The sequence below is a fragment of the Bufo bufo genome, chromosome 1 (assembly GCF_905171765.1).
Source record: "Bufo bufo chromosome 1, aBufBuf1.1, whole genome shotgun sequence".
NCBI classification, from domain to species: Eukaryota; Metazoa; Chordata; class Amphibia; order Anura; family Bufonidae; genus Bufo; species Bufo bufo.
Window position 1 is genome coordinate 792,880,535 of NC_053389.1, and position 144,179 is coordinate 793,024,713.

Here is a 144,179-nt window from a genome sequence, read left to right on the forward strand (position 1 = left end):
GCGCATGCGCGGCGAGCGAAACCACCTTGATCCAGTGTGTGGCTGCATTTCTTCCATGAACGCGCACACTGCCGGCCAGGCATGCGCGGTTCTTCATTCGCTTGTGCTGCTTCTGAAACAGAGCCGCGCATGCTCTGTTTTTAGCGCAACACAAGTGCGGTAGTAATTATTGTGCCAGCAAGTCCGGAATGCAGGACGTGAGAGGGTAGAGAAAGCGCTGCGGCGTCTCCGGGAATGAAGTTCGGGTATAACGGGAGCGCGCACGCAAGTAAGGAAGGCGGAGTCAACTGATCAGCAGAGCGCTGACGAGCTGCCCATCAATAGAAAGAACAACGCCCCAGGAAATAGGCGTTAGTACAGAGTGAACAGGAGACGCTGCGATGAAATTAGAAGTTGGGATAACCCCTTTAATATCATTTGCAAATATTAAAATGTCCTGTAAGACTCACCACTGTGGTACGCCACTGGCAACTTTGGCTTTTATAATACTGACCCCTGTGGTACTCCACTGGCAACTGTGACCCTTACAATACTGACTCCTGTGATGATGATGATGATGATGATGATGATGTATAGTCTTGTGTACACGCAGTCTTACCCTTCGGGCCTCGATGCGCTGTAAGTATGTCTTTGGAGTGTGGGAGGAAACCGGAGAACCCGGAGGAAACCCAAGCAAACACGGGGAGAACATACAAACTCCATGCAGATGTTGCCCTTGGTCGGATTCGAACCTAGGACCCCAGCGCTGCAAGGCAACAGTGCTAACCACTGGTAACTGTGACCCTTACAATACTGACTCCTGTGGTACCCCACTGGCAACTGTGACCCTTACAATACTGAACCCTGTGGTACCCCACTGGCAACTGTGACCCTTACAATACTGACTCCTGTGGTACCACACTGGCAACTGCGACCCTTACAATACTGACCCCTGTGGTACCCCACTGGCAACTGTGACCCTTACAATACTGAACCCTGTGGTACCCCACTGGCAACTGTGACCATTACAATACTGACCCCTGTAGTACCCCACTGGCAACTGTGACCCTTACAATACTGACCCCTGTGGTACCCCACTGGCAACTGTGACCTTTACAATACTGGCTCCTGTGTTACCCCACTGGCAACTGTGACCCTTACAATACTGAACCCTGTGGTACCCCACTGGCAACTGTGATTCTTCAAATACTGACCCCTGGGTTACCCCACTGGCAACTGTGACCCTTACAGTACTGACCCCTCGGGCACCCTACTGGCAACTGTGACCCTTACAATGTTGAGCCCTGGACTACCACACTGATACCTGTGACCCAGTCTGAGGCGGTACCATTAATAACCACCCTCTGTCTTCTACTACTGAGCCAATTATTAATCCATGTATACATATTTAATCGGAGTCCCAACATTCTCAGTTTATGTACCAACCAATACCTTTTCTGTAGTAGACTATGTAACCACTTTAAAATTGTAAAAAGAACTATATAATGTAATTGACCACGACAAAATGTAATTTCTCTCATGACATGCAAGAATTTCTAGAAAGGAATATTTACATGGCTCTGCTTCTTTTGGGCAAATAGCCAAATATCTGATCTCAGCGGCCACATGTTTCTGTCCTTGTAAATTGTAATTTCAAGCTGTGAGAGCTGACTAGCTCATGGCTACAGGTTTTTCAAGAGTAGCAAGTCAGGGCGGAGAACACCGGAATGGGGTCTCCTTTTGTAAGCATGTACTTTATTTCAGGTGTCTAAACTTTTGTCCATGCAGAGAGAGTCTTCCCGATTATGCTTATCCGTAGCCTGGTATGTGAACGAACCAGAAAGTCAAGAATTCTGTGTTGAACAAATATACTATAAAGGAAATTGTGGAATGTTATGAAAAGCGCTATATAATGTCAGTCACTATTTTCTTTGGCAGGACGGTATTTTGTATAAATGACAGCAGGAAATGCAGTGTATGAGATTACAGGCCGGTAGTAAAGGCCATAGCCTACAGTATAAGTATATCATATTGATTAGCTATGACATCAATATATAATTAGCGGGGGTCACAACTGTTGGGCCCCCCACCATTGTCTAGGTGCCTTCAGCGATTATATATTTCTGTCTTGGCCCCAATGTAGCACCACAGTCCTTCATTCCAGGCAATATGGTCAGACCCCATCTAAAAATGTAAGGTTCATAGATGCATCTGCACCCCACATTTGCTCTGATACAGATATAACAGGACTATTTAACCTCCACTGAGGACTTTACATTGATGAGCACTATGTTTTGGTGACAGATGCTTTACCTGGACTCGTAAGTGAAACCTGCCCAAAGCCTCCCCCTTGGTCTCTATTGAGGACTCCAGTGTACAGCCACGCCACTGTCATTGGTATCATCCTGGAATAAATGGGGCATTGTGACTGTGGCCTGAAATGCTTAGTTTATCTGTGGGCACAAAAAGCATGCTCAAACATATGTTTAAGGCCCCCTCCCTGTCACTGTCATTACTTTAGTTGCCATTAAGGCCCCTCTTTAATATATGTTTGTCTGCCCTCAATTAATTACCTAATAATTTCACATAAACGGCGTTATTTACTAACAGCAGTTTGACGTAAAAAAGTCACAAGCCCCCTTTTTGCAACTTTTTAAGCCGTTCCCTAAAGATACAACCTCGAAGAGCTCGAGCATTGTCGTCTATGAAGATGAAATTAGGCCTCTGTTGTTCATACAGGGGCACAATGACTGGATTAATGATGTTATACAACTAGTATGGGCTTGTCACTGTACCATTCAAAAAGTGTAGGGCAGTTTTGTCCACCTGCCCACACTGTAACACCACCACTACTAAAGGCTTGTCTGGTGACAACAATGGCTGATGCATAGCGCTCTCCTTGACGTCTCCAACATCATTGACGTCCATCATCAGCGTAAATCAACATTCATCAGTGAACTGCAGTGAGGCCCACTGGTCCCTCGTAGATGCTCCCTGGCCATACAAGACAATGACACCTGTGGTCAGGTACCCTTGCAGGTCGTCTAGCACAAAGACCACGCTGATATAAATGCTTTAGAATGGTCTGACGTGACGCTTGGATGCCTCTCACCTGCCTTAAACGTGCCTGGAGTTGGGTGGCATCCATCATCTGGTTCTGCAGGGCATTGTTCACAATTAAGCGGTCATCAGTGTGGGATGTGGCCAAAGCATGTCCACTTCTATGCCTTTCTGTGACTCTTCCAGTCTCTCTGTATCTCTGTTGCCACCTGCTGATGACACTCTGTGACACTCTAAGCTCAGTGGCCACTTTCGTCTGAGAACATCCTGCTTGAAGCCTAGCAATGGCGAGGTACTGTTGATCAATTGTTAGCTGCCGTCTTGGTCTTGTGATGTCAAAATGTGAGTAACATGATGAGGAGGACTGTTTAAATAGCAATTCTAATTGAGCCAGGAAATTTATTGGGCGATTCATAGATCAAACACCTGTTGTGAATTTTGCCATTAAGCTCCTTGTTAGAGAACAGCAAGTTGTGCAAAAAGTACTGAAACATTAAACAGTTGGACACGTGCATTCAGAAGTATAGAGATGGTCACATTAATTTCACCTGTAAAGGTTAGAGCGCATTTTAGGTACATCCTGAAATTACACCCACAAGCGAAATATCCCTAACTTTTTGTGAGTAGTATATATACAGTATATATATATATATATATATATATATATACAGTACAGACCAAAAGTTTGGACACACCTTCTCATTCAAAGATTTTTCTTTATTTTCATGACTATGAAAATTGTAGATTCACACTGAAGGCATCAAAACTATGAATTAACACATGTGGAATTATATACATAACAAACAAGTGTGAAACAACTGAAAATATGTCATATTCTAGGTTCTTCAAAGCAGCCACCTTTTGCTTTGATTACTGCTTTGCACACTCTTGGCATTCTCTTGATGAGCATCAAGAGGTAGTCCCCTGAAATGGTTTTCACTTCACAGGTGTGCCCTGTCAGGTTTAATAAGTGGGATTTCTTGCCTTATAAATGGGGTTGGGACCATCAGTTGCGTTGAGGAGAAGTCAGGTGGATACACAGCTGATAGTCCTACTGAATAGACTGTTAGAATTTGTATTATGGCAAGAAAAAAGCAGCTAAGTAAAGAAAAACAAGTGGCCATCAATACTTTAAGAAATGAAGGTCAGTCAGTCAGCCGAAAAATTGGGAAAACTTTGAAAGTAAGGGCTATTTGACCATGAAGGAGAGTGATGGGGTGCTGCGCCAGATGACCTGGTCTCCACAGTCACCGGACCTGAGCCCAATCAAGATAGTTTGGGGTGAGCTGGACTGCAGAGTGAAGGCAAAAGGGCCAACAAGTGCTAAGCATCTCTGGGAACTCCTTCAAGACTGTTGGAAGACCATTTCAGGGGACTACCTCTTGAAGCTCATCAAGAGAATGCCAAGAGTGTGCAAAGCAGTAATCAAAGCAAAAGGTGGCTACTTTGAAGAACCTAGAATATGACATATTTTCAGTTGTTTCACACTTGTTTGTTATGTAAATAATGCCACATGTGTTAATTCATAGTTTTGATGCCTTCATAGTCATGAAAATAAAGAAATTCTTTGAATGAGAAGGTGTGTCCAAACTTTTGGTCTGTACTGTATATATACACATATATATTTATATATAGAAATTAAAGGGTGAAAACCAAGGGACTGCCAGGATAACGCCTTCAGGATCAGGCCAAAGTCAAACAACTTGGTTGACACAGTGGGTACACACTTACTACCTGTAACACCATAACTGTTACTGTGACACAGTAAGAGGTTTGGTCTGGGGAAACAGGTATTTTCCTCCCAGCATGTGCTGCTGGGCTGATTTACAGCCAGGTGATGTCAAATACCGGACCAGATTTTAAGTGCCGGTCTGGGTTTTGGAAGCACCTGGCTGTCCTTAAATAGGCAGCTGGGCACAGAAGCGAGGTGTCTGTGTTGGGATCTGGGAGCCTTGTTTCTGGATGAAGGCTTGCTACCTGTTTGGCATGAAAAAAGGTTGGTGCTGCTATGCTCAAGGACTCTTTGAGGCAGAATAGCCGCATGGTGTGAATTACCACTAACACTGCGAGGTGACTTTTTGCCTGATTATGACTGCTTGTTTTGTCACTTGCCTAAAGTGTGAATAAAACCCTGAACTGTTTGATCCAAAGAACTTGTTGTTGCCTCTATACTGCGTCCGCTAATCCTGTCTACCAGAGCGAAACCCCACAGCACACTTATGGAAATAAGCCCAATTTTGTTCTTCTACCTGATTGTGCTTTACTCTTCTCACTTGAAGGTGGCTACGCCCCACTGCAACGTAGCAGACACTCTCTGGTGCAGAACAAGAGTAGAGAACCACATTAACTTCAACGTGTTACAAAGCAACACAATAGAACTGGAACAATGAGTCTTTTTTCCCCTGTTCAGTGCCACTTGTACTGTACTTTACTTGCAGGAGGAGGTTACTACAGCCTCTGTTTCAGTAACTTACTGGTTTAGTTACCTGTAGATGCTTCCTCCAACTTCTTCAGTCAGAGCTTGGCCAGGTTGAACTTGGTTCAAGCTTTTATGATGCTCTGTGGACAATAAGCAACTGCTACCTAATTAAACAGCAGTCTATTTCAGGCTCATCAGCCTCTGTGACTCTCAGTCTCTGCTATAAGTGCTTGCAGATCCAGGACTAATCTCACACTGTCTCACAGCAGTGTCATAGACTCCACTCCTCAGACTTTAGTCACTTTTGTCCATGCCTCTTTCTCAGCTCTCCAGCATGCTCCTCAGTGGCTGACTATGCCCAGTCCTGTGTTACATCTTATAGTAGATCTCTTTGTCTCACACGCACCTTTCTGCACACACAAGGTGCCAAACCTTTGCTGTTAAGGACCCAGTTCATTCACCATATACAGATGCTGGGACTGAAATGGGAACCACATTCACGCCAAGTTATAGTAATTGATATACAATAGGGGAATATGGGAACCTGTCCATATACACAATGTAATGCTGACATAGAGGCACACAATTACTGGGTTCGCACTTCACCCTAGGGCACCTGGACAATAGTTCTTTCTGACGGACACCATCCATTCCTCCCACAGGACGACATCCAGGAATGCCATAAATTAACACAGGAAATGGCGATACCAATGAAACAAAGGTTCAGCAGCTCTTACAGTAGGTGATTAAACTATTATTTAATGTACAAGTAAATCTAGTTTCTTCCTTAACCTGTTACGGACACAGGGCATACCTGTACGCCTGATGTCCTGGTACTTAAGGACACAGGGCGTACAGGTACGTCCTATGTAGTTCCGATCACCGCCGCGCGGCGGGCGGTGATCAGAACTGGGTGCCTGCTGAAATTAATCAGCAGGCACCCTGGGTCAATGCCGAGGAGGGTCCTGTGACCCCCACGTATCGGCGATCGCTGCAAACGGCAGGTCAATTCAGACCTGCGGTTTGCAGCACTTTCTGAAGTTTCTGATTCCCGCGGTCAAAACTTCAAAATGCCTTTTTTATGTTTACCCCCCCCCTGCAGCCCTCTTTGTGATGTGCCGGCGGGCGCAGTGGGGGGAGGGGGTGCGGGCAGTGCAGGCAGGCGCGCGATCATCCGCCCGCCCTCCCTCTCATTTTCAGGATGGCCGAGCGGTTAGCAAGCAGAGTGTCAGCACATTGCTGACACTCTGCTTGAAACGGCTGACATCATCACACAGATGTCAGCCGTTTAACCCCTTCCATGCCGCGGTCCATAGGGACCGCTGTATGGAAGAGGTTAACAGGGAGGGAGATCCCTCCCTCTCCCATCGGGGGCTGCTGTGCCTTTTAAGCCCCCGATTCTTGACGGGATCACAGAGGGAGGGGGCCCCCCTCCCCATCACCCGCTGCTCTGTTGTGGCAGTGAGTGATGGTTACCATGGCAACCAGACGCTTCACAGGCTTCCGGCTGTCCATGGTGCTGATCAGACTTCTGCTAAAGGCAGAAGTCTGATCAGACTAAGTAAAGTGAAAATACAGTACAGTACACTATATAGTGTACTGTATTGTATTATACAGACATCAGACCCTCTGGATCTTCAAGAACCAAGAGGGTCTGGGTCAAAAAAATGAAAAAAAAAGTGAAAAAAAGTAAAAATAAAAAAACACATTTATTACTGATTAAAAATTTTAAGAAATCAATTCCCTACACATGTTGGATATCACCGCGTCCGTAACGACCTGATCTATAAAACAGTCATGTTACTTTCCCCGCACGGTGAACGCCATAAAAAAATAAAAATAAAAACTGTGATGAAATAGAAATTTTGCCCACCTTACTTCCCCAAAAAGGTAATAAAAGTGATTAAAAAAGTCGTATGTACGCCAAAATTGTACCAATCAAACCATCACCTCGTCCCGCAAAAAATGAGCCCCTACATGAGACACTGTCCCAAAAAATAAAAAAACTATGGCTCTCAGACTAAAACATGATTTTGTTTGTTTCAAAAATGCTTTTTTATGTTAAACGTAAAAAAAAAAAAATAATAGACATATTAGGTATCGCCGCGTCCATAAGAACCTGCTCTATAAAAATACCACATGACCTAAACCCTGAGGTGAACACCGTAAAAAAAAATAAACAGTGTCAAAAAAGCCATTTTTTGTCACCTTATAAAACAAAAAGTGTAATAGCAAGCGATCAAAAAGTCGTATGCCCCCCAAAATAGTGGCAATCTAACCGCCATCTCATCCCACAAAAATGATACCCTACCTAAGACAATCGCCCAAAAACAGAAAAAACTATGACTCCCAGACTATGGAGACACTAAAACATGATTTTTTTTTAGAATAAAAGAAAGTATACATATTAGGTATCGCCACGTCCGTAACGACTCATATCATATGACATAACCCTTCAGATGAACACTGTAATAAAAAAAACTGTGCTAAAAAAAATTGTTTTGTCACCTTACGTCACTAAAAGTGCAACACCAAGCGATCAAAAAGGCATATGCCCCCCATGGTGCCAATCTAACCGTCACCTCATCCCGCAAATAATGATACCCTACATAAGACAAAATTAGGGCTCTCAGACTATAGAGACACTAAAACATAATTTGTTTTTCAAAAATGATATTATTGTGTAAAACCTAAATAAATAAAAAAAAGGTATACATATTAGGTATTGCCGCGTCCGTAAGAACCTGCTCTATAAAAATACCACATGACCTAACCCCTCAGATGAACACTGTAAATTTTTTTTAATAAAAACGGTATCAAAAAAGCAATTTTTTTGTTACCTTACATCACAAAAAGTGTAATAGCAAGCGAACAAAAAGTCATATGCACCCCAAAATAGTGCCAATCTAACCGTCATCTCATCCCGCAAAAATGATACCCAAACTGAGACAATCGCCTAAAAACTGAAAAAACTATGGCTTTCAGACTATGGAGACACTAAAACATGATTTTTTTTTTTTCAAAAAAGATATTATTGTGTAAAGCCTAAATAAATAAAAAAAGGTATACATATTAGGTATCTCTGCGTCAGTAAGAACCAGCTCTATAAAAATAGCACATGATCTAACCTGTCAGATGAACGTTGTAAATAATAAAAAATTAAAACGGTGCCAAAACAGCTATTTTTTGGCAAATTTTCCATTTTGATCCATTTTTTCCCATAACAAAGCAAGGGTAAACAGCCAAACAAAACTCAATATTTATTGCCCTGATTCTGTAGTTTACAGAAATGCCACATATGTGGTCGTAAACTGCTGTATGGCTACACGGCAGGGCACAGAGGGCAAGGAACGCCATATGGTTTTTGGAAGGCAGTTTTTGCTTGACTGGTTTTTGACACCATGTCCCATTTGAAGCCCCCCCTGATGCATCCCTAGAGTAGAAACTCCAAAAATTTACCCTATTTAAGAAACTACACCCCTCAAGGTATTCAAAACTGATTTTACAAACTTTGTTAACCCTTTAAGTGTTCCACAAGAGTTAGTGGCAAATGGAGATGAAATTTCTGAATTTCTATTTTTTGTTACTTTGCCTCACAAAAAGTGTAAAATAGAGCAACCAAAAATCATATGTACCATAAAATAGTACCAACAAAACTGCCACCTTATCCCGTAGTTTCCAAAATGGGGTCACTTTTTTGGAGTTTCTACTCTAGGGGTGCATCAGGGGGGTTCAAATGGGACATGGTGTCTAAAAACCAATCCAGCAAAATCTGCCTTCCAGAAACCATATGGTGTTAATTTCCTTCTGCGCCCTGCCGTGTGCCCGTACAGTAGTTTACAACCACATATGGGGTGTTTCTATAAACTACCGAATCAGGGCAATAAATATTGAGTTTTGTTTGGCTGTTAACCCTTGCTTTATTACTGGAAAAAAATTAAATAAAATGAAAAATTTGCCAAAAAATTTAAATTCTGAAATGTCATCTCCATTTGCCAATAACTCTTGTGGAACAGCTAAATGGTTAACAAAGTTTGTAAAATCAGTTTTGAATACCTTGAGGGGTGTAGTTTCCAAAATGGGGTCACTTTTGTTGAGTTTCTACTCTAAAGGTGCATCAGGGGGGCTTCAAATGGGACATGGTGTAAATAAACCAGTCCAGCAAAATCTGCCTTCCAGAAACCATATGGTGTTCCTTTCCTTCTGCGCCCTACCGTGTGCCCGTACAGTAGTTTATGACCACATATGGGGTGTTTCTATAAACTTCAGAATCAGGGCAATAAATATTGAGTTTAGTTTGGCTGTTAACCCTTGCTTTGTTACTGGAAAAAATTTATTAAAATGGAAAATTTGCCCAAAAATTTTAATTCTGAAATTTCATCTCCATTTTGCCAATAAAGGGTTAACAAAGTTTGTAAAATCAGTTTTGAATACCTTGAGGGGTGTAGTTTCCAAAATGGGGTTATTTTTGGGTGGTTTCTATTATGTAAGCCTCACAAAGTGACTTCAGACCTGAACTGGTCCTTAAAAAGTGGGTTTTGGAAAGTTCTGAAAAATTTCAAGATTGTCTTCTAAATTTCTAAGTCTTGTAACGTCCCCAAAAAATAAAATGGCATTCCCAAAATAATCCAAACATGAAGTAGACATATGGGGAATGTAAATTAATAACTATTTTTGGAGGTTATTACTATGTATTATAGAAGTAGAGAAATTGAAACTTGGAAATTTGCAAATTTGTTAAAAATTTAGTAAATTTTGTATTTTTTTATAAATAAAAATGAATTTTTTGGACTCCATTTTACCAGTGTCATGAAGTACAACATGTGACGAAAAAACTATCTCAGAATGGCCTGGATAAGTAAAAGCGTTTTAAAGTTATACACACATAAAGTGACACTGGTCAGATTTGCAGAAAATGGCCTGGTCCTTAAGGTGTAAATGAGCCCGGTCCTTAAGGAGTTAAAATGCATTTTCAGCATTTTTATTTTTCCGGCTCCTGATTTTATGAGGATTAAGGAAGCTAAATATTCCCTGAACTTAAATTAATATTTAAGGAAAGAAAGTAGTGAGGCTGAATTTTCAGAAGAAAAGAAAACCAATAACCATAATCATATCATACCTGACAGTGGCGTACTTAGAGAAGAAAGGGCCCCATAGCAAGGATCAAACCAGGCCCCCACACAGGACCGAAGGGTTTCCGCCTAAACCTCTTTCAATGACCCTTGTGCCATTTTTTCCACTGCCTCGTTTGCTAAAAGTTGTTTCTTTAGAGGGTAGAGTCCTGACCAAGTTTTCCCCCTAGTAGAAGAGGAGATGATCCCAACTGGGCCCCCTCTTGCCCTGGGCCCCATAGCAGTCGCATGGTCTGCCGCTATGGTAGTTAAGCTCCTGATACCTGATGACCTGGGGTATACTGATATAGTATAAACCTTAAAGGGTTCGCCCACCCTATTACATCCTAATGGGGTATGTAAATAGAGTTGTGTACACCAACCCTATCTATAGGCCCTATTAAGATGCAATCGGGGGTCTCCCACTCAAGATCCTCTGCCCATATTTAGTTTTGTTTTTTTCAGGGACTGTCTCTCAGACCTGTTACAGGCAAGCTGCAGGATAAACAAACTGATACCATATGAACTGCAGCCAGACTTCAATTATCTGAAACAATAGGGACTGCAATGGGAACCACATTCATGCCAAGTTACAATAATTGATATATGTGAATATGGGAACTTGTCCGTTCATATAAACAATGGGACACTGGCAAAGAAATTACTTTCCTGAGAAGAGTTTGTAGACGATATCATCTTTATATAAGGGGGAGTGAGCTTGGATGATTACCAGCTGCACCTCCTTGTTACAGGCAGTGGGTGTGGCCCCACTGAACCAACCAACTGGTTTGACCTCCGGTTTGACCTCCGGGCGTTATCCTGGCAGTCCCCTGGTATTCACCCTTTAACCCCTATGCAGGGATCAGGACTTTGTTGCACTGGCGGCACCAGGCCGCTACCTCTTGAAATAGTTCCAGAATGGGTTGCTCACCCATAGGGGTCAGAGACACAGAGGGGTCAGGCAATACTCATAGTCAGATAACAGGCCAAGGACAGGGCAGGCAGAGTTCGTGTGAATCTGTTAAACTAGTCTGAGGTCAGACAGGAAAAGGTCAATACAGTAAACAGGCAGAGGTCGGTACATGGGTAGACAAACAGAACAGCACACCTTCACTAGGAACTAGCAAGCTAGATAACCTAAAGCTCAGACACCCTCCCATAGGGGATGTTGCCTTAAATAGCCTAAGGCAGTGATGGTGAAATTTAGAGACCGAGTGCCCAAACTGCAACCCAAAACCCACTTATTTATCACAAAGTGCTAACATGGCATTTTAACCTGAATACCAATATAGTGTATCTTCCATGTACTTTATCATGCAGCTATAATAACCTGCCTGCATTCAATGCGCTGCCGTTCATAGTGTGCCCTGCGCTGATGAATTGCAGGAAAAGTCTAAGGCACCATAGACTTTTTCCAGGGCACGGGTACCCACAGAGAGGGCTCTGAGTGCCGCCTCTGACACCCATGCCATAGGTTTGCCACCACTGGCCTAAGGTGATTAGCCATTGGCTGGAGGGAGTAGGGTGCGTGCACTCTGGTGCTTTAAGAGCCGGAAAGCACGCACAGTAGTGGCATTCTAGGAGGGCCTAGCAGAGAGGTGCAGGCCACAGCCCGCAGAAGACATGTGGGATGCTGGCGGGTAGACCTGCTGCTGGTGGCTAGTGGAGGGCAAGCAGGTCCTGACCGCAGCTGAGGATCAGAAAGGAAGTCACTGGTGAGAAGAATACCTTCACTACAGTTTACATCATGTACCTTTCTAACAGGTCAGAGAATAAAGATTTTTGTGTGAGTGTTTTTTAACCTCCTCAGGACCGATGTACGCAGGATTGCGTCTTTGCGGTGGTCCTGTTTCTCTGGGTGGACGCACCGGTGTGTCCTCTCGCGAGACGCGAGATTTCGGGTATTGCCGGCCCGCGCATGCGCATCGTGGGCCTGCAAAAGTTAGAGTAGTATTGCATCAGCAACCTGCCAGCCAATGATCGTCGCTGGCAGGTTGCTGATTTTTAAAAAAATCGAATCACAAGCCATATAACAGAACATATTAGTAAATATGATCTGTTATATGGCTTCTCTGCTCCTCTGCTGGTCCTTTTCGTCGGTTGGATCCAGCAGAGGAGCAGACTGAACTGTGAGTACACACCAAACACTACCCTTAGCCCCTGATCACCTTCCATCACCCCCATCATCCAAATTAACCCCTTGATCGCCCCCTGTCAATCACTTAGTGAAAGACAAAGAGTGATCAGTGTAAACTGTCACTTTTTTTTTTCACTAGTATTGGCTGTTAGGTTTAGGATTAGTTTAGGCCCCTTGGTTAGGTAGTTTAGGGATCAGTTAGCGCCCAGCCCACCGCAGTCACTTTTATTCGCTGTTTAGCGTATCGCTAATCAGCATTTGTACTTTTATAGTATCTGTAAGTGATCAAAACTGATCACGGTCAGATCTATAATAGTATTAGTGTCACTTTAGTTCGCCCTCCACCCAAAACGCAGTGTTTGCCCGATCAGGCCTGATCGGTCGCCCACACGTGCGTTCACCCACGCCCGCCCCGCCGCAGTGACAAAAAAAAATTTGTTTTTTGATCACTGCACATTCACTTTACACGCACTGCAGCGATAAAAAAAATCAGTTTTGATATTTTTTATCAACCGCAGCGGCCTCCGGTACTTCGCTAGCCTCCCCTTTGTAAGACAGGCTTGCTTTTTTTCTTGGGTAGTCTCAGGGAATACCCCTAAATTTAGTAGTCCAAATGGCAAACAGGGGGTATTCTTCTGAAGAGGCCTACAGGATTCTGACCCAGTCGGATGAGGAGTGGGAACCCTCATCTGATGAATCTAGCGGGTCAGAATATGAACCTGTAGAAAGCAGTGGTTTTCTGACCCAAAGTTCGGACGAGGAGGTTGAGGTCCCTGATAGCACCAGGCGTACCAGGCCCCGTGTCGCTAGACCACAGGTTGTGCAGGATCCGCTTCAAGAGCAGCAGAGTGGGGCTGTCGCTGCCGGATCACGTGGTGAGGCATAAACCAGCAGCGCAGCCCTCCCTGGACCTAGTACCAGCACTGCCGTACAACATGGTGACGTGGCGAGCACCAGAAGGGCAGTTGAAGCTGGTACGGTGGCACGTGCAGTAGTTACCCCGTCGCAGCCACCGCGCAGACAGGCCCGTAGAGCCCCTAGAATCCCTGAGGTGCTGGCAAACCCTGATTGGCAGTCACCAACTTCAGCCGCACCTGTAGTTCCCCCTTTCACCGCCCAGTCTGGAGTTCGGGTTGAGACGGCTCAGATCGGTTCGGCCCTGGGATTTTTTGAGCTGTTCTTGACTGCGGAGCTCTTGGACTTAGTCGTGGCAGAGACAAACCGGTATGCCACACAATTTATATCCGCCAACCCGGGAAGCTCTTATGCCCAGTCTTTCCGGTGGAAACCAGTCCAAGTTTCCGAACTTAAAATTTTTCTGGGCCTTCTCCTCAACATGGGTCTAACTAAAAAGCATGAATTGCGGTCATATTGGTCCACGAACCCGATTCATCACATGCCCATGTTCTCTGCTGCTATGTCCAGTACATGATTTGAGACCATCCTGCGTTTTCTGCATTTTAGCGACAACACCACCTCCCGTCCCAGAGGCCACCCTGCTTTTGACCGGCTCCACAAAATTCGGCCCCTCATAGACCATTTCAACCAGAAATTTGCAGATTTGTATACCCCCGAGCAAAACATCTGCGTAGACGAGTCCCTAATACATTTTACCGGGCGCCTTGGCTTCAAACAATACATCCCAAGCAAGCGTGCCCGGTATGGGGTCAAATTGTATAAGCTCTGTGAAAGGGCCACAGGCTATACCCACAAATTTCGGATCTATGAGGGAAAAGATCAGACCCTGGAGCCGGTCGGTTGCCCTGACTACCTGGGGAGCAGTGGGAAGACAGTCTGGGACTTGGTGTCACCCTTATTCGGCAAGGGGTACCATCTTTATGTGGACAATTTTTACACAAGTGTGGCCCTCTTTAGGCATTTGTTTCTAGAACGCATTTGCGCCTGTGGCACCGCGAGAACTAGTCGCGTGGGCTTCCCCCAACGGCTTGTAACCACCCGTCTTGCAAGGGGGGAGAGGGCTGCCTTGTGTAACGAAGAACTGCTTGCGGTGAAATGGAGAGACAAGCGTGACGTTTACATGCTCTCCTCCATTCAGGCAGACATGACAATCCAAATTGAAAGGGCAACCCGTGTCATTGAAAAGCCCCTCTCAGTCCACGACTATAATGCGCTCATGGGAGGGGTGGACTTCAATGACCAGATGTTGGCTCCCTATTTAGTTTCCCGCAGAACCAGACGCTGGTATAAGAAGGTGTCTGTATATTTAATTCAATTGGCTGCCTATAATAGTTTTGTTCTCTACAGTAAGGCTGGGAGAACAGGATCCTTCCTCAAATTCCAGGAAGAGATCATCGAGAACCTCCTTTATCCAGGAGGTTCCGTGGCCCAATCCACCAGTGTAGTTAGCCGTCTACACAAGCGACATTTCCCCAGTGTCGTTGCTGGTACCTCAACCCAACCGCCACCCCGAAAAAAATGTAGTGTCTGTAGCAGGAGTGGAATAAGGCGTGACACCCGCTATTTCTGTCCTGACTATCCTGCCCTATGCTATGGAGAGTGTTTCCGGAAGTACCACACACAGGTACACCTAGCATAGGGATCACATCTCACAGGACAGGCACACAGGGCTATTAGGGCCCATTCACTCACAGCTGCTGCAAACGTCTCCTTTCACATGGGACAAAGTGCATAACGCACTTCGCCACATCTTTGGGCGATTTGCGCTTTGCACATTGACCCATGGGGAAGGAGAGGTTTGTTCTATAAAGGTAAAAAAAAAAAAAAAAACACCAGTAAGCAAAAAGGTTAATGTTCAGTTCAAAAAGTTAAAGTTTAGATGTTCTCTTCCAAAGTTAATAAAATTATTGTGTTGCGGCCTGGTTTTTTCTTTTTTTTTTTTTTTACCTTCCAGGTGGACCAACCGATCGACTAGCTGCAGCACTGATGTGCATTCTGACAGAAGCATTGCGCTGCTGTCAGATTACACGCAAGTCGGTGTATGCGGCGCTGCAAGACGAGATTTCTCCTCTGCAGTAAAAGATACGTTTGCCGAGGCATATGAGCTGAGGAGGTGGCGGTGTTCATATACTTTGGCAAACACTTTGTATATATAAAAAAAAAAATCCCGGCAATGATTTATTCATCCACATCGATTGATGTGAATGGAGAAATCTGGTTTGCCAGGGCATACGAGCTAAGTGGGTATGGATGTTGGGCGGAGCTCCTATGTCCTGGCAGACGCCTTTCCCCTCCTTTTTCTTTTTTTGGCAGAGATTTTTTCATCCACATTGATTGATGCGAATGAAGAAATCTGTGCCGTTCATTTTTTTCTTTAGCCCAGAGGCTGAAAGGAAAAAAAAAATCTCATTACCCGTATGCTCAATATAAGGAGAATAGCAGAAACTCCTAATGCTGGGCATACATGTAATGATTGCAGAGACCCTCAAATGCCAGGGCAGTACAAACACCCCACAAATAACACCATTTTGGAAAGAAGACACCCCAAGGTATTCGCTGAGGGGCATATTGAGTCCATGAAAGATTGAAATTTTTGTCCCAAGTTAGCGGAAAGGGAGACTTTGTGAGAAAAAATTCCAAAAAATCAATTTCCGCTAACTTGTGCCAAAATTTTTTTTTTTCTATGAACTCGCCATGCCCCTCATTGAATACCTTGGGGTGTCTTCTTTCCAAAATAGGGTCACATGTGGGGTATTTATACTGCCCTGGCATTTTAGGGGCCCCAAAGCGTGAGAAGTCTGGTATCCAAATGTCTAAAAATGCCCTCCTAAAAGGAATTTGGGCACCTTTGCCCACCTACGCTGCAAAAAAGTGTCACACATGTGTTATCTCCGTATTCAGGAGAAGTTGGGGAATGTGTTTTGGGGTGTCATTTTACATATACCCATGCTGGGTGAGATAAATATCTTGGTCAAATGCCAACATTGTATAACAAAATGGGAAAAGTTGTCTTTTGCCAAGATATTTCTCTCACCCAGCATGGGTATATGTAAAATGACACCCCAAAACACATTCCCCAACTTCTCCTGAATACGGCGATACCACATGTGTGACACTTTTTTGCAGCCTAGGTGGGCAAAGGGGCCCACATTCCAAAGAGCACCTTTCGGATTTCACTGGTCATTTACCTACTTACCACACATTTGGGCCCCTAGAATGCCAGGGCAGTATAACTACCCCACAAGTGACCCCATTTTGGAAAGAAGACACCCCAAGGTATTCGCTGATGGGCATAGCGAGTTCATAGAATTTTTTATTTTTTGTCACAAGTTAGTGGAATATGAGACTTTGTAAGAAAAAAATAAAAATAAAATAAATCATCATTTTCCGCTAACTTGTGACAAAAAATAAAAAGTTCTATGAACTCACTATGCCCATCAGCGAATACCTTAGGGTGTCTTCTTTCCAAAATGGGGTCACTTGTGGGGTAGTTATACTGCCCTGGCATTCTAGGGGCCCAAATGTGTGGTAAGGAGTTTGAAATCAAATTCTGTAAAAAATGGCCAGTGAAATCCGAAAGGTGCTCTTTGGAATGTGGGCCCCTTTGCCCACCTAGGCTGCAAAAAAGTGTCACACATGTGGTATCTCCGTATTCAGGAGAAGTTGGGGAATGTGTTTTGGGGTGTAATTTTACATATACCCATGCTGGGTGAGATAAATATCTTGGTCAAATGCCAACTTTGTATAAAAAAATGGGAAAAGTTGTCTTTTGCCAAGATATTTCTCTCACCCAGCATGGGTATATGTAAAATGACACCCCAAAACACATTCCCCAACTTATCCTGAATACGGAGATACCACATGTGTGACACTTTTTTGCAGCCTAGGTGGGCAAAGGGGCCCACATTCCAAAGAGCACCTTTCGGATTTCACTGGCCATTTTTTACAAAATTTGATTTCAAACTCCTTACCACACATTTGGGCCCCTAGAATGCCAGGGCAGTATAACTACCCCACAAGTGACCCCATTTTGGAAAGAAGACACCCCAAGGTATTCCGTGAGGGGCATGGCGAGTTCCTAGAATTTTTTATTTTTTGTCACAAGTTAGTGGAAAATGATGATTTTTTTATTTTATTTTTTTCCTTACAAAGTCTCATATTCCACTAACTTGTGACAAAAAATAAAAACTTCCATGAACTCACTATGCCCATCAGCGAATACCTTAGGGTGTCTTCTTTCCAAAATGGGGTCACTTGTGGGGTAGTTATACTGCCCTGGCATTCTAGGGGCCCAAATGTGTGGTAAGGAGTTTGAAATCAAATTCTGTAAAAAATGACCGGTGAAATCCGAAAGGTGCTCTTTGGAATGTGGGCCCCTTTGCCCACCTAGGCTGCAAAAAAGTGTCACACATGTGGTATCTCCGTATTCAGGAGAAGTTGGGGAATGTGTTTTGGGGTGTCATTTTACATATACCCATGCTGGGTGAGAGAAATATCTTGGCAAAAGACAACTTTTCCCATTTTTTTATACAAAGTTGGCATTTGACCAAGATATTTATCTCACCCTGCATGGGTATATGTAAAATGACACCCCAAAACACATTCCCCAACTTCTCCTGAATACGGAGATACCACATGTGTGACACTTTTTTGCAGCCTAGGTGGGCAAAGGGGCCCACATTCCAAAGAGCACCTTTCGGATTTCACTGGCCATTTTTTACAGAATTTGATTTCAAACTCCTTACCACACATTTGGGCCCCTAGAATGCCAGGGCAGTATAACTACCCCACAAGTGACCCCATTTTGGAAAGAAGACACCCCAAGGTATTCACTGATGGGCATAGTGAGTTCATAGAACTTTTTATTTTTTGTCACAAGTTAGTGGAATATGAGACTTTGTAAGAAAAATAAATAAAAAATCATCATTTTCCGCTAACTTGTGACAAAAAATAAAAAGTTCTATGAACTCACTATGCCCATCAGCGAATACCTTAGGGTGTCTACTTTCCGAAATGGGGTCATTTGTGGGGTGTTTGTACTGTCTGGCCATTGTAGAACCTCAGGAAACATGACAGGTGCTCAGAAAGTCAGAGCTGCTTCAAAAAGCGGAAATTCACATTTTTGTACCATAGTTCGTAAACACTATAACTTTTACCCAAACCATTTTTTTTTTACCCAAACATTTTTTTTTTATCAAAGACATTTATAACAATAAAGTTAGAGCAAAATTTATATATGGATGTCGTTTTTTTTTGCAAAATTTTACAACTGAAAGTGAAAAATGTCATTTTTTTGCAAAAAAATCGTTAAATTTCGATTAATAACAAAAAAAGTAAAAATGTCAGCAGCAATGAAATACCACCAAATGAAAGCTCTATTAGTGAGAAGCAAAGGAGGTAAAATTCATTTGGGTGGTAAGTTGCATGACCGAGCAATAAACGGTGAAAGTAGTGTCGGTCAGAAGTGTAAAAAGTGGCCTGGTCTTTCAGGGTGTTTAAGCCATAGGGGCTGAGGTGGTTAATTTGAAAGGTGAGCACATCCCACAGCTGCTCGATGGGATTGAGATCTGGGGAATTTGGAGACAAGTCAACTCCTTGACATGTTAGGGCTCTTTCACACTTGCGTTATTGTCTTCCGGCATAGAGTTCCGTCGTCGGGGCTCTATGCTGGAAGAATCCTAATGCATTCTGAATGGAGAGAAATCAGTTCAGGATGCATCAGGATGTCTTCAGTTCCGGAACGGAACGTTTGTTGGCCGGAGAAAATACCGCAGCATGCTGCGCTTTTTGCTCCGGCCAAAAATCCGGAACACTTGCCGCAAGGCCGGATCCGGAATTAATGCCCATTGGAAGGCATTGATCCGGATCCGGCCTTAAGCTAAACGTCGTTTCGGCGCATTGCCGGAGCCGACATTTAGATTTTCCTGAATAGTTACCATGGCTGCCGGGACGCTAAATTCCTGGCAGCCATGGTAAAGTGTAGCGGGGAGCAGCATACTTACCGTCCGTGCGGCTCCCGGGGCGCTCCAGAGTGACGTCAGGGCGCCCCAAGCGCATGGATCACGTGATCGCATGGATCACGTCATCCATGCGCATGGGGCGCTCTGACGTCATTCTGGAGCGCCCCGGGAGCCGCACGGACTGTAAGTATACTGCTCCCCCGCTCCCCGCTCCTACTATGGCAACCAGGACTTTAATAGCGTCGTGGGTGCCATAGTAACACTGAAAGCATTTGGAAGACGGTTCCGTCTTCAAATGCTTTCAGTACACTTGCGTTTTTCCGGATCCGGCGGGCACCTCCGGCAACGGAAGTGCATGCCGGATCCCAACAACGCAAGTGTGAAAGAGGCCTTACTCAAACCATTATTGAACAATTTTTGCAGTGTGGCCAGGGCATTATCCTGCTGAAAGAAGCCACTGCAATTAGAGAATAACGCAGTCATGAAGTGGGGGCTTGTAAAATGTTTGATTAGGTGGTTCATGTGACATACAGCAGCACTTTGCCCAACTCCACCGGCTTGTCTTTTTCTTATAGTGCTTTCTTGCATAGTTCAGTTTTTTTTTTTTATAATTGTGTTTTTATTAAAGTATTATTGAAAAGCATAATACAATAGTATCATTATACTGAGTATTTTCAATTATATTTTTTCAAATAATGCAAATATCCATACATTAAGGAAGAAGAGAAAAGATACGAACAACAAGTTACTGGTAGCAATGTCATCAGAACAGTAACAATGGGTCTAGACGATAGACCAACAACTATCTGGCACATGAAAATATTACATCATATCTCTTGACCAGTATATAAATGGCATCGCCATGTTTTATCCACAAGGCAACGAGAAACACATACTAGTGAAATACAACAAGACTGGACACAAAAGGGATAGACACATGGGGGGGGGGGGGAGAAAAAACTTCTAAAGAAGTGTATCAGCATAATCATCCCAGGGTTGCCATATTCGGTTAAATTTTTCAATCTGATCAGTTATGGTAGCTGTAAGATATTCCATTCTTCTGATCTCTAATATACTGGCCAGTAAGTCTAAGTGAGTAGGTGAGCCTGTCCTCTTCCAGAAACTAGCTATCAGACGTCTAGCTGCCGTTAATATATGTAAAATCAAAAAATCAATGTCAAAACTTGTTTTTTCAGAGGTGTAGGAGGCAAATTCAATAAGTAGAATAGGGGATCTAAGGGGAACCTAATGTCCAATGGCTGGAATAAGAGATTCTGAGTCGATTTCCAAAATGGGACAAGTAGTACACATTCCCGACTTCCGGTTCCGGCGCTGTGATGCAGGACACGGAGGGCTAGAGCTCCGGACACCGTTCACTGAAATCGAGCCCCTGCTCCAACACCGAGGCATATTACAGAGTCTGGAACGTGAGAGGTCCAGTCTGCTGCACACTGGCACAAATTGGTCCATGGACCGTTATCTTCTAAGGATTCGGAGCAGAATAATGACCGGTGGCAAAGGCGCGCATGAGGCGACTAACCTGGACAAGATGGAGGATTCCCGCTCAGCTGCACCAGGGACCCTGTTGAGCTCACAAGTGGGGGAACAAGTACCTGTATCATCTCAGCCGGACATTTCGGCAATAAATTACCAGACGCTGGTAATCGAAGTGGCGAGATACTTGGCGCCAGATATCAGAGAGACTCTGGCAAAGACCTTAACGCAATCCCTGCATGAGATCCGGGAGGCATTGTCCCAGCACGATTCACGCATAGAGGAGGTGGAAAAGAGGTTAGTGCAGGTGGAAGAAGCGCTTGAGAGAACTGATGGCGAGGCCCAAGAGCTGTTTAGGCAGAACATTATTCTAAAAGACCGCCTAGAGGACCTTGAGAATAGGTCTAGGCGGAATAACTTGAGACTCCTGGGCCTCCCTGAGAGTGTTAAACCCCAAGACTTGATGGAAATATGTGAGCGGGAGTTACCTGAAGCTCTTGGTCTTGTGGGCAAGCATAAAGTGGAGAGAGCGCACCGAATTGGCCCGATGCCGGATAACAATAATCGCAGGGAAAGCAATAAGGCAGGTGCGGGTGGCAGGCCGCGTCAAGTGATAATGCGGTACTTAGACTACTGCGATAAAGAAGCGATTTTACGTGCTTTCCGTACCCGCAAAAGGCTACTTAAAATTCGGGGTCAGACGATCCTCTTGTTTGCTGACTACTCAGCGGCGGTTGCCCGCCAACGCAGAGACTTCAGCCGAATATGTTCGGAACTATACAAGCGGGAGATACGATTTCAACTGCAATATCCTGCTCGCTTGAAGGTAGCTATGCGTGATGGCTCAGTACGCTTCTTCAGGGACCCCCAGGAGGCAGAACAGATGTTATTGCGTTCCAAGGAGAGTCGGGACTATCAGCGGGGTATGGAGTTTATTAGATCTGGATCTCCAAAAGATTCCTTGGGCAAGCAGGAAGACGACTCATCTCCTGAATAGAATTGGGAAACACAAGAGGGGGCAAGCCTACCAAGGGATCAGAAACCCCCGGGAGGTCGCAAAATGGCGGCGAGTAAGAGCTAATCATGTCTACGAGTGTTACGCATGAGAAACTATGTAATGTGATACAGCATACTGTCGTGATGTTCAGAGTGATATGATAAGATGGAGAGACTTAACAGTTCAAAGATCAAAGTATATCATTGTGATTGTTGTTTGCTATGGGAGTTGAAAGTTAACTGCTCTGGCTGGGAATATTGAAGATTGGTGTTGAGGTATAGCCTAGGGTCGAGACGCTGCTGAGAAGTGGCGGTTATGTTCCTGCAGCACAGAAAAAAGGGAGTTATAAGTTATTGTTGTAAGGGGGGGAGAAGCATCGATTATAATTGTGCCATAATTCTATGCTTGTGGTATTTTGATATTCAGAGTTTAGGGGAAACGCATTTTTAGTTTAATAGAACAGCCTAAGTGGTGCTCAGTCTAGATTTACTACCTTAGTTACTACAGCTAGTTAAAAGGAAGGTGGTCTCTTGGAACGTTAATGGCTTGCGTTCACCGCAGAAACGTTGGAGAATACTTAGACATCTCAAGAAGATGAAACCCGATATAGTCTTAATACAGGAGTCACATCTAGGCCAGGAGGATTTTTTCAGGATGAAAAAACTGTGGGTCATGGAGGTGCTGGGTTCACCAGCGATTAGCAAGAAAGCAGGGGTGTTGATCCTTATCAATGGGCAGTTCAATTGTCAAGTTCTGAGTTCTGAGTCCGATAACCAGGGCAGATGGGCTCATGTAGTGTTGAAGGTTCAGGAAACCCAGTATAGCTTATATAATATATATGGTCCGAATCATGGCAATACACGATTCTACAGGGAGCTGGAGGAACGAATTTTGCGAGATGACTGCCCCAATAAGATTGTAGGAGGGGATTTCAACACGGTCCTCAATGCACTGGAGGACAGGAAGAGCAATGTCGGTGGGGGGCTAGGTGTCGGTCATCGAGATGGAGTGATGTCAAAATTGCTGCAGAATACTGGGATGGTAGATCCCTGGCGGCAACTCCACCCTGATGAAAGATGCTATACCTTCTATTCACATGCGAGAGATTCGTGGTCACGAATAGATTATATTCTAGTGCATAATTCACTGAGAGGGAAGGTAGAGCAGGCGAAGGCAGGAGATCTGGTGATAGCAGATCATGCACCTGTAGAACTAATCTTAAGTGAGGATTATCCTAGGGGCCCGGACTACTTGTGGAGGTTCCCTTCTCAGCTATTATCCCGAGAGGACTTCCAAAATAAGCTAGTAGGGTGGTGGGAGGAGTATCGGGAGGCTAACCAGGAGCATATGGAGGATCCAGGGTTATTTTGGCGCGCCTCTAAGGCAGTGATGAGAGGAAGAATAATGAACTATATGTTTGGGATGAAAAAGAAGGTAACGAGTCAACAGGAGAAGGCTAGCGCAAGAGTTAGGTCCTCATATACGTCTTTTATAGGGAACCCCACTGAAGCAAATAAGAACATTTGGGTGGAAGCGCGACGTGATTTCGACATTGTAACGGTCACGTCCACACACACACAGGGGGAAGGGTAGTGACCACTGCGCTCCACCCTCACCCCTGGCCCTGCCTACTTGCCTCACGAGTCCTGATGACAGGGGACAACTGGACGGCAGTCCCTAACTTAGGATATGTGCAGGGAAGACAGACAAGACAAAATACGGAACATGAACGGACCGGGTCAGAACCAAGAGAGCTACGCAGTACAACGGATTAAGCAAAGAATGGTCAGGAGAAGCTGGGGTCAAATACCAGGAGAGTAGCGAAGTACAAGAGGAGTCCAAAGAGAGTAGTCAGGTGGGAGCCGAGGTCACAATACCAGGATGTATGCGCAGTACAGGAGGAGCAGGCAGAGGATCGTCAGGGAACAGGATCAGGTAAATATTCAGTAGTCCAACAAATAGCCAGGAACCTAGAAATTAACAGGCAACCTGTAGCCAGCAGGCTGCCTGTATTTATAGTGGGGAGTGAGGGTCATGTGACGTGGCCAGCGTCACATGACCGACAGACCAACCAGTCGAGCACCGAGTGATCAGCTCGGCGCTCAAGGCAGACTAGGAGCAGGGAGCCACCCAGCTAGTAAAGCCGCCCTGGGAATGAGGTCAAACACAGAACCTCATTCCAAAAGCTAAGCAACAGTTCTGCGGGCAATGGGGGACCGAGTGCACCTTCGGAACCCCGTGACAGACATGATCACTAAAGAGAGGGAATCATTGCGATTCTTGGCTTTTGAAGCCATCTTGCACAAGTTTGGCAACAAGTCGGGTCGACTTTTAGCAAACCTGGCAAAGGGATAGAGGCGCCCACAGTTCATCTCGGCCCTTAAAAACTCTGACAATAAGGTGATTACTGACCCGGAAGGAATTAGTAAAATAGTGGGAGAATATTATAAAACTTTATATGTGGACCAGACCAGTCCTAGTTTGGTTGATACCCTTTTAGATAAGGTACTATTACCATCAGTCACACAAGAGCAGGTAGCGCAGTTGAATGCGAAAATATCCATAGAAGAACTTCAGGTAGTTATTCGTAGTCTGGGTAATTCCAAAGCTCCAGGCCCTGATGGGTACACAGGGGAGTACTACAAAGCGTTGCTCACTCAGGTATCTCCAGTTATTCTAAATCTTTATAACAAGGTGTTAGAGGGAAAAGAGCTTCCTGATAAAGAGAACATGTCCTATATTAAATTGCTACCAAAGGCAGGGAAGGATCCATTGCACCGAGGGTCGTACAGGCCCATCTCCCTCATTAATGTGGACACAAAAATACTATCAAAGGTGATGGCAGATCGTTTAGCGATCATATTACCTACCCTGATTGCCCCTGAGCAAGTGGGATTTGTGCAAGGGAGATCCGCAGTCACAAATTTACAAACTGTATTAACGGTGTTGGATAGGGTTAGCCAGGATCAGGGGAAGGGAGAGACTCCAGCCATGCTCACCATTGACGCAGAAAAGGCTTTTGACAATGTCAGGTGGGCATGGCTGGAGGCGGTACTGGACAAAATGGGGTTTGTTGGTCATTTTAGGAACTTTGTATCCAAACTCTACGTAAATCCCAAAGCTAGAGTATACACACCGGGTTTTCTTTCTAATCCTTTTTCTTTACAGAAAGGCACACGCCAGGGGTGCCCCCTATCCCCTCTCCTTTTTAATTTGGCTTTAGAGCCGTTAGCCAGGAGATTAAGCCAGTCTGACCTCTTTGAGGGGCTTAGAGTGGGGAAAAAATGTCTAAAGGCAGCTTTATTCGCAGACGACATTATTATTTTTTTAAATAAACCTCAGGAGCAGGTAATGAAAATTTTTGAAGAACTCAAAGAGTTTGGCACATATTCAGGATATCGAGTTAATATGGCAAAATGTGAGCTGTTAACGTTATTCCCTGATTCCAAGAATACTCGGCTCTGGGTAGAAACACTTCCGGTCACCAAGGCCAAGTCACATATTACATACTTGGGCATCAAGGTGGGACAGCAGCCTCACTCTCTGTATCAGCTGAACTTTCCAACATTGATCACTAAGATATTAACAGATTTGGATAGATGGATCAAACTCCCGCTTTCTTTGATAGGGCGCTGTCATCTTATAAAAATGATGGGGATGTCCAGATTATTATACCCGCTGCAGACCATTCCTCTTTTACTTAGGCATGCTGATATACAACGTTTAGAAAGGGGCTTCACAAGATTTCTGTGGAGAGGAAAAAGGCCACGTATTTCCCTAGACAAGTTAAAGTTGAGAAGGGAGCATGGGGGACTGAATTTTCCTGACGTTAGGGGCTATAACCTAACATGCCTGAGTCGTCATCTGCTTGCTTGGGCTAACAAAACATCCTATTACTCCAATCTGAAATTAGAAGTACAACTGGCTTCACCTTGGGATCTCATGGCGTTAGTACACACAAGTATACCCAAGCTTCCCGTATTCATTAAGAGGTCACTAATGTTGAGGGACACGATCCTTACATGGAAAATTCTGAGGAAACAGTTTCAACTGTCTTATCAATTTTCCAAGCATTTCCCGCTATCTCATAACCCAGGATTTCAAGCGAGTGATAGCAGCAGGTTATTAGACATGTGGATTCAGAAAGGGATAACTAAGGCAGGTGACCTGTTCAAAGAAGGGGAGAATCGTTGGGCCACCTTACAGGAACTAGAAGAGAAGTGGGGCTTACAGAAGTTAAACTTTTTACCTTATATGCAGATTAGGAGCTATAGCGAAAGTCTTGTGAAGGATTTGTCCAGGGAGTGGAACAGGAATGAGTTTGACATATTCCTTAAAACTTCGGGCAGGCCCACAATCACCTCACTATATGATTTGCTTAGGGACAAATGGAGAGCTAAGGATAGGAAAAAGATATTCGACAAATGGAAAGCTTTGTTAGGTGAGGAAGATATATATCCTCACATATGTTCGGGTTTAGCTGACTTGTACCGAGCGGTTACTAATGAACAATGGCGTGAGACGCAAATCAAAATACTGCATCATGCAACCTATGGCTTCAACATCCCAGCTAAACAAGGTGATACAGGCAGGTTGTTGGCTTGCCCCAAGTGTAAATTAGTGGGGTTAGATTTGTTTCATGGGCTCTGGACATGTCCGTTACTGGTTGATTTTTGGACACAGATGAGTAAGATTTTAAGTGACATCAGCGGATTTAAAGGGAAAATTTCTCCAATGTTGGTCATCACACACACAATTGTCCAACCCAATCTAACCACAGGTGATGGCAGAGAGGGCGGAATTTCTCATCTAACTTTGTTGGGCCATAAACTTCTGATGGTAGCAAAGCGTTGCATATTGAAGCTATGGTTAGAATCAAAAGTCCCATCACGGGACATGGTCATCTCTCAATTAAAGCATGTATTTCCCCTAGAATGGCTTGAAGCGCTAAAAAATAAGGAACTTCTAGGTAGAAAACTTTATCAGGGGTGGAGGAAATTCCTGATTACCTACATCTCTGTTTCAGAATATCCTCGTATCATGTCTCCATTCAAATTAACCACCTGGTATCTGACGAAAGATTTAAAGGGGGGTCTAGGCCACCTAAAGGTAGACTAATTTAGGCTGAGTATATAGGGCAGTTAGGTTTGCTTTCTTTTTCTTTTTTCATATCAGAACCCTTCAGGTAGGGCTGAGATTGGGGAGGATCGGGAGGGGGGAGGTGTTCGGTAGGGTGGGTTAGAGGGTGGGAGTTGGAAGACAGGAGAGGTTATGTAACTGGATGTTTCAATATTGTTGAACTGACAATTGTATTTAGAACATAAATATGCTTGTTATTTGTTCATTGAATAACCTGACACGATTGTCAAATATTGATGTAAAATTGATATGATTATTGATATGTCAATGATGTCATACACATGGATGAAACAATATAAAATCAATAAAGAATTGTGAAAAAAAAAAGAAGTAGTACACATTCCCAAAAAATATGTATATGGGAGCCCACCCCTATTCCACATCTCCAACACCTATCCGAAATATTGGAGTCAAAGTGTCTCAGTAATTGTGGAGTATGATACCAAAACATTAGTATCTTGTACAAATTCTCCTTGTGGGTAGTGCAAGTAGAGGATATTACAGCTCTTCTGCAAATCAGCCCCCATTCTTTGAAGGAAATAGGACGATCTAAAATCGACTCCCACCTGGACATATATGAATGTTTATTGGTTGTGGAAGGAGAGGATGAAAGCAGTATTACATAAATCTCAGAAATGAGTCCTCTAGTTGAATTTGAAAGTTTGCATAGTTTTTCAAATGCCGTCAGTGTGGAGAAAATGTCGTATCTGCAGGTATTGATAGTTGGCAGAATCTGGCAACTGAAATGAGGACCTGAGTGTATCAAATGGCAGCATTTGCAGGTGTCTATAGTCTACCACATCGGCGAATCTGAACAACTTATTAGAGAACCATGGTTTGAAAAAAGATGCACGCATACCCGTCGGAAATAAGGGGTTAAACAAAAAAGAGGTCATGGAGGAGTTGTCAGAGGCCAAGTGAAACCGTGTTTTGCACCTGCGCCACAACTCATATGAAAAAGTCATTGGCCCCAACAACTTTGGTAGTAACGTAGGTGGGATAGGTGACCACAAAAGTATAGGTGCCATCCACAGCTTCTCTATTTCCATCCACCTAGAATATGCATATAAAGCTGACCATGCCGGCAAGCGCCTAAGATGAGTAGCCCAATAATAACGAGTGATATTTGGTGCCGCCAGCCCTCCTTGTGTCTTAAGAGCTGTAAGAGTACTACAAGCTATTCTATGTCTTTTCCCATTCCATATAAATTTTAATATTGCGGACTGAAGTGCTCTCAATTCCTTTCCAGGTACTGGAACTGGAAGTGTTTCAAATAAATATAGTATCTTGGGCAAAATAGACATTTTGACGGTGGCTATACGACCTAAAAGGGAAATAGGTAAAGACATCCACTTATTTAAGAGGGCCTTAATTTCTCTAAAAAGGGACGGGAAATTTTGAGTGTATAAAGTAGAGTAAGAGGGAGTCAGCTGCACTCCCAAATAACGTAAAACCTTATCATTCCATCTGAAGTGAAAGTTAGACTGAAAAGTAGATAGCCTTTCTGGAGGGACGTTTATTGGGAGTGCTTCTGTTTTTGTGGTGTTTATTTTATATCCTGACAATTTACTATAGGAATCTAGTAGTTTAAAGAGATTAGGGAGAGTGACATGCAGGTCAGTCAAAGTAAGTAAAATGTCATCCGCGAATAGGGATATTTTAAATTCTACCTGATTGACCTTAACTCCATGTATATCAGGTTGGGATCTAATGGCAGCTGCCAGAGGTTCAATGCACAACACGAAAAGAAGAGGTGAAAGTGGGCATCCCTGATGTGTACCATTATGGATGGAAAACTGCTGAGATTGAATATGTGGCATTTTAATGGTAGCCGTTGTCTGGGTATACAGAGCGTGCAGAGCCAGAATAAAGATTCCCGAGATACCATAAGCTCCTAATCATAGTTCAGTTTTGATGCTCACGTACCCAATGTACCGTAAGAGCTTTTTAGGGGTGGGCACATTTTGGCCCTTATCACAGTCGCTCAGATCCTTACACTTGCCCATTTTTCCTGCTTCCAATTCATCAACTACTAGCACTTACTGTTCAATGGTTGCCTATTATATAACACCCCTCTGACAGGTATGATTCTCAAGGTGGTATTCGCTTTACCTTTTATGGCTCATGTAAACCTTTTAGGGTGCAGCACATGGTGCAGCCCAGCCACAGTAACCACATGTGCATTACCACTACCACCACCGTGCTTCACCAGTACTTGCCATGGTTAAATTTACAAGTACTGGTGCTGCCAAGCAAATAGCGGTAATATGCCTGTGGTTACCATAGCCATGTTGCCTTGTTCAGGGATACCAGATGATATGGCTGGCCACACAAAGCTATGCTATGCTCAACCCCAGTTACCAATGGCCGCACGAGTTTACCACACCATCTGCTCTCGCCCTTACATTTTTCCTGTGATGCAGACATGTCAGTGTGAGAATCATCTCTATGCTTAGTTGTAGACTGTGAGATAGGAGCAATATTTATAATTCTCCCCATGCTGCAGTATGTGCAGGTGTGGAAGATGCATTGGTTAATGCCCAGGGTGAGGTCATCTCTTAATTGTAGAGCTAATTGCACATCCAATTAAGTGGTTACAAGTCTTACTAACTAAAAATCTAAAGTGCAGTAGCAGGAACCAGAGCTCAAGGAGATCCTTTCACCTGGATTAATGGTCACTCTGAATCCAAAATTGCACCCTTCAGTAATAAATAAAGTATAAAATGAATTGCGCTGAATTGCAGCTGAGTTCACGCTCAGAATTGTAAGGAGATGTAATACAGCATCCAGACAAATCTATTGTCATCCTGTACCTGCATATGTCTCTAATGTGATACAGAAGCAATCTAACAAAATAAAAATCCTGGCACGCTCCATTAGACTCCATATTATAAAGGTATTCTCCCTTAGATGCACTGCTTAAAAATCCAGCATCTCTGGAATATATTTTATTACCTTTTTATGTCGCTTTTACTCCATTTTTAGCTTTACATTGTACTAAAAAATAGATTATTTTTTCTTTTCATCACCATTTTGAGGGGTTTGGGTTCCTGAAGAACAGGCTCTATCATAGGGACGGGCTGCACCTCAATGGGGAAGGGGCAGCTGTGTTGGGGAAGAAGATGGCTAGAAGGTTGGAGGAGTGTTTAAACTAGGGACTGGGGGGGGAGGGTAATTACACTATAGGAGGGGAAGATAGTGCAGATAGAGACCGGGGGCAAGGTAGTGGGACTGGGGGAGGAATGGAAGGAGGGACTAGAACAGTTCAGAAGGAAAGGTGTAGGGTAAAAAATATACATAAACCTCTCAAATGTATGTATACTAATGCCCGAAGCCTGACTAATAAAACTGGGGAACTGGAATTAGTGATGTGTGAGGACTATGACATAGTGGGAATAACTGAGACATGGCTGGATGATAGCTATGACAGTGGGAATAACTGAGACATGGCTGGATGATAGCTATGACAGTGGGAATAACTGAGACATGGCTGGATGATAGCTATGACAGTGGGAATAACTGAGACATGGCTGGATGATAGCTATGACAGTGGGAATAACTGAGACATGGCTGGATGATAGCTATGACATAGTGGGAATAACTGAGACATGGCTGGATGATAGCTATGACATAGTGGGAATAACTGAGACATGGCTGGATGATAGCTATGACAGTGGGAATAACTGAGACATGGCTGGATGATAGCTATGACAGTGGGAATAACTGAGACATGGCTGGATGATAGCTATGACATAGTGGGAATAACTGAGACATGGCTGGAGGATAGCTATGACAGTGGGAATAACTGAGACACGGCTGGATGATAGCTATGACAGTGGGAATAACTGAGACATGGCTGGATGATAGCTATGACAGTGGGAATAACTGAGACATGGCTGTATGATAGCTATGACTGGGCGGTTAATGTACAAGGTTACAGTCTGTTTAGAAAGGATCGTCAAAACCGGAGAGGGGTCTGCCTTTATGTAAAGTCCTGTCTAAAGCCCACAGTCCGAGAAGATATAAGTGAGGGCCATGAACATGTGGGGTCACTGTGGGTAGAGATACATGGAGCTAAAAACAACAATAAATTACTAATAGGAGTTTACTATAAACCACCTAATATACCAGAGTCCACAGAAAATCTACTACTAAACGAGATAGACGAGGCGGCAAATAATAATGAGGTGGTTATTATGGGGGACTTCAACTACCCAGATATAGACTGGGAAACTGAAACCTGTACATCTCATAAAGGAAACAGGTTCTTGGTAATAACCAAAGACAATTACCTTTCCTAACTGGTTCAGGACCCGACTAGAGGGACGGCCATACTGGACTTCGTATTAACCAATAGGCCTGACAGAACAACAGACGTGCAGGTTGGGGGACACCTGGGAAATGGTGACCATAAAGTAATAACCAATTATCCAATTATCATTAAAAAGAGCATTTCTACAGGGAGGAACAAAAATACCAAACTTCAAAAAAGCTAAATTTAGCCAACTAAGAGAGGCCATACATAGGCCTAACTAACTGGGATATCTTTAAAAGCATCCTAAAAGCTCATTGTGAGAGGTACATACCGTATGGGAATAAAAGGTTAAGAAACAAAAAGAAACCAATGTGGATAAATAGAACTGTAAAGAAAGCAATAAATGACAAAAAGAAAGCATATAAAACACTAAAACAGGAGGGTAGTGAGGAAACACTGAAAAACTATAAGGAAAAAAATAGAACAGGTAAAAAACAAATAAAAGCGGCCAACCTAGAGACCGAGAGATTAATTGCCAAAGAGAGTAAAACTAATCCTAAAATGTTCTTCAATTATATAAATGTTAAAAAGTATAAATCTGAAGGTGTCGGCCCTTTAAAGAGTAATGAGGGGGGAGTCGCAGAGAGCGACGAGGAGAAAGCAAAGCTGTTAAATATTTTTTCCTCAAATGTATTCACTGAGGAAAATAAACTGTCAGATGACATGCAGAATGTAAAAATAAATTCCCCATTAAAAAGTCCTGTCTGACCCAGGAAGAAGTACATCAGCGACTTAAAAAAAATAAAATAGACAAATCGCCAGGACCGGATGACATACACCCCCGTATCCTAAGGGAATTAAGTAATGTCATAGCCAGACCCTTATTTCTGATATTTGCGGACTTTATACTGACAGGGAATGTCCCACAGGATTGGCGCATGGCAAATGTGGTGCCAATATTCAAAAAGGGTCCAAAAACAGAGCCTGGAAACTATAGGCCGGTAAGTTTAACATCTGTTGTGGGTAAACTGAAGGTTTTCTGAGAGATGCTATCTTAGAGTATCTCAACGGAAATAAGCAAATAACGCCATATCAGCATGGCTTCATGAGGGATCGGTCATGTCAGACTAATTTAATCAGTTTCTATGAGGAGGTAAGTTCTAGACTTGACCGCGGCGAATCAATGGATGTCGTATATCTGGACTTCTCCAAAGCATTTGACACTGTACCACATAAAAGGTTAGTATATAAAATGAGAATGCTCGGACTGGGAGAAAACATCTGTATGTGGGTAAGTAACTGGCTGAGGGATAGAAAACAGAGGGTGTTATTAACGGTACACACTCAGATTGGGTCACTGTCACTAGTGGGGTACCTCAGGGGTCAGTATTGGGCCCTATTCTCTTCAATATATTTATTAATGATCTTGTAGAAGGCTTGCATAGTAAAGTATTAATTTTCGCAGGTGACACTAAACTGTGTAAAGTAATTGACACGGAAGAGGACAGTATACGGCTGCAGATGGATCTGGATAGATTGGAGGCTTGGGCAGATAAGTGGCAGATGAGGTTTAAGGGCTCTTTCACACTTGCGTTGTTTTGTTCCGGCATAGAGTTCCGTCGTCGGGGCTCTATGCCGGAAGAATCCTGATCAGGATTATCCCCATGCATTCTGAATGGAGAGAAATCCGTTCAGGATGCATCAGGATGTCTTCAGTTCCGGACCGGAACGTTTTTTGGCCGGAGAAAATACCGCAGCATGCTGCGCTTTTTGCTCCGGCCAAAAATCCTGAACACTTGCCGCAAGGCCGGATCCGGAATTAATGCCCATTGAAAGTCATTAATCCGGATCCGGCCTTAAGCTAAACGTCGTTTCGGCGCATTACCGGATCCGACGTTTAGCTTTTTCTGAATGGTTACCATGGCTGCCGGGACGCTAAAGTCCTGTTTGCCATGGTAAAGTGTAGTGGGGAGCGGGGGAGCAGTATACTTACCGTCCGTGCGGCTCCCGGGGCGCTTCAGAGTGACTTCAGGGCGCCCCACGCGCATGGATGACGTGATCGCATGGATCACGTCATCCATGCGCATGGGGCGCTCTGACGTCATTCTGGAGCGCCCCGGGAGCCGCACGGACGGTAAGTATACTGCTCCCCCGCAACCCACTACTACTACGGCAACCAGGACTTTTATAGCGTCCTGGCTGCCATAGTAACACTGAACGCATTTTGAAGACGGATCCGTCTTCAAATGCTTTCAGTTCACTTGCATTGTTACGGATCCGGCGGGCACCTCCGGCAAATGGAGTACACGACGGATCCGGACAACGCAAGTGTGAAAGAGGCCTAACACTGACAAATGTAAAGTTATGCAAATGGCAAAGGAATAATGCAAGTCACCCGTACATACTAAATGGTAAAACACTCGGTAACACTGACATGGAAAAGGATCTAGGAATTTTTATAAACAGCAAACTAAGCAGTAAAAACCAGTGTCAGGCAGCTGCTGCCAAGGCCAATAAGATAATGTGTTGCATCAAAAGGGGCATAGCTGCCGGTGATGAGAACATAGTCCTACCACTTTACAAATCGCTAGTCAGACCACACATGGAGTACTGTGTACAGTTCTGGGCTCCTGTGAAAAAGGAAGACATAGCAGAGCTGGAGAGGGTCCAGAGGAGGGCAACTAAAGTAATAACTGGAATGGGGCAACTACAGTACCGTGAAAGATTATCAAAATTAGGGTTATTCACTTTAGAAAAAAGACGACTGAGGGGATATCTAATTACTATGTATAAATATATCAGGGGTCAGTACAGAGATCTATCCCATCATCTATTTATCCCCAGGACTGTGACGAGGGGACATCCTCTGCGTCTGGAGGAAAGAAGGTTTGTACACAAACATAGAAGAGGATTCTTTACGGTAAGAGCAGTGAGACTATGGAACTCTCTGCCTGAGGAGGTGGTGATGGTGAGTACAATAAAGGAATTCAGGAGGGGCCTGGATGTATTTCTGGAGCGTAATAATATTACAGGCTATAGCTACTAGAGAGGGGTCGTTGATCCAGGGAGTTATTCTGATTGCCTGATTGGAGTCGGGAAGGAATTTTTTATTCCCCTAAAGTGAGGAAAATTGGCTTCTACCTCACAGGGTTTTTTTTTGCCTTCCTCTGGATCAACTTGCAGGATGACAGGCCGAACTGGATGGACAAATGTCTTTTTTCGGCCTTATGTACTATGTTATTTTCTGACAGCTATAAACTTTGTAGTTATGCGTACGGAGCTGTGTGAAGGCTCATTATTTGCGGGGCAATCTGTACTTTTCAGTGATATCATTTTGATGTGTGTATGACATTTTGACCACTTTTTATTAAAAAAAATTGGGGGAGTTGAAGTGACAAAAAATGGCGAATTGACATTTTTTTCCCCCCGTTACGCTATTTGCCATATGGGATTAATATTGCTATATTTAAATAGTACAGGTGTTTTTGCACATGCCCATGATGTGTATTTTTTATTGGTTATGTATTTTTATTTTAGGGAAAGGGGAATAATTTATTTTGAACCCGGACATATCCCCTTCTTTACCCAGCTCCCGCTTCCGGATCGCTCAGATGCCCCCCCCCCCCCCCCCAGTCTCTTGGGGTTACAAGAAACTATTAACCCTGATTTATTTTTGGAGTATTATAGGCCATATCGTTCCTATTGCTCATTAAAGGTGCAGGGGTGAACCAAGCAACACAAAAAGAGTTAACTCTGCACTGAGGCTCCCAAGGAATGTGTTAGTTCATTTGTCCCTTTGTTCTATTGTGTTAGTGATGGGATTAAGTAGCCGACTCCGGTGTAGAGGAGTAGATCACCCTCTGATACACTCAGGAGATAATCCCATCACATGTGTCTCCTCTTTCCCTATTGTTTCATTAAGACACTGGGGAGGGGATGTCTGTTTGCATGCTGTTCATGTTTGATTAAGTTATGTTGTTAGACCTCTTGAACTGTATATGTATACTGAGTTAGTCCATTGTCTTAAATAACTGTATCACAGGCAGAGGGGGTGTGCCTCTGGCCTGTGGAATTGTATAAATTGTGAGTACTGGCTGGCATTAAAGTGTCATGTTCTACACTTCATGAAGTCTGGGCTCATGTTTGGGGGATTGCTATAATCATTATACTCTCCAGAGTATAATCCCTAGCTCTTCTAAGAGCTGTTCCTGTTTCGCTCTCTGGACTAAGGAGAGGTTCACCCACTGGAAGCTGGAGCCCGGCCTTGGGTCCAGGGTGGGTGGAGTACGTCAAAACCCCAAACGAAGCTGCGGTGGTTTGTGGGGTTTGCGATGGTTATGGTGTTGAGTGCGGTGCTGATGGTCCTTGGCGAGCACTAGGAGCATCATTCGACGGAGGCACCCAGTCGGAGTGGCAGGCGATCCGTCACAGGCATCATCTTTAAAGTGCCAACTTCCTCCATACATGTACGGTGGAGGTCGCAAAAAGGTTAAAGCGTCATTGAGTTTTCATAAAACTTTTGATACAGCATAGAGAGTTCTGAGGGTCTGAGTGAAGAGTGGTGATGATTGGCAGGGTCAATATTCGAATTTGCGATATTTCACGAATATTTTGTAGAATATTCGTCATATATTTGCAAATTCGAGAATTCAAGATTATATTCTTGATTAAGAAAATCGGCAATGTATCATTTGTGTAATGTGCGCAAAATACCGGTGTGGGTCACTTTGGCTACATTTTTCAAGCTGGTATAAGTTTCGTGAGACTGGAGAAAATGGTTGACACGGCAGAACATTAGAATAGCTTTATTTGCAGATAGAGTGCTCCAATATATTTGCGCTTGCAAATTTTTGGCAAATAATGATGCGCATATTTTTTCGCAATACGTGCAACTTGATAGTAAGGGGCAGGCAACTTTTCTATTGATACTTGTACAAAAAAAGAGCACAGATTTTTACAAGGTAAAAAATCTCATTTTATTCAATATATACTAGGCTCTAACTTTTCTATTGATTGCTAGGGATGTTGCTAAGCTGTGACAAAGCCTTCTCATTGGCCCACAAGCTAGAAGAAAGGAGGGATGATCACCTGATGTGTACTGTGTTAAAAAAAAAAATATATAATATTCGTCATTACGAATATATAGCACTATATTCTAAATATTCGCAAATTCTTGAAGTGCCGATATTCGCGATAAAAATTCACTTTCCGAATATTCACGCTCAACACTAGTGAAGAGACCGCTAACAGTCGCTAGAAGGAGGAGTAAGAAGCACTTATATATGGTGCTCTCTCTCCTTGCTGCTGAAGAAGAAATGAAACAGACTCAGTAGAATGTCTTTGGGCCTGTCTTGATTTCGTCCCCTGCAATGAAGAAAGAGAATGCGATATGCAAATGCTTCTCTCTCCTCATTCCAGGGATGGTTGTGGTTCTCAGCCCCACCGATCAAAATCTTTGGTATGCCTCTACAAAATATCAAATGTTTTATGAAAACTCAGTGATCCTTTACCTTGTCAATATCCTGGTTAAGACGGCAGCGGCACCAACATTTCAGCAGATAGGCCTTCTCATCAGCAGTGATGATAAATAATGCTCTGTGATAGGGGTGTAGCTATAAGGGGGTGCAGAGGTAGCATTTGTACCCAGGCCCTGCTGCCTGATGGGGCCCAAAGGCTCCTGTGCTATGTAAATACCTTGGGGCCCATAAGCTTTAGTTTATGCCCCTGCTCTATTGATATTCTTCTTTCACACTGATACTAGTAGAGCAACATGGAGTTTGGGGATCTGAGCTCCATTTCAGAGAAAGGCTAGAGTCGCCCCTGTAGTACCTCTGCAGCTCCCCGCCTCCCATATATAGTCCCACTTCTGTAGTCATCTCCAAAGTGGAATACGCACATGTGCTCCCTAATGCTCACTGTCTGCCTGCTCATTGCACTTTTGCATTAGACTTTTGTAATTGTTCTGTTTGTGCTGAGAGTGCTCCTCGTGTAGATGGAGTGTAACCTGTGAGAGAAGGAGGCAGTCTCACGCCCACTGCACATGACATAGTTTTCCTGTGACTGTTCCAGGAAGTTCGAGGATGGCTTTTGTTCAGCTTCTCTGAGGCGCAGGAAGGTAAATAGGCAGCAGATATATTACTACGTGTTCTTGTACATAAGTGTAAACCCACTTGACTAACACAATGCTAACACATTCACTGCCGGTCCTGCCTGACAGACTGACAGCACAAACATGGGGAAATGTAAGTAAACCTCAGAAACCGTCTCACTATGAGGAATGGCACATGCTTCCTGTTTAGTGACGTCTGTCCAGCGTGCAGAGACGTAAATCTCAGTGGACAGTGCATACAGCAGTGACAACCCCCTCTATGATGTCTATCTGCAATTGAATGAAACATCCCACCACTGCCACTGTCCACAAGTCTCCAGGTCTTCCATACATACCTGGTCAGCGGAGTCATTTGATGGCTTGGTCCCTCACAAGAGTAGCTGGAGGACCTATTATGAGAATGCATATTTGCATCCCTTTCTTCCCAGAATTCCAGAGGAGCATGTATTGCTTATAAGTCTCCTCACACCTATTAATGCGCTCTCTCCCCAAGGAGAGCTAGTACCCCCCCCCCCCCCCCCCAGATCCTGACTTAGACCTCTCACCCAGTTAGGCCAGTACTCTCTGCTCTGCACTGATGAGGGGCAATCACTCCAAAACAGCTGTCTGCAGATGAGGTGTTGGCCTTTTTAATATCCAAGTCATGTCTCAAGGCCTAGTTAAAGGGTTTAACATCTGGTGGCATTAGAGGCCTCATCTATAAGCCTCCTTAAAGGGATTCTGTCACCTGGATTTTAGCTACCGAGATTTTCACAACTTCCTTTCCGGGTTGAGCGAAGTGCGCAGACAGCCGGCGCATGCGCGATTGCTTACGTGAAGCTGCTGCCAGGACATCGCGCGGGCCGGGACCAGTGCAACCAGGGCGCATGCGCGAGATTACAGCACACTAGGAAAAAAAAATAAGCAAGGAGAGGAGTGAATAATTAAAAGAGGGGCGGTGCTGGGCTCCGAGATAATAGGCGCGGCTGGGCTCCAACGGACAGAGGAAAATCCCCTTGGGCTCCTTATAGAGGTAATTTGCATATTAATAAAAGCGATTTTTACCCTAAATGACAAGACGGATGGGGGTATGACTAGTATATTTTAAACTAAATCGTGGAGACTGCTGTAGTGATGTAAAAATCTCGGTAGCTAAAATCCAGGTGACAGAATCCCTTTAAGGCGCTCTCTCCAAGGAGCGATAGTACCCCCCAAATCTTAGCACTACACATGTAATGGTGACATATTCTATTGTGTAATTCGGTATGTGTGATACCATGGATATAGTGAGTAGTGTTCACTGTTTACTTGCTGCTCCACCACTTGTGAGTGCAGCAACTAAGCAAAATTTTAAAGCAGTTGGCCATTTTCAAGTACCTCACTAGGGAATAATTACAGTGTCTCATTCAGGACTTTCCCCATAATACTGGAGTGGAAATCAATTGAAAAGAACAAGTCTCTCTATCTGGAGGCCTGGGCATATCGGTGCATTACATGAGCCCTAATTACAATGGGCACTATGTAATGCATCTTTACCCCTGTGGTGGCGCTGCAGAGTAACAATTGCTAACGTTCTGAATGCTCTAGGTTCTAGGAGAACCATCTAAAAAAAAAAAATCGGATATCAGAAGTGGACAATTCCCTGAACATGGAGTGCTTTTGTTTTACGATCTTTTGGTTGGATTTGTGTGAAAGGAATATAGAAATTAGAGCGCCTGCTGCCTTCTTCTGCTTCCCAGAAATATCCATAGTTCTCCTGGCAGCTCCAGATGACCACATATGGAAATGTCTGATTTACTGTTTGCCTTGGACATTCTCTGTCAGTGATGTTATCCAGGGTGTCTTACTGACTAATAGTAGATTACATGTTTTACATTAATTAAAAGGGCTTAGGGTAGGCCATCAATATATAATCCATGGGGGTCTGCCTCTGGGCACTGATGCAAATCAGATTTTGGAAGGGGCTACGCCTTGGCCTGTTCCTTGGCCTGTGGCTGTGACTGGGAAGCATAGCCACTATACAATGTACAGCGCTGTGCTAGTTATACTATGATGAGATAGTGCACTTTTCTGAGCACAGCAGCCTCTTCAAACAGCTGATCAATGGGTGTTCTGAGAGTGGGATCCCCACCGACCAGATAATGATGACCTAACCTAAGAATATTTAACTCCTAGAAAACCCCTTCAAAGGAAATCTGTCGCGGGGATCAACAGTATCACATACAGCACAGTGCTAAGTAAGACCGAGGGCACCGAGGGCAGGCCCTAGCCACTCAGCTCCTCTCTTCTGTTGTTCAGCCACTCCCCTCTCTTGTTGATTGACAGGGCAAAGATCCGATGACAATTAGAATGCCAGTTTAGCAGAGGTGATATTGGTTGTGTCTATAGGTCATCAACAGGGCCGGCGCCAGCACCCGGCATACCTGGGCAAGTTCCGGGGCCCACTGCGCTGCTATGAGCGCTTCCATCAATACAGATGGAAGAGCTCATTGCTGGAGCGCAGGGAGCTTTGTCACATGAAAGCCTTTTTCAGCAGCATGCAGAGTCCGGCTTCCGCTGTCCCCCTTACAAGCTTCCCTGCTGTGGAGCTTCAGACACGCCCCCTCTTCACTCCAGCAGAGCAGCACCTTACCATACCAGCTTCAGAACGCCCCCTCTTCACTACAGCAGAGCAGCACCTTACCATACGAGCTTCAGACATGCCCCCTCCTCACTCCAGCAGAGCAGCACCTTACCATACCAGCTTCAGACACGCCCCCTCTTCATTCCAGCAGAGCAGCACCTTACCATACCAGATTCAGACACGCTCCCTCTTCACTCCAGCAGAGCAGCACCTTACCATACCAGCTTCAGACACGCCCCCTCTTCACTCCAGCAGAGCAGCACCTTACCATACCAGCTTCAGACACGCCCCCTCTTCACTCCAGCAGAGCAGCACCTTACCATACGAGCTTCAGACACGCCCCCTCTTCACTCCAGTAGAGCAGCACCTTACCATACCAGCTTCAGACACGCCCCCTCTTCACTCCAGTAGAGCAGCACCTTACCATACCAGCTTCAGACACGCCCCCTCTTCACTCCAGTAGAGCAGCACCTTACCATACCAGCTTCAGACACGCCCCCTCTTCACTCCAGCAGAGCAGCACCTTACCATACCAGCTTCAGAACGCCCCCTCTTCACTCCAGCCGAGCAGCACCTTACCCTACCAGCTTCAGACATGCCCCTACTTCACTCTAGCAGAGCAGCAGCTTACCATACCAGCTTCAGACACGCCCCCTCTTCACTCCAGCAGAGCAGCACCTTACCATACCAGCTTCAGAACGCCCCCTCTTCACTACAGCAGAGCAGCAGCTTACCATACCAGCTTCAGACACGCCCCCACTTCACTACAGCAGAGCAGCACCTTACCATACCAGCTTCAGACACACCCTCTACAAAGGATGTGCTGCCTGAGGAAGAGAGAGGCCCCAGCGAAGCAGAAGTGTGAAGACAGTCTGTGAGTGAGGCCGCACTGTGACTGTCTCTTTTCTGTGGGACAGGACAGTAGGGGGGGGGGGGGGGGTCAGGGAACTCTTCAAGCTGCTGCTGGATGCTGTAGTAGACCAGCAGCTTCATGCTATTTGGTTGTTTTACTGCCTCATTAAGCAGTTTGCCTCCATGACACATGCCCTATATCCTTGTCTCCTTTCCTCCCTCATGTATGCAGAGCTCCTGTTCCACCCTCTGATCTCCTATTGCTGGCCTGCACAGACCTCCTGCCACTACTTCTTGTATGAATCCCCCTCAGAGCCCCTTCCACCTACTTGCTGTGTCCACCCCTCCTGTCCATCCAGAGCCCCAGTCACCTGTCTTAGTTCTCTGCCTTTCATTATAGTGGTGTATAAACTACATGCACCATAAGGATCTTCTAATGTCACAGGGTCACGTGACTGTACCCCCCACCCTGTACTATGACCTCTTATACCCTGCATTGTGCCCTCTTACCATACCCTGTACAGTGCCCCTAGTCATTCCCTTTACTGTGCCCTCTTATACCCTTTTATCCGATCACTGTATGGTGATGTTATCCAGTCACTGCATGGCGGTGTTATCCAGTTACTGTATGGCGGTTTTATCTGATCACTGTATGGAGGTGTTATTCCATAACTGTATGGCCATAACTGCATCCCCCTTCCCTGCCTACTATTTTTAGACTTGCATGAGTGGGGAAAAGTTGCAGATTGCTGACCACCAGGAACAGGCTGTGCGCTCTGCCAGTACATGGCGGCCCCCCTCTCTTCCCCGCTGTGTACTAGTGCTTATTATTCTGACACTAAGGCTGGGTTCACATCACATTTTTGCCATCCGTTTAATGTATACCAAAAACATATACATTAAATAATGACTCAGACCATACAGTTCCATAGTAAAAAAAAAAACATATATGTTAACGTATGTATTTTTTTTACATTGCAGGATACAAAAACGTGGTGTGCTGCACATTTTTATACAGTACCTTTTTTTGTATCCATCAAACTGATAGAAAAATGTGATGTGAACCCACTGGGGAGGGGGTTCGTCCAAAAATTTGCTGTGGGGCCCGGTCAGTTCTAGCTAGTGAGGCCCCTTACACAGTATAATGACTCCTAGTGACCCCCATACAGTATAATGACCCCCAGTGCCCACTCCATATAGTATAACCCCCAGTATGGGGGCCACTGGAGGGTCATTATTCTGAATGGGGGGCAACTGATGGTCATTATTCTGATTGAAGGGCCACTGTGGGGTCATACTATTGTGTAGGGGGGCCCACTGAGATTTATTGCCCAAGGGCCCACATGAACCTGGAGCCGGCCCTGGTCATCAATATCAGATCGGCAGAGGTCCAAGTCCTGGGACCCTCGCCGATCAGCTATTCGAAGAGGCCACGGCACTCTGTGAGAGCTTAGGTCTCTTCCTAGACCAGTGATGTCACCATACGTTGGTCACATGGCCTAGGTGCAGCTCAGTCCCATTCAAGTGAATGGGGCTGAACAGTTGTATGACCAAGGACAGCCTCTATACAATGTACAGTAAGCTTGTTATTTATGAAGGAGCTCCAGTGAGTGCAGCGGGCCGGCGGGGGTCCGACTCCGAGCACCGATATTGATGACCTACCCTCATCATCCTTTATTACAATTGTTTCTATCCTCAGCATAAGTCATCAATATCAAATTCTTGGACAACCACTTTAAGGGCCCATTCAGATGGCTGTAGTGCTTTGCGGATCCGCAAAACACAGATACCGGCCATGTGCGTTTCGCAATTTGCGGACCGCACATGGCCGCAACCATAATAGAAAATGCCTATTCTTGTCCGCGGACAAGAATAGGACATGTTCTATCTTTTCTGCGGAACCGCGGTACAGAATAACGGATGCGGACAGCACACGGTGTGCTGTCCGCATCTTTTGAGGGCCCATAGAAATGACTGGATCCGCAGACCTTCCGCAAAATTGTTTGTACGGGCCATTTGAATCAGCCCTTAGGCTAGTTTCACACTGGCAGCAAGGAACTCCGGCAGGCTGTCCCGGCGGGTGAACAGCCTGTCGGATCCGTGCTGCCGCTAGTGCACGCGTACCCCCGCACTACCGCTCTGTTCACCCTCCGGGACAGCCTACCGGAGTTCCTTGCCGCTTGTGTGAAAGTACCCTAAATTGAATATGATGGGCTGAAGTTCCCTGCACAACCAGGTGTGCCTCTGTGCACAGAGAACTAAGAAGGGGACGCAGTGCTAACCCAATGTGGCTCCTTCATATTCTGATGATACAGTATATACTGGCAATGTGCCATTACTTTATAGGATGGGAATACTGCTTGAAGCATTCCTATTGCTCCAGGACTAAAGAGATAAATGCTGAGTGATGGGTCTAGTTGCCATTGTGCTGAAATCATCATACATGGTGAATATTGAGAACCCATCATCTACAATGATTCGATGAACTTATGTAGAGGCTAGCACCTCTACATAACTCCGGCGGATCCACCGCCAGCTATAGGGCTTTATTAAGACCAGCGTCTAAAACGTGCCAAAGGCTGCTAAATGAGGAAAACTGACCAGGGAAAAAATCTGTGCTATACTGAGCACTTCATTACATGACTGTCATCTCATTCACCAGATTTATATCTTATACTGTACAATGATCTGTATCTTTAATGTACGGTAGTTGATTTAGTATTAGGTGAACCCGCTGTATCTTTTTAAGACTACTAGCGCCCTCTAGTGTGCGAATACTGGAACTACAAGCAGCTGTAGTACCTTCATCATACAGTATGTAGGGATACCTAGGAGATTATTTTGTGAGAAACAAAGCAATGGTGATGCCCATAGCAACCAATCATGTTCTGGACTGCTTCATATCTAAAACTCCATTGAATGCCACAATTTTTCTTTGGCCTAAGTATCGAAAAAAATCCTAAAATTGCCTGTTATCTCCATTGTTCCTTTCGTAAAAAGGCAGCAATCAGGTGCCCATTGCTGCTGATGTTCAGTTTCTAATTACTCTTACCACAGCCGGCTATTGTGCTGTGTACAATGTAAGATGAGATTGGAGGGAGACTCATTACCAGAAATGAACACGGTAGAAAAGCTCAGCGTGAGCGAATAATACATTAAGCGCCATATTATATTGTATGGTTAAGGGTCTGTGGAGAGAAGAATTGGAAATCATGGGCAGCGCCCTACGGATGCAGCGTTAGAATGGTTTTCTATGCATTTAATTATTTTTCTCCTACAAATTGCCATTCTCCAGAGACACAATACAAGAACTATTTTCCATCCTAACAATGCAAATACAATATTTTGCAAAAGGTAATAATAAAAGTAACAAAGGAACACTCAAGTCTGAACGGTTAAGAGAAAGGACCCTGCGGATGAGAACATTGCGCTGTCAGTCCGTATTGTCGACTACTCACTGTCCAGTGAATGGTAAGGTGAACAGGGAAGGTCTCTCAGCGGACAGCAGGCGTCAGCCCAGCTTGACAAATAACACCAGTGCAACAATGATGGAAGACAGCTGCAAACATAAAGATAAAATATATCAATTCGTTAACCAAAATGATCAGAAACTATATAAAATCTAAACAAATACACAATGGGGGTCATTTATTATACTGAAATACGCCTATATTAGGCGGATTTCAGGCGTAGATCTACCCGCTCACCCCAGGTCTAAAATTGTGGGAGTGGCGTGGGCAGGGAAGGGGCCGGCATGCACGTCTCATTCAGAATTTTCTACAACTGTTTTAGGCGTAGGAAATGGTCTAAATGTAAGACAGCTCAGAAGTTGTCTAACATTTAGACTGGCACTGGATGCGCTGAAGTTATGGAGAGGCCGGCGCCTCATCATAACTCCAGCGGAACCAGAGTTATTAAGACCAGCGTCTAAATGTGCTCTGGGAGAGAGGCAGGCCACCTCCATTAAGGATATGTTCACACGGCGGAAAAATCTGCTGCAGAATCAAAGGCTGAACCTCTGATTTCTGCAGCGGATTTGCCACGGACCTACACAAGAATTAGTCCCATTCAACCGATAATCCGTGACTGACTGTCGCTGTTACCACATGGAATTCATAGAGATTCCACCTTTTTTCCGAGATGCGTATTTCAAATATGCCCATGGATAGAAAACAATGTAAGGCGTTATACAAGTGGATTTCACATGTAGTTTGGCACAGAATATATGCGTCAGAATGTGAATGAAAATTTCTGCCATGTGTACATAGACTAGGGAGTATCTGAAATAACCCTACAGATGGATCCTCTACCCTTCCTCTCAGACTCGGCAGGATTATGCTGGTGACAAGCCATCATCAGTAAGATCAAAATACTGTTTCTCACACTAGTCTAACCACAGCTCACCCTCTCCATAAGGGGGTGAACTGTCGAATGACTGGAGAATTCTGCACAGTGAATAATATACCAGAGATTTCCAAGCTCTCACACCATTTCTTCCTCTGCTGTTTGGGTCAGATCCTTAGCATAGGTAGGTGACAGATGTGAAACGTAGGGTCATCAGCTAGAGGTATGCTTTGTACTGCTGCTAGCATCTATTGTGAGATTGATCCATCACAGCACCATTTTAAACAAAAGCCATATAGCTTTATCTGGGTTGGCTTAGCTGTGTTCGCCTTGATCTCCCTGCAGACAAGCAGTGCAGTAGGAGAGAAAAGTGGGAATAATTCACCTCCGCAGAACATTGCCATTTAGGGCCTTAAAGGGGTTGTGCAGTCCTATTATTCTGATGACCCATCCTCAGGATCGGCGGGGGTCTGACAGTCGGTACTCCCATTTTTCAGCTGTTTGGAAAGGAGACAGCACTCCATGCCAGCGCTGCTTCCTGTTTATTACACTGCTCGTCGCCTTGGAAGCAAGTGTAATTACAAGTACTCGCTCTATTCACTTGTATGGAACAAGTACTTGTAATTACACTGTGCACCACTGCAAGAGGAGACGATGCTTATGTGTAATGCGGAAGCAGCACCAGAACCCCACAGATCAGATATTCATGGTCTATCCTGAGGATACAGTGCCTTGAAAAAGTATTCATACCACTTGAACTTTTCCACATTTTTTCATTTTACACCCACAAACTTAACTTTTATTGAGATTTTATGTGATAGACCAGTGGTGGCGAGCCTATGGCACGGGTGCCAGAGGCGGGACTAAGAGCCCTCTCTGTGGGCACCCGGACCCTGGAAAAAGTCTATGGTGTACCAATGTCTTAGACTTTTCCTGCCATTCATCAGCGCAGGGCACACTATGAATAGCACAGGCGGTGCATTGAATGTAGGCCGGCTATTATAGCTAAATGATAAAGTACATGGAAGATGGACAGTAGTATTCAGGTTAAATTGCTGTGTTGGCACTTTGCGATTAATAAGTGGGTTTTGGGTTGCAGTTTGGGCACTAGGTCTCTAAAAGGTTCGCCATCACTGTGATAGACCAACACAAAATAGCAAATATGTGTGAAGTTAAAAGAAAATGATACATGGTTTTTAAAATGTTTAATAAATTGAAAAAAATGTGTTGTGCACTTGTATTCAGCCCCCTGTACTCTGATACCCCTTAATAAAATCCAGTGCGACCAATAGCCTTCAGAAATCACCTAATTAGTAAATAGATTCCACTGTGTGTAATGTGTTCTCAGTATAACTAGCTGTTCTGTGAAGGCCTCAGAGGTTTGTTAGAGAACATTAGTGATTTAACATCATCATGAATACCAAGGAACACACCAGACAGGTCAGGGATAAAGCTGTGGAGAAGTGTAAAGCAGGGTTAGGTTATAAAAAATTATCCTAAACTCTGAACATCGTTCAATCCATCATCTGAAAATGGAAGGGGTATGGAACAACAGCAAACCTACTAAGACATGGCCGCCCATCTAAACTGACACCCCAGGCAAGGAGAGCACTAATTAATGAAGCAGATAAGAGGCTCATGGTCACTCTGGAGGAGCTGCAGAGATACACACCTCAGGTGGGAGAATCTGTCCACAGGACAACTATTAGTCATGTACTCCACAAATATGGCCTTTATGGATGAGTGGCAAGAAGAAAGCTATTTTTGAAAGCAAGCCATGAGTCTCGTTTCAGTTTGCCACAAGCCATTTAGGGGACACAGCAAACATGTGGAAGAAGGTGCTCTGGTCAGATGAGACCAAAGTTGCAACTTTTTGCCCTAAATGCAAAATGCTATGTGCGACAGAAAAGTAACACTGCACATCACCCTGAATACGCCATCCCTACCGTGAAACATGGTGGTGGCGCCATCATGTTGTGGGACGCTGGTTAGAGATGATGGGAAGATGGATGGAGCTAAATACAGGGTAATCCTGGAGGAAAACCTGGTAGAGGCTGCAAAATAGATAAGATATTGAGTATATGGGACGGCTCACCCTATATCAGGAATGATACGGTGCTCCAACTAAAATTGATGCACCCAAATCAATAAAATCAAGAGGTTATGTAAAAAATGTAGAAGGGCACTCAATAATCAGAGTCACACCGAAATGTAGTGTGGTCTAAAATAATCCGATTTATTAAACATATGTCTAAAAACAAATTATAGCATAAAACAAAATGACATAAAACAAATGGATAAGACAATAAGCTGATAGTTCCACTGAGATGTCCAATACCGCTTAAAAACTCTTAATAGCACATCCAACCTTAGATCATAAATCGTGTGCGCACAAAGACTTTCAAAATAAAGTATCGTAAGCTGGAGTTTCGATATAGGTACGTGCAAAATCGTATGTTGGAATCAGTCAATGCTACTAATTTGTGGCGTCCCACGTTTTCGTATTATAGCATAATCGACAGAGCAGCAATAATCAACAAAGTAATGTACATAGAATCTGTACTTATCTTTCTTCGTAAGGTCTTTTATTCACCCATTCGCTGCAGCAGCAATCAGGCTATGTGCTGTGGAGTGTGGTAAGTTCGTATTCGGTGTCCCACGTGTCTTGGACTATAGTTTCGGCATCCCACGTGTCTCCGCCTTCGATTACGAATTCGGTAAATTCTTCAACCCAGACACTGCGAATTTGGAGTCCCACACATTAAACTGATCTTTTTTTGGGTACAGCAAACCATCGTTCACCTCTTCCTTGATCCTATGGGCGTTCTTCTCCAGAGTCTGTGTCTTTCAGGTGTTTCTAAATCGCGATCTTTAATCTTTTTCCCATAACAAAACTTCCTGGTTAACCAGGAAGTTTTGTTATGGGAAAAAGATTAACCAGGAAGTTTTGTTATGGGAAAAAGATTAAAGATCGCTATTTAGAAACACCTGAAAGACACAGACTCTGGAGAAGAACGCCCGTAGGATCAAGGAAGAGGTGAACGGTGGTTTGCTTTACCCAAAAAAAAGATCAGTTTAATGTGTGGGACTCCAAATTCGCAGTGTCTGGGTTGAAGAATTTACAGAATTCGTAATTGAAGGCGGAGACACGTGGGACGCCGAAACTGTAGTCCAAGACACGTGTGACGCCAAATACGAACTTACCACACTCCACAGCACATAGCCTGATTGCTGCTGCAGAGACTATCAGCGGATGGCTGAATAAAAGACCTTACGCAGAAAGATAAGTACAGATTCTATGTACATTACTTTGTCGATTATTGCTGCTCTGTCGATTATGCTATTATACGAAAACGTGGGACGCCACAAATTAGTATAGCATGGACTGATTCCAACATACAATTTTGCACGTACCTATATCGAAACTCCAGCTTACGATACTTTATATCGAAAGTCTTTGTGCGCACACGATTTATGATCTAAGGTTGGATGTGCTATTGACTTTTACATTTCTTCAGCTGCGGTTTTTGAGCGGTATTGGACATCTCAGTGGAGCTATCAGCTTATTGTCTTATCCATTTGTTTTATGTCATTTTGTTTTATGACATTTTGTTTTATGACATAATTATCGCATGTTTTTAGACATATGTTTAATAAATCGGATTATTTTAGACCCCACTACATTTCGGTGTGACTCTGCCCTTCTACATTTTTGACATTTTTTACAGAGGCTGCAAAATACTTGAGACTGGGTTCACCTTCCTGCAGCAGAACAACCCTAAAGATACAGCCAGAAATACAATGGAATGGTTTAGATGAAAGCATATTCCTGTGTTAGAATGCCCCACTCACAGTCCAGACCTAAATCCCACTGAGAATCTGGGACAAGACTTGAGAATTGCTGTTCACAGACGCTCTACATCCAATATGACTGAGCACGAGCTATTTTACAAAGAAGAATGGGCAACAATTCCAGCTTCTAGATGTACAAAGCTGGTAGAGACATACCCCAAAAGACCTGCAGCTGTAATTACAGCAAAACGTGGTCCTACAAAGTAGTGACTCAGGGGGCTAAATACAACTGCACGCCACACTTTCTAGATTTTAATTTATGAAACATTTTGAAAATCATGTATCATTTTCTTTTCACTTCACACATACTTGCTACTTTGTTTAGGTCTATCACATAAAATCTTAATAAAATACATTTAAGTTAATGGGTGTAACGTGAAAAAATGTGGAAAGGTTCAAGGGGTGTGAATGCTTTTTCAAGGCACTGTACACTCACCTAAAGAATTATTAGGAACACCTGTTCTATTTCTCATTAATGCAATTATCTAGTCAACCAATCACATGGCAGTTTCTTCAGTGCATGTAGGGTTGTGGTCCTGGTCAAGACAATCTCCTGAACTCCAAACTGAATGTCAGAATGGGAAAGAAAGGGGATTTAAGCAATTTTGAGCGTGGCATGGTTGTTGGTGCCAGACGGGCCGGTCTGAGTATTTCACAATCTGCTCAGTTACTGGGATTTTCACGCACAACCATTTCTAGGGTTTACAAAGAATGGTGTGAAAAGAGAAAAACATCCAGTATGCGGCAGTCCTGTGGGCAAAAATGCCTTGTGGATGCTAGAGGTCAGAGGAGAATGGGCCGACTGATTCAAGCTGATAGAAGAGCAACGTTGACTGAAATAACCACTCGTTACAACCGAGGTATGCAGCAAAGCATTTGTGAAGCCACAACACGCACAACCTTGCAGGGGCGTACCTAGAGCATTTGGCACCCGGGGCGAACCCTTTGTTTGGCAACCCCCCCCCCCCCCCCCCCCAAGAAAGTTTAAGAAAACATGCACAAACTTTTTTCAATGTTTTCAATAATATTTATAAATAAAAATAAAACCCCTTAATAAAATAAACCTCTGCACACCCCCTTAACGAAATAAACCCATTAACCCCCCTTAATAAAACCCATTAACCACCCCTTAATAGACCCCTTAACCCTTCCTTAATAAAATAAAAACCTGCACCCCCCCAGTATAATAAACATTGGTGGCGCAGTGCGCCCCCCCTCCCTAGTATAATAAACATATAAACATTGGTGGTGCAGTGCAGTGCCGCTATTTGATTCCGGCACCCGCCTCCTGCATTTGTATTAACAGGTCAGTTATCTTCATTGGTGGTGCAGTGGCCACAGCCCCTCCCCCGGCCCTGTCCCTCTTCTTTTTGGCCGCGGCGGCAGCAGCACAGGGGGAGGGAGAGACCATCTGGAGCCCTGCCCCTATCACAGCGCCACGCCTGGCCCACTCGCCACCTTTTTTTTTTTTTTTTTTTTTTTACCTCAGTCACGGCTGGCACCCCCCTTGTATCAGAGTTTCACAATGGCAATACATCATCAGTCAAATTCCAAGTTATCGACTCGGTCAGGATGTCAATCAGAGGTGGCAACTGTGACCGTATGTTGTTACAGAAAGAGGCAAGATGGATTTTTTCATTGAAGACCATTAAACCAGCTGGCCTCAATGATGCCATCTCATATGCCCCCTTTATCTGAATGGATTATATATCTGCCATTGAAAAGGGACAATGCACTGATACATGTGAGCTTCGGTATACATATGGAGTCTTTTGTCAGCTTTCGTTGTGAGGAGCCTTGCCTGGATGTTCCCCATTGTTTACTTACCCATAGGTTTGGTGCTGCAGTGACAATATATTCACAAACCGCTATGAATTTCCATTAGTATCATGCGGCGCTTAGCGCCTCCCCTGAGACCAAATCAATTCCTCCCGATGTTATGCCAGTGGTGCGTCCTGTACCGAGCCTCCTGGCCGGATTGGCTGACATGCGGGGGGGGTGTCTAACAGGGCGGGGTTTACTTCGTAAATCTCGGCGTTCTACGGGCCGCTATGCGGCCATTACAACGCCGGTTACCTTGCTCACCAGCACGCTGCACCTCAACCTAGAGGTTGCAGCTTAGGCAGGACAGTGGATCACCAGCGATTACAACACACTTCATATTAAAGGAAGTTTATATTAATGTAATCACTCTGCTGCTGCCGTCTTTCATAGCCTCTGGCAATACATCCATGTCAGCGACTGTGTATACATCATTGCAGTGGATGCCCTCAGTCTCGGTTAAATATACAGCCGATAGACATTAGGGCTGCACTGTTTATGGTGTTTATGTTCATAGCCTCTGCTTTACACTCAGGTCAGAGGTCCTGGGCTATATCATTGCTGGTTCATGTTCACCACCTCGGTTAAATATACACATCCTGCACCCGTACTATGTTAGTGCAGTGAATGCATGCGCGCTGACATTCACTGTTAGGTTAGATACGTTTGTTATCCCACTAGGTATCTACCTTGTTAGGGCTCTTTCACACCTGCGTTCTTGTCTTCCGGCATAGAGTTCCGTCGTCGGGGCTCTATGCCGGAAGAATCCTGATCAGGATTATCCTAATGCATTCTGAATGGAGAGAAATCCGTTCAGGATGCATCAGGATGTCTTCAGTTCCGGAACGGAACGTTTTTTGGCCGGAGAAAATACCGCAGCATGCTGCGCTTTTTGCTCCGGCCAAAAATCCGGAACACTTGCCACAAGGCCGGATCCGGAATTAATGCCCATTGGAAGGCATTGATCCGGATCCGGCCTTAAGCTAAACGTCGTTTCGGCGCATTGCCGGAGCCGACATTTAGCTTTTTCTGAATGGTTACCATGGCTGCCGGGACGCTAAAGTCCTGGCAGCCATGGTAAAGTGTAGTGGGGAGCGGGGAGCAGTATACTTACCGTCCGTGCGGCTCCCAGGGCACTCCAGAGTGACGTCAGGGCGCCCCAAGCGCATGGATCACGTGATCGCATGGATCACGTCATCCATGCGCATGGGGCGCTCTGACGTCATTCTGGAGCGCCCCAGGAGCCGCACGGACTGTAAGTATACCGCTCCCCCGCTCCCCGCTCCTACTATGGCAACCAGGACTTTAATAGCGTCCTGGGTGCCATAGTAACACTGAACGCATTTGGAAGACGGTTCCGTCTTCAAATGCTTTCAGTACACTTGCGTTTTTCCGGATCCGGAGTGTAATTCCGGCAAGTCGAGTACACGCCTGGATCCGGACAACGCAAGTGTGAAAGAGCCCTAAGTACTCGTACCCGGTATCCATAATTGGTACCGGTTTTCCATCTAGCCCTTCCAATGTTGGTGGGTTTAGTTGTTGGATCCATTCCCTGCCATATGGTGGCTTATTCCGCCCGCCTATTGGTTTAGGTATGGACCCACAATTGTAGTTAGAATATATGCTGCTTTGCAGTAGTTGAGTATACACCCCTGTATTACATTTAAATAATATATATCAATAAAATATTTATTATTTTGTTTTAGCGTCCTGTTCTCACTTATATTTGCTTACAAATACTGATGCAAAAATACTGACCAAATACTAACTGAGTGAAAGAGGCCAAAGTCAAAGCAAAACTGACTCCAAAAAGTTCCCCCATGATACATTCCCCCGACATGTTAAATCATGATAACACCTGAATCTGAATTCATCAGATAGGTAAGATTACTAAAGAGGTTTTCTGGAGGAATAATAAAAAAGGGGTTGGAATGAGTCAAAATAACAAACGATCATTACTCACCTCACTGATCCCAGCCGCTTCTGTTTTCGCTGGTGCTCCAGGTCCCACTCCTCTCCACTTCCTGGTGTCGGGCTCAATGAGCAGGAAATGGCCTGGACTGCCTACTTGAGGGATTAGTGAGATAAGTAAAGATCGTTTGATCGTTTTTAAATAAAAATGATTCCCCGGGAAAAACCCTTTAAATGCTTTTCATATGCAAACAGAAAATATAAATCAGTAATGAGTGTATACCATAATTAGCTCCATTTCCTCACCTCCCATCCTGTTATAACAGCTGCTGTGATCCCTAGAGCCATGCTGTTCTTTTTCACTTCTTCAAGAATAGCAGGAAAACAGCCCTAAATAGCAAAATATGTAATTATGAGGTCAATATAAACTGTGATTATGTGAAGAGGAGATTTGTTGGACATTGGAGATGTTATTGGAGTTTACCATGACTGTGGAAAGTGAGAGTCTGGGCCTTCTTGTGTCACGGGCATAGTCCTTTATTAGATACACAAAGCTGAGCTGTGTGCTCGGAGCCTGTACACAGAGTCCCTACATTTTGTGCTATGAAGCCATAGTGTGTGTTCCACTGTATGGTGTTATATTATGTAGATATCTTCCTTTAGATGCGATGCTCCTAGGGGCGAATATTTCTGTAATATGACATCTGATGGGGGTGAAACATGGCATGTTTGGATGCTATATCAAATTGAAGGCATATAGAAGTACAGTGTGGTTCCATATACTCTTATGGGTGCCAAATTTCAGCTCTGGACAGAGCTGTAAGACAACCATGTGATTAAAGCAGGGGTGCACAACCGCAGCCCGGGGGCCACAATTGGCCCTTGATACCATTCTGTGCAGCCCCCAACCACCTGGTAACAGACATGTATGTCTATGTCTTGTGGCTGTTCACATGTATCTTTTATGTATTAGATGGGAGTCCTGGAAGTGTAACTAGACATTTATGATATATATATACACTATTTGTTCAATATGCAATAAATACAATATGTCAGTTGGTAATACCCCTTTAAATTTTATTTTCGGCCCTTGGAATTGGTTAAGTCTGACAATGTGGCCTCCAACCAAAAAAGGCTGCACACCCCTCGATTAAAGGGGTTCTGCAGTTTGTTTATCCTCTGGATAGATCATTAGCATCTGATCTGCGGGGGTCCGACACCCGGGACCCCTGCCGATCAGCTGTTTGAGAAGGCCCAGTGACGTCACAACTAGTATCAACTGACCTAGGCGCGGCTAAGCTCCATTCAAGTGAACAGAGCTTAGCCCCACCCAGGCCAGTTGATACTAGTCGTCACGTCACTGGGCCTGCGGTAAACAGCGAGTAGGCCGCTCCTGGAGCGCTGCTGCCTTCTCAAACAGCTGATCGGCGGGGGTCCCGGGTGTTGGACCCCCGACGATCAGATGCTGATGATCTATCCAAAGGATAGATCATCAGTTTAAACAAACTGCAGAACCCCTTTAAAGAGAAGTAGAGGGGCCATCTCCTGCCGTTGCTCACCTTGATATGAGTTGTGTGTCACGGTAGGGGTAGGAGCATCAATGCAGTAATAACCCAAGAATTACCAGCACTACGACTTCCAGTAAAATAAAAGTTTATTGGAACGTATGCGTATGGCATAAATGTGTAATGATGGGAAATCATGGTGCTGGTCATTTTTTGACTATAACCGTGTGAATACGCCCTTATAAGATCCTGTTAAAGGGGTTGTCCAGGCTGCCCTATGTCTATGGGACAGCAGCAGCGAGCAGGAAGAGAGAAGGGAGCGGCATGTGTACACTGTGTGTGCCGTCTCCCTGTACAGCAGATCGGAGGGGGTGTTGGGTGTCGGACCCCCGTCAATCTGATATTGATGACCAATCCTGAGGACAGGGCATCAATATTAAAAAGTCCGGACAACCTCTTTAACTCTAGACATGGAGGAATATTTCAGCTGCGATCTTGCTACAAACACAGTGGGCTGATTGTGCGGGGATTCAATGTGGATTTCTGCTCTATACAATGAAGATGTGAAATCCATAGTGAAAATCTGCAGCATTTCCACAACTGAATGCAACAGTATGCAGCAGATGTGAAAATCCATTCGCAGCATGAAAACTGCACCAAACATTTTGGCACATTTTGAGTTGTAAATTTTCCCTGTTGTTTTTTAAGAGTCACTTATCCCCTCACTTGCCTGTGTATAGATAACTTGGTCAGAAATGGTTTGGCCATTGCAATCCGTCAGTGTGGGACTTTTGCAACAAGTTTTGGGATACTTTAATCCAGTTTTCACAGAGAAAGTCGAGTTGACAAAATCTTCATAACCAAAGAATCCACAGCAGTTAAACTTATTGATAGAAGAATATAAAGTTACAATTATATATATATCAGCGTCACACATTAAAGTGACCCTCCGATTCAAGAAAAAAAAATCACATTATAGAGAGAACAAACAACAGACTCAGGCCTCACGCACACGGCCTTGCCATTTTTTGCGGTCCGCAAACCGCGAAAACGCATAAAAAAAAGGGAAGCCGCCCGTGTTGCCTTCCGCAATTTGCGGAACGGAACGGGCGCCGGCAATATAAATGCATATTCTTGTCCGCAAAGCGCGGACAAGAATAGGACATGTTATATTTTTTTAACGGGGCCACGGAACGGAGCCACGGATGCGGACAGCACACGGAGTGCTGTCCGCATCTTTTGCGGCCCCATTGAAGTGAATGGGTCCAAAACGGCGGCTCGGATGCGGATCCAAACAACGGTCGTGTGCATGAGGCCTTACTTGGTGCCCGCCTGTTCATATTTTCAGCTGCAGATCAGTTAGTTCCTGAGCTCATCCACAATGGCCGCACAATTTTTTCAGACTACGTAGTGCATGATGTGCATTTTGTGGTCCAAGATAAGTGTGCATTGGGTAGTCTGAGAAGTACAGTAATTTTTCTCCCTTCAATCGGAGGGTCATTTTAATATTAGAAAACTTTTCAAATGAGAAAACGTTGTTCATTAGAATTGAAGTCAATACTGTACTGAAAGCTTACCTCTATCCAATAGTGAAAACTTGTCTCTAGAAGCCTTATCTATAGTCACTGTCTTATACAACCATTCAGGGCATATTCTGCATTCCTGTCAGCCATATTAACTTCCTTAAAGCTAATAGCATCCAGCCAAGCATAGTTTCGGCTGAACTATTTCTCTGTGGTATCTTCAAGTATCCCTCTGCCACAAAAGTGTCAGGCTGTATAGGGACCCACCCCATTGACAAGGGAAATAGTGACACCCAGTTGTCAATTTGTTCACACTTTTCCAAGAGAGATAAGAACGGAACGACATAATGCAGTTCTACAGTATTCAATAAAATAAAAAACCGGACCTTCTTGGCGCATCTCTTCACTATGTATAGAAATGAACAATCGCTTCATATAATGTGTACTTGGTCATATAATGCAGAGATCAGCAACCGATCCATCTGCTGTAAAACTACAACTCTCAGCATGTGTTAAGGAAATTATCCAGCTTTTCTGAAAGTGGATATAAAATTCAAAAGATGTTTTCATTTTCTCTGTATACGTGATATAATGTGGTGACATTTGGAAAAGAACAAGTGTAAGCTAAAAACCTATAGAAATGAACTGTGTGTGTTAAGATAAGGTTTGTACGTACTACTAACCAAAATATGCATCTCTTGCTAAAAAAAACTAAACTCATTAGTTAACACATTTTTGGAAAAGTTAAACTTGTAAAATACTAACCAATAAAGAAGCATGTTTTACTTTGAGGGGTTACACCCTTTGAACTGTGTATAAATAAAGGGTCCAGGACACTTTCATGTTGGGTTCCTGACAAGGTTTTGAACTTTACTCAGACTTCTGTCATTTTCCTCCGTCGACGTCATTCACCTGAACACGAGGCAACGATCATCACGTGGCTGACCCTTGGCCTGCCACAACACATGCAAACATGATAATCTGTTCTTCTAACTCCCAGAGAAGTGAATGGAGCATTCTGGGAGTTGTAGTTTCAGAACACCTGGAGTGCTGGAGGTTGCTGATCCTAATATAATGTATACAGTACTCAGTCCAAACTTAAACACACAGGCGGGCTTAAGTCCACAACGCTTGTAATGTTCATCCATTAGCAAAAAGGCAGGTTAAAGGGGTATTCCGGTTGGTACAAGTTATCCCCTAACCAAAGGATAGGGGCTAACTATCAGATCTGTGGGGGTCCTACCGCTGGGACCGATCACGAGAATGGGGCCCCATACCCTCTGCAGGCCCCTTGCTGGTCCCCTAAAATGACCGGAGTGGCCGGCCGCTCCATTCATTTCTAGGGGAGTTCTAGAGATAGTGGAGCGCTATATTAAGCTATCTCCAGAACTCGCATAGAAAAGAATGGAGTCACTGCCCACATGTGCGATCGGCCGCTCCAGTCGTTTTAGGGGAGCAGCAAGGGGCCTGCAGAGGGTATGGGGCCCATTTTCATGATCAGTGGTGGTCCCAGCGGTAGGACCCCTACCGATCTTGTACATACCAGGAGTAATGAAGTAATTCCAAGGGAAAAGCTACAAGCATCATGAGTAGCTCTTTAACAAGAGGAAAATTTAGATTTACCCTGCCTTTTTGCTAACATTTGAAATGAGGGCCAAGTGAGCAGGGACTGAAACTTAGTCTGTGCGTGTAACGCGTTGTCTGGGAGCTCTAGAAATTCTCTGCATTTGTTTTGTATTTTTAACTATTTATTCTTGAACTAAATGTACAGACTCTAAGAACAGCAACAATTTATAGTGAGTGGAGATATCTGCCAAGAAGGGCAGCTTTTTCTTATCGAATATTGTGCATTTGTATAGCGGTGATCAGGCATTACCCGGGGCATTCTACTTTCTGGGCATTACAGGTTGGCACACCCACGATTCACATGTACTCATTATTGCCCTATTCATGAAGTGCTCTCCTCCGCATAAGCAACTGCCTTTACCATGTACCCTATCTCTCCCAGGTACACGAGGGTATGATGACATTACAATAGAACACAAACTACAAGCTCAGGTACTCACCTTTTTCATAATAGCATCCCAGCTTTCAGCCACCAGTCCTTTGCCATCATTCTCATAATAGGTCTTCTTGATGGACTGCAGACCTTTGTCTTTTATAATGCTATCAGCCTTACAAGGGAAAAAATACATGTTTAAAGGGAACCTATCATGTTGAACATGGTGTCTGAGCTGCAGGCAGCATGTTATAGACCAGGAGGAGCTGAGCAGACGGATATATAGTTTATAGGAAAAGATTCAGTAGAACTTATCATTTATACATTTATATTCCTGCTTATTCTGGTCTTTGAAGTCCAGGAGGTGGTCCTAGCAGTGACAGCCTGCCCTCTAAGACTGTGTATACAGAGAGAGCTGTCAGGCACTGATAGGACCGCCTCCTGGACTTCAATGCCCTGAATGAGCAGGAATTTAAATGTATAAAATACAAGTTATACTGAATATTTTCCCATAAACTATACATCTGTCACTGCCTGCCCTGTGAGAGATCTGAGAAGATTGGATAGACTTGCAGCACGTGAGTCTATCCTGACAGGTCTTTCTGTGTTTCCTTTCTGTTTGTTGTTGTGGGCAGGATCCCACCTCTCCACAGGTTCTGCTCGTTATCTGTGAAGAGGCTCTATTTAAGTCCACCTCTTACTGCTGACTTTGCGGTTGAGATTTTCCTTCTGGAGTTCTATACTGGTAGTTTGTGGATCCTCTACCCGCTCGTCTCAAGCTAAGTCCTCCTGCTTTGTGCGTGTGTTTCTGCTAGGTCTCAGGGAGACGCTGGTCCCTTCACAGTGGAAGGTACCGGCTGTCTCATTCCCCTCTCCCTAAGTTAGGGTTTGCTTCAGTGTCAGCAGGGCTTAGGTTCCAGCATATGAGTTTGTTCACCATTAGGACTCGCTCATACTGTCAGCAGTCAGGGAGAGGTTCAGGGATTGTTAGGAGGTTACCATTCCCTCCTCCTTAGCTTTGGGGCCTAGTCTGTTTACCTGTTGCTGTTTGTTTACTTAGTGTTCCTCTTATCCCCACTTGCCGTGACAACATCAATCTGCTCATCTCCTCCTGCTCTATAACATGCTTCCTGCAGCTCAGACTCCATGTTCAATGTGACAGGTTCCCTTTAAACTGTGGCATCTATAAGTTGGGCGTATAAGTGCTCCTTCACTCACCAAGCAGGCCCCTAACCTAAATACTTCATTCATAAAATTGGATTTTTTGTACTCACCGTAAAATCCTTTTCTCGTAGTAGGCATTGGGGGACACAGCACCATGGGTATATGTCCAACTACCACTAGGAGGCGACACTAGACATAAAAAGTGTTGGCTCCTCCCCGTTGGGCTATACCCTCTCCACAGACACTAGGCAGCTCAGTTTGTACCAAAAGCAGTAGGAGAGAGAAGAAAGGCAAGGAACCAACAACTCCCGTACCGGGAAAGATCAAGAGACCAGCCCGGAGAAGCTGAAGTAAAACAACATAGGGAGGGATCTGTGTCCCCCAATGCCTACTACGAGAAAAGGATTTTACGGTGAGTACAAAAAATCCAATTTTCTCGTGCATGGCATTGGGGGACACAGCACCATGGGACGTCCCAAAGCAGTCCCCGAGGGTGGGAAGAACAACCATGTCACCTGTGGGCATACAGGTGCGGGAGAACCATGTGACCCAACAGGAGAAAAGCACGGAATAGGCAGGAAGCCTCATAACAAGGGAGAAACTCCAAGGAGGCCACAGTGACGACTGCCAGCACCCCAGGACAAATGCCTGGGAGAAGGTCCCAAATGCAAGAAGAAGGCAAGGAACACCCAGCTCAGCCGAAGGCTGGAGTGAAAGTAGGACAGCATCGCGTATCGGATCTACCCAACATCCCAATTGTCTCAGGCGAAAGCACAAACACCCTGAGGTCAACCCCTGAAGGGCCAGGGGAGCAAGGGAAATTGGAACCACTGAAGGCCAAACGAGAGAGTGAAGCTATAGCAAGGCTCACATGTGAGTGGAGCAGGTCTCCTCTCACCGCAAAGCAGGTGAAAAAACTAAGCGCCCTATTGAAAGGAAAAGATCCTAAAGGCGCTAAGGGAAACCGCCAACCCCTGGAAGGGGAGGGGGTTGTAGGTAAAAACCAGGAAAAGAGAAAAGACAAGACCTGCATGCCCAACCAGGAGACGAGGAACGAGCCTCTGAAAACAAAATATCGCTGAGAAGCGCAAGACTGGAAAAACTCTGGCGAAACTCATTATCAGGGAAGAAGGGAACCAGATGCAAGCCCAGGAAATCTCAGCAGGGGCACACTGGAGAGAGGGAAGCCATAGCAAGGCTCACATATGAAGGGAGCAGGACTCCCCCCCCCACCGCGAAGCAGGTGATGAAGATAAACGTCCAATTGGAAAGAGAAAACTCCCAAAGGCGCTAAGGGAAACCGCCAACCCTTGGAAAGGGAGGGGGTAGGAAGTAAAGGCCAGGTAAAAAGAAAAAAATAAGAGAAGAGCTGCATCCTAAAACCAGGAGACGAGGAACGAGCCACTGAAATAAAATAATCGCTGAGAAGCGCAAGACCGGAGAAAACTCCGGCCAAATGAAGTATCAGGGAAATGCAGGGCGAGGAAATCTCAGCAGGGACACACTGGACTGAGAGACATGGGAGGAGAAGGAGAGTACTCCCAAAAGTCTAAGGAGGAAGGCTCTACAAACAGGAGGAGTCCCTCCCGAAGGATACCATAAGGTGGAAATGCAAACCGTAGCACTAAACCACTCAACACCAGGTACTTGAAGTGGGAGGATGGGAAGACAGACATGAACCCCATGAGGTCCAAAAGGCTATTGGAACCCGCAAGGGGAACAATCAACCCAGGCCCCTCCCAAACAACGATAATCCTACAGAATCTGTGTGATCAAATGAACGGGGACAGGGACTCCAGAAAGGAGTTACCCGCAATGGGCTCACAAGGAACCAGGAACTGAACCACCAGAGGACAACAAAAACCAGAATATCCAAGAAAAAATTAAAAGAACCACCCTGTGGGAAGGAATTGGCCATGGACAACTAGCCATTCCAAGAATAGTGGCTAGCAATCAGCATACATTGTCCCGGGGAGGGCAAATACAGCGGCTTGGGTTGTACCACTAAAACAACAGACGCCCATATGCATAAGGAATGGTGAAGTCGCTATAAAAGAAGCGGGGGTGACTACACGAAATGTAGAAACCAGCTGCGACCGACATACAGAAGGCTCCCAGGGGGAGAGAGTACCAGATGGGCGCAGACAATAGCAAGGTCCCAAAGGACTGCCCTCTGTTAGATAGTACAACTAAGCATAGATATAAGGGAAAACCCGGACCCAGAAGGAACTACGGAACCCTGTCCTATGTCAGAGCAATCAGCAGAAAATTCACCTACCAGGCAGGTGTGTGACGCTCAGTGGTTCTGTCCCTGACTCATCAGGGAGGACGTCCAGCGAGGAAATGTCGCTGACCCCAGGAGGATTCCGTGTGGCGGAGGACATCAAGTGATGGCCGAAAAACTACCGCAGCGGCCGGAGCTCAGCAAGCTACGTATCCCAACAAGTAGAAGATCCAGTGGAGATCACTGTACTCCACGAGGAATGGTCCGCCCTGTAATAGAAAACAGCGCGGATACTCCTTTATAATATGTGGAACGCGGAGTGCAGCCGAAAGTAGTATTTGATAAGGATGGCAATAGCAACCCTAGCACAAAAACCAACAACCACCAGGCCATGGTGTAGGGAGCGTGGTTGTATGTGGACCACCCACCAGATCAGAACAGATCAGTCATATACTGGGTACACCAGAAGTAGAAATAGACCGACAAGGAGGAGGTTGGGCTGGCCCACCCCTGCCAGATATGGCTACCATATTCGTGCTGAACCAGGATGCCGAAAAGGGAAGTAACCAACATCCGCAGCACAGAGTAGAGCCCGGGGAAGGAAGCACCCAGTAATACAGAAAATGTATGGGCCACAGATTGCACCATAGGGCCCAGCACGTGGGTACTAAAAATACACGCCCAAAACCGAGGTAAAGTGGCTGCATGTTGCACACTAAGGAGGGTGGAAACAAAACCACAGCATCCAGGAATGCGACCGCATTTGGAGGGTACAGGTCCTCAACCTGTAAGGTAGACATGAGGCTGTGTAGTGCAGAGATACGACCAGACCGGTGCAATGGGTACAGCATCTGGAGATGGCCGAGGTACTAGGTCTAAGATTAGAGCGAAGGGTCCACATGGAGCACCCTAGGACCAGAGAAGTGCAACGGCTGCCACGTTAGCTATGGCACCTATATTTCGCTCGGGAAGGGAAAAATAGGGCCACACGGTACCACAAGGAACGACAGGTGCACACCACAACAAGGCAAGTGCAATGGCAACTGAAGAATGCCCTCTATTTCACCTAAAAAGAGGGAAATAGGGCCGCATGGCACACCATAGAGCCCGACAGGTGTAACGGCTGCAGCATCAGAGACGGTGCAGGAACTCACCTAAGAAGGGAGTAAGATGGCTGTTTGGTGCACTCTAGATGAGGTTGCAGTGGCAACGGCACTACAAAGTGGCCTCAATATCTCGTCCAGTAAGGGAGAAATAGTGCCGCAAGGTACACCATAAGGCCAGACAGAAGCAACGGCAACAGCTCCTGGAGATAGAGAGGTTAAATAAAAATGAAGGGCACAAGGTGGCAGCCTGGTACCCACTAGAACCAAACAGAGGCAATTGCACAGCAATTGAGAGTGGCCTCTATATCTCGCCGGGAAGGGAGAAATAGTGCCGCACGGAACAATAGAGCCCGCCAGGGATACTGGATACAGCATCAGGAGATGGTGTAGGGACTCTACCCATGAAGGGAGCAAGGTGGCTGGAAACAGACAGGTGCAATTGCTACGGCAATTGAAGGCGGCCTGTGTATCTCGCCCGGCAGGGGGAAATAGTGCCGCATGGAACACGTAACCAGTCAGCAGGAACTCTACCTATGAAAGTAACAAGGCAGCTGGAAACAGACAGATGTAATCGCCACGGCATAGAAGCCGGCCTGTATTCTCTGGTACAGGCATTACAAAAGAACCTTTAGAGGCCGAGAAGGGGAGCCAACCCTACAAGTGGCGTTTGCCTGAATTATCAGCTTGCCTAAAACATAGCCCCTGGATATAGGCCAGGAAGGTCTGTCGTGCACAGCCTACGAGGGCGTACATACCAGAGACACCGCGTAGCTGTCCCAGTTGCTAAGCACGGTGACGGCTGCCTTACCTGTGCGGTAATTACCTGTGCAGGCAGGAGGGCGCCATCTGAAAGTCCACTAGAGGGGCACCAAACCTGGTAGGGTAGGTACCACCATGCACGTTTGACTTGACCACGCAGAGGGATTCTGCACGGTGGAAGACCGCCTGATGCTCTGTTCCGAGGGAATCGGTGCAGAGGTGTCCCCAGAGGCAACTGACAGAGAAGGCTTCGTCACCAGCCTCCGGCCTGTCCTGGGGGACCCGAGGATGCCGGGGAGGGGTGGAAGCTAGTTGAGACCACCCAAGGGTGGTCCATGGGCTACTCCTTGCGTGACCCTGTATCTTAGCGTGCGCGTGGCTCAGGGGGGAAGGAGACCGCAATTTGTAGGTAGCGCTCCAGCGAATCCGCCAGGGACTGAAGGATCGCCATGGAGAGAGCCCATTCGCGCGTGCGGGGGGGGGGCCCTACCACGTGGAAACCTCCGTAGACAACGGACGCACGAAAATCGTGGCGATCCGATACGGAGGCTGGGAGAGGAGGCCCCATAGAGCAGCAGGGCTGACCTATCTAACCCCGGAAACAACAGTTCCCAAGAGGTGCTGCAGCAGCTATATAGTAGGCAGGAAACCTCATGCAGGTGGCAGGGCTGCAGGAGAATGCAGCAATAGAGAGGGGAGAGAGGGAAGGGGCCTGTGGAGCAATTCAGCCAGAGGCTGCCTACCGGACCCGAGGAGTTATGCAGCGCACCCAGCGCAGAAGCTGGCGACCGGAGATAGCAGGAGCCGGCGACCGGAGAAAGAAGGAGCCGACAGCCGGAGAAAGAACCGCCCCTCAGAGAGAGAGCAGAGAACCTGGGGCCGGCTTGGCAGGCAGAAGAGGCCCCTCCCAGGTTCCCCCCACGGAGGGGAGGAGACGGAGTAAGCCCGGGAAGAGAAGAAAGTGGGCGGGAGTTGCGGCCTAGTAGGCCCGAAAAGCCGGGGACTAAAGTAATGGAGCGCGGCCGGGAGCGAACGGCCGCGACCGCGATAGTGCCCCAGAATTGCCGCGACGAACGGGGGCCAGGTGGGGGAGAGAGCTGAGGAAGAGACCCCCAGGGAGAGAAAAAAACGGAAGGCCAGGGGTTTCAGGGGCCAGGATACAGCTGAGAGAAAAAACCCACAAGCTATGTAGCAGAGGCAAGGCAGCTTATCAGAGGCAAGGCATTGTCCCACACAGCAATAAAAGCTGTATCATGTATCCGGGTAGGGAACATGAGGGGGGAACGCGTCCAGGCCCGGGAAGGAGGGTGGGATCCCTAATCTAACATACTCACCCTCAGACGTCTTCAGGCGCAGCAATAACCACCCCCTCGGCGGACTCAACACGGGAACCGTGGGACTGCCGGAATTCCACTGCGGAAGCAGATTTGGGGACTGGGTGGCTGCCAGGTACCTGAGTACGCGCCCGCAGGGGGGCAACTAAAGTGGAACACGATGGAGCCACCCCTGCCGCAGGCCGAAACCTGCAGAGAAAGAAAAAATGATTAAAGAAAAAATAAAATAAAAAAGTAGCAGGATGACCTGCACAAAAAAGCAGGTCAGGTCTGCCTCCTATGGACACTAGAACAAAACTGAGCTGCCTAGTGTCTGTGGAGAGGGTATAGCCCAACGGGGAGGAGCCAACACTTTTTATGTCTAGTGTCGCCTCCTAGTGGTAGTTGGACATATACCCATGGTGCTGTGTCCCCCAATGCCATGCACGAGAAATATCAATTTACTAGTCCTGTGATGCCTTACGGCCAATTATCCAGAAGGGATATGATGCTGGCATAAAGTGTGCATGTGTTCATGATGTGCAGCCGTGCCATAGGCACTATTAAATGAGGACATCTAACAGACCATGTTTAAAGAAGACTGCCCATATCCCTTGTAATCACTCTTCTAATAAAACCACAAAAATTCCATTGTATGTAAATGCAGAAATTAGACCAATAATTATTATACATCTGCCTGATGTGGTGGCACGCTGTGCTATAGCTCTACAGCGCAGCCTGACACATAAGGCACTGTATGTCCTATAGGGCAGGTAACTGTATCTGTACTACAGTACCATCATCCTCTGTGCAGACAATGAACAATTACTACTACTCACCACATCAGCGAAAGCCAGAACCACAACAGCTGCCACAATCTCACAGATAAACAGAGCCAGCATTATCAGGAAAAACTGCACAGGAACAATGACACTCATTTAGAAAGTGACACAAAACAGGGGGAAATGAGGATCACAAATATATTGACACAAAGACAAAACACAATGATAAATCTGAATACTTGTATTATGCAGCGAGGGGAATCTGCTGGCTTTCAGCATTGTCGGGATGAATAATGCACTGTTGATGGAGGACAATCTAGCCATTGACTTCATTTCTGGAGGGAGCATTATTATGTTATGTGATTTCCCATCAGTCCAATTACCTTTCCAAGAGCTTTATCCAGTGATCAGATCCAAGACAGTAAAGCCCTTTTACATGGGACGATGATTGTATCTCGTCTAAACAATTAGCCATCAAGCCGTTTGTCGACTGATCGTATCTGTAAGGGGGGGGTTCACATCACGTTCTTCCCATCAGATTAACGTATACAAAAAACGGATACGTTAAACGGATGCCTCAGACTGATGCAATACAGTGACATCCATTCACCATAGAGTTCAATTGTAAAAAACGAAACAAAAAAAAACATATACGTTTTTTTTTACCGGACTGTGCAGGATACAAGAACGTGGTGTGCTGCATTTTTGTATCCTTTTTTTCTCTAACGTATACATCAAACAGAGGCATAAATTGTGACGTGAAGCCACCCTTATGCAGACATTCAAATCATGGTTTGTCAGCGGCACATTCCCTCATGTAAGCAATGATGAAACTGTGAACAAACAATAACATTAGTGATCATTTGGTCACATGCAGTGACGATGATTGCTGCATGAGCGCTGATTGATTTGCTATATCATTGATCCGCACTCGTTACTGGCCACAATTTTTTTCTGCTGGATTTGTATGAAAACTGACTGAAAAAAAATCCTCTTTATACTTCTGTATGAAAATGGGAATACACAGAAGTACAGTGAGAACTCATGCATCTTTTTGGAAGCCCCATAAAGCTCTGTACAAATGGACATAATAGGCTGTGTGCACGGCCTGGACAGATTATATGTAAATAATTTAAAGGGGTTCTGCAGTTCCTCTGGATAGATCATCAGCATCTGATCAGCTGAGGTCTGACACCCGGAACCCCCGCCGATCAGCTGTTTGAGAAGGCAGCGGCGCTGGCAGTAGTGCCGCGGCCTTCTCACTGTTTACCGCAGGCCCAGTGACGTCACGACTAGTATCAATGGCCTGGGCACGGCTAAGCTCCATTTAAGTGCCAGTGCCGCTGCCTTCTCAAACAGCTGATCGGCAGGTGTCCCGTGTGTCAGACCGACGCCGATCAAATGCTGATGATCTATCCAGACGATAGATCATCAGTTTAAAAAAACTGCAGAACCCCTTTAATATTATATTGTCACTGCCTCCCCTGTGAGAGAACTGAGAAGATTGGATAGACTTGCGCCACGTGAGACTATCTGACAGGTCTTTCTGTGTTTCCTTTCTGTTTGTTGTTGCTGGCAGGATCCCACCTCTCCACAGGTTCTGCTCGTTATCTGTGAAGATGCTCTATTTAAGTCCACCTCTTACTGCTGACTTTGTGGTTGATATTTTCCTTCTGGAGTTCTATGCTGGTTGTTTGTGCATCATCTGCTTCTCTCTCATCTCAAGCTAAGTTCTCCAGCTTCTCCTTGGTGTGTGTGTGTTGTTTCTATGTCTCAGGGAGACGCCGGTCCCTTCACGGTGGAAGGTACCCGCTGTCTCATTCCCCGCTCCCTAAGTTAGGGTTTGCGACAGTATCAGCAGGGCATAGGTTCCAGCGTATGAGTTCGTTCACCATTAGGACTTGCTCATACTGTCAGCAGTCAGGGAGAGGCTCAGGGATTGTTAGGAGGTTACCATTCCCTCTTCCCAAGCTTTGAGGCCTAGTCTGTTTTCCTGTCACTGTTTGTTTATTTGGTGTTCCTCTTATCCCCACTTACCGTGACATATATATGATGACATATGGCAGCCCCATACATTAGTTGCTCTTTTATGAAGGATATGCCTCTCACATGTTGTTTCGGTAATGGCTTATTAGGACTATTGTGTAGAAATGAATGATATAATGTGTGGATTACCTGATTTATAGTCAGTAGGGAGGCCTGTGATCTCATAGCAGCTTACATGGCAGAATGTTTTCAGCACCTAGTACCTGTACTATACCCCAAAGGCTTTAAAGGGAACCTGTCATGCTGAACTGAGTCTGAGCTGCAGGCAGCATGTTATAGAGCAGGAGGAGCTGAGCAGATTGATATACAGTTTTTTGGGAGAAGATTCAGTAAACCTTGTATTACATTTATTTAAATTCCTGCTCATTCTTGACTGTGAAGTATAGGGGGCGGTTCTATCAGTGATTGACAGCCTGCCCTCTATGACTGTGTATACAGAGAGCTGTCAATCACTTGACAGCCCAGAATGAGCAGGGATATAAATGTATATAATACAAGTTATACTGAATAGTTTCCCATAAAACAATATATCCATCTGCTCAGCTCCTCCTGCTCTATAACCTGCTGCCTGTGGATTACATTGCATTTTCATGGTGACAGGTTACCTTTAAGCGTATGTTCACCTTTGATTACTTATTTTATGGCTCCTGAACACGACTGTATGCATTTTGTGGTCCACAAAACACGGATCTGCAAAAAATACGTATGACGTCCGTGTGCATTCCGTATTTTGCGGAACGGAACAGCCGGCCCCTAATAGAACAATCCTATACTTGTCCACAATGCGGACAATAATAAGACATGTTCTATTTTTTTGTGGAACAGAAATATGGACATAAGGAAATGGAATGCACACGGAGTAACTTCCTTTTTTTGCGGACCCATTGAAATGAAAGGTTTCGCATATGCAAAAAAAAACAAAAAAACGGAACGAACACAGAAAGAAAATACGTTTGTGTGCATGAGCCCTAAACTGGGTAAGGCTACATTCACATCTGCATTCTGAAACCAGCCTGACAGATTTCACTGTATCCGGCATGGCTAGATAATGCCACAAACCGCTGGATCCCCTCTGACTACAATAAGATCTGACTGGGATACGGCCGCTGTCCTGCATAATGCCGGCTTTTGGACAGACAAAGAGTTGTGCATGATTTTTTTGTCCAGACAAAAGCCGGTATTTATGTTGGATTTCACAACAAAGATGGGAATGTAGGGTAAGGGCTCATTCAGACAAACGTAAGGGCTACGTGCCTGTATTGTGGACAGCAAACGGACCTATTGACTTTAATTGCAATCCGCAAGACACGCCGCTTCCGTCCTCTTTCAGATTTGTGCTTCTGCAATGCATGTCCTATTGTTTCCCGTCTCTTGTGGATCGCGGACTCATTCAAGTCAAACGGGATTCACACAGGCATTTTCGGACCGCTTTTTGTGGATCACAACACAACACGGCGACCATACGGTTGTGTGAATGAGCCCTAACTTTGTGAATACATCCCTTTACCTGTCTTGTACCTATCCTGAGTTACAGCTTGTGAGGGAATAACTGTGTCATATAAATATCAGGCACTGGCTGCTGAAACCTTACTGGGACAGAAAATACAGGGAGCTGAGCAGCATCCAAAGAGCTTTTAAATTTTTGACTGTAGTTTTCCTTTCTCATTATTAAACTGACCTCTATATCATATCAGCTAGGAGTAAGATGAATCACTCAAAGTAAGGAATACAATTAGAGAGGTTTTCCTTACAGGGTAAGTATGTGCTATAACTAGTGGGAGTCTGACCTGTGAGACCCAAAGCTATCCCTGCACAGAACATGCCATAAATGTCTGATAGCTGGGACTCCAAATTATCAGGAGAATGCCAAGTTGGACAGCGGCAGTGGTATGTAGGGGAATACAGAACATAGAGGAGGCGGTATACGTATGTGCATAGTTCTTTCCATTAGGCCTCTTTCACACTACAGTATGTCCATTTCAGTGTTTTGCGTTCCGTTTTTCACGGATCCGTTGTCCCGTTTTTGGGTTCCGTTGTGTCTCCGTTTCTGTTCCGTTTTTCCGTTCTGTTTTTCCGTATGCCATATACAGTATACAGTAATTACATAGAGAAAATTGGGCGGGGCATAACATTTTCAATAGATGGTTCAGCAAAAAACGGAACGGAAACGGAAGACATACGGATGCATTTCTGTATGTGTTCAGTTTTTTTTGCGGACCCATTGACTTGCATTGAGCCACGGACCGTGATTTGCGGACAAACATAGGACATGTTCTATCTTTTCACGGCACGGAAAAACGGAAATACGGAAACGGAATGCATACGGAACACATTCCGTTTTTTTGCGGACCCATTGAAATGAATGGTTCCGTATACGGACCGTATACGGACCGCAAAAAACGGACCGCAAAACGGAAAAAAAAAAACGGTAGTGTGAAAGAGGCCTTAGAGTGTATGGTAGCTGTTGAAACAGACAAGCTAGCTTGCAGGCTCACCATTAGGCCTCTTGCATACGAACTTTGTGCATACGTTTCGTGCATTCCTTGAATGTGTCTGTGATCCGTCCGCACTGCAAAAAAATAGCTCTATTTTTTTGCGGTGGGGAGGCACGGAGAGAAACACCACGGAAGCACTCCGTAGTGTTTCCGTGGGGTTCCGATCCGTGCCTCCGTTCCGCATCTCCGTGATTGCGGACCCATTCAAGTGTGCCCGTAATATGGCCAAGGGCACACAATGTTCGTGTGCAAGAGGCCTTAGAGTTAGTCTGCTGTGTGCAGTCACCGGCGGCCTCTTCAGCTAGCAGAATGAGTGTTTTATGAAAGCAGGGTGTACTAAAGGCAGGTTCCTTCCTAAAGCTAGTCAGTAGCATCAGCAGTATACGGTACCTATAAGACTAATGACTGGCTGCAGCGGTCACATGATGTCACCACTGCAGCCCTGTAATCAAAGAGCAGTGGGGAGGACTGGAATGGCAGCAATAGTATTGCTTATCTCAATATTTTCCACCATCCTCTTCTCCCCTGTGCCCCACTTTTTTCTAACATGAGACAATCCCATTAGGAAGGAACCTGCCTTTAGTACACCCTGAGGGGACCAGAACTGTGGTGCAGAAATAGCAGGTGATTCGCCAGGTAGGTATGCTTATTTCACCATCCCTTGTCTATGCCCCACTTATTGCTATTCCTTTTAGGCCGCATGCACACAAACGTTGCTTGAGACTGCATCCAAGCTGCATTTTTTGCGGCTCGGATGCGGACCCATTCACTTCAATGGGGCCACAAAAGATGTGGACAGCTCTCCGTGTGCTGTCCACATCTGTACCTCCGTTCCGCGGCCCCGTATCACGGTCAAGGATAACACTGGTCTATTGAGGACCAGGCCTTCTGTTCTGCAATTTTAGGCTGATATCCATGTTTTACAGATCCACGATTTGCGGACGATATGCATGAGGCCTTACACTGTGATTAGGCGATAAATGTCTAAAGTGCGCAAAAAACCTTAAATTTCTAGTGGCAACTCACAATTAATAGTAGGTAGCGCTTCTCCTTGAGGGCCCCGTAGCAGCCTAAAAATCCCAAAATGACCATAATAATTCCTGCAGCGATGCAGAACAGGCTCACATGCATGAAGTATGCGGAATGGCTTCCTAGAGCCTTCACAAAGGAGTCACTCCCGTACTTAATCCACAGTCCCAGTCCTATCAGTATAGCGCCGCAAATCTAGAGAGGGAGGAAAAGTAATAAAAATGAATAAACAGAAGAAAGAGTGCAGGTCTCATGACAAAAAAATGTTCAAAAGTTTTGTTCCACAGCCTTCACTTTCCTTGTATCTGCAGACTATCTTGCTATCTGTTTTACAGTGAATCCGTTTGGCAGTGCTTGATAGGAGCATAGTGACATAGTTATTACCATAGACTGCAATGGTAAATCATAGCAGTCTATGGGAGAAACCAGACGATAGCATGTTCAGGTCATCTAAGTGGGCTAAAAATAAGTGAAGAAAGTTTTTTTAAAATATATAAAAAAGATATAAAAATTCAAATCACCCACTTTTCTGGTAATAAAAATGAATAAAATAATAAAAAAAAGATATCACCGCTTCCCAGAATGCCCAAACTATTAAAATATAAGCCTGTTTATCCCGTAAGGAGATTGGTGTAATGGGAAAAAAATCAAAATGGCTGATTTAACATTTTTTTGGTTGTTTCACCTCCCACAAATTTAATAAAAAGTCATACACCCCAAAATGGTATCAATAAAAAATACACCCACAAAAAAATGACCCCTCACACAGCTCCCTAAATATAAGAAAGTTATGGGGGTCAGAATATGGTGATGCAAGATTTTTTTGAAATATTTTTTAATGTTTTAAATTTTTTTTTTTAAACCACTTTCTGACCAGGTGACTTTCCATTTTTGCGTATTTGTTTTTTACTCCCTGCCTATCCGAAGATCTAACCTTTTTTTTTTCCAGCCATATAAGGGCTTGTTTTTTTTTTTGCAGGGCACCGTTTAGAATTAAGAATGTTAAAATTCCAAATGATGTAGAATTGGGAAAAAAACCTCAATTCTGACATAGTTCTATATTCTAACCCCCTATAACATTTTATAGTTAGGTCTATGGAGCTGCGTGAGAGCTCATTTTTTGCGGGGCAATCTATAGTTTTTATACTATTTTGGGGAGTGTATGACTTTTAAATCACTTTTTATTACATTTTTTTTTTAGGTACCGGTAAATCAACAAACGGCAAATCGGCCATTTTTATTTAATTTACAGCGTTCACCATTCGGGATCAATACGTTTATATTTGAATGGTTTGGGCGTTTTGGGATAGCAGTTCAAATCATCTCTATTTTTTTATTGTTTATTTTTAATATAAAGAAATGGGGTGATTTGTCGAATTTTTATAGTTTTTTTTATATTTTTTAAAACGTATTATTTTTATTTATTTTTTTAAACCTTCCCCCTCCAGGGAACTTGAACATGTAATCGTCAAAGCGCTTCTCCAATAGTCTGCAGTGGATTATCCATTGCAGTGGAGGAGAACCAGAACTCAGATCCTTAGCGGGCGCCACCTTTAACCACCTCAGCCCCTATAGCTTAAACACCCTGAAAGACCAGACCACTTTTTACAATTCTGCACTACACTACTTTCACCGTTTATTGCTCGGTCATGCAACTTACCACCCAAATAAATTTTACCTCCTTTTCTTCTCACTAATAGAGCTTTCATTTGGTGGTATTTCATTGCTGCTGACATTTTTACTTTTTTGTTATTAATCGAAATTTAACGATTTTTTTGCAAAGAAATGACATTTTTCACTTTCAGTTGTAAAATTTTGCAAAAAAAAACGAGATCCATATATAAATTTTTCTCTAAATTTATTGTTCTACATGTCTTTGATAAAAAAAAAATGTTTGGGTAAAAAAAAAAAAATGGTTTGGGTAAAAGTTATAGCGTTTACAAACTATGGTACAAAAATGTGAATTTCCGCTTTTTGAAGCAGCTCTGACTTTCTGAGCACCTGTCATGTTTCCTGAGGTTCTACAATGGCCAGACAGTACAAACACCCCACAAATGACCCCATTTCGGAAAGTAGACACCCTAAGGTATTCGCTGATGGGCATAGTGAGTTCATAGAACTTTTTATTTTTTGTCACAAGTTAGCGGAAAATGATGATTTTTTTTTTTTTTTCTTACAAAGTCTCATATTCCACTAACTTGTGACAAAAAATAAAAACTTCCATGAACTCACTATGCCCATCAGCGAATACCTTGGGGTGTCTTCTTTCCAAAATAGTTATACTGCCCTGGCATTCTAGGGGCCCAAATGTGTGGTAAGGAGTTTGAAATCAAATTCTGTAAAAAATGACCTGTGAAATCCAAAAGGTGCTCTTTGGAATATGGGCCCCTTTGCCCACCTAGGCTGCAAAAAAGTGTCACACATCTGGTATCTCCGTATTCAGGAGAAGTTGGGGAATGTGTTTTGGGGTGTCATTTTACATATACCCATGCTGGGTGAGAGAAATATCTTGGCAAAAGACAACTTTGTATAAAAAAATGGGAAAAGTTGTCTTTTGCCAAGATATTTCTCTCACCCAGCATGGGTATATGTAAGGCTACTTTCACACTAGCGTTCGGAGCGGGTCCGTCGGATGTTTCATCAGACGGATCCGCTCCTATAATGCAGACGTTTGCATCCGTTCAGAACGGATCCGTCTGCATTATAACTTAGAAAAATTTCTAAGTGTGAAAGTAGCCTGAGCGGATCCGTTCAGACTTTACATTGAAAGTCAATGGGGGACGGATCCGCTTGAAGATTGAGCCATATGGTGTCATCTTCAAGCGGATCCGTCCCCATTGACTTCCATTATAAGTCTGGACGGATCCGCTTGCCTCCGCACGGCCAGGCGGACACCCGAACGATGCAAGCAGCGTTCAGGTGTCCGCTCACTGAGCGGAGCGGAGGCTGAACGCTGGCAGGCGGATGCATTCTCAGTGGATCCGCCTCCACTGAGAATGCATTAGGGCCAGACGGCTGCGTTCAGGGCCGCTTGTGAGCCCCTTCAAACGGAGCTCACGAGCGGACACCTGAACGCAGGTGTGAAAGTAGCCTAAAATGACACCCCAAAACACATTCCCCAACTTCTCCTGAATACGGAGATACCAGATGTGTGACACTTTTTTGCAGCCTAGGTGGGCAAAGGGGCCCATATTCCAAAGAGCACCTTTCGGATTTCACTGGTCATTTTTTACAGAATTTGATTTCAAACTCCTTACCACACATTTGGGCCCCTAGAATGCCAGGGCAGTATAACTACCCCACAAGTGACCCCATTTTGGAAAGAAGACACCCCAAGGTATTCCGTGAGGGGCATGGCGAGTTCATGGAAGTTTTTATTTTTTGTCACAAGTTAGTGGAATATGAGACTTTGTAAGAAAAAAAAAAAATCATAATTTTCCACTAACTTGTGACAAAAAATAAAAAATTCTAGGAACTCACCATGCCCCTCACGGAATACCTTGGGGTGTCTTCTTTCCAAAATGGGGTCACTTGTGGGGTAGTTATACTGCCCTGGCATTTTCCAGGGGCCCTAATGTGTGGTAAGTAGGTAAATGACCTGTGAAATCCTAAAGGTGCTCTTTGAAATGTGGGCCCCTTTGCCCACCTAGGCTGCAAAAAAGTGTCACACATGTGGTATCTCCGTATTCAGGAGAAGTTGGGGAATGTGTTTTGGGGTGTCATTTTACATATACCCATGCTGGGTGAGATAAATATCTTGGCAAAAGACAACTTTTCCCATTTTTTTTATACAAAGTTGGCATTTGACCAAGATATTTCTCTCACCCAGCATGGGTATATGTAAAATGACACCCCAAAACACATTCCCCAACTTCTCCTGAGTACGGCGATACCAGATGTGTGACACTTTTTTGCAGCCTAGATGCGCAAAGGGGCCCAAATTCCTTTTAGGAGGGCATTTTTAGACATTTGGATACCAGACTTCTTCTCACGCTTTGGGGCCCCTAAAATGCCAGGGCAGTATAAATACCCCACATGTGACCCCATTTTGGAAAGAAGACACCCTAAGGTATTCAATGAGGGGCATGGCGAGTTCATCGAATTTTTTTTTTTTTGGCACAAGTTAGCGGAAATTGATATTTTTTATTTTTTTCTCACAAAGTCTCCCTTTCCGCTAACTTGGGACAAAAATTTAAATCTTTCATGGACTCAATATGCCCCTCACGGAATACCTTGGGGTGTCTTCTTTACGAAATGGGGTCACATGTGGGGTATTTATACTGCCCTGGCATTCTAGGGGCCCTAAAGCGTGAGAAGAAGTCTGGAATATAAATGTCTAAAAAATTTTACGCATTTGGATTCCGTGAGGGGTATGGTGAGTTCATGTGAGATTTTATTTTTTGACACAAGTTAGTGGAATATGAGACTTTGTAAGAAAAAAAATAATAATTTCCGCTAACTTGGGCCAAAAAAATTTCTGAATGGAGCCTTACAGGGGGGTGATCGATGACAGGGGGGTGATCAGGGAGTCTATATGGGGTGATCACCCCCCTGTCATTGATCACCCCCCTGTCATTGATCACCCCCCTATAAGGCTCCATTCAGATGTCCGTATGTGTTTTGCGGATCCGATCCATGTATCAGTGGATCCGTAAAAATCATACGGACATCTGAATGCAGCCTGACAGGGGGGTGATCAATGACAGGGGGGTGATCAATGTCAGGGGGGTGATCAATGTCAGGGGGGTGATCAGGGAGTCTATATGGGGTGATCACCCCCCTGTCATTGATCACCCCCCTATAAGGCTCCATTCAGATGTCCGAGTTTTGCGGATCCGATCCATGTATCAGTGGATCCGTAAAAATCATACGGACATCTGAATGCAGCCTGACAGGGGGGTGATCAATGACAGGGGGGTGATCAATGACAGGGGGGTGATCAGGGAGTCTATATGGGGTGATCACCCCCCTGTAAGGCTCCATTCAGATGTCCGTATGTGTTTTGCGGATCCGATCCATGTATCAGTGGATCCGTAAAAATCATACGGACATCTGAATGCAGCCTTACAGGGGGGTGATCAATGACAGGGGGGTGATCAGGGAGTCTATATGGGGTGATCACCTCCGTCATTGATCACTCCTCTGTAAGGCTCCATTCAGACGTCCGTATGTGTTTTGCGGATCCGATCCATCTATCAGTGGATCCGTAAAATTCATACGGACCTCTGAATGGAGCCTTACAGGGGGTTATCAATGAGAGGGGGGTGATCAATGACGGGGGGGTGATCAGGGAGTCTATATGGGGTGATCTGGGGTGAATAAGGGGTTAATAAGTGACGGGGAGGGGGGGGGTGTAGTGTAGTGTAGTGGTGGTTGGTGCTACTTTACTGAGCTACCTGTGTCCTCTGGTGGTCGATCCAAACAAAGGGGACCACCAGAGGACCAGGTAGCAGGTATATTAGACGCTGTTATCAAAACAGCGTCTAATATACCTGTTTGGGGTTAAAAAAATCACATCTCCAGCCTGCCAGCGAACGATCGCCGCTGGCAGGCTGGAGATCCACTCTCTTACCTTCCGTTCCTGTGAGCGCGCGCACCTGTGTGCGCGCGTTCACAGGAAATCTCGCGTCTCGCGAGATGACGCACGGATGCGTCCAGGAGGAATCAATCAACCACCTTCCGGACGCATCCGTGCGTTAGGCGGTCGGGAGGTGGTTAAAGAACTGACATGCGTCATACATGTACGGCACATGTCAGGAAGGGGTTAAATATTAAAACACAAGAGAATCTAGAAAAAAATTGGTATTGCTGTTATTATATTGATTGATGCCGTAAAAAACAAAACCCAAAAAATTATGGCAGAATTGCAATTTTTTTCCAATTTCACCCCATTTAGATTTTTTTCCAGCTTCCTGCTACATCATATGCAATATTAAATGGTGCCATTAGAAAGCACATCTTGTCCTGCAAAAAACAAGTCCTCACATGTCTAAATGAATGAAGACATTAAAAGTCATGGCTTCTGGTACCAGAAGGTTCTCCTCCACAAAGTTCTCCTCCTGTGTAAATCACACAAGATTACACTCACAATTAAGGCAGAATTTACGAAGACCATGACATATTTCAGGAAGGCGTAGATATTATGTAGTCTGGATCCACTTGTAGTATTGTCCTCCATTGTTGTAAGTCACCAATCGCAGCACCTATGACAAGAAGAAGTCCACACTATACATGGAGCATGGCAGTAATGGGAGGGTCTGATGGATGGTGCACACTGTTATGGGAGATTTGTGGATGGTGCACACTGTTATGAGGAGATATGTGGATGGTGCACACTGTTATGAGGAGATATGTGGATGGTGCACACTGTTATGAGGAGATCTGTGGATGGTGCACACTGTTATGGGAGATTTGTGGATGGTGCACACTGTTATGAGGAGATTTGTGGATGGTGCACACTGTTATGAGGAGATTTGTGGATGGTGCACACTGTTATGAGGAGATATGTGGATGGTGCACACTGTTATGGGGAGTTTGTGGAACGTGCACACTGTTATGGGGAGTTTGTGGATGGTGCACACTGTTATGGGGAGTTTGTGGATGGTGCACACTGTTATGAGGAGATTTGTGGATAGCGCACACTGTTATGAGGAGATTTGTGGATGGTGCACACTGTTATGAGGAGATATGTGGATGGTGCACACTGTTATGGGGAGTTTGTGGAACGTGCACACTGTTATGGGGAGTTTGTGGATGGTGCACACTGTTATGAGGAGATATGTGGATAGCGCACACTGTTATGAGGAGATTTGTGGATGGTGCACACTGTTATGGGAGATTTGTGGATGGTGCACACTGTTATGAGATATGTGGATGTGCACATTGTTATGAGCAGATTTGTAGATGGTGCACACTGTTATGTGGAGATCTGTGGATGGTGCACACTGTTATGTGGAGATTTGTGGATGGTGCACACTGTTATGAGGAGATATGTGGATGGTGCACACTGTTATGAGGAGATCTGTGGATGGTGCACACTGTTATGGGAGATTTGTGGATGGTGCACACTGTTATGAGGAGATATGTGGATGGTGCACACTGTTATGAGGAGATATGTGGATGGTGCACACTGTTATGAGGAGATATGTGGATGGTGCACACTGTTATGAGGAGATATGTGGATGGTGCACACTGTTATGAGGAGATCTGTGGATGGTGCACACTGTTATGGGAGATTTGTGGATGGTGCACACTGTTATGAGGAGATTTGTGGATGGTGCACACTGTTATGAGGAGATCTGTGGATGGTGCACACTGTTATGAGGAGATATGTGGATGGTGCACACTGTTATGAGGAGATATGTGGATGGTGCACACTGTTATGGGAGATTTGTGGATGGTGCACACTGTTATGAGGAGATCTGTGGATGGTGCACACTGTTATGAGGAGATCTGTGGATGGTGCACTGTTATGGGAGATTTGTGGATGGTGCACACTGTTATGGGGAGTTTGTGGATGGTGCACACTGTTATGAGGAGATATGTGGATGGTGCACACTGTTATGGAGAGTTTGTGGATGGCGCACACTGTTATGAGGAGATATGTGGATGGTGCACACTGTTATGGGGAGTTTGTGGATGGTGCACACTGTTATGGGAGATTTGTGGATGGTGCACACTGTTATGGGAGATTTGTGGATGGTGCACACTGTTATGAGGAGATATGTGGATGGTGCACACTGTTATGAGGAGATATGTGGATGGTGCACACTGTTATGAGGAGATTTGTGGATGGTGCACACTGTTATGGGAGATTTGTGGATGGTGCACACTGTTATGAGGAGATATGTGGATGGTGCACACTGTTATGAGGAGATATGTGGATGGTGCACACTGTTATGAGGATATCTGTGGATGGTGCACACTGTTATGAGGAGATATGTGGATGGTGCACACTGTTATGAGGAGATTTGTGGATGGTGCACACTGTTATGAGGAGATATGTGGATGGTGCACACTGTTATGGGAGATTTGTGGATGGTGCACACTGTTATGAGGAGATTTGTGGATGGTGCACACTGTTATGAGGAGATATGTGGATGGTGCACACTGTTATGGGGAGATATGTGGATGGTGCACACTGTTATGGGAGATTTGTGGATGGTGCACACTGTTATGAGGAGATATGTGGATGGTGCACACTGTTATGAGGAGATTTGTGGATGGTGCACACTGTTATGGGGAGTTTGTGGATGGTGCACTGTTATGAGGAGATTTGTGGATGGTGCACACTGTTATGAGATTTGTGGATGGTGCACACTGTTATGAGGAGATTTGTGGATGGTGCACACTGTTATGAGGAGATATGTGGATGGTGCACACTGTTATGAGGATATCTGTGGATGGTGCACACTGTTATGAGGAGATATGTGGATGGTGCACACTGTTATGAGGAGATATGTGGATGGTGCACACTGTTATGAGGAGATATGTGGATGGTGCACACTGTTATGAGGAGATATGTGGATGGTGCACACTGTTATGAGGAGATATGTGGATGGTGCACACTGTTATGGGAGATTTGTGGATGGTGCACACTGTTATGAGGAGATATGTGGATGGTGCACACTGTTATGAGGAGATATGTGGATGGTGCACACTGTTATGAGGAGATATGTGGATGGTGCACACTGTTATGAGGAGATATGTGGATGGTGCACACTGTTATGAGGAGATCTGTGGATGGTGCACACTGTTATGGGAGATTTGTGGATGGTGCACACTGTTATGAGGAGATTTGTGGATGGTGCACACTGTTATGAGGAGATCTGTGGATGGTGCACACTGTTATGAGGAGATATGTGGATGGTGCACACTGTTATGAGGAGATATGTGGATGGTGCACACTGTTATGGGAGATTTGTGGATGGTGCACACTGTTATGAGGAGATCTGTGGATGGTGCACACTGTTATGAGGAGATATGTGGATGGTGCACACTGTTATGGGGAGTTTGTGGATGGTGCACACTGTTATGAGGAGATATGTGGATGGTGCACACTGTTATGGAGAGTTTGTGGATGGCGCACACTGTTATGAGGAGATATGTGGATGGTGCACACTGTTATGGGGAGTTTGTGGATGGTGCACACTGTTATGGGAGATTTGTGGATGGTGCACACTGTTATGGGAGATTTGTGGATGGTGCACACTGTTATGAGGAGATATGTGGATGGTGCACACTGTTATGAGGAGATATGTGGATGGTGCACACTGTTATGAGGAGATATGTGGATGGTGCACACTGTTATGAGGAGATATGTGGATGGTGCACACTGTTATGAGGAGATATGTGGATGGTGCACACTGTTATGAGGAGATATGTGGATGGTGCACACTGTTATGAGGAGATATGTGGATGGTGCACACTGTTATGAGGAGATTTGTGGATGGTGCACACTGTTATGGGAGATTTGTGGATGGTGCACACTGTTATGAGGAGATTTGTGGATGGTGCACACTGTTATGAGGAGATTTGTGGATGGTGCACACTGTTATGAGGAGATATGTGGATGGTGCACACTGTTATGAGGAGATATGTGGATGGTGCACACTGTTATGGGGAGATATGTGGATGGTGCACACTGTTATGGGAGATTTGTGGATGGTGCACACTGTTATGAGGAGATTTGTGGATGGTGCACACTGTTATGAGGAGATTTGTGGATGGTGCACACTGTTATGAGGAGATTTGTGGATGGTGCACACTGTTATGAGGAGATTTGTGGATGGTGCACACTGTTATGAGGAGATATGTGGATGGTGCACACTGTTATGGGGAGATATGTGGATGGTGCACACTGTTATGGGAGATTTGTGGATGGTGCACACTGTTATGAGGAGATATGTGGATGGTGCACACTGTTATGAGGAGATTTGTGGATGGTGCACACTGTTATGGGGAGTTTGTGGATGGTGCACACTGTTATGAGGAGATATGTGGATGGTGCACTGTTATGAGGAGATATGTGGATGGTGCACACTGTTATGAGATTTGTGGATGGTGCACACTGTTATGAGGAGATTTGTGGATGGTGCACACTGTTATGAGGAGATATGTGGATGGTGCACACTGTTATGAGGATATCTGTGGATGGTGCACACTGTTATGAGGAGATATGTGGATGGTGCACACTGTTATGAGGAGATTTGTGGATGGTGCACACTGTTATGAGGAGATATGTGGATGGTGCACACTGTTATGGGAGATTTGTGGATGGTGCACACTGTTATGAGGAGATTTGTGGATGGTGCACACTGTTATGAGGAGATATGTGGATGGTGCACACTGTTATGGGGAGATATGTGGATGGTGCACACTGTTATGGGAGATTTGTGGATGGTGCACACTGTTATGAGGAGATATGTGGATGGTGCACACTGTTATGAGGAGATTTGTGGATGGTGCACACTGTTATGGGGAGTTTGTGGATGGTGCACTGTTATGAGGAGATTTGTGGATGGTGCACACTGTTATGAGATTTGTGGATGGTGCACACTGTTATGAGGAGATTTGTGGATGGTGCACACTGTTATGAGGATATCTGTGGATGGTGCACACTGTTATGAGGAGATATGTGGATGGTGCACACTGTTATGAGGATATCTGTGGATGGTGCACACTGTTATGAGGAGATATGTGGATGGTGCACACTGTTATGAGGAGATATGTGGATGGTGCACACTGTTATGAGGAGATATGTGGATGGTGCACACTGTTATGAGGAGATATGTGGATGGTGCACACTGTTATGAGGAGATATGTGGATGGTGCACACTGTTATGAGGAGATATGTGGATGGTGCACACTGTTATGAGGAGATATGTGGATGGTGCACACTGTTATGAGGAGATTTGTGGATCGTGCACACTGTTATGTGGAGATATGTGGATGGTGCACACTGTTATGAGGAGATATGTGGATGGTGCACACTGTTATGGGGAGATATGTGGATGGTGCACACTGTTATGGGAGATTTGTGGATGGTGCACACTGTTATGAGGAGATTTGTGGATGGTGCACACTGTTATGGGAGATTTGTGGATGGTGCACACTGTTATGAGGAGATTTGTGGATGGTGCACACTGTTATGAGGAGATTTGTGGATGGTGCACACTGTTATGAGGAGATATGTGGATGGTGCACACTGTTATGAGGAGATATGTGGATGGTGCACACTGTTATGGGGAGATATGTGGATGGTGCACACTGTTATGGGAGATTTGTGGATGGTGCACACTGTTATGGGAGATTTGTGGATGGTGCACACTGTTATGAGGAGATATGTGGATGGTGCACACTGTTATGAGGAGATATGTGGATGGTGCACACTGTTATGAGGAGATATGTGGATGGTGCACACTGTTATGAGGAGATATGTGGATGGTGCACACTGTTATGAGGAGATCTGTGGATGGTGCACACTGTTATGGGAGATTTGTGGATGGTGCACACTGTTATGAGGAGATTTGTGGATGGTGCACACTGTTATGAGGAGATCTGTGGATGGTGCACACTGTTATGAGGAGATATGTGGATGGTGCACACTGTTATGAGGAGATATGTGGATGGTGCACACTGTTATGGGAGATTTGTGGATGGTGCACACTGTTATGAGGAGATCTGTGGATGGTGCACACTGTTATGAGGAGATCTGTGGATGGTGCACTGTTATGGGAGATTTGTGGATGGTGCACACTGTTATGGGGAGTTTGTGGATGGTGCACACTGTTATGAGGAGATATGTGGATGGTGCACACTGTTATGGAGAGTTTGTGGATGGCGCACACTGTTATGAGGAGATATGTGGATGGTGCACACTGTTATGGGGAGTTTGTGGATGGTGCACACTGTTATGGGAGATTTGTGGATGGTGCACACTGTTATGGGAGATTTGTGGATGGTGCACACTGTTATGAGGAGATATGTGGATGGTGCACACTGTTATGAGGAGATATGTGGATGGTGCACACTGTTATGAGGAGATATGTGGATGGTGCACACTGTTATGAGGAGATATGTGGATGGTGCACACTGTTATGAGGAGATATGTGGATGGTGCACACTGTTATGAGGAGATATGTGGATGGTGCACACTGTTATGAGGAGATATGTGGATGGTGCACACTGTTATGAGGAGATTTGTGGATCGTGCACACTGTTATGTGGAGATATGTGGATGGTGCACACTGTTATGAGGAGATATGTGGATGGTGCACACTGTTATGGGGAGATATGTGGATGGTGCACACTGTTATGGGAGATTTGTGGATGGTGCACACTGTTATGAGGAGATTTGTGGATGGTGCACACTGTTATGGGAGATTTGTGGATGGTGCACACTGTTATGAGGAGATTTGTGGATGGTGCACACTGTTATGAGGAGATTTGTGGATGGTGCACACTGTTATGAGGAGATATGTGGATGGTGCACACTGTTATGGGGAGATATGTGGATGGTGCACACTGTTATGGGAGATTTGTGGATGGTGCACACTGTTATGAGGAGATTTGTGGATGGTGCACACTGTTATGAGGAGATTTGTGGATGGTGCACACTGTTATGAGGAGATTTGTGGATGGTGCACACTGTTATGAGGAGATTTGTGGATGGTGCACACTGTTATGAGGAGATATGTGGATGGTGCACACTGTTATGGGGAGATATGTGGATGGTGCACACTGTTATGGGAGATTTGTGGATGGTGCACACTGTTATGGGAGATTTGTGGATGGTGCACACTGTTATGAGGAGATATGTGGATGGTGCACACTGTTATGAGGAGATATGTGGATGGTGCACACTGTTATGAGGAGATATGTGGATGGTGCACACTGTTATGAGGAGATATGTGGATGGTGCACACTGTTAGGAGGAGATATGTGGATGGTGCACACTGTTATGGGAGATTTGTGGATGGTGCACACTGTTATGAGGAGATTTGTGGATGGTGCACACTGTTATGAGGAGATCTGTGGATGGTGCACACTGTTATGAGGAGATATGTGGATGGTGCACACTGTTATGAGGAGATATGTGGATGGTGCACACTGTTATGGGAGATTTGTGGATGGTGCACACTGTTATGAGGAGATCTGTGGATGGTGCACACTGTTATGAGGAGATATGTGGATGGTGCACACTGTTATGGGGAGTTTGTGGATGGTGCACACTGTTATGAGGAGATATGTGGATGGTGCACACTGTTATGGAGAGTTTGTGGATGGCGCACACTGTTATGAGGAGATATGTGGATGGTGCACACTGTTATGGGGAGTTTGTGGATGGTGCACACTGTTATGGGAGATTTGTGGATGGTGCACACTGTTATGGGAGATTTGTGGATGGTGCACACTGTTATGAGGAGATATGTGGATGGTGCACACTGTTATGAGGAGATATGTGGATGGTGCACACTGTTATGAGGAGATATGTGGATGGTGCACACTGTTATGAGGAGATATGTGGATGGTGCACACTGTTATGAGGAGATATGTGGATGGTGCACACTGTTATGAGGAGATATGTGGATGGTGCACACTGTTATGAGGAGATATGTGGATGGTGCACACTGTTATGAGGAGATTTGTGGATGGTGCACACTGTTATGGGAGATTTGTGGATGGTGCACACTGTTATGAGGAGATTTGTGGATGGTGCACACTGTTATGAGGAGATTTGTGGATGGTGCACACTGTTATGAGGAGATATGTGGATGGTGCACACTGTTATGAGGAGATATGTGGATGGTGCACACTGTTATTGGGAGATATGTGGATGGTGCACACTGTTATGGGAGATTTGTGGATGGTGCACACTGTTATGAGGAGATTTGTGGATGGTGCACACTGTTATGAGGAGATTTGTGGATGGTGCACACTGTTATGAGGAGATTTGTGGATGGTGCACACTGTTATGAGGAGATATGTGGATGGTGCACACTGTTATGGGGAGATATGTGGATGGTGCACACTGTTATGGGAGATTTGTGGATGGTGCACACTGTTATGAGGAGATATGTGGATGGTGCACACTGTTATGAGGAGATTTGTGGATGGTGCACACTGTTATGGGGAGTTTGTGGATGGTGCACACTGTTATGAGGAGATATGTGGATGGTGCACTGTTATGAGGAGATATGTGGATGGTGCACACTGTTATGAGATTTGTGGATGGTGCACACTGTTATGAGGAGATTTGTGGATGGTGCACACTGTTATGAGGAGATATGTGGATGGTGCACACTGTTATGAGGATATCTGTGGATGGTGCACACTGTTATGAGGAGATATGTGGATGGTGCACACTGTTATGAGGAGATTTGTGGATGGTGCACACTGTTATGAGGAGATATGTGGATGGTGCACACTGTTATGAGGAGATTTGTGGATGGTGCACACTGTTATGGGGAGATATGTGGATGGTGCACACTGTTATGGGAGATTTGTGGATGGTGCACACTGTTATGAGGAGATTTGTGGATGGTGCACACTGTTATGAGGAGATATGTGGATGGTGCACACTGTTATGAGGAGATTTGTGGATGGTGCACACTGTTATGGGGAGATATGTGGATGGTGCACACTGTTATGGGAGATTTGTGGATGGTGCACACTGTTATGAGGAGATATGTGGATGGTGCACACTGTTATGAGGAGATTTGTGGATGGTGCACACTGTTATGGGGAGTTTGTGGATGGTGCACTGTTATGAGGAGATTTGTGGATGGTGCACACTGTTATGAGATTTGTGGATGGTGCACACTGTTATGAGGAGATTTGTGGATGGTGCACACTGTTATGAGGAGATATGTGGATGGTGCACACTGTTATGAGGAGATTTGTGGATGGTGCACACTGTTATGAGATTTGTGGATGGTGCACACTGTTATGAGGAGATTTGTGGATGGTGCACACTGTTATGAGGAGATATGTGGATGGTGCACACTGTTATGAGATTCGTTTTTCACAAGTATTCATGTGGTAGCACGATATAATGCCTTCATCTAGCTCCTTTTTACTCTCACATTTATCCTCAGCTCAGCACATCTAACATATGTGATAAACGTCCTTGCTCGTCCCGTTACCGCTCCCCGGTATAACAAAAACAGCAGCTCCGACAACCACTGAATCCATTCACGTAAAAAGGCGGGAAACTGGTGACGCGCACTGGGCATGCGCTGAACACCGAGTCCGGCTTTGTGCGCAGGCGCGTTGTGAATACTATTGGCGACCAAGAGGTAATGCGCATGCGCTCTAAGGAGACTTGTTTTTAGCAACGTTTGTCGGGGGACTGGATGAGTACTTTGTGTTGCACATGCAGTGTGCTGTGCTGTCGCTTTTTACTTGGCGGCGCTAGACTGTGTTCTGGTTATTTGCATTGGTTGCTTGTATCTAGCTCAACTTTGGTCAGTTGCATAAGTAGCAATCCTATAATGTTCTCAGTTTGCATACAGGTGGTTTGATGGTATGTAAAGGGCAGCAATTGTTCAGTTTGCATTAGTTTGTTTTCAACAGTGTACTAGAGAATTGTGATTTAAAGGGGAACTCCAGTATACAATTCTCTGGACCTGTCATCAGAGGCTATCAATCCTAATGGTATAGCAGGGTGCCTAGACTTTTGCACACTCCTCCTGTGACCGTCCTGTTGTGGGTAAAGCTGACATGAGGGAAGCAGTACTAGATAAGGGGAAGTGAGTGCGGTCATGGAGGCCGGCGTTAGTCACCTCTGAACATAGATCTGTGAGAGAGCGAACTCTCCGTGTATCCGACCGCCTGGCGTCTGAGTCTTTACATTTCTTTTTAGTTTCTGGGTGTTCACCTCGGTTTAGATTTGCCGACACCAAGAGCAAGTGACCTGAGCTGAGGTGTGTATTCTGAGGTTCTGCAGCAGCTGAGGTGTGTATTCTGAGGTTCTGCAGCAGCTGAGGTGTGTATTCTGAGGTTCTGCAGCAGCTGAGGCGTGTATTCTGAGGTTCTGCAGCAGCTGAGGTGTGTATTCTGAGGTTCTGCAGCAGCTGAGGTGTGTATTCTGAGGTTCTGCAGCAGCTGAGGTGTGTATTCAGAGGTTCTGCAGCAGCTGAGGTGTGTATTCTGAGGTTCTGCAGCAGCTGAGGCGTGTATTCTGAGGTTCTGCAGCAGCTGAGGTGTGTATTAGGAGGTTCTGCAGCAACTGAGGCGTGTATTAGGAGGTTCTGCAGCAGCCGAGGCGTGTATTAGGAGGTTCTGCAGCGGCTGAGGCGTGTAGTGTAAGGTTCTGCAGCAGCTGAGGCGTGTAGTGTAAGGTTCTGCAGCAGCTGAGGCGTGTAGTGTAAGGTTCTGCAGCAGCTGAGGCGTGTAGTGTAAGGTTCTGCAGCAGCTGAGGCGTGTAGTGTAAGGTTCTGCAGCAGCTGAGGTGTGTAGTGTAAGGTTCTGCAGCAGCTGAGGTGTGTAGTGTAAGGTTCTGCAGCAGCTGAGGCGTGTAGTGTAAGGTTCTGCAGCAGCTGAGGTGTGTAGTGTAAGGTTCTTCAGCAGCTGAGGTGTGTAGTGTAAGGTTCTTCAGCAGCTGAGGTGTGTAGTGTAAGGTTCTGCAGCAGCTGAGGCGTGTAGTGTAAGGTTCTTCAGCAGCTGAGGTGTGTAGTGTAAGGTTCTTCAGCAGCTGAGGTGTGTAGTGTAAGGTTCTGCAGCAGCTGAGGCGTGTAGTGTAAGGTTCTTCAGCAGCTGAGGTGTGTAGTGTAAGGTTCTGCAGCAGCTGAGGTGTGTAGTGTAAGGTTCTGCAGCGGCTGAGGCGTGTAGTGTAAGGTTCTGCAGCGGCTGAGGCGTGTAGTGTAAGGTTCTGCAGCAGCTGAGGCGTGTAGTGTAAGGTTCTGCAGCGGCTGAGGCGTGTAGTGTAAGGTTCTGCAGCAGCTGAGGCGTGTAGTGTAAGGTTCTGCAGCAGCTGAGGCGTGTAGTGTAAGGTTCTGCAGCGGCTGAGGCGTGTAGTGTAAGGTTCTGCAGCGGCTGAGGCGTGTAGTGTAAGGTTCTGCAGCGGCTGAGGCGTGTAGTGTAAGGTTCTGCAGCAGCTGAGGCGTGTAGTGTAAGGTTCTGCAGCAGCTGAGGCGTGTAGTGTAAGGTTCTGCAGCAGCTGAGGCGTGTAGTGTAAGGTTCTGCAGCAGCTGAGGTGTGTAGTGTAAGGTTCTGCAGCAGCTGAGGTGTGTAGTGTAAGGTTCTGCAGCAGCTGAGGTGTGTAGTGTAAGGTTCTGCAGCAGCTGAGGCGTGTAGTGTAAGGTTCTGCAGCAGCTGAGGCGTGTAGTGTAAGGTTCTTCAGCAGCTGAGGTGTGTAGTGTAAGGTTCTTCAGCAGCTGAGGTGTGTAGTGTAAGGTTCTTCAGCAGCTGAGGTGTGTAGTGTAAGGTTCTGCAGCAGCTGAGGCGTGTAGTGTAAGGTTCTTCAGCAGCTGAGGTGTGTAGTGTAAGGTTCTTCAGCAGCTGAGGTGTGTAGTGTAAGGTTCTGCAGCAGCTGAGGCGTGTAGTGTAAGGTTCTTCAGCAGCTGAGGTGTGTAGTGTAAGGTTCTGCAGCAGCTGAGGTGTGTAGTGTAAGGTTCTGCAGCAGCTGAGGTGTGTAGTGTAAGGTTCTGCATACCATAGAATACGTTTTCAAACCTGAGAGTGAAGGAGCCAGGAGCCTTCTAGATACAATGCTCCATGGCCAGCGGTGGACCCAGCAGTTGGGCGCTGGTCATTACTACCGCCCATGACAGTAGGACTTGGGGCTTACCTGTCAGGTTTCCACAACAGATGTCGTCTTAGTTTTCTAGTCAGACATGTATGACATACCTACAGAATAGATGTGGGTCATACCTTTAGGACCTCTTACTAGAATGGTGGTCCTCAGACCTTGCTCATACAGCTTCGTTAGATACATTGACCACTGTTCATTTCTTCTCCTCAGAATCCTTCGGCCATAAGATGCCTCTCCAGATCCTGATGAGCCTCATCCTGCCCTGTCTCTGCTCTGCCGCCATCTCTTGCTATGGAGACCATGGACAACCTGTAGACTGGTGAGTTCTTTGAGTTGTCTTCTCCAAGACCTCCTCACGGGGGACACAGAGGATCATAAAACTTTTATGACAAATAGAAGCGGGTTTTTACCAGTGATACAGCACCCTAAGTACTGAGGGGGGGGGGGGGGACACCTCATAACCTCATATGTGAAGGGTGCCCCATAACCAGTCAGAATCCCTCCACCCGCATTAGGGTGCGATGTGGTTTAATTTGCCACATGCAAATTTTTTCACAAATTTTTGTCAGCTTGGAAAGTATTTGGCTTTGTTTTCACATTATGCCCCCTCCAGTGTGACACCGCTGCTCATTGTTAGGCAATAGTCCATAATCATTTGGTGGAGTTCTCCTTTAGGTTTTTATTTTTCCATAAAAACTTTCGCCCTCTTTTTAATTTGAAGGGGTTTTTCAATTTTTATTCTAATGATATGACCTTATTCTGATGATCGGCGGGGGTCCCGGGTGTCCCCCACCGATCAGATACTGATGACCTATGCAGAGGGTAGGTTATCAGTATAAAAAAGTTGGAAAACCACTTTAAGGTAAAGGCTTCACTTGTAGGGAGTTCCATAGTGTGACCACTCTAAGCTCACCATCTAAGGTCCCTTCAGTATGTCTTTGGAGGGTGGGAGGAAACCCAAAACACGGGGAGAACATACAAACTCCATACAGATGTTGTCCTTGGTCAGATTTGATCCTAGCTCCGCAAGTCACCAGCGATGACCACTGAGCCACTGCGCCGCTCTCCAGGTGTAGGAGACACTTTCTCCTAGGACACGCTTTTCTCTGCAGTTATGATTAATACCGTTTTCTGCCCCCCAGGTTCATTGTCTACAAGTTGCCTCATTTAGATCACACCCCTGAGGACGGCTTGAAATACATGTACCAAGACAGTGACAGCGGGGGATGGGTGCACGGGGCCGCACTAATAAATAGCACAGAAAGCGCAGTGGGAAGCACGCTCAGTCAGCTCTACCGATCTTCTAAGTCAAAGGTAATACTGTACTCTACTGCAATCTGCCTGTCTACAGACTGTAGACTTTAGGTGCTAATTGTGAGCAGGGCTAGGTCTGTACAGCATTTGGAAGTAGGAATGTTTTCATTCACTTACAGGAGGCAGAGATCCTCAAAATGGTGAGATGTTTCAGAACTTTTCATTGTACAATGATTAAAAGGATTATCTAACTCCTATAATGCCGCCCCTTCCCCCCCCAAAATGGCCGGGCCCCACATACAGGTTATACTTACCCTGCTCCCCGACACTCTGATGCCACGTCTGCATCTTCCTGTCGTGCGGATCAAAGCATCCGACGTCGGGTTGGGCAGCCAATAGCAGGCCGCGACGGGAACGGCCCTCCCTAGCATTGGGGGTGATGCTTTGGAGGCTTGTCCCTGTCACAACCTGCTATTGGCTGCTCCAAACCCCACCCCGTCCCCAGATGTTTAGCTCCACGTGACAGGGAGATGCAGCGGTGGGCGTGCCGGCATCAGAAGCGACGTGGGTTCTGGGGAGCCGGGTAAGTATGTCCAGTATGAGGGGCCCGGGCATTTTGGGTGGCATTATACGAGTTAGATAACCCCTTTAAGGTGCAGCTGTCCCCTCTCCTGACATGTCTGTTTTACTAACTACTCCCCCCCCCCCCCCCCCCCCCCCCCATCCCCTTCCCCACATAATACCAATTCTGGAGCATCCATTCTTACGACTCTGTTGGGCCATTCCTCTATTATTCTTACTAGAAGTTATTAATTAATTTCAAGGAGTTTGTGGGGAAGGTCCAGCTGGGTGTTACAAGTTGGTTGGGGTGTCCCTGCGTAGTCTGACACTGGCAACACTGATTGTTTGGTGTCAGACTGCAGGGACACCCCCACCTAACTTGTAACACCCAGGTGCTTCTCTGAAAACTTATAGCAATTTATTCATAACTTCTAGCCGGAATAATACAGGAATGGGACATCATAGAGACATGAGAATAGATGCTTTAGAATTGAGGGGTGTGTGGTTAAATAGTTGCTAAAACAAAAGATGTCAGGAGAAGTTATAGGTCTTCTTTAAAGGGGTTATCTGGGACTTTAATTTTATGGCCTGTCCTTAGTATAGGCCGTGAATATTAGATTAGTGGGGGTTCAACTCCCTGCACCCCTAAAGATCAGCTGCTTGAAGTGGTAGCAGTGCCAGGCGTTTTGTAGGAGCTGCCAATGGTATGTATGGCACAGTATCTGGTAATGAAGAGGCTGCAGCGCATGTTCAGGTACTGCATCTGATTGGTGGGTCACCCATCTGATATTAACGGCCTACCCTACGCTTGCCTGCTTCTGACAACCCCTTTAAACTTTATTTGGAAGAAACAAAAGAACCCTTTTAAACCATCAAATTCTGGCTGCCTACAGCCACCACCAGGGGGAGCTGGCTGAAGACTGAGTTATTATTCAGAGCTGTATGAATCTGTCTTCAGTGAGCTCCCCCTAGTGGCAGCTGTAGACCGGCAGAATGTACGTTGTGTAGTTTTAATTTTCTACTTATCCATTTAATATATACATGAATCTGTATATCCTTGTAATCCAGTAATAGACTTGTAATCATAGTTAATATTAGTGTTGGTGTGGAGTTTTAGAACAAGAAGGTCTCTGTAGACCCTGCTGCCGTAGATGTCTGTTGTACGTGCCAATCCCATCCATAGAGCCCTGTGATGCCGTGAGTTTGTTCATTAGACCCATGGTCAGGCTGGCATTGGAGTCCATAATATGCCGGGCAGATACTATGTGGCATCCCTGTAGACGATATATTGGGCAATATGTTTGCTGGAAATATTCCCTTCAAGCTTCTGCTTTCACAATTAGTAGTACTTCCCATAAATGACGCTCGCTGCAGGTCGGTTTTCCTGACCACAGGGCAGATTTTGCTGAGAAAGTGATGAGCACAGCGATACGTGAGAGCCGTGGAGTACTAATGTAAAAAATCCCTTTAGTGTACGTTACAATTGTGAAAAACATATTTGAATATGTCACTTCCATGTAGAGATACACTGCTTGAAGTTACAGGCCCAAAGCCTGAGGCTGCCCCACTGAGAGATTCTGATAACAGCAGGCCTCCCGATCACTGTCATGGAGACCTTGCGTGGTATACAGTAAACCAGTACATCAATATCTACACAGCCTTGCTGGCATATACACTACATGGAGAAAAGTATGGTGACACCTACTCATTACACCTGCAGGAGCTCTTATGATGTCCCAGTCTACATCCATGGGCATTAACATGGAGTTGTTCCCCCTTTGCTCTTCTGGGAAGTTTTTCTACAAGATGTTGGAGGGTGTTAGTGAGATATTTTGCCCATTCATCCAGGAGAGCATTTGTGAGGTCAGATGCTGATGTTGGAGAAGGCCTGGCTCACAATCTCTGTTCTGGTGTTGGATGGGGTTGAGGTCAGGCCGGTCAGGTTCTTCCACACCAGACTCCCCCAACCATGGCTTTATGCTTTGTGCACTGGGGACAATCCTGCTGGAACAGGAAAGGGCCTTCCCCAAACTGTTCCCACAAAGTTGGAAGCATACAATTGTCCGCAATGTCTTGGTCTGCTGAAACATTAAGGTTTCTCTTCACTGGGACTAAGGAGCTGACCCCTGACAGGGGTGTGAAAAAACCCCCAAAAACTACTTGTCCTTCAGGACAATCTACTTGTCCTGATACAAAAAATAATTTTAAATCAAAACCATTTTTCCACGCAGCGCCACGCTTCCTTATGCAGGGAGGTTTCTGGCTTGCGTTCCAGTCTTTGTGGTGTGAAATGACTCTAAGTTTAGTCCTCGTTCACACCAGATGATTCTGTCCAGAATGCACTACATCGCGGCCGGCTCACTATGTTGTGGGACAGGAGGGGGCGTGACGATCGATTGAAGTGAATGGCACCGTAGCCACAGCCGCAAGCGATCGGATGCACGGGATCGCAAGGCACAAATATGCCTGAGGTCCGGTCACAATGCTGCTTGCAGCATTTTGTTTGGACTGGATTGCAGGCATAATGTGCCTTACGATCTTGTGCAGCCAATCGCATTGCAGCCGTTGGGCATGGTTATGGTGCCAATCACTTCAACAGACCACTACGCCCCCTCCTGCCCCACAATATAGTTAGCCGGCCGCAATGCGGTCACACAAGGCCTTAATGTGATCACAGCTCCCTGTCAGAGGTCGGGTGCCGGGAATGTATTGGTCGGCAGTGCGCCCTCTCCCCCCCCTGGTATTAAAATCATTGGTGGGCAGTGTGCCCCCCCCATCATTGGTGGCAGCAATATAAGCATAAGCAATGCAACGCACCTCTCCACGCCCAGCTCGTCGCCGATACACTGCATCCACTGCTCCGGTAAACAAAGCCATCTCAGGCCTGCTACTTGCCCGCAGCAGGGCTAAGCTACTGAACCTACCACCTGTCCGGCGCCCGGAACTGCTTTACACCGGGTGACGTGCTTTACACCGCTACATCTGAAGCCTGGCATTTTGCTTGGTGATGTGAGGCTGGCATGCAGCGGCTCGGCCATGAAACCCATGCCATGAAGCTCCCGGCACAGCACAGGTTTTGTGCTGATGTTAATGGTAGAGGAGGTCTGGACTCTGCAGTTATGGAGTCAGAGTGTTGAGGACTTTTGTGCTGCGGCCCCTTCGTAAAGCTGATCAGTGGGGGTGCTGGGTGTTGGATCCCCGCAGATCTGATATTGATGCTCTATCCCTGAGGAGACAGCCCCTTTAAGGGGGTTAACACCAGGATTTCAGTATTTCATTACCTTACAGGGAGTGCAGAATTATTAGGCAAGTTGTATTTTTGAGGATTAATTTTATTATTGAACAACAACCATGTTCTCAATGAACCCAAAAAACTCATTAATATCAAAGCTGAATATTTTTGGAAGTAGTTTTTAGTTTGTTTTTAGTTTTAGCTATTTTAGGGGGATATCTGTGTGTGCAGGTGACTATTACTGTGCATAATTATTAGGCAACTTAACAAAAAACAAATATATACCCATTTCAATTATTTATTTTTACCAGTGAAACCAATATAACATCTCAACATTCACAAATATACATTTCTGACATTCAAAAACAAAACAAAAACAAATCAGTGACCAATATAGCCACCTTTCTTTGCAAGGACACTCAAAAGCCTGCCATCCATGGATTCTGTCAGTGTTTTGATCTGTTCACAATCAACATTGCGTGCAGCAGCAACCACAGCCTCCCAGACACTGTTCAGAGAGGTGTACTGTTTTCCCTCCTTGTAAATCTCACATTTGATGATGGAGCACAGGTTCTCAATGGGGTTCAGATCAGGTGAACAAGGAGGCCATGTCATTAGATTTTCTTCTTTTATACCCTTTCTTGCCAGCCACGCTGTGGAGTACTTGGACGCGTGTGATGGAGCATTGTCCTGCATGAAAATCATGTTTTTCTTGAAGGATGCAGACTTCTTCCTGTACCACTGCTTGAAGAAGGTGTCTTCCAGAAACTGGCAGAAGGACTGGGAGTTGAGCTTGACTCCATCCTCAACCCGAAAAGGCCCCACAAGCTCATCTTTGATGATACCAGCCCAAACCAGTACTCCACCTCCACCTTGCAGGCGTCTGAGTCGGACTGGAGCTCTCTGCCCTTTACCAATCCAGCCACGGGCCCATCCATCTGGCCCATCAAGACTCACTCTTATTTCATCAGTCCATAAAACCTTAGAAAAATCAGTCTTGAGATATTTCTTGGCCCAGTCTTGACGTTTCAGCTTGTGTGTCTTGTTCAGTGGTGGTCGTCTTTCAGCCTTTCTTACCTTGGCCATGTCTCTGAGTATTGCACACCTTGTGCTTTTGGGCACTCCAGTGATGTTGCAGCTCTGAAATATGGCCAAACTGGTGGCAAGTGGCATCTTGGCAGCTGCACGCTTGACTTTTCTCAGTTCATGGGCAGTTATTTTGCGCCTTGGTTTTTCCACACGCTTCTTGCGACCCTGTTGACTATTTTGAATGAAACGCTTGATTGTTCGATGATCACGCTTCAGAAGCTTTGCAATTTTAAGAGTGCTGCATCCCTCTGCAAGATATCTCACTATTTTTGACTTTTCTGAGCCTGTCAAGTCCTTCTTTTGACCCATTTTGCCAAAGGAAAGGAAGTTGCCTAATAATTATGCACACCTGATATAGGGTGTTGATGTCATTAGACCACACCCCTTCTCATTACAGAGATGCACATCACCTAATATGCTTAAAGAGGACCTTTCACCGATTATTACACTATGAACTAAGTATACATACATGTGGAGCGGCGCCCGGGGATCTCACTGCACTTACTATTATGCCCGGGCGCTGCTCCGTTCTCCCGCTATGCCCTCCGGTATCTCCGTTCACTAAGTTATGGTAGGCGGAGTCTGCCCTTGTTCTTCTCTAGCGCTGGCCAATCGCATTGCAGAGCTCACAGCCTGGGAGAAAATAACCTCCCAGGCTGTGAGCTCTGCGCTGTGATTGGCCAGCGCTAGAGCAGAACAAGGGCAGACTCCGCCTACCATAACTTAGTGACTGGAATCTCCGCCTACCATAACTTAGTGAGCAGAGATACCGGAGGGCATAACGGGAGAACGGAGCGGCGCCCGGGGATAATAGTAAGTGCAGTGAGATCCCTGGGCGCCGTTCTACATGTCTGTATAGTTAGTTCATAGTGTAATAATCGGTGAAAGGTCCTCTTTAATTGGTAGTAGGCTTTCAAGCCTATACAGCTTGGAGTAAGACAACATGCATAAAGAGGATGATGTGGTCAAAATACTCATTTGCCTAATAATTCTGCACGCAGTGTATGTACTTATGGAGTAAAGGTCCAGTAGTCTGGCACCCAGTGTTCTCTAAATCCTGCTAGTCCAGCATATCAAATAATGAGTCCCGATGCCAGATTGGCAGAAGTATAATGATGGGCCGCCATTGAGCTCACGTTGCTGAGGCAGCATGGCGCCTGTGTGTCAGCAGAGCAGCAGGATAAGGGTCTATTCACACGTCCACAGAATGGGTCCGCATCCGTTCCGCAAATTGTGGAACGGGTGCGGACCCATTCATTCTCTATGGGGCAGGAATGGATGCGGACAGCACACAGTGTGCTGTCCTCATTTCCGTAGCGCGCCCCCGATCTTCCGGTCCGCAGCTCCGGAAAAAAAATAGAACATGTCCTATTCTTGTCTGCAATTACGGACAAGAATAGGCAGTTCTATGGGGGGTGTATTGCGGATCCGCAATACACTACGGACGTGTGAATGAACCCTTAGTCTGTATTAGACCTGGCTGTGTATCTACATCTGTATCCGCTCACATTATGTTGTATAATCCGGCACCTCTGTGATTATGCTGAATTACTGGAATTTATTTCACTTCATGTTTATTTTTCAAGTGTACTAAGTTTTATCTTTGCCTTACAGAACGTGGCTTATGTGCTGTACAATGACCAGCCTCCTGTGAATGGATCCAATGCCATCCGTGGCCACACCAAAGGTGCCCAAACACGTCACCCCGATTCTTAACCATTCTACATATAACCACAGGAGAACACTTGTGCTGAAGCAGTAGCACTTAGGGTCCGGACCTCTTGTGATGGTTACTAGGTGGCCCGTAAGGTTGCAATAATACTGGTTTTCACCACGACTATTGGTCACCCTGTTACCGTAGCCCTAGTCTAAAATTAAATGGGCTGGCCTAAATCACCCTGTCACCCTCACTCCTCCTGCTTCCTCTGCCAGCCCTTCCCTTTCCTTCTTGAATGAAAGGTTCCTGCATAGTCATTTTGCCTGGCCCTGTCAATCAAGAAGAAGAAGAAGAGCTGGCAGAGGATGAAGGAGGAGAAAAGGTGCACAGAGTAACGTGGACCCGCACTTGGTGCATTTAAAGAGGTTGGCCTATCTCTGATATTGAACAGGTATTCTGGTAGGTACAAGTTATCCACAGGATAGGGGAGAACAGATCGGTGGGGGTTCTACCAATGGGACCCCCACCAATCATGAGAACTAGGGCCCCGAACAAGGGCAAAATGCGGAACAGAATTGCGGAAGTGTGAATGGAGCCTAAAACTGTGGCGGAATAGTTTTGTTTTGTTTTTTAATTTCATTTTCTGCTTCCCACTACATCATATGCAATATGAAATGGTGGCGTTGGAAAGTACAACTTATCCCGCATGTGAACAGAAAAATAAAAATAAAGTTATTGCTCTGGGAAGGCAGGGAGCGCAAAACGAAAACACAAACAAAAAAACCTCTGGGGTAGAAAGGGTAAAAGGGCATCAGATTTGTACCTATGAAACTGGCTAACCAGTTGCATGTGCACTTGGCAGCTGAAGCCTCTAGGAGCAACGGGGACATTACAATTACTCCTAGAGTCTCCACTCTCTCTGCAACTGCCGCGTCCTCTCCACTTTGACAAGACCAGGCAGAGGTTACAGAGAAAGCAGAGCCTCTAGGTGTAATGGTAACGCCCCCGTTGCTCCTAGAGGCTCATTTGCATATAATAAAACATCATTTTTCTCAGCAATGTGGACAGATATGAACATGGGACCAACACAGATGCCTTCAGCTGCCAACTACACATGTAACAGGTCGGGCCAGTGTCATAGGTACAAATCTGCTGACAGATGGGCTTTAATGGCACATGCTCTCCGTTCACTGCTATGGGAGTTATGAAATAATCGAGCCAGCACTGTATTTTTAAAACTCCCATAGTGTTGGATGGAGTGTGGCTGCGGATGTGCAGTGTGCTCTACCCTGTCAGATGAATGTTGTAAAAAATAAACTGTGCCAAAATATCAATTTTTGGGTTACTTTGCCTCACAATTTTTTTTATATAGAGCAATTAAAAATTATATGTACCCCAAAATAGTACCAATAAAACTGGCACCTTATCCCCTAGTTTCCAAAATGGGGTCACTTTTTTGGGGAGTTTCTACTACAAGGGTGCATCAGGGAGGCTTCAAATGGGACATGGCATCTAAAAACCAGTTCAGGTAAATCTGCCTTCCAAAAACCATACAGCGTTCCTTTTCTTCTGCGCCCTGCCGTGTGCCCTTACATCAGTTTTCTGACCACATATGGGGTGTTTCTGTAAACCGCAGAATCAGGGTAATAAATATAGAGTTTTGTTTAGCTGTTAACCCTCGACGTGTTAAAGAAAAAAATGGACTAAAATGGAAAATCTGCCAAAAAAGTAAAATTTTGAAATGTCATCTCCATTTTTCCTTTAATTCTTGTTTGTAAAATCAGTTTTGAGAAACTTCAGGGGTGTAGTTTCTACAATGGGGTCATTTATGGGGGTATCCACTTTGTAAGCCCCACTAAGTGACTTCAGAACTGAACTGGTCCTTTTTAAAAAGTGGGTTTTGGAAATTTTCTTAAAAATTTTAAGAATTGCTTCTAAAATTCTAAGCCTTGTAATGTCCTAAAAAAATAAAATGACATTTCGAAAATGATGCCAACATAAAGTAGACATATGGGGGATGTTAAGTAATAAATATTTTATGAGGTATCACTTTCTGTTTTAAAAGCAGAGAAATTGAAATTTTGAAAATTGCTAATTTTTTTATTTTTTTGTAAATTTTGGATTATTTTATAAATAAAGGTGAAATATATCGACTCAAATTTACCACTGTCATGAAGTACAATGTGTCACGAGAAAACAGTCTCAGAATGGTTTGGATAAGTAAAAGCGTTCCAAAGTTATTACCACATAACGTGACACATGTCAGATTTGCAAAATTAGGCTCTGTAAGGAAGGGGGAAATGGTCCGGATGTGAAATGGTTAATATGCTAAGTTTCTGCGGACTATTCACGATCTTCCTAATTTAGCATGTTCGGACATTTTTCTTCCTAATTTATCTTGGTCGGATATTTTTAGTGGACTTCCCCTTTAAGATTTTATGTTTCTGTGCACTATTCACTAAAGGGAGAGATTTATCATCACCATGTCCCAAAGTGTTTGGACTTTTTAAATGCCACTGTGACAAAATTTTGTCACAAGTGGCATTTGTATGCCGTCCCACGAGAATGGTGCATGGTGAGGGCAGGGCCAGAAGGGCTCGGCACATTTATCTTCTTTTAGCCAGTTTTCTGGTGTAAATGAAGACTGCCGTAAATTTCAGTTCTGGTGCACGGACTGCCAGAGAAGGCACCTAATTTCTGACGAGGGCTGCACCTCGCTCTGGATATCAGCACACACTATTCTTGATTAATTTCCCCCTAAATTCTTGCTTAATAGCACCAGGCGAGTATTGTGTACTTGCCTCTACCACAGTCTCAAGAATGAAGGAGACGTGGTCATGCAATCATGACTTGCTCCATGAAGATGCCAAACAGACTACCACCAATACAGCGGGCTGACATTTTCAGTGGATTTCTCCTTTAAAGGGGTTGTCTCACTTCAGTAAGTGGCATTTATCATGTAGAGGAAGTTAATACAAGGCAATTACTAATATATTGTGATTATGCATATTGCTTCCTTTGCTGGCTGGATTCAATTTTCTGTCACATTATACACTGCTTTTTTTCACCCTGCAATCCATCAGTGGTGGTCGTGCTTGCACACTATAGGAAAAAGCGTCAGCCTCTCTGGTGGCTGGGACCATGGGAGCGCACATAGGCTGGTGCTTTTTCCTATATTGTGCAAGCACGGACACCACTGCTGGATTACAGGATGGTTTGTAACCATGGAAACAAGCAGTGTATAATGTGATAGAAAAATGAATCCAGCCAGCAAAGGAAGCAATATGCATAATAACAATATATTAGTAAATGTCTTGTATTAACTTCCTCTACAATATGAATGCCATTTGCTGAAGTGAGACAACCCCTTTAAGGCCCCTTTCAGAAGAGCTAGTGTCACGCTGCAGACTCGCAGCGCAACACCCATCCTGAGCTTCCAGTACTGCCTGGGTCGCATAGCATTATATTGATTTATGATGCTACGTAACCCTTACAGTTCTAGAATGTATTGGATAACACTGGCAGCATTATGTCAGTGTTGACCAGTACATTCCAGAGAAATCTGGTTCCACATGCCATCTTAAGATGTCAGGATATCATAAAAGGAGCACGTTGATGATGAACATGACACCCTTTTATCATCTCTTTTCAGGTGTCGTTCTCCTCGACAAAAAGCAAGGCTTCTGGCTCGTACACAGCACCCCTCACTTCCCACCACTGAGTTCCCAGAAGTATGACTGGCCCTCAAATGCCTTTAAAAATGGTCAGTCCTTCATCTGCGTCACTTACCCGTATGCACAGTTCATAGAGATTGGTAAGTAGCGAGCAAAGCTTTACACATATTGCAGGTCAGGAAGAATTGATGTTCATACATTTTCTATGTGTCGTAGGCACCCAGCTCATGTACAACACCATCACCCCTTATGACTCCTCAATTCCCAGTACCTTCAGTGACGACCTACCTGACCTAATGTCTGCAGCAATGAAGAAGAAAGTAACTAAATCACCATGGAATCGGCAAGTCACCCTGACCTCAGCTGGTGGCAAGCAGTTCACAAGTTTTGCCAAAGATGGAAGATTTGGAGATGGTGAGAATTGTTTGTATTGGGATGTGAAACGGCTGATAATAGTCTCAGAAGTCAGGTTACTGTAATAAGATGTTACTGGGGTAATAAGAGGATCAGGAGCCGGGTTACTGTAATAAGATGTTACAGGGTAAATAAGAGGATCAGGAGCCGGGTTACTGTAATAAGATGTTACAGGGGTAATAAGAGGATCAGGAGCCGGGTTACTGTAATAAGATGTTACAGGGGTAATAAGAGGATCAGGAGCCGGGTTACTGTAATAAGATGTTACAGGGTAATAAGAGGATCAGGAGCCGGGTTACTGTAATAAGATGTTACAGGGTAATAAGAGGACCAGGAGCCGGGTTACTGTAATAAGATGTTACAGGGTAATAAGAGGATCAGGAGCCGGGTTACTGTAATAAGATGTTACTGGGTAATAAGAGGATCAGGATCCAGGTTACTGTAAGATGTTACAGGGTAATAAGAGGATCAGGAGCTGGGTTACTGTAATAAGATGTTACAGGGTAATAAGAGGATCAGGAGCCGGGTTACTGTAATAAGATGTTACAGGGTAATAAGAGGATCAGGAGCCGGGTTACTGTAATAAGATGTTACTGGGGTAATAAGAGGATCAGGAGCCGGGTTACTGTAATAAGATGTTACAGGGGTAATAAGAGGATCAGGAGCCGGGTTACTGTAATAAGATGTTACAGGGGTAATAAGAGGATCAGGAGCCGGGTTACTGTAATAAGATGTTACAGGGGTAATAAGAGGATCAGGAGCCGGGTTACTGTAATAAGATGTTACAGGGGTAATAAGAGGATCAGGAGCCGGGTTACTGTAATAAGATGTTACTGGGTAATAAGAGGATCAGGAGCCGGGTTACTGTAATAAGATGTTACAGGGTAATAAGAGGATCAGGAGCCGGGTTACTGTAATAAGATGTTACAGGGTAATAAGAGGATCAGGAGCCGGGTTACTGTAATAAGATGTTACTGGGTAATAAGAGGATCAGGATCCAGGTTACTGTAAGATGTTACAGGGTAATAAGAGGATCAGGAGCCGGGTTACTGTAATAAGATGTTACAGGGTAATAAGAGGATCAGGAGCCGGGTTACTGTAATAAGATGTTACAGGGTAATAAGAGGATCAGGAGCCGGGTTACTGTAATAAGATGTTACAGGGTAATAAGAGGATCAGGAGCCGGGTTACTGTAATAAGAGGATCAGGAGCCGGGTTACTGTAATAAGAGGATCAGGAGCCAGGTTACTGTAATAAGATGTTACAGGGTAATAAGAGGATCAGGAGCCGGGTTACTGTAATAAGATGTTACTGGGTAATAAGAGGATCAGGATCCAGGTTACTGTAATAAGATGTTACAGGGTAATAAGAGGATCAGGAGCTGGGTTACTGTAATAAGATGTTACAGGGTAATAAGAGGATCAGGAGCCGGGTTACTGTAATAAGATGTTACAGGGTAATAAGAGGATCAGGAGCTGGGTTACTGTAATAAGATGTTACTGGGGTAATAAGAGGATCAGAAGCTGGGTTACTGTAATAAGATGTTACAGGGTAATAAGAGGATCAGGAGCCGGGTTACTGTAATAAGATGTTACAGGGTAATAAGAGGATCAGGAGCCGGGTTACTGTAATAAGATGTTACAGGGGTAATAAGAGGATCAGGAGCCGGGTTACTGTAATAAGATGTTACAGGGTAATAAGAGGATCAGGAGCCGGGTTACTGTAATAAGAGGATCAGGAGCCGGGTTACTGTAATAAGAGGATCAGGAGCCAGGTTACTGTAATAAGATGTTACAGGGTAATAAGAGGATCAGGAGCCGGGTTACTGTAATAAGATGTTACAGGCTAATAAGAGGATCAGGATCCGGGTTACTGTAATAAGATGTTACAGGGGTAATAAGAGGATCAGGAGCCGGGTTACTGTAATAAGATGTTACAGGGGTAATAAGAGGATCAGGAGCCGGGTTACTGTAATAAGATGTTACAGGGTAATAAGAGGATCAGGAGCCGGGTTACTGTAATAAGATGTTACAGGGGTAATAAGGGGATCAGGAGTCGGGTTACTGTAATAAGATGTTACAGAGTAATAAGAGGATCAGGAGCCGGGTTACTGTAATAAGATGATACAGGGTAATAAGAGGATCAGGAGCCGGGTTACTGTAATAAGATGTTACAGGGTAATAAGAGGATCAGGAGCCGGGTTACTGTAATAAGATGTTACAGGGTAATAAGAGGATCAGGAGACGGGTTACTGTAATAAGATGTTACAGGGGTAATAAGAGGATCAGGAGCCGGGTTACTGTAATAAGATGTTACAAGGTAATAAGAGGATCAGGAGCCGGGTTACTGTAATAAGATGTTACAGGGGTAATAAGAGGATCCGGAGCCGGGTTACTGTAATAAGATGTTACAGGGGTAATAAGGGGATCAGGAGTCGGGTTACTGTAATAAGATGTTACAGGGTAATAAGAGGATCAGGAGCCGGGTTACTGTAATAAGATGTTACAGGGTATTAAGAGGATCAGGAGCCGGGTTACTGTAATAAGATGTTACAGGGGTAATAAGAGGATCAGGAGCCGGGTTACTGTAATAAGATGTTACAGGGTAATAAGAGGATCAGGAGCCGGGTTACTGTAATAAGATGTTACAGGGTAATAAGAGGATCAGGAGCAGGGTTACTGTAATAAGATGTTACAGGGGTAATAAGAAGATCAGGAGTCGGGTTACTGTAATAAGATATTACAGTGGTAATAAGAGGATCAGGAGCCGGGTTACTGTAATAAGATGTTACAGGGGTAATAAGAAGATCAGGAGTCGGGTTACTGTAATAAGATATTACAGGGTAATAAGAGGATCAGGAGCCGGGTTACTGTAATAAGATGTTACAGGGTAATAAGAGGATCAGGAGCCGGGTTACTGTAATAAGATGTTACAGGGTAATAGGAGGATCAGGAGCCGGGGTTACTGTAATAAGATGTTACAGGGTAATAAGAGGATCAGGAGCCGGGTTACTGTAATAAGATGTTACAGGGTAATAAGAGGATCAGGAGCCAGGTTACTGTAATAAGATGTTACAGGGTAATAAGAGGATCAGGAGCCGGGTTACTGTTACTGTTCACACTCTGTATTATCTCCACAGATCTGTATTCAGGATGGGTATCCGAGGTCTTGAAGTCGGACCTGTATGTTCAGTTCTGGTTGAATTCCCGGGGCATCCTTCTGTCCAATTGCTCGTTGACATATCACACATATGACATTGTGACAATCTCCTTTGGCTCGTCTATCAGTTACTCGTCTAACAAGGACCACTCCAAGTGGTGTGTGACCTCGTCTGACTCCCCGGGCTGGGCTTGTATTGGTGATATGAATCGGGATCTGGAGGAGATGCAAAGAGGAGGGGGCACGTTGTGTAGCTCAGATCCCAGAATCTGGAAATCCTTTAAAACTCTGGTGTCTAAATACAGCACGTGCTAAGAAAATGTATGAACCCCTGTGACCGTACCTAACATTGTAGACCAAGTATCAAGCAGTGATATCATCACTGTTGATGACATCATAAAACTGTTGATTTATGTGATGTCACTGTGCTCTTATAACAGGAAGTGTTGGCATCCTCTGATGTATTTGGTTGTGATCGGACAGTTGATATTATGATGTCACCATGTGAGGGACAGAACCTTGTGATGTCACAAAGCAATTTCTGCCACAGTAATATAGAACAATTTATGATCATCGTGTGACTTTGGTGGCAGCCTGTGGTGTCACTACTGACTTTTAGTGATGTCATCACGTTACTAGTATTCGGCAGTAGCTGACACTGGAGAGTGCTGGCATTGAGTGAGGTCTCTGGTATGTGGGTGCACCCGTGGCCAAGCTGTTTAGGTGTTTAATCATTGCTTTGTGATGGTGATTTATTTCTTATGATACTTGATTCTGGGATATTTAATCAATTAATAAAATTCTGAATTTTGTCTTTTTTTCATCTGCCAGTACTAACCTGATATTTCCTACTGTAGCAACCAGTGTCAGGCAGCTGCTGTCAAAGCGTCAGACGTGGCCTGGATAGAAGCATCGACCTCACGATGCACTATATCAGCAGGTGACTTGATGCTTTTTTTGAAATATAGAAATAATGCCGATATGAACCACAAGAGGGCGACATCCCGTCATTGTCCACCCGTCGACTGAATAAGTAGGTATATTATACAGTGACTCATTACTAATGAACGGCAGCAAACCATTCCAGAAACACCTCCGATTTAAATCTAGGTTTCGTCTAAGGCAGTAGGTCAATCCGACATGCTACTTCTTCAAATGCCATGTCTGCACTTTCACAGCATGTGCTAACAGGCTCGTAAATGGATTTAAAGCAAGACTTGCCCTAATAAAAGGACTATAAAGACTGTATACTGCCTAGTTGCAGTGATGTTTCGGGTTTGTGACTTTGGTGTAATGATAGCAGTCATTCTAAAAGTTTTGCAACCTGCTCACACCTACAGAGAATAATGGAAAATGATGGCTGCTTGCAATCACCACTAGGGGGAGATCACTGCATACAGACTTTTTAAAGGGCATCTATTTATACCTATGAAACGGTCTGACCTGCTCATGGCATTTGTGTTGGTCTCATATTCATTGCTCAGAAAAATTATGTTTTAATATATGCAAATGCGCCTCTAGGAGCAACGGGGGCGTTACCATTACACCTACAACTCAGATCTCTCTGCAACTGTCGCGCCCTCTGCACTTTAATCAACAGGGCCAGGTGTGATGACGTTTATGCTGCTTCGTCCTATCAATGAAAGTGTAAAGGGCGTGGCAGTTGCAGAGAGAGCAGAGCCTCTAGGAGTAATGGTAACGCCCCTATTGCTCTTGGAAGCTCGTTCGCATATATTAAAACATAATTTTTCTCAGCAGTGTGGGCACATATGAACATGGGACCTACACAGATGTCTTCAGCTGCCAAGTGCACATGTAACAGGTCAGCCGGTGTCATAGGTACAAATCTGCTGACAGATGCCCTTTAATTGCATTGGGAGCTGTGTGAATATGTACAGGGAGTGCAGAATTATTAGGCAAGTTGTATTTTTGAGGATTAATTTTATTATTGAACAACAACCATGTTCTCAATGAACCCAAAAAACTCATTAATATCAAAGCTGAATATTTTTGGAAGTAGTTTTTAGTTTGTTTTTAGTTTTAGATATTTTAGGGGGATATCTGTGTGTGCAGGTGACTATTACTGTGCATAATTATTAGGCAACTTAACAAAAAACAAATATATACCCATTTAAATTTATTTTTACCAGTGAAACCAATATAACATCTCAACATTCACAAATATACATTTCTGACATTCAAAAACAAAACAAAAACAAATCAGTGACCAATATAGCCACCTTTCTTTGCAAGGACACTCAAAAGCCTGCCATCCATGGATTCTGTCAGTGTTTTGATCTGTTCACCATCAACATTGCGTGCAGCAGCAACCACAGCCTCCCAGACACTGTTCAGAGAGGTGTACTGTTTTCCCTCCTTGTAAATCTCACATTTGATGATGGACCACAGGTTCTCAATGGGGTTCAGATCAGGTGAACAAGGAGGCCATGTCATTAGATTTTCTTCTTTTATACCCTTTCTTGCCAGCCACGCTGTGGAGTACTTGGACGCGTGTGATGGAGCATTGTCCTGCATGAAAATCATGTTTTTCTTGAAGGATGCAGACTTCTTCCTGTACCACTGCTTGAAGAAGGTGTCTTCCAGAAACTGGCAGTAGGACTGGGAGTTGAGCTTGACTCCATCCTCAACCCGAAAAGGCCCCACAAGCTCATCTTTGATGATACCAGCCCAAACCAGTACTCCACCTCCACCTTGCTGGCGTCTGAGTCGGACTGGAGCTCTCTGCCCTTTACTAATCCAGCCACGGGCCCATCCATCTGGCCCATCAAGACTCACTCTCATTTCATCAGTCCATAAAACCTTAGAAAAATCAGTCTTGAGATATTTCTTGGCCCAGTCTTGACGTTTCAGCTTGTGTGTCTTGTTCAGTGGTGGTCGTCTTTCAGCCTTTCTTACCTTGGCCATGTCTCTGAGTATTGCACACCTTGTGCTTTTGGGCACTCCAGTGATGTTGCAGCTCTGAAATATGGCCAAACTGGTGGCAAGTGGCATCTTGGCAGCTGCACGCTTGACTTTTCTCAGTTCATGGGCAGTTATTTTGCGCCTTGGTTTTTCCACACGCTTCTTGCGACCCTGTTGACTATTTTGAATGAAACGCTCGATTGTTCGATGATCACGCTTCAGAAGCTTTGCAATTTTAAGAGTGCTGCATCCCTCTGCAAGATATATCACTATTTTTGACTTTTCTGAGCCTGTCAAGTTCTTCTTTTGACCCATTTTGCCAAAGGAAAGGAAGTTGCCTAATAATTATGCACACCTGATATAGGGTGTTGATGTCATTAGACCACACCCCTTCTCATTACAGAGATGCACATCACCTAATATGCTTAATTGGTAGTAGGCTTTCGAGCCTATACAGCTTGGAGTAAGACAACATGCATAAAGAGGATGATGTGGTCAAAATACTCATTTGCCTAATAATTCTGCACGCAGTGTATGCACTGAGCTCCCCCTAGTGGTGACTGGTAACACCCGTCTGGAGCTTAATTGCAAACTGCTAGCAATTCAGTCATACTTTATAGTAGGAATAATAGAGGAAGGGCACATCATGGAGTCATAAGAATAGATGCTCCAGAATTGTTATTACATGGGGGATGCAAGTAGTTAATTAAACCAGCATGTCAGGAGAGATTACAGGTCCTCTTTAACCCTTTCCAGACTGCTGCCGTACATGTACAGCGGAAATCAGGATGTTAAAGATAGTGCCTGCGCAGGAGCTAAGCTGGATTTTACACAGCAGACCCCTGGAGGCAGAATCCATTATAGGTGATAATGCCAATCATGAACTTTTAACCCCTCAGATGCTATGGTCAATTGCGACCATGGAATCTGAGCGGTGAAACCCCAGGAGTGCTGCACTGCCGTGGCCTGAATGGCTCCCCCACGCCGAGATCTGTTGCTGTGGGAGCCTTGAGACCTCTGAAGGATCTGAGGCCTGCCACAGCAATGTTCTTATGAAGCCCCGCGGCAGGACTCCATAGGTACATAGCGAATCTCCTCTAGACGATAATAGTAATTTATTGCAGTCTATGGGGGAAGTGATCTGACGATCGCATGTTAATTAGCTTTAAAAATATAAAATTATTCACCTTTACCCAAATAAAAAATTGTCACAAAATGCCTAAACACCTAAATTCTGTAATGAAAAAGAAAATGGCCGATTTGCCTTTTTTTTTATCATCGCTTAACCTCCTAAAAAAAAGTGATCCAAACGGCATATATCTACAAAATGGTATCAATTTAAAAAAAATACACATTGCCCCACAAAAAATGAGTCCTCGCACAGCTCCCTATTAAAAAACAAAAACTTATGGGGGGTCAGAGTATGGTGACGCTAAGAAAAAAAAAATTTCCCCAAAGATTTTATATATTTTTAGGTATTAAAACGCAAGAAAAACTATATAGATGTGATATCGTTGTAATCGTCCTGACTCGGAGAATGAAGGGAACAGGTCAGTTTTACTGCACAGGGAATGCTGTAAAAACAAAACCTATTAAACTGTCGGAATTATGTTTTTTCCAAATCCACCCTATTTGGAATGTTTTTTTTACGCAACCATTAGAAAGTACAACTTGTCCTGCAAAAAACAAACTCTCATATGTCTATGTGAACTGAAAAATAAAAAAGTTATGGCTACGGAAGGCAGGGTGTAAAAAACGTAAAATTGTTAGGTCGGAAAAGGGTTGAGGATCCGATAAAACACAGCTAGAACCGGCCCTGTACCTCACCTGGATCCAGAGATCTCCACATTCTCTTTTCCAATTCCTCTGCTAAATTATGTTCAGCCTGGAGCTCTGGAGGCGCGTCCTTTCTGCTGCAGCTCTCTCCCTATCACACCTCCAGAGGCGTGTCCTTTCTGCTGCAGCTCTCTCACTAACACAGCTCCGGAGGCGTGTCCTTTCTGCTGCAACTCTCCCTATCACAGCTCCGGAGGCGTGTCCTTTCTGCTGCAGCTCTCTCACTATCACACCTCCGGAGGCGTGTCCTTTCTGCTGCAGCTCTCTCCCTATCACAGCTCCAGAGGCGTGTCCTTTCTGCTGCATCTCTCTCCTTGTAACTGCCACAGCTTCTAACAGAACATATGGCTGGTGGCAGCTGAATATTTAAACTGAGCATGTGCGACCACTGCAGTGAGATGGACAAGAAAATAAGGAAAAGAACAAACTGCAGGTGGCGCTATACAGATACATTTTATTGAATAACTCAGTGGCTATACTAAGTTTTTAATTACATGAAATTACAAAAGTATTCAGATCCGGGTGCTGGTTTGACATAGGTAAAGTTTGTTTCGTGACACAACCCTTTTAAAGGGGATCAGAATATTGGCCCCTCTGCCGATCAGCTTTTAGAGGGGCCGTGCATCGGTCCGTCTTACTACATGCCTTCTACTGATTGACGACAGGGAGGGATATTGCAAGTTTTTCCTAATCGCTTGAATGGGGTGAAGCTGTTCCTTGAAACATCTGATTGTCGGGGGTGGTGGGAGTCCGACCCCACCCATCTTCTTGGCCATCAGTTTTTTGATCCAGAAGACCTCTGTAGATTTACCATTCCATAGCTGAACCCACGCAGTACAATTTTCCTCGGGCAGAAATATTTTGGGCAGCACCCTTAAGTGCACCCGGTGTGGGGATTCGCTCTGGTAGGCAGGGTAAGCGGACGCAGTACAGAGGCGAAAACAAGTTTGTAAAGCAAAACTTCAGTGTTTATTCACACATAAGGCAAAAGTAAAACAACTCTGTACAGTCTTGGTGTTAGTTCACACAATGCAAAGTCCACAGAACAAAACAATCACCTTGTTGGCCGTTTTTCACCAGCGGTCCACAGCAGGCTTTAGGTGGGCTGTTTCCCAGCGTGCGGCTCTCAGCCCTCCAGCGCAGCACCATGCTGCTGAGCCCAAAACAGGGACACCTTGCTGCTGAGCCCAGCTGTCTTTTAAGGACATCTAGGTGTTGTAAAACCGGACCAGCACTTAAAATCCAGTCCTGGCTGCAAATCAGCCCAGCAGCACATACTGGGAGGAAAATACCTGTCCTCTCAGATCATACCCTTCACTGTGTCACACCGGTTATATTCATCCTGTCCTCTGCACCTATTTCATGGGACTCACCCCTTGTAAAATTCCTTACTTTCCCCGGATTGACCTTAATATGGGAGAAATCCTGTCAAGTGGAAGGAGCTCATTACTCTGCACTCCCACTGTTCTCAGTTATCCTGGGAACGAAGTGCACCGCTCTGTATCCTCAGTTCACCTGACACAGGAAGAAAACTCTAACCCATATATTTACCAGGCAGATCACCCACCTGGTGTGTGCACGCCCGCCATGTCCTTCATCATGATCGTATACAGCTCCACACAGTTACTTCATTTCACTCAATGTTCTGTTTTATCACCAATTGTATTAATGCGACACTGACCCCAACTGCACTGTATAGTAAAAAGCTCCATACCTGCAGTATTATACTAGGCATAGTATATTCTTATACACAGGAGGCAGTATTATAGTAGTTATATACTTGTACATAGGAGCAGTATTATAGTAGTTATATACTTGTACATAGGAGCAGTATTATAGTAGTTATATTTTTGTACATAGGAGTAGTATTATAGTAGTTATATTCTTATATATAGGAGCAGTATTATAGTAGTTATATTCTTGTAGATAGGAGCAGTATTATAGTAGTTATATTCCTGTACATAGGAGCAGTATTATAGTAGTTATATTCTTGTACATAGGAGGCAGTATTATAGTAGTTATATTCTTGTACATAGGAGGCAGTATTATAGTAGTTATATTCTTGTACATAGGAGCAGTATTATAGTAGTTATATTCTTGTACATAGGAGCAGTATTATAGTAGTTATATTCTTGTACATAGGAGCAGTATTATAGTAGTTATATTCTTGTACGTAGGAGCAGTATTATAGTAGTTATATTCTTGTACATAGGAGCAGTATTATAGTAGTTATATTCTTGTACATAGGAGCAGTATTATAGTAGTTATATTTTTGTACATAGGAGTAGTATTATAGTAGTTATATTCTTATATATAGGAGCAGTATTATAGTAGTTATATTCTTGTACATAGGAGCAGTATTATAGTAGTTATATTCTTGTACATAGGATTCAGTATTATAGTAGTTATATTCTTGTACATAGGAGGCAGTATTATAGTAGTTATATTCTTGTACATAGGAGCAGTATTATAGTAGTTATATTCTTGTACATAGGAGCAGTATTATAGTAGTTATATTCTTGTACATAGGAGCAGTATTATAGTAGTTATATTCTTGTACGTAGGGGGCAGTATTATAGTAGTTATATTCTTGTAGATAGGAGCAGTATTATAGTAGTTATATTCCTGTACATAGGAGCAGTATTATAGTAGTTATATTCTTGTACATAGGAGGCAGTATTATAGTAGTTATATTCTTGTACATAGGAGGCAGTATTATAGTAGTTATATTCTTGTACATAGGATTCAGTATTATAGTAGTTATATTCTTGTACATAGGAGGCAGTATTATAGTAGTTATATTCTTGTACATAGGAGCAGTATTATAGTAGTTATATTCTTGTACATAGGAGCAGTATTATAGTAGTTATATTCTTGTACATAGGAGCAGTATTATAGTAGTTATATTCTTGTACGTAGGGGGCAGTATTATAGTAGTTATATTCTTGTAGATAGGAGCAGTATTATAGTAGTTATATTCCTGTACATAGGAGCAGTATTATAGTAGTTATATTCTTGTACATAGGAGGCAGTATTATAGTAGTTATATTCTTGTACATAGGAGGCAGTATTATAGTAGTTATATTCTTGTACATAGGAGCAGTATTATAGTAGTTATATTCTTGTACATAGGAGCAGTATTATAGTAGTTATATTCTTGTACGTAGGAGCAGTATTATAGTAGTTATATTCTTGTACGTAGGAGCAGTATTATAGTAGTTATATTCTTGTACATAGGAGCAGTATTATAGTAGTTATATTCTTGTACATAGGAGCAGTATTATAGTAGTTATATTCTTGTACATAGGAGGCAGTATTATAGTAGTTATATTCTTGTACATAGGAGCAGTATTATAGTAGTTATATTCTTGTACATAGGAGCAGTATTATAGTAGTTATATTCTTGTACATAGGAGCAGTATTATAGTAGTTATATTCTTGTACATAGGAGCAGTATTATAGTAGTTATATTCTTGTACATAGGAGCAGTATTATAGTAGTTATATTCTTGTACATAGGAGCAGTATTATAGTAGTTATATTCTTGTACATAGGAGGCAGTATTATAGTAGTTATATTCTTGTACATAGGAGGCAGTATTATAGTAGTTATATTCTTGTACATAGGAGGCAGTATTATAGTAGTTATATTCTTGTACATAGGAGCAGTATTATAGTAGTTATATTCTTGTACATAGGAGCAGTATTATAGTAGTTATATTCTTGTACATAGGAGGCAGTATTATAGTAGTTATATTCTTGTACATAGGAGGCAGTATTATAGTAGTTATATACTTGTACATAGGAGGCAGTATTATAGTAGTTATATTCTTGTACATAGGAAGCAGTATTATAGTAGTTATATTCTTAATCAAATTTCTTTTTATTGAAGAAAACGCAAATAGTCATGTGACAAATCAATCACTTAAATACCAGGCGCAGCTGGACAAATGCTTATTCACTAAGCGCATCAATTCAAGTGCAGTGGCGACATGACTCAATAACACATTAACATGTGCATAAAAGTAATTAATACGGAAAAGTAAAGACAAGACATGGGAAGAGGGGAGGGGGAAAAGGAGGTAAGGGGGGGGGGGTAATAGATGTCTATCATATGCTTCGTGTGAATCTAGAAGTTACGATAAAGCTTCCAAGGGGACCATGTTTTGATAAACTTTGCTCTAGAGTGATAGTAGTTATATTCTTGTACATAGGAGCAGTATTATAGTAGTTATATTCTTGTACATAGGAGCAGTATTATAGTAGTTATATTCTTGTACATAGGAGGCAGTATTATAGTAGTTATATTCTTGTACATAGGAGGCAGTATTATAGTAGTTATATTCTTGTACATAGAAGGCAGTATTATAGTAGTTATATTCTTGTACATAGGAGCAGTATTATAGTAGTTATATTCTTGTACATAGGAGCAGTATTATAGTAGTTATATTCTTGTACATAGGAGGCAGTATTATAGTAGTTATATTCTTGTACATAGGAGGCAGTATTATAGTAGTTATATTCTTGTACATAGGAGCAGTATTATAGTAGTTATATTCTTGTACATAGAAGGCAGTATTATAGTAGTTATATTCTTGTACATAGGAGGCAGTATTATAGTAGTTATATTCTTGTACATAGGAGCAGTATTATAGTAGTTATATTCTTGTACATAGGAGCAGTATTATAGTAGTTATATTCTTGTACATAGAAGGCAGTATTATAGTAGTTATATTCTTGTACATAGGAGGCAGTATTATAGTAGTTATATTGTTGTACATAGGAGCAGTATTATAGCAGTTATATTCTTGTACATAGGAGGCAGTATTATAGTAGTTATATTCTTGTACATAGGAGCAGTATTATAGTAGTTATATTCTTGTACATAGTAGGCAGTATTATAGTAGTTATATTCTTGTACATAGGAGCAGTGTTATAGTAGTTATATCCCTGTACATAGGAGCAGTATTATAGCAGTTATATTCTTGTACATATGAGGCAGTATTATAGTAGTTATATTCTTGTACATAGGAGGCAGTATTATAGTAGTTATATTCTTGTACATAGGAGCAGTATTATAGTAGTTATATTCTTGTACATAGGAGCAGTATTATAGTAGTTATATTCTTGTACATAGAAGGCAGTATTATAGTAGTTATATTCTTGTACATAGGAGGCAGTATTATAGTAGTTATATTGTTGTACATAGGAGCAGTATTATAGCAGTTATATTCTTGTACATAGGAGGCAGTATTATAGTAGTTATATTCTTGTACATAGGAGCAGTATTATAGTAGTTATATTCTTGTACATAGTAGGCAGTATTATAGTAGTTATATTCTTGTACATAGGAGCAGTGTTATAGTAGTTATATCCCTGTACATAGGAGCAGTATTATAGCAGTTATATTCTTGTACATATGAGGCAGTATTATAGCAGTTATATTCTTGTACATAGGAGGCAGTATTATAGTAGTTATATTCTTGTACATAGGAGGCAGTATTATAGTAGTTATATTCTTGTACATAGGAGCAGTATTATAGTAGTTATATTCTTGTACATAGGAGGCAGTATTATAGTAGTTATATTCTTGTACATAGGAGCAGTATTATAGTAGTTATATTCTTGTACATAGGAGGCAGTATTATAGTAGTTATATTCTTGTACATAGGAGCAGTATTATAGCAGTTATATTCTTGTACATAGGAGGCAGTATTATAGCAGTTATATTCTTGTACATAGGAGGCAGTATTATAGTAGTTATATTCTTGTACATAGGAGCAGTATTATAGTAGTTATATTCTTGTACATAGGAGGCAGTATTATAGTAGTTATATTCTTGTACATAGGAGCAGTATTATAGCAGTTATATTCTTGTACATAGGAGGCAGTATTATAGCAGTTATATTCTTGTACATAGGAGGCAGTATTATAGCAGTTATATTCTTGTACATAGGAGCAGTATTATAGCAGTTATATTCTTGTACATAGGAGCAGTATTATAGCAGTTATATTCTTGTACATAGGAGGCAGTATTATAGCAGTTATATTTTTGTACATAGGAGCAGTATTATAGTAGTTATATTCTTGTACATAAGAGCAGTATTATAGTAGTTATATTCTTGTACATAGGAGGCAGTATTATAGTAGTTATATTCTTGTACATAGGAGCAGTATTATAGTAGTTATATTCTTGTACATAGGAGGCAGTATTATAGTAGTTATATTCTTGTACATAGGAGCAGTATTATAGCAGTTATATTCTTGTACATAGGAGCAGTATTATAGCAGTTATATTCTTGTACATAGGAGCAGTATTATAGCAGTTATATTCTTGTACATAGGAGGCAGTATTATAGCAGTTATATTCTTGTACATAGGAGGCAGTATTATAGCAGTTATATTCTTGTACATAGGAGGCAGTATTATAGCAGTTATATTCTTGTACATAGGAGGCAGTATTATAGCAGTTATATTCTTGTACATAGGAGCAGTATTATAGTAGTTATATTCTTGTACATAGGAGCAGTATTATAGTAGTTATATTCTTGTACATAGGAGCAGTATTATAGTAGTTATATTCTTGTACATAAGAGCAGTATTATAGTAGTTATATTCTTGTACATAGGAGCAGTATTATAGTAGTTATATTCTTTATCAAATTTCTTTTTATTTGAGAAAAGTACATAGTCATGTAACAAGTCATATATCTCGTGTCCAGACGCAGCTGGATAAGTGCATAGTCAGCAAACACAATGTGTTCAAGAAGATTGCATACACAACTTCAGATAATAGAGTGGAATATGTAAACAAATAGCTTACGAGGGAGGTAAACAAGACAAAGGGAAGGTGAGTTGAGGGAGAGAGGGGAGGGGGATGGAGATTTGGATGTCAGTCATAATCTTAAATCAAGACTTAACTAAGCCTAGAATTTGCGATATAGCTTCCAAGGAGACCAAATTTTTACAAAAACTGGGCCAATTCTTCAAACCGATATAATTGATCAATTTTTTCGGTCCACATCAATAACGATGGGGCTGACTCATTTTTCCACAGAAGAGGGATCAGCAGTCGAGCTGCCGTAATAAGCATGGTTTGTAGGTTATATTTTGAAGGGGTGAACGTGCTATTTGGGCACCAGAGCAATAGGAGTTTCGCATCTAAGGTAATCTGGACATTACATATCTTTCTTATAGCTGTTTCTACTTCAGCCCAAAACGGTTTTATTTTCACGCAACTCCACCAAATATGAGATAAAGAGCCAAGACCTCCTCCACACCTCCAGCAACTGTCTGGGATAGCTGGATTAAGCCTGTGAAGGAATTCTGGTGTCTTGTACCATCTTGTAAGTAATTTATAAGAGTTTGCCTGGATTTTAATACAACGGTTAAAACCATGTGAGTGTGTGAGGATGAACGCTTTTTCAGGTTCTGATAGAGTCAAGGACAGTTCCCTTTCCCAGGCTGCAAGGAACCACAGGTCTGGAGGTGCGGAGGAGAGTAGCTCCCTGTAAAATGTGGAGAGAGGTTTCTTGGGGCGAAGGACGTTAGAAATTTTCGCCTCTATCCATGAGGGATCTATCGCAGGCCTGGGGAATGATTCCAAGAGTGTCAAGTCTTTCTTAAAAGCCATAAGCGCTAGGAAAGAGGCTCCTTGAACCCTCGGGATTTCGTATACTTTGTTCCAGTTTAAAGCACCTGACACAATTATGATGTCTTCCAGTTTAAGGTTAGATACTATAGCCCAAATTCCTGATGCCTCAGAGATGGTGGGGTGGATATGTGCCTGAAGCAGATTTAAGGGAAGACTGAAGCTTGGGAACCTGAGGGTCGAGGACCTGTATAGTTTGGACCATTCCAGTAGCAGACCCTTCCATAAGGGCGAGGTATACTAAATACTAAAATAAAGGTATTGAGTGCTGACGAGCATACGTGATCAATTGTATGACACGAACCGTATTCTCACTCCCCTGTCTGCCGGAGACGAACCCCACCTGCTCCTCGTTGATAATGCCAGGGAGAACCGACTGAATCCGTTGAGCCAAGATCTTGGCCCACCACTTCACATCTGTGTTCAGAAGCGAAATAGGGCGGTAACTCCCGCAATTTAGGGGGTCCTTATTTTCTTTATGAATTACCGTGATGTGGGCTGAGAGCGACTGGGGAGGGAGGGAACCCCCTTGGAGTAAGTAATTACAGAGGGTATTAAAATGGGGGATTAGGGTGTGCTTAAAGGTTTTGTAATAAGAGATGGTGAAACCATCGGGGCCTGGGCTCTTTCCTGAGGGTATGGAGGAGAGAACTTTACCGATTTCAGCGTCCGTGATAGGAGAAAGGAGCATGGCTGATTGAGCTGGTGTGATAACAGGTAACTGGAGGGAAGAGAGAAATTTCTCAGTTGCCTCACCTAAGTGAGCTGGTGACATATTATCTGGTGTTTTAAGGTTGTATAGGTCCCTATAGAAGGCACAAAATGACTTTGCTATGTCTGGAGTCCCTTTATGAAGGACGCCTTTGTCATCTTTAACTGCAACAATAAAGGAGTCAGTTCTCTGCTTCTTCACCAAAGCGGACATTAGCCTATTCCCTTTGTCCCCGTGCGCATATGAACGGAATTTGGCTCTAAGTAAAAGCTTAGCTGATGTAACATTCAACAGGTTTTTGAGCTTAGTACGGGCTTCTGAAAGCTCCAAGGCACAACTAAGGGCCTGGGAGGCTTTGTGTGTTAGCTCTAGAGCCTGAATCTGGGCTAGAAGTGTCGCCACAGCCTGGTTCCGTTGTTTCTTAATATGGGCACCCAAGGCTATTAGTTCCCCTCTAAGGACCGCTTTATGGGTTTCCCATATAATGGAAGGGGAGGGAGCATCAGGGCCTGAAGTATTAGTTGTGAAGAAGTCCGTTATGATAGAGGATAATTTAGCAGCATGGGAGGGGTCTGAGATGATGGTCTCATTAATGCGCCAGTTCCATTCCCTCTTTGGGAGGTCCTGCAGAGAGATACTCAAAAATACCGGAGCGTGGTCAGACAGGGTGATGCTTCCTATATGGGATTTGATAACTCTGTTGGAACAGAATTTAGATAGAAATAGGTAGTCTAATCTGTGATAGGACAATTTAGCAGCTGAATAGAAGGAGAAGTCCCTACCAGTAGGGTTTGTGGTGCGCCAGACATCTAGGACTCCCAACCTCTGTAGGGCAAGCTTAAGGCGCCGCAAGCGGGCATGTGTAATGGCAGACTTCCCATTAGAGGAATCTAAAGCAGGTTCAAGGGTGCCATTAAAATCACCTCCTAAAATAACCATTCCCTCCTTGAAGGAGGACAATAGGCCAAGGGTCTGAACGAGCCAAGCAACCTGCCCTCTGTTGGGAGCATATACAGTTGCCAGGGTAACAGGAGTGTCAGCGATAGTGCCCTTAACAAACAGGTAACGACCCTCAGGGTCTGCAGAGACGGCAGAGTGCTTGAAGGGGAGCTGCTTGTGGATCGCTATGCTGACACCCCTGCTAGCCGAACTATACGTGCTATGGAACCATTGGGAAAACCTTTTGGGGGGCAATTTGGGGATCTTACCCTCTCGGAAATGGGTCTCCTGGAAATATGCTATAGACACTTTATCCCTCTGTAAAAGGGCCAGGATTTGGGACCGCTTGCAAGGCTCGTTCATTCCCCGGGCGTTAAAGGATGAAATCACAATAGACGACATTCTGGAATAGAAAGAAGACAATCAGCATCTGAATATGCAATATATGACATCTGATGGTGGAGGAGGGGGGGAGGGGAAGACACACGAGGGAAGAAGGGGATACAAACAGGTGGGAAACATGAGAATAGTGCAAATTCATTTTGCAAAAGGAGCTCTACTGAGCACCTGACTGAACGACCCTTTCTCATCACGGCTACCAGCCGGGGTCTGTCAGGTGGGGGGTCCCGCAGAGCTACAGAGGGCCATTTACTGGCCATTAAACAAAGAAAAGGGGAGTGACCCGTAGGTAAAACCGGGTTAACCCCTGCAATTATAAAATAAGCAGGGAGCAGGCAAGGTCCAGAACATTAAACAAGCCAGTAGAAAGTCTGGAAACAATCAGCCTCTTCTGCACCTTAGAACAACCTTCCTCCACAACAGGCGGACAGGACAGGCCTGGAATTGGGCCCTGTGCCCTCAGAAAACGATGAGGCACCAGGTAACTTTTCCATAAGGCACTCAGTCCCGGCCACTTCGGTCAGAGCAGGAAATAACGCAGAAATCTTCTGTAGTAATTCCTATATTCAGGTAGGAGGGTAATCAGGCTTTTCAGCCCTCGCTTTGGGCGACTTTTTATTGTAAACAGGGCGCCATTCAGCCGCCTGGGGTGGCGGTAACGGTGGGTCCTCCATATCTGCTGGCATCCATGAGGGAATCTCGATCGGGGTTACCCCCAGCTGGGCCCAGCTGGCATGTAGATCCCTCGGTGAGCGGATGGAGATCTGGCGTCCGTTTTTGAGGACCGCGATCCCGAACGGATATAGCCACCGGAAAGGGGTAGCTGCAGCTCTAAGGGCATCCAGGAGCGGTTTGAGGATGCGCCGCTTAGCCAACGTGGATGGGGCCAGATCCTGGAAAAACATAATCGGCGTACCTCCATACTGCAGCTGCTCCGCTTCTCTTCCGGCTCTCATGAGTGCTGCGGTGTCGATGAAGCTGAGGAGGCCGCAGATGACATCACGTGGGGGATCTGTATTCTTCGGTTTAGGCCTCAGCGCCCGGTGGATCCGTTCAATAATTATTCGATCCGCTCTCTCAGGCCCCAGCAGGTCAGTGAATATTTCATGCGCCACTTTTTCTAGCGCTTCACTAGCAAAGGATTCTGGGAGCCCGCGAATCCTCAGATTCCTCCTGCGGCTCCGGTTCTCCTGGTCCTCGACCCTCAGTAGCGCTTCATTAAGCAGGTCAGTGTGGGAGCTGATCGCTTTATATGTCTTCTCCTCCCTCCGGATAGCCGCCTCCTGCGCGCCCTCCAGGTCCGACACCCGGTGTCCCATGCTCCGGAGATCCTCCTTAATTTCTGATAGGTCTCTCTTAATCGGTGCTAACGCTGAATTAAGCACCTCCAGGAGTGCCGCCTTAGTAAATGAGCCCCTCTGCCTCCTCGATTTGCAGGTGGAGGTATCCGAGACACTGCCGCCATCTGTGTCTTCCTCCATGTCGGATGCCTGGGCCGGAGCGGGCGCCATTTTGGGGGTCTCAGCCGACCGAAGCTTCGGTTGTTTTTTAACAAATTGATCCATATCAGGCTGTCTGGATCTAACATGAACTGGATCAGCCTGCTCCTTAGATCGATCCTTGCCCGTTTTGCCCATCAGAGCTGTGCTGTAAGCTTAATATAGGGGTTAATTCGCCGGTAAGGATGAGGAGCTCAGCAACTTGCAGCCATCACGCTACACAGCCAGGCTCCGCCCCCCATAGTAGTTATATTCTTGTACATAGGAGCAGTATTATAGTAGTTATATTCTTGTACATAGGAGCAGTATTATAGTAGTTATATTCTTGTACATAGGAGCAGTATTATAGTAGTTATATTCTTGTACATAGGAGCAGTATTATAGCAGTTATATTCTTGTACATAGGAGGCAGTATTATAGCAGTTATATTCTTGTACATAGGAGGCAGTATTATAGTAGTTATATTCTTGTACATAGGAGCAGTATTATAGTAGTTATATTCTTGTACATAGGAGGTAGTATTATAGTAGTTATATTCTTGTACATAGGAGCAGTATTATAGCAGTTATATTCTTGTACATAGGAGGCAGTATTATAGCAGTTATATTCTTGTACATAGGAGGCAGTATTATAGTAGTTATATTCTTGTACATAGGAGCAGTATTATAGTAGTTATATTCTTGTACATAGGAGGTAGTATTATAGTAGTTATATTCTTGTACATAGGAGCAGTATTATAGCAGTTATATTCTTGTACATAGGAGGCAGTATTATAGCAGTTATATTCTTGTACATAGGAGGCAGTATTATAGTAGTTATATTCTTGTACATAGGAGCAGTATTATAGTAGTTATATTCTTGTACATAGGAGCAGTATTATAGTAGTTATATTCTTGTACATAGGAGGCAGTATTATAGTAGTTATATTCTTGTACATATGAGCAGTATTATAGTAGTTATATTCTTGTACATAGGAGCAGTATTATAGTAGTTATATTCTTGTACATAGGAGCAGTATTATAGTAGTTATATTCTTGTACATAGGAGGCAGTATTATAGTAGTTATATTCTTGTACATAGGAGCAGTATTATAGTAGTTATATTCTTGTACATAGGAGCAGTATTATAGTAGTTATATCCTTGTACATAGGAGGCAGTATTATAGTAGTTATAGTCTTGTACATAGGAGCAGTATTATAGTAGTTATAGTCTTGTACATAGGAGCAGTATTATAGCAGTTATAGTCTTGTACATAGGAGCAGTATTATAGCAGTTATATTCTTGTACATAGGAGGCAGTATTATAGTAGTTATATTCTTGTACATAGGAGCAGTATTATAGTAGTTATATTCTTGTACATAGGAGGCAGTATTATAGTAGTTATATTCTTGTACATATGAGCAGTATTATAGTAGTTATATTCTTGTACATAGGAGCAGTATTATAGTAGTTATATTCTTGTACATAGGAGCAGTATTATAGTAGTTATATTCTTGTACATAGGAGGCAGTATTATAGTAGTTATATTCTTGTACATAGGAGCAGTATTATAGTAGTTATATTCTTGTACATAGGAGCAGTATTATAGTAGTTATATCCTTGTACATAGGAGGCAGTATTATAGTAGTTATAGTCTTGTACATAGGAGCAGTATTATAGTAGTTATAGTCTTGTACATAGGAGCAGTATTATAGCAGTTATAGTCTTGTACATAGGAGCAGTATTATAGCAGTTATATTCTTGTACATAGGAGGCAGTATTATAGTAGTTATATTCTTGTACATAGGAGTAGTATTATAGTAGTTATATTCCTGTACATAGGAGCAGTATTATAGTAGTTATATTCTTGTACATAGGAGCAGTATTATAGTAGTTATATTCTTGTACATAGGAGCAGTATTATAGTAGTTATATTCTTGTACATAGGAGCAGTATTATAGTAGTTATATTCCTGTACATAGGAGCAGTATTATAGCAGTTATATTCTTGTACATAGGAGCAGTATTATAGTAGTTATAGTCTTGTACATAGGAGCAGTATTATAGCAGTTATATTCTTGTACATAGGAGCAGTATTATAGCAGTTATATTCTTGTACATAGGAGGCAGTATTATAGTAGTTATATTCTTGTACATAGGAGGCAGTATTATAGTAGTTATATTCTTGTACATAGGAGCAGTATTATAGTAGTTATATTCTTGTACATAGGAGGCAGTATTATAGTAGTTATATTCTTGTACATAGGAGGCAGTATTATAGTAGTTATATTCTTGTACATAGGAGCAGTATTATAGCAGTTATATTCTTGTACATAGGAGGCAGTATTATAGTAGTTATATTCTTATACATAGGGGCAGTATTATAGTAGTTATATTCTTATACACAGGAGGCAGTATTATAGTAGTTATATTCTTATACACAGAAGGCAGTATTATAGTTATATTCTTGTATATAGGTAAACTTGACGGAAGTTAAGGGCCAGTTTTATAGTATGTCTTTAATATGTAACTCAGGAATGGGTAATTCACCATCTATGCTGACATCAGCTGCATTTGGACTTTCACTTTAAGTAGATTTAAATGTATACCCGACGAAATATAACCTGACAGCATGGCGTGCTTCAGCATTAAATGACGTCCGTCCATTAATTAATTAACATCCATTACTGCCTCGTGGTTCCTGTGGGATTGCCATCAAGCGCTTGTCTTCACTAGATACAGACATGCTCTTAGCATCAAATGAATGGGGGAGGGGGGGGGATGGGCGTATGTAGGGTTAAGCTGCTTTGGTTCAGAGTCTGTGCGCGGCAGTGTACAAGTTGTTATGTTCTGGTTGATCACTTGCTGTGTATTTGTGGGTCTGCAGACAGCTACGTGCAGACTGTCAGTTTTACATTAACAAGCTCTGGGCTTCTGTCCAGACGGGCGTTTGAGGACAAGCAAGTATAAGGAGGTGGCACAGCTCGTCCCCTCTTCTACTCTCTTGGCCATTACTATATCTGCCAGTTTTTTATATCGACCCAGCTGCCCGCCTACCCATGATCACACAAGCTGGATACTGTGTGAATGAAATAGGCGAGTCTACGTCCTGCGCCGGAGGGTCGGAGAAGTCCTGAACATTACGTTTCCAATAACATTGTGTCTACGCTACTTGTACTGGAGACAGTGCTGCCGCAGATTGGACGCCACATGGAGTCTCCCAGAGCTGCCTCCATTCTGTCGAGGGTGGGGCTGGGGGAGCTCCGAGTTTGGAAAATATTCTAAGCTGGGATCACTGTTTGTGTAGTACAGTATGTCAGCTGACCTCAGCTTGACCAATCATTTGTGATCTGACGCTCACCAAGAATGGCGTTGCACAGCCGATTGGAATGCTAGCAGTTTTTCAGCTGCCAAAAATACAGCACTCATCCATTCCTGTACTGTAGAGAAAGGGGAGCACACGTCTCTGTCCTCATCAAATCAGCTTACAGTATTCTCATACCGCTCCTACTTCATGTTCTTAACCATAGTGGGTAGTAGTATTATAGTAGTTATATTCTTGTATATAGGAGGCAGTATTATAGTAGTTATATTCTTGTATATAGGAGCAGTATTATAGTAGTTATATTCTTGTACATAGGAGCAGTATTATAGTAGTTATATTCTTGTATATAGGAGCAGTATTATAGTAGTTATATTCTTGTACAAAGGAGCAGTATTATAGTAGTTATATTCTTGTACATAGGAGCAGTATTATAGTAGTTATATTCTTGTACATAGGAGGCAGTATTATAGTAGTTATATTCTTGTACATAGGAGGCAGTATTATAGTAGTTATATTCTTGTACATAGGAGGCAGTATTATAGTAGTTATATTCTTGTACATAGGAGGCAGTATTATAGTAGTTATATTCTTGTACATAGGAGCAGTATTATAGTAGTTATATTCTTGTACATAGGAGCAGTATTATAGTAGTTATATTCTTGTACATAGGAGGCAGTATTATAGTAGTTATATTCTTGCACATAGGAAGCAGTATTATAGTAGTTATATTCTTGTACATAGGAGCAGTATTATAGTAGTTATATTCTTGTACATAGGAGCAGTATTATAGTAGTTATATTCTTGTACATAGGAGCAGTATTATAGTAGTTATATTCTTGTACATAGCGGTATTATAGTAGTTATATTCATGTACATAGGAGGCAGTATTATAGTAGTTATATTCTTGCACATAGGAAGCAGTATTATAGTAGTTATATTCTTGTACATAGGAGCAGTATTATAGTAGTTATATTCTTGTACATAGGAGGCAGTATTATAGTAGTTATATTCTTGTACAAAGGAGCAGTATTATAGTAGTTATATTCTTGTACATAGGAGCAGTATTATAGTAGTTATATACTTGTACATAGGAGCAGTATTATAGTAGTTATATTCTTGTACATAGGAGGCAGTATTATAGTAGTTATATTCTTGTACATAGGAGGCAGTATTATAGTAGTTATATTCTTGTACATAGGAGCAGTATTATAGTAGTTATATTCTTGTACATAGGAGGTAGTATTATAGTAGTTATATTCTTGTACATAGGAGCAGTATTATAGTAGTTATATTTTTGTACATAGGAGGTAGTATTATAGTAGTTATATTCTTGTACATAGGAGGCAGTATTATAGTAGTTATATTCTTGTACATAGGAGGTAGTATTATAGCAGTTATATTCTTGTACATAGGAGCAGTATTATGATCTCCCAGGTTGCAGTTCTCTCGCAGGCTACAGCAGGTTTTTATATATAGTTAAAATTGGCTTGGTAGCACTGTATGTCTCCTGTTCAATGTGGTGTTTCATTTTCTTTTTCAGTATTTTAGCTGTATATGTTTGCATTAAAATCCTGCTTATGCTGCTACTCAATCCCAGACATCACCTCCAGACAGTCCTACACGCCAGCTGCCTTTTAAAGCCCAGATTACTGTAAGATCTGTTTTATAAACCCGGGTCATGTACTATCCATCCTGACAGTCTGCTGCATTAGGGTAAAGTGTATAGCGGTTACATTTGGTAAGTATTATATTATCTCTTGTATTAGGCGATTCCCTTCTGTAACATTAAGGCTGTAATCATGGCCCCTTAGTTATAACACAGTGATAAATAGTTGAGTAATAGCCTGCCTGTCAATGGGCGTTGTGTAATTCTTCATTGGTCCCAGCCACTGTGAGGCCCAGTGTCCCTCTGAAAACACTGTGAGGACATTGACAGGAAGTGTAGCTGCAGGGACCCACACATAGAAGCCATTTTTCAGTTCAGATCTGATATATTGCTTGATTAAAGATTGTACACCAGTTTTCTGGCATGGGAAAGTTGCCAATTTTTACACCTTCGGTATTTTGACACTTTTTGAATTTTTTATGGTTTAAGGTCTTGCATCTTGCATATGGTGGTGTTGTGGTAGCCTGGGTAAAACCATCATCGGTATTTTTCCACATAGTGGAATACATACCACAGTTCTGTTCCTCCAGTCACTTCAGTTATTACAGTGACGCATCGCAGTTTTGTCTCCTGAGGGACACACCTTAAAGAGGCTCTGTCACTGGGATCAACACTATGAAACCAGACATACTGGCTAGTAGGGATCATCATGCTGATTAACCCCTTCCCGAATTGACTTCCCGACCAGCGCCGTAGTACTACAGCGCGCTGATTGGGCGTGTGCAGGAGCTGCGTCCGCCCAATCAGCTGCAGCGGCCCGGCTGTTCCCATTAGCCGGCCCGCGCTGTATGCGCCGGCATCGGTGAAAACGCTGATGCCGGCGCATTAATCCTCACTATGCCACGGTCAGCACTGACCGCGGTGAGTGTGGAGGAAGGGAGCTCCCTCCCCTTCCCCATCGGGTCCCCGCGCTGCTGTGACGGGGACCCGATGACAGGGAAGGCAGCCCGATGCCTTCCTTAGGCATCGGCGCTGCCTTCCATGTAAGCCTGTGAGATCTAGCCCCCTGGATCCCACAGGCAGGAAGGCTGGAAGTGAATTACACTGGTAATACACTTACAGATTGATCACTTGAAGAGTAACTGGAGTTATAACCAGTCAAACCAATATTAATATATATGGCACCCATAAATATTGGAAATGTAATTGATAAGTGGGGTTACCTTAAAAAATAACTTTTAATAGTCAATGGTTAAAATAGTAGGCCCAATAGTTTGATTTGAGACTACATGCATTAGTAGTCATGCACCACCAAATGAAAAATGGTAGAGAAGAGAGGCAAGTGTGAGGTGTAAACACTTGCTGAGAGGGTGAGTTTACGAAACATAGGGATACAGATAAAGAGGGAGACAGATGCTGGGTCTCTTCCCCTAATATATCCCTAGGTTCTAACTCAAGATGAAACCCTCATGAGGGTTAACATGAAAAATCTGCATAAAAAATGAAATTTTGAAATTTTGCCTCCATTTTCTATTTTTTTTTAAATCAGATACATTTTTATTGGTTTTGTAAACAAACATTATCATGTTACAAACTTCTTGCATCATGTACTTTTTTCAATATAGTGCAAAAATACTATTTGTACAATGCAAAACAGCCAACATACAAAATTATTGGTACCGTATTTTTCGCCCTATAAGACGCACCTAGGTTTTTGGGGAGGAAAATAAGAAAAAAAATATTTTTAACCAAAAGGTGTGCTGTGGGTTTGGAACTAATGGTGGTCTGTGGCTGGCACTATTACTGGGGATCTGTGGATGACGGACACTGTTATGGGGGGATCTGTGGATGACGGACACTGTTATGGGGGGATCTGTGGATGACTGACACTGTTATGGGGGGATCTGTGGATGACGGACACTGTTATGGGGGGATCTGTGGATGACGGACACTGTTATGGGGGGATCTGTGGATGACGGACACTGTTATGGGGGGATCTGTGGATGACGGACACTGTTATGGGGGGGATCTGTGGATGACGGACACTGTTATGGGGGATCTGTGGATGACGGACACTGTTATGGGGGGGATCTGTGACGGACACTTATGGGGGGATCTGTGGCTTGCACTGTTACAGGGGGGATCTGTGGCTGGCACTGTTACAGGGGGGATCTGTGGATGGCACTGTTAGAGGGGGGATCTGTGGGTGGCACTGTTATATATGTACCATCCACAGACCCGCCAGCCCATAACAGTGCCATCCACAGACCCCCCCAGCCCATAACAGTGCCATCCACAGACCCCCCCCAGCCCATAACTGTGCCATCCACAGATGTCCCCCATAAAAATGTCGTCCACAGATCCCCCCCGCCGCTGCTCCAGTATACAAATATAAGATGTCTTATTCAATTAATAGTTATTAAACATGCCCCCTCACTCCTAATAGTACCTTACATCCTAACTGCTTCAGTAGAACCCAGGCAGGCCGGGCGGCCGGCGTGTCACTCATAAAGTAGGCGGCGCAGGCACGTGACATCAGGGAGTTATGCTGCAGCCCGCCAGGCCTGCCTGCCTGCATTCTACAGAAGCGGTTAGGATGTAAGGTACTATTAGGAGTGAGGGGGCATGTTTAATAACTATTCATTGAATAAGACATCTTATATTAGTATACCGGCGGGGCGGGGCTATAGTACACTGACTGCACCGCCCCGCCGCTATTGCCGGCCCCTAGCTCCTCCTCCCAGTCCCTCCCTGAGTCCCCGCTCGCTCGTACATCGCAGCTTTACATCGCAGCTTGCGATGTAAAACTGCAAGCATTCGCCCCATAAGACGCAGGGGCATTTTTCCCCCATTTTGAGGGGAGAAAAAGTGCGTCTTATGGGGCGAAAAATATAAATCCCCACAAACCCACAAAATTATCCGAATCCAGCATCCCAAGTAAGCATAATCTGGGATCCAATTTATAATTAGCACTATATATTTTGTTTATCAGGTTGACTATACCCTCTATTTTCCTTAAATTCTTGTGGAACACCTAAAGGGTTAACAAAGTTTGTAACATCAGTTTGGAATAATTTGAGGGGTGTAGTTTCTAAAATGGGGTCATTTATGGGTGGTTTCCATTATGTAAGCCCCTAAAATCACGTTATAACTGAATTGGTGCTTAAAAAAATGGTTTTGGAAATTTTGGTGAAAATAAAAAAAATGGCTTCTAAACTTCTAAGCCTTCTAACATCCTAAAAAAATAAAATTACATTTACAAAATGATGACAACATAAAGCAGACATATGGGGAATGATGACTGATAACTATTGTCTTAAAAAGACAAATACTATCTGTATTAAAAGTAGAGAAATTCAAATTTAGAAAATTGTGAATTTTTCTAACTTTTTGGTAAATTTGGGAGTTTTTTTTAAATAAAGGAAAAATATATTGACTCAAATTTAGCACTGTCGTGAAGTACAAGTGTCACGAGAAAAAAATCTCAGAATGGCCTGGATAAGTAAAAGTGTTCCAAAGTAGTATTTGCAAAAAAAATGGCCTGGGCAGGAAGGTGAAAACTGGCCTGGGGTAGAAAGGGTTAAAACTGTACCTTTCTTTTGTCTGTATGTTAAACGGCTGCTGAGAAATCAGCGTTTTTATTCAAATACACACTCGTTACTACAGTCTTCACTGCACTGAGATCTGCTCAGAAAGCTGATATATATATATACAGTTGCAAGAAAAAGTATGTGAACCCTTTGGAATGATATGGATTTCTGCACAAATTGGTCATAAAATGTGATCTGATCTTCATCTAAGTCACAACAATAGACAATCACAGTCTGCTTAAACTAATAACACACAAAGAATTAAATGTTACCATGTTTTTATTGAACACACCATGTAAACATTCACAGTGCAGGTGGAAAAAGTATGTGAACCCCCTAGACCAGTGGTCAGCAACCCGCGGCTCTGGAGCCGCATGCGGCTCTTTTGAACCTTTGCCGCGGCTCCGGCATGGGCATGAGCAGTGTGTGTGCGGCATGAGCAGTGTGTGTGCGGCGGCGGCGGGGCAGGCACTGTGCGGCGGCGGCTGGGCAGGCACTGAGATGAGTGCTTCCATTGTGGAAGCGAAGCGCTCATCTCCATAGTGATCTGTTTGCATCGCCGTCCTCAGGACAGCGATACAAACAGAAGGCTGTGCGGATGAGCAGGGCAGGGAGGTGTGTCCCTTTCCTGTTCCTCTGATAGGCTGCCGGCACTACTAGGGCGGCAGCCTATCAGAGGCCGGCGTAGGCGGCGCGATGACTTCATCGCGCCACCTGAGCCGTACAGTGCTGGAGTCGGGACACAGGCCGGAAGAGGCCTGCATCGCATCGCTCCAAAGAGGTAAGTATAAGTGTTATTTTTTTTTTTTTTTAACTGGCAGTCTGGCACATAATGGTATTATACTGGCACATGATTGGGGAATTTGGGGGGGCCCCTGGAATTACTGGCAGATGATTGGGGGGGGTCTGGTATTACTACTGGCACATGATTGGGGGGGTCTGGTATTACTACTGGCACATGATTGGGGGGGGGGCTGGTATTACTACTGGCACATGATTGGGGGGGTCTGGTATTACTACTGGCACATGATTGGAGGGGGGTCTGGTATTACTGGCACATGATTGGGGGGGTCTGGTATTACTGGCACATGATTGGAGGGGGGTCTGGTATTACTGGCACATGATTGGAGGGGGGTCTGGTATTACTGCACATGATTGGAGGGGGGTCTGGTATTACTGGCACATGATTGGGGGGGTCTGGTATTACTGGCACATGATTGGGGGGTCTGGTATTACTGGCACATGATTGGGGGGTTTGGTATTACTGGCACATGATTGGGGGTGGTCTGGTAAAGGTAAATTAAATATTTTAATTAGCTATTAATTTGCAAAAATATATTTTACATTGTTAAGTGAAAAAGTCCTTTTTTTCTTCAGATTGACAGCTGACTGCACGATCCTGTATATAGCATTAAGGTAAGAAACAATATATGCTGTGTTATATTTGTTTAAAATGTCGCAATGGTTTTGCGGCTTCCAGTTTTTTTTTTCCTTCGGAAACGGGTCCAAGTGGCTCTTTATGTCTTAAAGGTTGCAGACCCCTGCCCTAGACTAATGACATCTCCAAGAGCTAATTGGAGTGAGGTGTCAGCCAACTGGAGTCCAATCAATGAGATGAGATTGGAGGTGTTGGTTACAGCTGCCCTGCCCTATAAAAAACACACACCAGTTCTGGGTTTGCTTTTCACAAGAAGCATTGCCTGATGTGAATGATGCCTCGCACAAAAGAGCTCTCAGAAGACCTACGATTAAGAATTGTTGACTTGCATAAAGCTGGAAAGGATTATAAAAGTATCTCCAAAAGCCTTGCTATTCATCAGTCCACGGTAAGACAAATTGTCTATAAATGGAGAAAGTACAGCACAGCTGCTACTCTCCCTAGGAGTGGCCGTCCTGTAAAGATGCCTGCAAGAGCACAGCGCAGACTGCTCAATGAGGTGAAGAAGAATCCTAGAGTGTCAGATAAAGACTTACTAAAGTCTCTGGCATATGCTAACATCCCTGTTAGCGAATCTATGATACGTAAAACACTAGACAAGAATGGATTTCATGGGAGGATACCACATCGGAAGCCACTGCTGTGCAAAAAAAACATTGCTGCACGTTTGCAGTTTGCACAAGAGCACCTGGATGTTCCACAGCAGTACTGGCAAAATATTCTATGGACAGATGAAACCAAAGTTGAGTTGTTTAGAAGAAACACACAACACTATGTGTGGAGAAAAACAGGCACAAAACACCAACATCAAAACCTCATCCCAACTGTGAAGTATGGTGGTGGGGACATCATGATTTGGGGCCGCTTTGCTGCGTCAGGGCCTGGACGGCTTGCTATCATCGAAGGAAAAATGAATTCCCAGGTTTATCAAGACATTTTGCAGGAGAACCTAAGGCCATCTGTCCACCAGCTGAAGCTCAACAGAAGATGGGTGTTGCAACAGGACAACGACCCAAAGCATAGAAGTAAATCAGCAACAGAATGGCTTAAACAGAAGAAAATACGCCTTCTGGAGTGGCCCAGCCAGAGTCCTGACCTGAACCCGATTGAGATGCTGTCTCATGACCTCAAGAAAGCGATTCACACCAGACATCCCAAGAATATTGCTGAACTGAAATAGTTCTGTAAAGAGGAATGGTCAATAATTACTCCTGACCGTTGTGCACGTCTGATCTGCAACTACAGGAAACGTTTGGTTGAAGTTATTGCTGCCAAAGGAGGTTCAACCAGTTATTAAATCCAAGCGTTCACATACTTTTTCCACCTGCACTATGAATGTTTACATGGTGTGTTCAATAAAAACATGGTAACATTTAATTATTTGTGTGTTATTAGATTAAGCAGACTGTGATTGTCTATTGTTGTGACTTAGATGAAGATCAGATCACATTTTATGACCAATTTGTGCAGAAATCCATATCATTCCAAAGGGTTCACATACTTTTTCTTGCAACTGTATATTACTGCTGTATTCACAGGCAAAATGTATGATTATAAAGACACTGGTGATGTGGCTTATACATTTATTTACAGTGATGTAAACACAGCCTAAGTCAGCTTCCCTTTACAGGTCTGGCTAAGTGTGTGTGGGGGGGTGTCTTAACATGCCAGACCATGAATCAAAATCTCCTCCGTACCTTCTGAACGGTTCTGATGCAAATCTTCTAGAATCCCTGCATCTATTGGTGTCCAAGCGTCGGAACATTGTGCATTTACAGGGAGTACTCTTACATGGCGCAGTGGCAGATGGGCAGGCTTACCCTCAGCTTCTTAGTCGTGCTGCCCGCTGATGTTGGGCTCACCTGAGGTGGATGGCTTGAGATTTATTGATTCCAGCAGTTGCTGCAACTATTCCTTAATGTGTATCTCATCAGAGTCTTGTTTGGGTGCCTCCTCGAGACTATCAACATTCCCGAGAAAACGATGTGAACAAAATAAGGAGTATAGAACAATACAAAGCCAAACATGCCGATAGGTTGGCTGGTCCCTATATCAAACTTCCTTAATGGACTTTCCCCCCAAAAAGGCAAATTTTATTTGGGCAAAAAACATTTCAAGCATGAACACTTGGTCCCCTGAGAGGCCTTGGGTGGGCTCTTTACCTCCATGCAGGCAATGATGTCCAAGCCACACTTCTTTATCAGTAACATATTTGAAAATGAAAGAAGTTGTCTCATCTTGCTATTAGTAAGGTGAGATGAGAGTAAAATGGCTGACCACCAGGCAGCTGGCAAAAAGTGGAGTGATCTGGCGCTGTTTCAGTAGCTCCCATTTCCCAAACTTTTAAATAGCATAGCTTGATGAGCAATGCCTTTTCTGCTGTAACCATGCTCTGCAATGGGAATTACTGAAACAGCCCCAGACCACTCCATTGTTTCCCAGCCACCTGGTGGTTGGGGCTCTTAGTTTCTTCTCGCCTGAGTAATGGCGAGATGAGACCACCCCCGTCTGGATCAGCGCTCCCGCCACTCAACACCAGGGCACAGAGGACCTCCCGCCATTCCTCCCTTCCTCCACCCGATTGCTGCGCTCCGGATAGTGAGCACAGATCGGCGCAGAGAACATCTGCTGGCTCTCCCCAGGGGATCGGAGCCTCACCAGTGGCCCCTCCGTGGGGGTATCGGCTCTGGAGCTTTCCCCTGCTGCCTTGGAGTATCTGCCAGCCGCTGCTAGAAGCATGGACCCTGTCATGGCGGCTCCTGGATTCATCCCTCGTGGAGAGGCAGTGCACACAGGTACCGGCACTCCTATTAGGGTTCGGGATACTACCCCTGTGGCCCCCACACCTAGCCTCACTGGGGCCTCTCTGCAAGAACCCTTGCCTGGCAAGTCTCCTCCATCCCCCCCTGTACTGGATCAGGGGGATAGCAGCTCTCCTCTGACATATGGGCCAGGTCACCAAGCCCTCCGCCACTCGCTGTTATGGGCCCACCAGCCCCATCTGAACCCCCACAACCTTGGGCGAGTTACTTTAGCCGTTTGCCTACAAAGGAGGACTTTCGGGCTCTTATCTCTGAAGTTACAGAAGCCTGCAGGGCTGAGATTGCAGCGGTTTGCACTGTTATCAAACATAGGGTGGACTCTCTAGAAAATACCCATGATGACACCAGGCAGTACGTTTCTGCTCTTCATGAATCCATCACTGCCCAAACAGCTGTGCTTAGGGGCATGGGACGGCATCTGGAGGACCTGGATAACCGTGGTCGTCAAAATAATATCCGGGTGCGCGGCCTTCCGGAAGCATCTGGAGAAGAAGACCTCTGCCACACTGGAAGCCATATTTAATATGATCTTGGGGCACCCACCCTCGCATAAGATCAAGCTGGACAGGGCGCACAGGGCACTCAAGCCCAAGGGCTCTGCGGCTCATCCCAGGGATGTAATCTGTTGTGTCCATGACTTCGCCCTTAAAGAAACTATCATGGCTAAAGCGCGATCCCTGCGCAACTTAGATTTTTTCGGCGCTCCTGTACAGTTGTTTCCTGACCTATCCTGGTTTACGCTCCAGAAAAGGAGACACCTTCAACCTCTTCTTGCGTCACTCAGGAACCACCAGATTGCCTATCGCTGGGGATTCCCATTTGCCCTGGTAGTCCGTTATCAGGGAAAAACAGAGACTCTCCGTTCTTTCACGGATCTCCACCCTTTTTGCAAATCGCTGGGAATTACTGTACCTGACATCCCTGATTGGGAATTTGAGTCCCCAGCGCCTCTTTCACCACGCACTTGGTCATCTATAACCAGGAAAAGAAGGCCCGGCTCAAGTGCATCCTCTTCTCCTCGGTCACCGGGGCAACATCCGCCTGCCTGACCACTCCTGGCCTGGAGTAATTAGCCGTCCTGAGCCTTGTTCTTAACCCCTTCAGGTTCACAGGGACGTTGGACTCTGATGGATCATCATATGGGTCGTCTATTAGTATTGTTTAGCCAGTTGCTGACTACTTTTTTGCTCCCTTACGGTGCGGGCTCTCCGTAGGGCCCTTATAGTCGCTCGTTTATTTTATACGTTTTCTGTGATTTGCTCTCTGGCCGGCCTCGACTCGCTGGTCTCCAACACTTACCCATTGAGGGAATTTTTATTTTCCCCTGGCAGGGATTTCATCCCTGGGAATAGTTATTTACTGTTACTTATTTGTCTAACTTTGTGTTGTCTCGTCCTGTCTCCTTCCCCCTTCTTCTTGTGTTTTTCTCCTATTGTAGGTGCCTGAACCTCCTCGTCTGTGGGGATCGTATACCTCAGTCTTGCCTGTGGTGCGTAGTTCCGTTAGTGTGACACCACTGACGCAAACGGAGTCCCTTGGTGAGCTGTATCTTTCATATAATATATACCATCACATACCCTTCATGGTGCGGTGCGTAACTTCCAATGCCAAGAGAAAACTCTTGCTCCTGGAACTGAAATCCCTTAAAGCGGACGTTGTGTTCCTACAGGAAACACACTTTGATGGCGACTCCTCCTTCCGTTTTGCCTCTCACCTGTACCCTATTGCTTACTCGGCTACTCATTGCCGTCGGAGGGCGGGGGTCGCCATCTTGATATCTGAGAAGTGTCCCCTCAGAATCGAATCCTCAATTCTGGACCCCCAGGGGCGTTATATTGTTCTCGGTGGTCACTTGGCAGATAAACCCATTACTTTATGTAACATTTATGCCCCAAATACTTTGCAGATCCGCTTTCTAGGCGGAATCTTCCGCAAGGTTTTTGTTGAGGGAGCGGACTCTCCGGAACCTTTGGTGCTTCTGGGCGGGAACTTTAATGCTGTTTTTTCTGAATCCATGGATCGCTTAGCTCTACCGGGCAGGCCGGTGCACGTGACACAGCAGCGCTTAGCTAGGGACTTTCGTAAATTGGTGCGGAAATATTCCCTGTATGACCTTTGGCGTCTCACCTACCCCACTGACAGGTCCTTCTCCTTTTACTCTACCCCACACAGCTCCCACACCTGTATTGATTATTTCTTTGGTACAATCTCGACCCTCAGGTTACTGGAGGGGGCAGACATGGGCCAAATCACCTGGTCTGATCACGCCCCAGTGCTGGTCGACATTAGTAGTGGGTCAGGTCATGTTCGCCAATGCCACTGGAGACTTAATGACTCCCTTCTGAAGCAGCCCATCATTAAGGAGGAACTTCGCGAACATCTAAAGTCCTACTTCGAGCTAAATGAGGGGTCAGTAGGGGATGTCCGTCCCCTGTGGGAGGCCCATAAGGCGGTCATGAGGGGGCATTGTATTGCAATAAGCTCTAAACTAAAGAAGGACTCGGTTGCTCTGGTCAGGACCCTTACCTCCCGTTTGCGAACCCTAGAGGACAAGATGGCTGCTTATCTCTCGCGTTGCACACTGAGACGAATCGTCGACACTAGAGCCCAACTGAAGAGTCTAGCTTTAGGTTGTGTCAACAAGCTACTTCTTTACACACAACAGCGTTACTATGCCTGGGGGAACAAACCACACACTTTACTGGCCAGACAACTTAGGAACCGCACTCCCCAAGCGGGTCCGAGTGCTATTAAGGGGGCGGATGGAACGATTCACTATGACCCCAGAGTGATAGCAGAGAGGTTCTTGGCCTACTACACTGCTCTATACAACCTACCCTCTGACCTTCCCTCCGATGAGGGACTTAGAGACATTGCACTCCAGTCTTACTTAACCTCCTGTCACCTTCCTACCCTGAATCGAGGTAAGGGGAGAAAAAAAGAGGGTTAATCCTGTACTCCGAAAATAGGAGATATGGGATGAACACACAGGGCGCCAGAGATAAAGACAGAGGAAAAAGATCTACCTGACCTATTTAAAAGAATCCGGAGGGAACTTAGCTCTACACTATCCAAAGAGGAATTTCAAAAATTGTATGCCCACATCTTGGGAACCTCATGGACTCCCGAGGATGGCCAACGGACTATCCAGATGGATAAAGGAGTTCAACACTTTATTGACATCACCAAGAACTTCATACACAGTGAGATTGACTGGTTCTTTCTCTCATGCTATATTGCCTTGGGACTTATACCAAGAGGCCTCAGACTTCCGCTAAAACCTACTTTTAATAATGATATGATATTTTCTAAGAAATGGTGATCAATGCTCAGCCCAATTTCTTAAAATTTTAATACAAAAAAGAAAAATTATTTGTCAAGACCTAAGGGACACCCTGGACCATCTAGGGCTATTGTTATTACCTCATAATTCTCCCCCCCCAATATATCTATTAAACACAGCATTCTGAGATCTTTTGAGTATAACGAGGTACGCAAAAAATGTAATAAACTCATGAGAGACCTTAATGACTATCGACAGGATAAAATCAGAAATTGGGAACGGAAATGGCCCCAGAAACATATGGTCCTGGTTGAAAATATCAATAATAATAGACCTTCTCACGTCCCCCCACTGATACCCTTAGAACGTGAACCAATCCGCTGCACTCTATATCCCCAACAGAGAATAACTTTTTATCCCAGACATCAAACATTAGCCCCTCCCAGAGAACACTATAAGTTCCATCCTTATAGGCCCCTTCCCACTAGAGACCATATGAAGGCTGCTACACCAAATATGGTATCTCACCGACTTCCTAAGGAGAAGCCCTCCACTAATAGCACCATTGTCAATCCTAACACCACCTCTACACAGGCAAAAAGACCGCAAACACCCAACCCTACAGTAGATAATACCGAAGAACTATCCCCTCATATCTTGCCCACTCCATCCTATTACCATCAATTAGTAGTGAACTAGCGGCCTCATCCCCCTGTAGTGGCAATGATGGGGAGCCCTTTAAAGGATCCTTAATAGAACACCCAGCAGATTCTACACTCAACTTTTCCATACATTCTACATCCACCACCCATGATGACCTTTTTTTAGCCCTCCCAAAAAACCTGTCGGAGAGCCCTTTTTTAGGGAAAATAACACCAGATACCACCTCACTTCCCCCGACACCACCAGCCAGACTTACACTGTGCAGTGTCCAACAACTTACCCCATTTCTGACACCTACAGGTCCATCACCTCACAGGGTGACATCCGACAAACAGAACCACAAGATCACCCAATTCTTCACCCCGTTATCCCAATCCAGAAAAAGGCGAAACGTTTTAGAGGATGCAGTGGAGGTAAATCTAAGCATACCCGAAAAGAAAAATGAAGTGTCCATTGTCCCAATAGACACCCCGCATCATAGTAAGGCCCTGACTCTATCTGGCTCCACTCCAATAGACGCCACTCCCCCTCCACTTGAATCTATTGTTGCTAAAGGCATTTTTAACCTTTCCAAATATAGTCTATCCACCGATGAAATAAAACTGCTGAGTAAAGGGCTATCTTTCTGCCCATCTAATCCGCCCGATCCCTTTGAACTTTTTGTGGACCTCAATAAATTCATTTGAAATCTTACCCTCAAACGTCATTTTAAAATCAAAGAACTTACTAAAACAGTCACTACTGCCACCACAGCAGAAACCACACGGTCTTCCACTGACCTCTCCATCCCAACACCAGATAAACTAGATGCCCACCCCCCTACGAGCCCCACTTCTATACGATCCAAACTCTCAATGAAATCTACTTTTTACCCCCTAGAGAGTAAAGGTCCGCACCTTGAGAGTTATTATAATATGGTCCTTGACGAGTTTAAATCCCTTACCACCATTAACAAGTCACCCTCTGGGGTTAAACATCATAACTTGACCGTCAAGGAGAAAAAAGCTCTGAAAAATCTGAGAAGTAACAATGAAATTGTCATTAAGAACGCTGACAAAGGAGGGGGAGTCGTAATTATGGATACCAATTATTATTATCTGAAAGAAGCTAATAAAATACTTACAGATCCGGATTACTACAGAACCCTAGATGGTGACCCGACAGATGTTTTCAAAAAGTCCCTTACATCACTGATTGAACAAGGTTAGGCCTCTGGGATCATAGACAAAAAAGAAAAACAATTCCTTATCCCTTTCCACCCAGCCATCGCTATTTTTTATTTCTTACCTAAGATTCATAAAAATGATAAGAACCCCCCGGGCAGACCGATCATTTCAGGGATTGATTTCCTCACCACTAATCTCTCAGCTTACGTCGACTCCTTCCTCCAAAAATACGTTCAATTATTGCCGTCCTACCTAAGAGATTCTTCCCACTTAATTAATCTTCTTAAGAACATACAGTGGCAAGAAAACTATATTTGGGTCACCCTTGATGTGACCTCATTATATAGTAACATTAGACATGACCTAGGCCTAATGGCAGTCAAACATTTTTTGGGGGATGACCTGTCATTACCAAATGAACAAAAAGAATTCATCTGCAAGGGGATTGATTTTATTCTCCATCATAATTATTTTAATTTTAATGATAAATTTTATATCCAACAGAAAGGGACCACGATGGGGACGAAATTTGCGCCTTTCTACGCTAATCTTCTTATGGGCCTTTTTGAAGAACTTCACAATCTTTTACACAACCCTAAGATTAGATTTTATCGTCGCTACATCGACGACATCATTTTTATTTGGGAGGGCACTGATATTGAACTTTTATCTTTTTTTAATGTTCTTAACACTAACGATTGGGGCCTATCTTTTAGCATTGAACAACATCCGTCAGAAGCCATATTTTTAGACATCCACCTTAATTCCATTAATAATACCATCCAGACAAAAACTTTCTTTAAGAAAGTGGATGCAAACAGTTTTCTTGATTTTACTAGCTGTCACTACCTGAAATGGAAAAGGAATATTCCTTTCAGTCAAATGAAACGTTTGAGAAGGAACTGTTCAGATGATCAGACCCTCAAAGTACAATTAACCACTTTAAAAAATCGCTTTAAAGAAAAAGGATACCCTAAACCACTTATAGTGGGATCCGAAAAACGGGTATTACTACTAGACCAAGAAGAGTCTCTTAGGCCTAAGAGTACTGTCAAGAATGATTGTTCTACTAAAAGAATGGAAACCCAATCCTACCTTGTGACCAGATATAATACCGAGCATAAAAAGATTAGGGAAATTATAGCCAAACACTGGCCCATCCTACAAAAGGACCCTATATTAGGGAAAATTCTTCCCCCTATCCCCTCGCTTACTTTCAGACGAGCTCCCACTTTGAAAAACCTATTGGCCCCTTCATGTCCCAAACTAAAACAAAAACATGCCCAAACGTCTATCTTTGGAGATCCATCAACATCTATGGCAGTCGCTACTCCGGGCATCTTCAAATGTTATAAAACCAGATGTAAATGATGTAAGATGATTACACATGGTAGGAAGGCAATAAATATCCCAGGTACAGATTAATCTTTCACCCTTTGAACATCATTTGAGCTGCTGCTCAAAAAACTTTATATACCTGCTGGAATGTACATGCCAATTGAAATATATAGGTCGAACCACCCAAACGGTTAGAGAGCGCATGAATGACCATCGGTCGAAGATCAAAAGAAAAGTATTAACCCACAGTGTCTCCAGACACTTCTCGGAGATACATGATGGTAACCCACAATTTTTGAATGTTACCCCACTCGAATGGGTCCCATCCTCATTTCAGAACTTGGCCAGGAAGGAGATGTTTTGGATTTACTGTATGAACACGTTAACACCCTTTGGTCTAAATGAGAGTTTTGAGTATACGAAATATTAATTATTTGCCTAGCCGTTTCCCTTCCCCCCCCTTTCCAGTCTATATACCCCTATATTTATTCAATTTTTCACGTATTTTTTTTATATGTATTTTTTATATGTATTTTTTATATATATATTCTTTATGTATATATTTCTTATATATATTTTTTATATATATATATATATATATTTTTTTTTTTTGTGTATTACTTACGGACATGTGGGTATCTATACGATCTCACCCATTTTCCATATTTAGGTATCAACCCTCTGCTACTAGGCATACACATATACCGTATATACTCGAGTATAAGACGAGTTTTTTGGCACATATTTTCGTGCTCAAAAAGCCTCCTCGTCTTATACTCGAGTCTAGTCTAGCTCCGGTAATACAGGCAGTGCGGGGGGCGGCGCTCACTCACTGACGTCACGCGCATGCGCCGCCTAGTGGGAGAAGGCGCGTGACGTCAGTGAGTGAGCGCCGCTCCCCGCACTGCCTGTATTACCGGAGCAAAGACAAAGTAAGAATACTGTGAGTGTCGGGGAGGGGGATCTGTGTATGGCACTGTAGGGGGATCTGTGTATGGCACTGTAGGGGGATCTTTGTATGGCACTGTAGGGGGATCTGTGGATGGCACTGTAGGGAGATCTGTGGATGGCACTGTAGGGGGATCTGTGGATGGCACTGTAGGGGGATCTGTGGATGGCACTGTAGGGAGATCTGTGGATGGCACTGTAGGGGGATCTGTGGATGGCACTGTAGGGGGATGTGTGGATGGCACTGTAGGGGGATCTGTGGATGGCACTGTAGGGGGATCTGTGGATGGCACTGTAGGGGGATCTGTGGATGGCACTGTAGGGAGATCTGTGGATGGCACTGTAGGGGGATCTGTGGATGGCACTGTTTAGGGGGGAGATCTGTGGATGGCTCCCTGTATTTAATGCAGAGTGTGTGTGTATATAATGCACACACTCTGCATTAAATACAGGGAGTCACCCTCTTGCAGATGTGTGTATATAATGTAGAGTGTGTGCATTATATACACATACACTCTGCATTATAGCTGCATTTCCCACCCTAGTCTTATACTCGAGTCAATAATTTTTCCCATTTTTTTGGGGTAAAATTAGGGGCTCGGCTTATACTCGGGTCGGCTTATACTCGAGTATATACGGTATATATTTTTCCCCCACTGTTAGGGCCTATCTATGGATGCCTGCTTTGGCTTCCACTATATTTATTACTATATTTATTTATATATTCTCATTACATTATACTGTCTATTTATTTATTGTTGATTTTATTTATTGCTCTGTTATTTTATTATTTATGGTTGATTTTACTTATTGTTCTGCTATTTTTCATTTGATGTCCTATACCCCTTTGTCTTATTTTTTACATTACTTTCTCCATTTCCCCCTATATATGATAATCTTTCTATATCTGCCGTTGGATTGTTTCCACCTTTCCCTCCCAGATTGTATTTTTGACATTCCAAGAGCTCCCACTCATTCCAACACATCTCCTTTTAGCTTCGATTTGTATTTGCGTCCCATGCATATTATTTCTCATCCCACTTCTTCTATTTGCGGCCCAAATTGTCGAAAATCACGATTAGTTTAGGTGGAACGCATCGCCGCCGATGCGTTCCATTTACCGGAACTTACGGCTACTGCGTTCCATATATCGGAACCACAATTCTCGCCCCTATTATAATTGACATTAGCCCCCCCTGTGTCCCTTAGGACTTCATATGCACGTTATCATCTTCATTCACCTACTATTCACTGATACCATCAGCTCTCTCCTACACCCTGTGACCGGGACTTGAAACGCACTTCCGATTGGTGCGTTCCATACACCGGAAGTCCTCTCTCCACCCATTCAGACCCAGTCCGATATCCCTTTGGCCCCTATAACATTCAAATTAGGGCCTAGTTAGGACTATATAGATGTAGAAGTATTATAGATTGTACATTGTGCTTCGTTTCTTTTATATCAAATTGTATTCAGGTTCTCTATATGTTACCAGTGATGTCACTTCCGGAAATGACACTGACGATCTTTTTGGCGCCAAACACGCCCTCTTTTTTTATTTGAATCTGCTATTTATAGATGTTTGCTTGCTTTAATACCTTGTATAAGCCTATTACTTGCTCTGCTCCTGAGGAAGGGGTTTGTATATCCTCGAAACGCGTTGAGCCCACCTGACCTATTTACCTATTAAAGGATTATACCAGAAGATCCCAGTTGTGGACTGCCGTATTTTCCAACCACTCTACAAGCGAGCCAGGCGAGGGAGGTGGTTGTTTTGGGTGTCTTGAGCTTTATCCCTTTACACCCCTCCCTGGTGAAATGAGTTTCAGTGTTTTTTCACCTTTTATATGCTTTTATGTGCTTCATTTAATATACACCAGCTGTTTTAGCTCTATCATATTAGCACTTAGCATTGCTGTGTCCCGCCCCTCTTTTTTAGTAAGGGGTTTATATCTACTATATATTAGTTTTTATATTGTTCTATTTTCTATATTGATTGCAGTTTTACATATATATCTATATATATATATTTATTTATTTATAACCTCTATATATGCTATTATTGGTGTACATCTTACCTAAGTATCTATAACATCTTACTAGCAGTCAGGCGCCACTTGGTGATTTTTTCCCTTTGATTCTCACCTTCCTACCCTGCCAGCCTCCGATCTCTCCACCCTTAATAGTCCGGTTACTCCTGAAGAGATAGGGGAAGTGGTTGACCGCCTGCCTGAAGGTAAATCACCAGGACCTGACGGCTTTTCGTATAAATATTATAAGACTTTCAAGACCGAACTAACCCCTCACTTAGTGACCCTTTTTAATCATTTCCTAGCTGGCAACGCAGTACCTGCGCCGATGTCTCACTTTTACCTCACAATGATCCCGAAACCCGGGAAAGACCCCCACGACTGCCAAAATTACAGGCCCATTAACCTGCTTAACTCAGACCTTAAGATCTAAACCAAGGTACTGGCCTCCCGACTAAACGTTTTTCTCCCCTCCCTGATCCATAAAGACCAGGTAGGATTTGTGCCAGGCCGCCAGGGAGCTGATAACACACGTAGAAGCATTGACTTGATAGATGTTGTGTCTCGCTCGGGGGAGGAGGCGCTACTTCTTAGTTTAGACGTCGAAAAGGCGTTTGACCGTTTAAGCTGGCCATTCCTTTTTGCTACTCTGCAAGCATACGGTCTTTCTGGACCCTTCGTTCACGCCATACGTAGCCTATACTCCTCCTCCACAGCGACAATCAAACTCTCCCATGCCCAGTCTCGACTCATACGCATTGCCAACGGGACGAGACAAGGGTGCCCCTTGTCTCTTCTATTATTTGCTATGTGTATCGAACCCCTGGCGGCCAAAATCAGAGCCTGCCCAGACATCAGAGGTGTTCAAGTTAGGGACAAGGAGTTCAAGCTATCTCTATACGCGGACGACATCCTTCTTACCCTTACCAAACTTCATTTTTTCCATACCAAACCTCCACTCCATTCTACAGGAATTTGGTCGGCTCTCGGGGTATAGGGTCAACACCCATAAAACTGAGGCCCTCCCTCTTAATGTTCCTCAGGCGGCCCTGAACTCTCTTAAGATGAACTTCCCTTTCCAATGGAAGAGGGATTCCTTGAGATACTTGGGTGTTGATCTTACGCTCCGATATGGGGACCTCTATAAAGCCAACTTCCCACGCATGTATGCGGATATCAGGGGTCTTCTGGATAAATGGAACGCTCTCCCGCTGTCTCTCCTGGGACGCATTGCCGCGACTAAAATGACGATCTTGCCCAAACTTCTGTACCTCTTTGAGACTCTTCCGATTGCAGTTCCCCTCAAGGATCTGAGATCCACCCAATCACAGCTCCTTAGATTCATATGGGCGGGGAGACGTCATAGAATCCCAAGGTCAGTCCTCCTATCGAGTAAGCACCAAGGTGGGCTAGGCGTTCCGGACCTGTCTAAATATTATTGGGCAGCCCAACTACGCTACGTCACGGCCTGTGCTTCTCTGCACCCGTACTCTGTCTGGATACAGATAGAAAGACTCTGGCTGGCTCCGATACATCCCAACTATATGCTTTGGTCAGGATCCCATGGCCCCCTGTCAGTTAGGGATCTTTTAGGGCCTATGGCCTGCACTAGATCCATATGGCAGTTATGTAGCGGTCGGTTCCCTCTTGTTTCTACCCACTCCGCCATGACCTCATTTCTGTATCACCCTAAGCTCCCCACTAGTCTTACCGCGTCCACGACGAGACCATGGTTTCAGCGAGGGGTGTTCAGGTTTGCAGACATTGTGGACCCCTTCACTAGGAAACTTTTGCCGTTTCCAACCCTCCAGACCAAATATGATCTCCCCTCCTCCTCCAATTACTTTTATATCCAAATTAATCCCTTTACCCAGTCCATTTTTTCGGGGGTTACAGTCTCCCTCCCGACTGCCTTTGAACGCCTTTGTAGGGAAAGGGTACATGCGAAGGGTGTAATTTCTGAGATCTACTCCATATTGCTGACCCCTTTTCCTGAGCGGGCCCAGAGACACTCCTACATGGTACGGTGGGAGGAATACTTGGGGAAGACCTTACCGGACACACTTTGGCGCCTTATATGGAGGAGGGCAGCGAAATCCTCAATGTCGGTGCTACACCAGGAGAACCAATATAAAATTTGGATGTACTGGTATCACATTCCTGACCTCCTCCATAGAATGAACCCAGTAGTTCCGAGAGAGTGCTGGAGGTGCGGGTTACATAGGGGTACATTGCCACATATCTTCTGGGACTGTCCCAAGATACGCTCCTACTGGACTGGAGTAGGCACCCTTCTGAGTGATATTTTTGCAGTGGAAATCCAGCCTGACCCTTCC

The 144,179-nt window shown here is 44.3% G+C and overlaps 1 protein-coding gene across 4 annotated transcripts; it reads left to right on the top strand.

Moving 5' to 3' along the window:
• Positions 1-37,527: 37,527 nt before the first annotated feature.
• On the top strand, positions 37,528-104,521 carry DNASE2 (deoxyribonuclease 2, lysosomal). 4 transcript variants are annotated; one of them, XM_040415031.1, is made up of 7 exons: positions 37,528-37,584; positions 88,871-88,979; positions 89,803-89,974; positions 96,411-96,483; positions 100,106-100,267; positions 100,344-100,541; positions 103,681-104,521. In XM_040415031.1, exons 2-7 carry the CDS (start codon positions 88,888-88,890, stop codon positions 104,013-104,015), a joined length of 1,032 nt encoding a protein of 343 aa, XP_040270965.1. In that variant the 5' UTR covers positions 37,528-37,584; positions 88,871-88,887; the 3' UTR covers positions 104,016-104,521. The 4 variants fall into 4 exon arrangements, with proteins under 4 accessions (XP_040270965.1, XP_040270967.1, XP_040270966.1 ...); XM_040415033.1 differs by lacking the exon at positions 37,528-37,584 and adding an exon at positions 86,181-86,204; XM_040415032.1 differs by lacking the exon at positions 37,528-37,584 and adding an exon at positions 86,272-86,372.
• The last annotated feature ends 39,658 nt before the right edge of the window (positions 104,522-144,179 follow it).

What these genes read in the sequence shown, in the direction of transcription:
- DNASE2 (XM_040415031.1), top strand. Translation starts at nt 88,888, where the DNA reads ATGCCTCTCCAGATCCTGATGAGCCTCATCCTGCCCTGTCTCTGCTCT. An exon ending in CATCCGTGGCCACACCAAAG is followed by an intron (nt 96,484 to 100,105) that starts GTGCCCAAACAC and finishes ATCTCTTTTCAG; the next exon opens with GTGTCGTTCTCCTCGACAAA. An exon ending in TGCACAGTTCATAGAGATTG is followed by an intron (nt 100,268 to 100,343) that starts GTAAGTAGCGAG and finishes TATGTGTCGTAG; the next exon opens with GCACCCAGCTCATGTACAAC.